The sequence below is a fragment of the Zalophus californianus genome, chromosome 5 (genome assembly GCF_009762305.2).
Source record: "Zalophus californianus isolate mZalCal1 chromosome 5, mZalCal1.pri.v2, whole genome shotgun sequence".
NCBI classification, from domain to species: Eukaryota; Metazoa; Chordata; class Mammalia; order Carnivora; family Otariidae; genus Zalophus; species Zalophus californianus.
In genome coordinates this window covers 28,226,333-28,343,060 of record NC_045599.1, presented here as the reverse complement: position 1 = coordinate 28,343,060, position 116,728 = coordinate 28,226,333, and the positions used below count along the sequence as shown (strand labels likewise).

Genomic DNA, 116,728 nt, shown 5'->3' with positions numbered 1-116,728 from the left:
GCCAAACAACTATTGGAATTCCACTCATCTGAGGTACCTAGAGTAGGCAAATTTATGCAGACAGGAAATAGGATGGTGGTTGCCAGAGACAGGGGGAGAGGAGAGAGTCATTGTTGAATGGGTACAGGGCTTCATTTTGGGATGATGAAATGTTGCACAGTGGTGATGGTTGCACAACAATGTGAATATAGTAAATGCCACTGAACGATCTACTTTTAAAAGGTTAACATGGTAAATTTCACGTACTGACCAGAACCTTTTTATAAAAAGCTGTATCTGTGTTTATGCCCCAACCTTCTCCAGAGAGGTGTGCAGGGGCTGGTGCCCAGGATGCTCAGGGGCCGAGCCCACGGCCACAGTTAGTCTGCTATTGATCAGAAAACAATTCCCTGCAGCCCTCTTTAACTAGCAGCCCCATGCAAGCCCCCAGGACAGCTGACCACCCCCCGTGGCCCTCACCCCATTCTCCATCCCTTCGTGCACTGCAGCAGTGGGACCCCATGAGGACACTTCCCCTACCGAGTGTCTATTCTGCAGCCAAGAGAGAACTGGTGTGGATGGTTGTTCTCGATCAGTTCAGCCGAATATTAAATAACAGGTCTGCCGCTGCCTCTTTTTTTTTTAACTGAGCTTCTCTGTCAGAAAACTAAGAAACACAGGCTATAAAACAGTATTTAAGCACTGTACCATTTTTGCTCTTATATATGCACAGGGAAGTTTCTGGATGTGCACAAAGTGTTAACACCAGCTACCTCGGGGTGGTGGGAAATGAGGGATTTTTTTTTTCATTTGTCCTTTCCAAGCTTTTTGCACTGAGCATGTATTACTTTTGTAAAGGTGACATGAAACAATAAATATTACTTTAAATATACCAAGACCTGCGATCCACAGGATGAGGAGGGGCGTGCCTGCGGGACCCTGCCCTCACCCCGAAGGTGTCAGTCATCACCTGCCTGCAATGACGTGTCAACCCTCAGGATTCAGCCTCATTTAGGGGCAAGCCCGTGTGACAAGTGTCAAGTAAACCTTTACTGTCAGATTTCTCCCCAAGTGAAATTTTTGTTTTGAAATACATTCTTCTTTAAATGGATGTCAAATTAATAGGTGCCAAGAGGAACGTTCAGAGAGAAGAATCATTTGAGATGCTCTTTTCTTTTTGCTAGGCAAAGAGGGCTCAGAGTTTAAAAAACGGCTGTCATAGGCAGGGAATCTCTTCCTCTCCCGTGTCCCCTGGCTGTACCCCCTGCCCCCTCCCAGTCCTCCAACTGAGCAACCTCTTTACACTCCTCCCTTGCCTCCACCCACCCACACACGCGCGTGCACGCACACACCCAGACATACACACGTGCGCGCGTGCGCACACACATACGCGCGCGCGCACCCGCACACGCGTGCGCACACACACACATGCACGTAGGGTGTGCCTGCCAGCCAGCGTGATCATGGAATCTTTATTAAAGAGGTCCAAATTACCAAGGTTTTACTACACTACTAAAAATAGTCATGCTTACTTAGCCTGCTTAATAAGCACACCATTTCTAATTTTTCTGCCTGAGTAAACCGAAACATCATTCCAGAAATACATTTTTACTGAAACAAGAAGGCTTATTTTTTCTCCTTCGTTCATACATTTTTTCCCTCCTTCCCCTGCTCCCCCCTCTCCACCTCTCTCCATTCCCCCTGTGCCCCCCTCAGCTCCCCACCCCTACTCATTTTTAAATTTCAGAACATAAAGGGGGAAGTAACAGTAATTTGGACTTGGCTTTCACACAAAATGGACCAATTTTTTTTAAGTGTTCGTAATTTGTCCTGAAAATGGATATAGGGAGTTGGGCTGGGGAGGCTTTGAAGAATGGGGTTTTATGAGAAGAAAATGAGGCCTGAGTGTGCGGGAAGGCGTGCCGCACTTTCCCCTCTGTGCCTGGGACAGTGCAGGCACGTGTGATAACCACAGCTAATTGCACCATTATTGCTATTATCACATTATATTATTATTATTCCTCAGAATCAGACAAAGCATATTAACCCATTTAATTAACCAAGGGCTTAACGTCCCCATGACCTCACGGAAAGTGCTTGGCAAACCCAAGACACACTGCAGCCACAAGCAGCGGCCACTTCGCCGCTCGCCAGGCTGTGGCAGGGCCTGACAAGGGTTTCCCCAAACTGTTGCCGCCTGTGGCCTATCTGGGAACTTTCCAGGACACACTGGGATGGATGCTTATCCTCACCCTTACTCCAGTCCTTCCACGCACATACCTCTCTGTCCCTGTGGATAAACCCAATCTAATAAAGGACAGATTTACGTGAAACACCCCCCTCAACACACACACACACACATACACACACACACACACACACGCACGCACGCACACGGTGTGGCCAAGGACCCCTCCTCCCTCCCCCAAGCTCGCACTCCTTCGGAGTCACCAAGGCTGGTTACTGAGTACAGGCACCCACTATTCATGGTGAACGCCTGGCCTCTCCTGAGCTCGGTGCCCACCCTTCCAAAGCTCCTTGACTCTCCCCACAATCCAGAGCCCAGGGTGGGGCCGCTGAGGCCATCCCTGGCAGCCCCTAGGGTCACAGTGACTGTCCCAGCCCAACAAGGGAAGGATACCAGCAGAGCTGCGGCTGGTCAAGGTGCCTGGGGGAGGCCAAGGTCCCCCTGGCTTCTAGCCCCTGGGCTGGGCTCCTCCCTGGGACCTGGCCTTCCCTTCGTGGAGCCTGAGTGCCCCACTCTGTCAAATGGGCACTGGGCCTGCCTGCTTGCCTCATGAGGTTCAGTGTCAGGGTTTGCAGAGACCCTGGATGTGACCAGTATGTAAGGCTTTCAAGTAGGCTGTCTCATCTCACTGACCACCTATGCTTAGAGAATCTCAGGCTCAGCCTCCCTCCCCTCCACACACCCTCCATGGCACCCCTACCAGCCGGCCCTACAGGGAAGCATCTTGCTTTATTTCATGGGGGATGATGACCCCCCCCCCCAGGCCTCAGCAGGGCTGCTGCGATGCCCCCAGGTCCTCCACTGGGTCAGGAGCTACCACCCGAGTGACCTAGCATCTCCTTTCCACCCTGAAGTCCATGTCCCCTGGGCCCGGGGCAGCAAGGCGCAGGAAGGCCCCACCTCAGGCCCAGCTCAGCCGACGTCCAGGGGGTAAGGGCCCAAGACAAGCACAGCACAGAGTTTAAGAGTATGGGCTCTGGAGTGAGACAGGTTCAACTCTCAGTCCTGCCACTTAGTGCCACACAAGCCTCTCCCAGCCCCCTTTCCTCAACTGCAAAATGGGAACAGTTGTGAAAAGGTATGTCCAGCGCTTGGCATGGTGCCTGTGGCATCGGCTCCAGTCACTCCTGGGTCTCTGCTGCCCACTCCTCCTCCATCCCCCAGGACTCTAAAGCTGGCATACCTCAGGCAATCCATCTCTGGCATTCAGGGGGTAGGGCAAGACTCCCAGATCACGGCCCTCCCCAACTAAGGCTGGGAAAGGGAGTATCTGTGGGTGGAGGAATTAAGGCCTGAGTTAAGGTCAGGTATAAAAGGCCAAGGGTGAGAGTACGAGAAAGGAGAAATCAAGGCTATTCCGAGCAATCTGGGAGGGCTTCCCGTGAGAGAAAGCCTGGCCCTGAGCCTTGAAGGACAAACAGGCCTGGAACGGGTGTGCAGGAGGGGAGGTGAGACTGAGTCCTGGCAAAGGGAGCCCTGGGAGGTATGGGGAGAAAAAGGGGGAGACAGAGTAGGGAAGTCTTATGTGCCAAGTGAGGGGGATAAGGCCTCTCTCAGGCGGCAGGAATCCAAACTGGCCAGGTTACCGCCCTGCTTCCACATTGCCAAGCCGAACACTCAAGGTCCTCCAGATCTGGCTCCAGTCTACTTCCCAGTCCCCAACACCCCACCCACCCTGTAAACTGTGGCCAAACCAACCTCCCAGCACTCGCTCAACCCCCTAGAGCTCTACCTTCACTCCTTTGTGCACGTGGTTCCTTCTGCTTGGAACGCCCTTCCGCACGCCACAGGTGTGGGTGCACGCACACACACACCGCCCCACGCTTAACACTACGTTCCAGGTGAATATTGTGTGATTTTCCCTGATTAGAGCATACATATTCATTCTCAACATTTCTGAAGTTCAGAAAAGTGTGAGGACCGAAGTCAAGACCACCGAACCACCATTGATGATATCTTCCCAGACATCCCTCCGCCTACATACATGTGCATTTACACATACACTGTATGTGCGCACATGCTATTACAGAAAGGATATCCTGCCATGCGTTGCTCAAGAAGCCACTTTTTTCACTCAGGATAGTATCAAGAATATCTATGCTTATCCAAAAATCACTATTTTTAAGGGCCACATGTATAGATTCATAATCATTTAACCAGCATCCTCACCAGTGGGCCTTGGGGTAACATCCTATTTTGTTGTGTTTCTCTTATAGCAGGCCACCGCAAACACCCTTATCCATGCTCTCTGTGCACTGGTCATTTGGGACGTCAGTGTAACTGCAAGAACAGATCTGGCGAGCCCCAGGAACGCACACATAAAATCCCATCCATGCTGCCATGGAGAAGACCACAGAGAAGGCCACACCTATGGGTGCTGCCAGACGTGGACAAGGGGGCCCCTTCTTCATACACTGGCCAGTACTAGCTCTTGTCTATCATCTTTGCCACCTGGAAGAGAACAGACATCTTATGGCCACTTTGTATATGTGGTTTTATTTATTTTTCCTCTTCCAAAAAAAAAAATACAGAGGGTGGCATGTACATACAGTTCTACAACTGGCTTTTCCCATCTGCCAATTTCCACTCCTTTTCTGCATGCTCATTCCAGGGTCAGGGGAAAAGCCAGCTACTCAAGCCAAGAGACTCACAAAGTGCCCCCTTTGGGTGCCCACAGCTTCCACCCTTGCTGATGAGTTATCTATGGGTGCAGGGGCAGGCAGAGAGCCAGAAAGGACCGACCTCAAGGTCACCACCCGAGAGACCAATTTTCTGGGTATGGGCACAGCACTGACAAGGCTGGCTCATCCTGCCTGCCAAGCTCACGCCTGCCCAGCACATCCCTTCTGCCAGCCAAGCCTCCATGCGGGCTGGCCTCACTGAAACCCACGGGAGGGTGACTTCTAAGCCAAACCCTCTGCTGCCCAGGCTGTAATTTCCCGATTAGGCGCTGTAGTCACAACCCATCCGTGCGCATCGATTGCTTCTTGCTGTCCTCTCCATCTCTGAGGGTCCCAGGGCCAAGCCAGGGGCCACTGGGCCAGCAGACTGCAGACTCGGGGCCTGCTCGGAAGGCAATCAGGGCTTGAGTTTTAACGTTCAAAAAATAGCTCTGAAAAGAAAGACCAAGGCCACTGTGAGGCTGTAGAGCAGCGGGTACATGTGTGGCCTGCATTCAAATCCTGACTCTGCCCTTTAATGACAATCCTGGCCAAGTGACGGTCCCTGTGGGTGCCTGCTTACCCACCTGTAAAATGGAGCTAACGATGCCTTACAAGATCAGTGCACAGCTTTGTGGGAGAGTGATGCAAAAGCCACACTGCGTGGCTACGAATCCTGGCTCTTCCTCCTTAGTGGTACAGAACTGGGGGCTCCATCACCTTTCCAAACCTCAGCTTTGGCGGTAGCCTATTTGATGGGAATCATGAAAAATACCTAAGTGTTGTGACATGATTCAGATCATGTATGTGAAAGTATCTCGTAGGCAGAAATGCCGACAAAACAGAAGGTGGTGTTTCCACTGTCAACAACGAGAATGGGCTGTACCTTCAGAGCCTGGGCCTGAACTCTGCTTGGACACATCCTCCCCTGGTCCAGTGGCAAGTTGTGAAGAGGTCGTCTCATCTCAGACCACCATTCTAGGTGTCAAGGCACCGCTGGGAAAGGAGGGAGTCCAGGGCCATGTGTGCTGAACTGTGGGGCAGGGGACCCTGCTGTGAGAACATCATTGTCCCATCACCAGTGTACAGAGCATGGGGTCAGTCCCCAGTGTCCCAAAAGTTCTAGGACAGACTCTTCATCCCCCTTCGGCTTCTTCTGCACTTCCTTTTGAGACTTTGGTTTCATTTTGCAAAAGGCCAGCCACACATTGTGCCACCACCCCCAGGGGTGCTTCACCTAGAGGCTTCTGAGCCCATTTGGGGGTTCAGGTGGTGGTTTGTAAAGCCCTCTTAACATTTCCCAATTTTAGCCTGAGAGGTCTCTATTATACAGGGTGATCTTTAGGCCACCTGAATATAATCCAGATTCCACGTGGTCAAATCCATTCAGGGGGTTCCATTTTTTTTAAATGGCACAGTCAGCAACCAAACATCGTCTTCAAATGATTCCAACCATGACTTGCCTCTCTCAAAGAACATCAGTGAGGACCCGGTTCTCACCCCCCAAGGACACGTGTCATCCCCATTTCTCCCCTTTGCAAGCCTCACACTCCAGCTGGGTCAAAACCTCTGTCTAAAAGTCTCTGACTCTTGACCCTCGGCTTTTACTTCCTTCTTCCCTCCCTGTCCCAGCTCCCGATTATGTAGACACATCAAACCTGACTGGTCTCCCCATTTGCTGTTCTGCCCATTACCCTGACTCTCCATCACGGAGGAGATCAAGAGAGCATGAATGGTCCTCTCTCCTCTCTCTCCTGTCACATCCTGGCTCTCCCCCATTCCCCCAGCACTGTGTCACCCAGAGTCTAGAGTAAAATCAAGGAGAGAACTCGGGGATGGTGAGGCGTGGGGCTGACCAGCACAGACAGAGCTCCGGGGGGCGGGGGCGGAATGTGGGGAGAAGCAGGGCACTCACACGGTGGTAAATCTGTCTCCATCACATTTAGCCCCCTTCTCGTCATTTCCCAAGCCCTGGGACTCGTATTGGCAGCCATCGCCTCTCCCTTCTGGGCAGCCTACTTAAGAATTCAGAGCTATCCTCTCTCTTGAGAGCCTGTGAACCAAGAGAGCAGGCCCAGGCAAGCTGGGGCCAGGGACAGAGACCGAAACAGGGAGAGACACCACTGACAGCGCAATCTGACTGGGTAAAGGGCCCTTTGAATTAGGAGGTGTTCTGTCTCACCCACATTTGACGAAAACACAAGGTGTGCAGTTCTCAGCATCTCTGTGTAAGATTTCTAGGGGCTGTTGGAATAAATAGGAGAGTTTATATTCTCCCTCACTGCCTGGATCGCCATAATATAGGGACTGCTTCCGGCTGGTGGAATCAACAAGCGGTTTAAAAGAAAAAAATCCGGCCACCTTCCAAACACCTCTAGCTTTGGATTCCAGATCCTTCCCACAGGAGCTAGGGGAGGTCCTGAGTGTGACCCAAAGACTCAAGCCCAGGTCCCCTGCATCCCAGTGCAGCTACCAAATCACCAGGCCGGCAGGATGGAGAGGAAAGAGCCATCTGGGGACAGCTCTGCTGGACCCAAGGGCTGGGGGCTGGTGAGAAGGGTCCTGCTTTCCTCAGCCAGGCCTGGGCAGGCAGAGCACTTCTGCCCCAAGCAAATCAATTGAAAGTCGTGGCCAAGCCTGTTTGAGTTGGTGAGAGCCCAAGTGGGAATTCCAATCTGCCAATGTTTGCTCTGCAGACGAATAGAGCCAAACAGAAATGCTGCTCTGGGACTTTGTGCCAAATATCCACTGGCTTGTTCTGCCCCCAGCACTGGGCCGGCCCTCTGCACGTCACCCTCTCCCAGCTCCCTGCTCAGTGACAGCCTTCTGCTTGTGCCCTTAAAGGCAGCTGGCCCTCCCCACTGTGGCCCAGAGCCCCGTGCCTGGGACTTCCCTGTGGGGACCCAGGCCTTCCAGGTCGTTCCGTGCCAGCTCCCAGTGGAGACCCCTTCACCGCGCACCCCCAACACCGGTTCCTGACTTCTGCTTCCCACTCTTGGCGCCAGACTGTCCTCCCTGCCACCCTGAGGCCGGCCCAGGCCTTCTGGGCCCCGGACCAGCACAGCCCACTGTGGGGGGCCGCCCAGCAGAGCCAGAGCCGATGGCAAGGAAGCTCTGGCCACTGCTGCCTCCAGCTTTCTTCACGCTCTTGCATGTATTTCGTTTGGTCCTCAGAGTGGGTCAGTTTTATCAGCCCATTTCTCAGAGGAAATAGTTGCGTTTTCAGAAGATTTGGCACCTTGCCCAAGGTCACCCAGTTACAGAATCCAGACCTCCCCACTCCAAAACCGTGGCACTTTCCAACTTACCTCTCTGAGGCCAAGTTTTTTTTTTTTTTTTTTTAATCTTTTGTTCACTTCCAGGGGCCTAAGGCGATTCTCGGGGGATTCCTGGTGAGAGCGGGGGGAATGTGTTTTCATATTCTCCCGAGCAACGTAGGCACACAGCAATGCCAACGGTACCCACAGCCATGCGAGCAGCCGGCCAGGTTTGCTTTGCCCCACACCCGGACCAGAGCCCTGGCCCGAGGCCTGTCCTACAGATGGGGCTGCACCCCCAGAGCGGCCACGGAAGCCCCCAGCCTTCCCGGCCAGGCACCGCAGGCATAAAGCCCTGGGCCTCTCCCCGCTCTGCGGAGGGCACACACGACCTGCATACTTCAGCCCCCCTCCAAGGGCACTGTGCCTCGGGGAAACAGCGAGGCTATCGCCCCTGCCCTCGGAGAGCTCCCCGATAGCATGGTGGCGGGTCTTACTCTCCAGAGCAAGCCTTTTGCATTTTTACACGACGTGAGTGTGAACATTTGCAAATGGCCATGATTTGAGTCTCTTAGAAGACACGTGCTCTCTGCGTGCAAACAACTGTCACTTCCTCAGGGAAATTTCTCTCATCCAGTCTGGCTGGATTACTGGTTCCTCTACATAACCGAGCGCCCCAAGAGGACCAGGACTGGACTATGGGTTTCTCATGACAGCACCCCCAGCACCCAGCCCAGCTCAGTAAATAGTAGTTGGATGTATGAGCAAAACCACGAGGAAAGGTTTCCAAGTGCCCTTGTCCCATGGCCTTGGAGGAGTTGTCACCGTGCCTGGAAACCGTGGGTCCACAAAGGGGACCCTTCATCCAACCGCTCTCAATTTTACCCCCCGTGTTTTCTGCTGACCCGACTCCCCATTGTGGGTCTGGGGCTTTTTTTCCCTCAACAGTAGGTGCTGATGTCCCCGCCAGCTCCACCCAGAACTCCATCCTCTTTCTGTCAGATGGGGCCCTGCTAAAGGAATGGGCCTCAAGAACAGCCCCAGCAATGGGAGCAGAGGGACACCGTAGGGCCTCTGGCCTGGCCAGTCAGGGACAAGGGGTGTCAGCCAACCCTGCCCCCCCCCACCGTGCCTTCAGAAGATGCCATCACGGCCAGATCAAAGGAGTGTCGCAACTCTGCTAGCCATGTGGCCAGGAATGACACCGAAAATGTCACCTTTCAAGTGAAAAGTCCTAACTAACCAACAGCCCAAAGTGCCCAATACTGCTGCTCCTTTGGCCCCTCTAGGAGGTGGCCCCTGCACCCTTTGGGGCATCACGACCACTGTGAGCCTAGAGAAAAGCAGTCAACTTCCAAAGACGGGTCCCCACGGGAGTAGGTGCACAGAGAGAAATGTTGCTCTTCCTAGTGTGGGGCACCCACAAAGAGGAGCCCAGCTTTAAGAGGTTCCCAGATCAGTGAGGCTATACCAGCTCAAAGGAGCCATATACACTTACAGGGCTGCTGGAGGCCCTTCTTGGTCTGGGGTCCTCAGGTGGCTTTCCCAGGAGCCCAGGGAGTCCTCGCTGCTGGGGTTAAGGGAAGAGATAGCCAGTGTGGCCCCTGGACATGGCATCTGGCCAAGGGCAAGTGTTGAGCATCCCTCTCCGTCCTCCCCAGGCCTGGCTGTATCATGTTGAGGGGGGAGCGGTCCGGGCAATCGGACTTCATGGGCGCCTCCCAGGCCCAACCCCCCACGGCTGGGAAATACCACGAGCTTAAGCAACTGCAGAGGGGGCAATTCAGAAAGCCTGTGTTGAACGAGGGCCTGTCACGGCTTGCGAGGCACCTCGGTGCCTGGGTGCCCACGCCCCCCCCCCCTACTTCTCATCAGCCTTTTCAGAGGACTGGGACTGTTTCTTCTGTGGCAAGTCTTCGAGCATCAGGCTCAACACGTGCGCAATCTCGTAGTACAGCTCCTGAAGCCTGGAATTGGAACCAGGGGAGAGGGGGCCTGGGCTCGAGGTGGGCTCCACGCCACCTGAGCCCTGCCCGCTGCATGCCCACACCTTGGATTCACCACGCCTGGTAGGTGTGGGTGCAGGGAAGAGCAAGGACTGCAGAGCCAGATCGGGTCAGCTGGAATCCGGGCCCTCTGCTCTACCCCGTGGCCCCCGGAGTAAGGTATTCCAACACATGTGTTGGGATGGAGACACCAAATCCTGGGCTGTAAATGAGGTGACTACATGGAGGTGACCAGACACTACCTGGCCCGCTCTTTGGTGAAATGTGGAGGTTCCCTGACCCCCTCCTTTGAGTTCCCCCAGTCTGTGAAGCCCTCCAGCAGGCTTCGGTCATGAAACCAGCCTCCTGGTGTCCCTCCTCACTCAAGAGCTCACTGTGACTCCTTAGCGCCCATGCCCCTTCCCTTCCTGCTTAGTAATGGCCAGGTATAACTCCAGGTAAAGCACACAGAGCACAGCCCTGGGCCGGGCTAACTCAAAGCCCGGCCCTCAAAGTGTGTGGACACTGCTTTTGTATATCAGCCCTCATGTGACAGGTGGAAAAGGGGCAGAGACCTCCCCAGAGTCACAAAGGAAGGTCATGGCAGAACCAGGCCAGGAGGCTCAGCTCCTGCCTTGCCAACCGGTGCTCTTCCGTCTGACTTCTGAAAAGGGGGTAGTGAGGAGGGGCCTGAAGAGTCCAACCCAGCACTTCAGGGCCAGTGACAGCAGGCCAGGGACGGCCAGGGGAGCAGAGGTCCCTGAGCCACAGGCGGCAGTGCAGCCCCCGTGCACACATGGAGTCCTGCACGCCCAGGAAGGGCCTCACTCCAGCCCCTCGCAGACAGGCCACCATCCCCTTGCTTTGCCATGGCACCTGCCATGGCCCCACTCTGAAGGAAGCCTAGGGACCAGGAAAGGCCTATTCTCCCAGGGCCAGGGGCAGCGGGGTGGGTACTGACTTGTAGATTGTAGCGTCCTGGTTGTCCAGAGTGGACAAGTAGACATCGATGAAGGGCAGGCTAGTGCCAAAATCATCCAGGACCATGGGGTCAGTGTGCCGCAGGGTCTTCTTGAAGTTCTCTACCAGCTCACTGAAACTTCTGTAGTCAGCATTTTTCTAGAGAGGGAAGCATAAAGAGGGCAGTGAAGAGGAAGGCACAGGAACCCCTCATAATAGGCCCAGGAGAAGGCCTGAGCCCAGTCCCAGGGTAAGTCCTGCACCAAATCACAGGTTCGCCCTGACTCCCTCCAAGCCTTGGCCCCCCCTGACCACAGCAGTCTTATGAGCCACCGTCACTGACATGAGGACAGGTGACCCAGAGAGGAAGCAGTGAGAGCCTGAGCGTGTGTGGCTCGGCATGGTCTCACCCTCCCCTGCACAAACTCGGGCGCAGCCAAGACAAGCAGATTACTCCAGCTCAGAGAAGGGTCTCAGGAGAGATGCACTGGCTGCACGGGGGGGGGAGGGGGGGGTGGGGGGTGGCTCAGGACCCAGCACAGCACCCAGCACCCAGCCTGAGGAGCTCAGAGAGCTTAGGCTGAGAAAAAGAAGGCTCGGCCCCAGGCTTTCCCAGGTGTGTCATGCTTGACAGAAGATCTCCAGCCTGCTATGCTCATCCTCCTTCCACTTTAGAAAAACCGGAGTTGAGTAGCACCTGTCAGGACCTCCATGGCCTCACCCCACCCACTGGATGGGGCCTATGGCTGCCTGGCAACCAGGGAGCGTGAGCAACAAGAGCATTCCAGGCAGAGGGCCTGGCAGTGGAGTTGTGCCCCGGAAGAAGGGAGAAACTATAACTACAGTACTCAACTCTCTCAGAGGTCTAGACAAATACAAAAATGTAGAGAATAAAGCTGTTACCAACTGTGGAAAGTCCAGGGCATCAGAACCTGCCCTACCAAAGACCAGAGATGGCTGACACCACCTGCCATCCACACTGGCCCCAAGGCCCTCTTTGTCCATGGGCCTGCTTCCCCCCCTGCCGGGAGATGGCCCACCTGCAACTGCATCAGCTTGCTGACCTCTTCCTGCCGCCGCGTTAGAATCACCTGCTTCTCCTCCATGAGTGTCATGTGCCTCTCCTCCATCAGCTCCTGCTCAAACTTTTTAATGGAGTCCTAGAGAGGGGGAAGATGGAGGTAAGCTACAGGCTCTCACGGCATACCCACCCCCGTCTGTCTTCTTCCCCAGCCTTGCATTGCTCCTCAGCAGGAGAAGCCCCCCTCCATACAGGGCTGGCCCCCAACTCAAGCTGCCATCTGCAGTTGCAGGGACTCCGCAAGCCCCCCGTCCTGCTGACCGCCATCACAAGGCAGGGAAATGCCCTGGCCCAGGGAGAAGAGCGGGGCTGGGCAAGGGAGGGTCCACGGAGCCACCTCCTTGCCTCCCTGGAGACTGGGACTATGGCTCCGCCTGCCACATCTAAGCCGACCCCCCCATCCTTACAAGTGCAGCCTCACCTCAGTGTGAATGATCATCACACCCACGAACATACTGAGGAAGACGAAGGAGGCAAGCAAGATGAAGATGATGGTGAACGTCCGGCTGAGAGCCAAGTTGCGACTGTCCAGCTGCTGCTGCAGGTCTGTCCAGCCATCGACCTGCGTGGGCAAGGCAGGGTGTGCCGGGTGCCAAGGCCCCGCGGGGCAGCCCCAGCCTCCCCTGAGGACGCAGCTGGCTCTGCCTTCACAGCAGCCCCTCACCACCACCCCCTTCCAGTGACTCCAGTCCATTCATGGGGCTGGGGACGCAAGGCTCCATGGGGTACAGATACTACGGGCCAAAGTGCCCTGGGGGCTCTTCTCCAAAAGCCCACCTTCCCATCCTTCCTCTGCAAGGCCCTCCTTTAGAAAGACCCCGAGTCTCTCTTTCTGGACTTGGACTTTGCAGGCTGCTTCAGCCTAGTCCCAGAAAGCCTATGTGACATGGGTTTCATTTCTAAAGTAAACTTGATCCAAATGAGGTATCTTTTGAGAACTCTTTGAAAGTTCAACCCTGTGGGACAAATGGGAATGCTCTAAGGAGTCACAAGATCAGAGAGAGGAATGGACCCCTGGCCAGGGCCCTGGCTTAGTCCTGGGAGGCCCGCCTTTAGCATCCCCAGCCCAGCTAAGTACCTGAGCATGAGGAGGACCCTATGTGAGGCCCAGCCTGTCTACACACCCACACCAACTGGCACTCCCTTCTTCTTTTTTTTTTTTAAGATTTTATTTATTTATTTGAGAGAGAGAGAGCATGAGAGGGGAGAGGGTCAGAGGGAGAAGGAGACTCCCCGCCGAGCAGGGAATCCAATGTGGGACTCGATCCCAGGACCCTGGGATCATGACCTGAGCCAAAGGCAGACACTTAACCAATTGAGCCCCCCAGGCGACCCTGGCATTCCCTTCTTAAGGCCCCTGCACCCCCACCCCTGTTCCCAAACACAGTACCGTGGCCAAGCTGAAGAGGGTGAAGAAGGCCACAGCCAGGTTCCCCCAGTTATTCTGGTCCCCCCTGTCTGGAAGTCCAAACAGGCAGAAGCCCAAGATAGCGAAGATGAACATGAGGACGAAGAGCAGGAAGAGCACAGAGGCCACGATGTAGGCTGTCTGCCCCACGGCAGTGATGAGTGTCTGCAAGGCAGAAGCACTGGGGCTAGGCCAGGCTGCCAGGCTGAGTGGGGCTCAGCAGACAGGTCCAGTCTGCCCACACCCCAGCTGGCCCCAGCATCCAGTGCCAGGCCCCAAAAAGGGTTGGATGGATGGATGGATGGATGGGAACTGTGCCCAGACTGAGGGCTGGACCAACGCAACAGTGGTTGAGCAGTACCTGGCCTCCACCATCGGTCAGCCATGGGCAAATGGTCCTCAGGCCTGGGTGTCTCCCCAGCAGCACCACTAGCCACTCCACTTGAGCCCGGGCCTGCCTCTGGCTCATCCCAAGGTGTCTGCTCTTACCTCTCAGCTGAGGGCCAGCCCTGCATGCTCTGCCGAGCCCAGGAGGAGTAGCAGAGCTACCCTGGGTGTGGGAATGACGAAGGCTGAGGGGATATGGCTTCCCATTCTTTCTGGGTCTTGTTCCACAGGCAGGTCTCCATCCCATGACCTCAGTCATCCCCTAGGAAGTGGACATCTGTCTGGCCTCCCGCTATGTTGACCACTCCTGGGGAGCACAGCGTATGGCTCCTCATCATTCATTCTCCACACCCCAGAGTCTTGCACACACTTGGTGCTCAAGACATGGTCACCTACCTAGATGCTGCCACAGACATCATTTTAAAGCAGGTGGGCATTATCATTTGTCACGTTTCAAGATGAGGAAGCAGAGGCTCAGAAAAGCAAGAAGACTTGGCCAATATAGCGGCAGAGCTAGGACCAATTCCCGAGCCCTTTGCCTTGTGCCACCAACTTCACCCCCAGGGCCTGCTTCTCCAGGTCAAGAAACTGTTTATTGGCTTCACACTAGGAATGGAGGCACTTGAGAGAGCTGGGCCCCGGGACAGTGAAGCGCTGACAGTCTGGGATGACTTGGGAAGCGGAAAGACCAGCAGAGAGCCCCGGTGCTGCCCTCCACGTGGACTGGCTAGACAGCTCCTGGCGGAAGGGAATGCGTCCCTCTCCTTGGGGAAGGAGAATCAGGGTTTGGGGATTCATTAGAGAAGAGGTGAGATGTACAAAACCGCCTCCCTCCCTGCGAGACAGAAACAGAACTTCTTTCCCAAGACGACTGCGAGGGAAGAGGCAAGCACTCATGAAAAACGCTACCCTGGGACGCAGTCCGCAGAAGAGGCCTGCCCAGGCGGGCAGGGAAGGGGCAGCCCCAAGCAGGAGAACCTGGAGCATCGGAGAATGGGGGAGGACAGGCTCAAGCTGGGGGGTTCCCACTTCTAGGCCAGCCCGAGGCCCAGTGCAACCTGAGGCCAAAGCCAAACAGCCTGGAGAACAGCAGAGGAGAAGAGGTCCTGCTCTCCAGAAGCCCTGACACGTGGGACTCCTGACGGCTGGCCTTGACAGTGTTCTTGGAGCACGGTCCAGGCGGGCCCCGTTAGTCTGCAGTCCAGAGGTATGGAAATCCAATCCCAGCAGATGGTTGCCCCGAGTCCCACAGGCTGGTAGCTCCTTCCCGAGGAAATCCGGGGCTTTCAAAGCCACAACCTGGCCCCCCAGAGGTGCCTGATTTTGAATTCCCAGACTCTTTCTTTGGGGAAGCAATTCCTTGCCCCTAGTTCAGCTCTCCTGGCCTCTGGGTCAAGCCGGAGCTGCCCTCCCGGCCCCGGGGCACTCAGGCTATGGAGAAGAGCTAGAGGCAGGGCAGGGAAGGTGATGAGCTCCAAGGGGCAGGAGCCCAGCATCGGAAGGTTGTTCTTCGGGTTGAAATGCAGAGGAACAGGGGCAGTGTGGCCCTTGGCTGCCCAGCCCACAGACCCTGTCTGTGTGCAAAACAACACGGAACTATTCCCTCACCGTACAGGTTTATTGCCCTGAGGGGGGACAGAGAGTGTCATTTTAATTCATCAGGGGACAGGAGCCAGGAATGTGCCCCAGCTCTGTGGGCTCTGAGGCTACGACTCTGTTAAAGCCTCATTTAGATTTCAGTGAATATAAATTAGCAGAGGTATGGGTCCCACCTCTGGCACCTCCAGCCCCACCTGGCCAGTGTACAGAGGCTGTGTAATCTAGAGTCACTTCTCTGCCCCTAGGGATCTGGGGTCCTATGATATCCCAAAGGCCATAGGTGAGCCACAGCCAAGTGGCCTGTCATCCCCAGGGAACAACTTTGGGATGCAAGGCTCTGCTGAATGACAGAAACCCCTGAGGTCAAACATGGGCCATGGATGTCTGTGTGAATATTCTGTCTGCATGTCCATGGGTCTCTGTTCATGTCTACAAGAACCAAAGGCTGAAAAAAGGTCTGCAGTCACCCTGCAGCCCTGGGACAGACCTCGGCCAGCAGGGAGGGCTGTCTTCTCATCACTAGATCCTTGCCTTGGAAAGATGGGGTGTCCCTGCCAGGCCCTAAAACTCAGGCTCTTTCAGACCAGGCTGCCATGACAGAGCCAAGGCAATGTACTCGGCAGACAGCTTGTGCCCTCAGCTTCAGGTCAGAGAGAAGCGTGGGCAAGGGGAAGACCTCTGAAACGTGGAGAAGATCACCCAAAGAGGATATGCGGAGTGCGGGGGGGAGGCGGGTGAAGAGAACTTGGGATATAGTCTTGAGAAAACAGCACGCACCTGAGACGTCGAGCTCGAGAGGCTGGAGGAACCCTAAGCGAAGGCAGTGACGGGGCCAATGGACTTGGCCAATGGACTTGGTGACAAGGAGGTTGTTGACTACCGCAGAGAGGCTAGTTCCTTTGGAGGGAAGAAGCCAGGGCACAATGACAAGTAAGGAAGTGGGGAGTAGGAGTTATGGCCACCTCTTTCCAGGAGCCGCACCACGAAGCAAAGGACAGGAGGCCTGGCCTCCACTGTCTGGGAGGGGCCCCACAGGCATGTGACCACATGAGAGCAGACAATGAACCAACAGGGGTCTGTGGCAGGGGGAGCTCTTCAAAACTGTCCTCATCTCGTTCCCCAGGCCTGGGGCTGCTAAGTGTAGGGCCTAGGTCCCAGACAGACGTCCAGGCTGGGCTAGGGGCAATCTCTCAGCAAAACAGGCTGACACACACCCGAGCTGGTCAAATGGGTCCAAGGCAGCCCCTTCCTGGAGAAGCATGGACACGGGACACAGAGCCCGGGCAAACATGCTGTGCCCAGGACGGATGCTTCAGGGCAGGTTGGGTCAGCTGTGAGGAGTTTTCTGAAACCTCCTGAGCCAAAGAAAGACTGGTCACCCCATGACTTCTCAGCAGGAGCACCATTCCTAGAGCTGCCTGAACAAAGTAATGAGACCAGTCCCATCAAGAGAAGCAGCAGATTTTTAGCTGTATGGGGAAAGCATATAATTGAAATTGGGCAGCCAGCACCACCAAGGAGCTGGACACTCCTGGGACTGTAGTTCAAAGGGCCTGTACCATAAGAAAGTCAGTCCCTTTGGTAGCATGGGAGAGAGGAAAAGTTTGCATGGCCCCTGGAGTCAGCCACACCTTCCACATCTCAGCTGTGGCATCTAACTCCTGAGTGACCACGGGTCTCAATTTCTTCATCTGTAAAATAGAGCCAATGATACCCTTCCTCAATTGTTTTAAGATGAAATGAGGTAACATTGGTAAAGATCGACCTGCCATACAGTGGGATTCAATAACTGGATGGTGGTGGTAGAATGATGATTTCATCAGGGGCTGGCGGGCACACAGGCCCCGTTGCCTGCACTCCCAGAGCACGGCACCCCCAGGTCACTCACCCGGATGCCACGGCTATAGGTGATAAGCTTGAGGATACGCAGGGACTGCATGCCGTCAGCAATGTTGAGGTAGGGGTAGTGCTTGCCCTTGAATCTGCGGAGACCGTAGGGGATAAAGATGGTGATGATAATGATTATATCCAGCAGGTTGTACCCATCCTTCCAGTAGTTGATGGGGTCCACGTAGAGCTTCATGCAGAACTCGGAGCTATAGATGGACGCAAAGACCAGCTCAGAGACCTGCGGGGGAGCCGAGCGTCAGAGGGTCAGAGGGTCAGGCCAAGCCGCAGAACCCCATCATTCTGCCCTCTCCCTGCCTGAGGCGCCCGATCAGCTGTGTGCATCTCGGGGGGGGGGGCACTCCCCAGTCACCCACGTGAGAGAGAAACCCGGGCAGGGTCACAGGCACCCCGCGGACACACAGTGTGCCCAATTCTCTTCCCCTTCTGCATCTTCCCTCCCTGCAGCCCTAAACCTGGGGCTAGGTCACACCCAGGGTGCTTGAGAATGACAGACTGACTGGAAGACAGAATGGCCATCTAGACCCTGGTCTAAGTCAACTGGACACCTCAGGTAACCTAAAAGTAAGCTTTCCCGAAGAGAAGATCCCAGGAGTTTTCTGGCCAACCTGAATATCCAAACTTTTAGGAGCAGAGATGAAATACTCAAATATCTATTAATATTCGTCCATTCATCACACACACTGAAAATCAGTTAACTGTTTCTGAGGAACAGTCTGCTTTTTTCCCACTTCTATACTTTATGAAATAATCTTACTCAAATTCTTCTCATGCATCTACAACTCCAGTGGCTTTAGTTTTACCAAAAGGTACTTCTTGAGTGATAAAACTTTCTCCTCGTTATCAGTGCATTCATTCACTGAAGCAGCTCTGATTAAGCACCCCCGTGAGCCAAGCAAGAACTGTTGTAGGGAAAACGCAACAATGAGTAAGACGGAAAATGTTCAGCCCCAGGAAGCATATGATCTAGTAGTGGGGAGACAGAAGTGAAGGCTCAAACAAATACAGAGATAGTGTAACCTGGGTAGGAAGGAAGGGGAGTAGAGGAGACAGCCAAAGGAGACAGAAGGACTGGGCAGGTCGGGGAGGGAGAGTCGTGGCAGCTATTTTAGAAAAGGCGGTGAGTAGAGGCCTTGGAATGGGGCCATAATAAAAGCTGGGGCAAAGTTCCCCAGTGGCAAGTACTAGGGCGTTCAGGTGAGAAAGGGTTTGTTCAAAGAACAGCAAAGTCAGCAGGGCTAGAACAGAAAGGGGCGAGCAGAGCAGGAGATGCTGCTGGAGGGGCAGGCCACGTAGGAAGGCCTGGTGAGAGCTTTGGATTTTAACCTCCACCTTGGAGGATTCTGAGCAAGGGAGAGATATGAGCCAACTTACATTTTTAAGAGATCTCAGTGGAAAGCTGGCAAGAAGCGCAAGTGGGGGGTGGCTTAGGGAGGAAGAGACAGATAGCAGGAGAATGATTTCTCACAGTCACCCAGCAAGAGGGGAGGTTAGACCGGACTGGACTGGGGGATGGTGTGGCGTCAAAGGGGAGAGGGGAGAGAGAAAGAAAGAGAGTGAGCATGAGCAGCGCGGGGGGGGGGGGGGGGGGGGGGAGCCTGATACGGGGCTCAATCCCAGGACCCCCAGATCATGACCTGAGCGGAGGCAGACACTTAACCGACTGAGCCACCCAGGCGCCCTAAATGGATAAATATCTCTAAAAATAAATAAAACTATGAGATTCATTGGTGTTGATACGTGTAAACCTAGTTCATAGTTTTACTAATATGTAGCGATACCATGAAAATACTGTAATTTATTTATCTAGTCACCCATTGGGTGATATTTGGCTTGTTGGTAATTTTTACTATTACAAACAGCATAACAGTACAAAAAAGGGTGAGTAATTGGTGTACGGTTTATCATATCCATGTGTAAAGCTTCCCTCGGTTACAGACCTAGAAGTGGAATTAGCGAGTTGTAGGATATGAGCACCTTCAACTTCACTGGCTAGTGAGATGTGTTTTCTGAAGCTATTGTACCAATTTAATACCACAATGTTTCTACTGCTTTAAGAGCTTACCAACACTTCCCTCTGTTGAACTTCTCCATTTTTGTCAGTCTGATGAATATGAAATGGTATCTTACTTTTTATTTTATTTGTCATTTCTCTAACTAATGAAGCTGGACATCTTTTTATATGTTTAAATTGTAAACTGCCTGTTTCTTATCTTTGGTCAAATTCTCTGCTGGATTGTTTTGCTTTTTTCTTATTGGCCTGCACAACAATCAGTTTTTCAGATATTTTGAATCCTGATTCTTTACCTGTTATATGTGTTGCAAATATCTTCTCTGATGCTGACTTATGTTTTCACCTTTTCAATGATCTTTTGATGAACAGAAGTTTAAAATCTTAATGGAATCAAATGAACCAAACTGTTTTTTCATGACATACATTTTCTATTTTAAGAAACCTTCCCCTCCTGAGATCATACAAGTATTCTATATTTTCTTCTAAACATTTTGAAGTGTCACTTTTCACGTCGGGTCTTTAACCCAGTTGTGTCTGCTGTGAGGCCAAGATCCAGTGACACGCTTTCTCCATATGCACAACCAAGGGTCCCAGTACTGTTTCCTGCAGAAGGCGCCCCTTGGCCACTCGCCCACAGCGCCCCCTGACAGGTACGCTGTCTCTGTATGGACCAGGGTCTGTTTCCCAGCATTCTTCCCCATTGCACTGGCCTGTCTACTGCCTCCTCACCCTGCCTTCACTGTGAAAGCTCTACACAAAGTCTGGTTATCTGGTAAGTCTAGCCTTCTCTCCCCTTTTAACTTTCAAAGTCATCTTGTTTGCTTTTTCTCTTTCATTTTGTTCTCTTAATTTTAGCATCAGCTTTTGGCAACCCATAAAAAACACTCTGCCTATTTCTTACTGGAATTGCACTGATTCTACGGATTAATTTGGAGAGACTGCACCTCTAAGAAACTGAGCCTTTCTATCCATGGTCTGATAGATCTTTCCATTTCTTTGTCTTCTTTAACGACCTTCATATATTTGAATTGTTTTCTCCTTAAAGATCACACAAATCTGGGGCACCTGGGTGGCTCAGTTGGTTAAGTGTCTGCCTTTAGGGATGCCTGGGTGGCTCAGTCGTTAAGCATCTGCCTTCAGGTCAGGTCATGATCCCAGGGTCCTGGGTTTGAGCCCTGCATCGGGCTCCTGCTCAGCAGGAAGCCTGCTTCTCCCTCTCCCACTCCCCTGCTTGTGTTCCCTCTCTCATTGTCTCTGTCAAATAAATAAATAAAATCTTAAAAAAAAAAAGTGTAACGAACCATGAGAGATGATGGACTCTGAAAACCTGAGGGTTCTAGAGAGAGGGGGGGGGTGGGGGGATGGGTTAGCCTGGTGATGGGTATTAAAGAGGGTACATTCTGCATGGAGCACAGGGTGTTATGCACAATGAATCATGGAACACTACATCAAAAAACTAATGATGTAATGTATGGTGATTAACATAACAATAAAAAATTTTTTTAAAAGTGTCTGCCTTTAGCTCGAGTCAGATCCTGGGGTCCTGGGATCAAGCCCCACGCTGGGCTCCCTGCTCAGCGGGGAGCCTGCTTCTTCTCCCTCTGTCCTTCCCCTCGCTTGTGCTCTTGCTTGCTCTTTTTCTCAAACAAATAAAATCTTTTTTAAAAATCACACAACTTTTATTAGGTTTATTAGATTTTATTAAATCTTTTGTCTAAGTACTTTTCATATTTTGTTATTAGAAGTGCTGTTTTAATCAAAAACTAATGATATAATGTATGGTGATTAACATAACAATAAAATTATTTTTAAAAAAAGAAGTGCTGTTTTATAGATGATATATTAAATGTAATTTTATTTATTAATCATATATCCAGCAAATTTGCTGGACTTTATAATTATTAGCTTTATTAATTAGTATTAACTTCGTTAATTAACAATTTTTTTCCAGATTCTTTTGGGAGTTCTATGCAGAAATGACAGTATTTTTCTAAACCTTGAAAGAGAATACTGCTAAAGTTTCATCACTGTGTGTGAACTTTGATACAAGTTTTACATAGGTACCCTTAATTGGGTTAAAAATAAGTCCTTTCTATTCCTCGTTTGCTAAGCTTTTATCTCTCTCTTTTCTAGATTTTTTAAAAAATTTATTTATTAGAGAGAGAGCACGAGCGGGGAAAGGGGCAGAGGGAGAGGAGAAGCAGACTCCCCGCTGAGCAGGGAGCCTGACATGGGGCTCAATCCCAGGACCCTGAGATCATGACCTGAGCCAAAGTCAGATCCTTAACCAACTGAGCCACCCAGGTGCCCCGCTAAGTTTTTATACTGAAAGATATTCATGATAAAATTTTCTGCTTCTCTTGAAATTATCTTACGGGGTTATTTTCTCCTTTAATATTTTAAGCTGGTTAATAAAATATGTAGGTTTTTCTAATACTTGAATTCCTGGGGGAAAAAAAAAACAACTTGGCAACAATATATACTCTTTTTCATCCATTTTCTAATTCAGTTTCCTAATGTTCTGTTTGGGATTTTTGTGTTAATGTTCATATAATTGGGTGTAACTTTCCTTTCTCATACTATCCTTGTCTAGTTTGGCATGATGGTTTTACTAACCTCACAAGGTGAACTGTCTGTGGGCAGGGCAGATATACTCATTTATCTAATCACTGCAAGCATTTTATATGTTTGGAATTGTATCTCCATGAATGTAAAACCATCTAGTCCAGGTTAGTTTGTAGGTTTCAGGGATAAAGTTTTAACTACTAATTCAATGCTTTGTAGCCATTAAAAGAAATATAAAGACATATAAAGATTATTTTAGGTTTTTGCTTTTTCATGAAAATCACTTTTATAAATTTTTTCTAGAATATCTTATTTCAGCTAGGTTTTCAAATTCATTGGCACAAAATTATTAGATTACTGATATTTACTGTATCTGTAATTTTCCTTTTAAAACCTAATATAAGGGGCACGTGGGTGACTCCATCGATCAGGCGTCTGCCTTCGGCTCAGGTCATGATCCCAGGGTCCTGGGACAGAGCCCCGCATCAGGTTCCCTGCTCAGCAAGGAGCCTGCTTCTCCCTCCCCCACTCCCCCCTGCTTATACTCTTGCCTTCTCTCTCTCTCTCTAATGAATAAATAAAAAACCTTAAACCAAAAAAAAAAACCCTAACATGATTCAGGGCTTCCATTTGTCTTGTCTCATGAACAAAGTTATTTTAAAATTGTTTTCTAAGGTCTAACTTTGGCTTTGTTGATACTTTCCATTGAATCTTTGCTTTCTATTTCATTAATTTTTGCTCTTATCTTTATTATTTCCTTTTTTCTACTTTCCTTTTCTTCTACTTTTCCTTCCTTTTTCCTTCTTTTTGGTCTTATTCTGTTGCTCTTTTCCAAAAGGTCAGCTCATTAATTTTTAAAATTGAGGTATAATTCATGTACCATAAAATTCATCATTTTAAAATGAAAATTCAATGAGAAGGGGGTTAGTTTTGAGTATTCATAACCTTTGTTTTTGATTATGGTAAAATATATATATAACATGAAAATTACCATATTTAACCATTTTTATGTGTACAATCAATTCAGTGGAATTAAGTGCATTCACAATATTATGCAACCATCACTACCATCTGTTTCCAGAACTATTTCATCATCCCAAGGAGAAGCTCTGTACCAATAAACAGTAACTCCACATTCCCCCTCCCCCAGCCCCCCAGGAAACTCCATTTTACTTTCTGTCTGAATTTTCCTGTTCTAGGTACTTCATATAGATGAAACCATACAAAGTTTGCCCTTTTATACATGTTTTATTTCACTTAGCATAATGTGTTCAAGGTTTATCCACACTGTAGCATGTATCACAATTTCATTCTTTTTTAAGGCTGAATAATATTCCATTTTATGTATAGACACATTTTCTTTATCCATTCATCAGCCAATGGACATGTGATTTGCTTCCACCTTTTGGCTACTATGAACAATGGTGCCATGAACACTGGTGTACAAGAATCTGTTTGAGTCCCTGTTTCCAGTTCTTTTGCGTATATACTTGGAAGTGGAATTGCTGGATCATATGGCAATTCTAAGTTTAACTTTTTGAGATGTTTTCTAGAGCAGCTACATGATTTTACATTCACACCAGCAATGCACAAGGGTTCTAATTTCTTCATGTCCACATCACCAACACTTGTTCTTTTCCATTTCACAGTTTCTGTTTTTATAACAGCTGTAATAACTAGGGTGTGGAGTTGTATCTTATTGTGATTTTGATTTACACTTCCCATTCTAATGACTAGTGATTTTGAACATCTTTTAATGTGCTTATTGGTCATTTGCATATCTTCTTTAGAGAAATGTCTACTCAAGTCCTTTGGATATTTTTAACTTGGGTTGTTTATTTTGTTGTTGATGTTATTACTGCTGAGTTGTGGGAGCTCTTTATATAGTCTGCACGTTAACTGTTTATCAGATTCATGATGTACAAATATTTTCTCCCTTTCTGTGGCTTATCTATTCACTCTCTTGAGAGTTCCCTGAGACTCACAAATGTTTTTATTTAATGAGGCCTAACTTATCTATTTTCCCTTTAACAAAAGCATGTGCTTTTGGCATCACACCTAAGACTCTATTGCCAAATTCAAGGTCATGAATATTTACCCCTGTTTCTTCTAAGAATTCTAGCTTTTATATTTAGGATGTTGATCCATTTTGAGTTAAATTTTGAATGCAGTATAAGGTAGGGGACCAAGTTTATTCTTTGCATGTGGATATCACGTTGTCCTAGAACCATATGATGAAGAGACTATTCCTGCCCCAACTAAATGGTCTTGGCATTCCTGTCGAAAATCAATTAACCATACCTAATTTGGTTTTATCCCTAGAATTTCAATTGTATTCCATAGGTCTATGTCTATTCTTATGCCAGTACCACACTGGTTTGATTACAGTATCTCTGTAGTAAGTTTTGAAGTCAGAAAGTGCAAGTCCCCCAAGTCTGTTCTTCATATGCAATATTGTTTTGGCTACTCAAGGAGCTTTGCACATTCATATGAATTTGAGAATCTACTTTTTAGTTTCTTCTTTTTTTTTAAAGGCTCTTGAAATTTTGATAGGGATTGCATTGAATTTGTAGGTCTCTCTGGGTAGTCTTTGTAACATGTTTTTTTTTTTTTAAGTTTTTATCTACCCATTTGAGAGAGAAAGAGTATAAGCAGGGGGAGGGGCAGAGAGACAAGCAGACTCCCCACTGAGTGAGAAGCCTGATGCAGGGTCCAATCTCAGGACCCCAATATCATAACCTGAGCCGAAGTCAGTCGCCTAACCAACTGAGCCATCAAGGTACCCCTGTAACAAGTCTTAACAAGTCTTCTAATCCATGAATACAGGATGTCTTTTCATTATTGTAGGTCTTATTTCTTTCATCAGTGTTCTGTAGTTTTCAGGACACACATCTCTCATCTCCTTGGTGAAATCTTTTGGATGCTTTTGTAAGTTTAATTTTCTTAATTTCTTTTTCAGATTGTTCATTGTTCATATATAGAAATAGTCTGATTATTGTTGCTGAACTTGTGTCCTAACAACTTTGCTCAGTTTGTTTAATAGTCCTAATAGGGGTGTGTGTACTCTTTGGGATTCTCTATACATAATATCAAGGCACATGCAAACAAAGATAATCCAAATTTTTCCTTTCCAATTTGAATACATCTTATTACTTTTTCCTGCTTAATTGCTTTGGCTAGGACTTCCAGCATAATTTTTAAAAATGGTGAAAGCAGGCATCTTTGTCTTTTTTCTGATCTTATTAAATTAGAAAGATTTCCAATCTTTCACCCCTGAGTATGATGTTAACTGGATTTTTTCAAAAATACCCATTATCAGGTTAAGGAATTTCCCTTCTATTTCTAGTTTGTTAAGTTTTGTTTGGTTTGTTGTTTGTTTGTTTTTAAATCATGAAAGGGTATTGGATTTTGTCAAATTCTTTTTCAGTAAGAACTGATGCAAACATGGATTTTCTTTCCTTCATTCTACTGGTGTATTACATTGACTGACTTCCATATGTTGAAGGCATTCCAGGGATAAATCTAGTAATGAATCATGGTGTCATGATCATGGTGTATAATCCTTTAAAGTATGCTGTTGGATTCAGTTTGTTAGTATCTCCGTGAGGATTTTTGCATCTGTATTCATAAGGAATATCTGTCTATAGTTTTCTTTCCTTGTGATGTCTTTGATGGCTTTGGTATCAGGGTAATGCTCGACTGATATAATGAATTCAAAAGTGTTCCATCCTCTTCTATTTTTTGGAAGTTTGAAAAGCATTGGTATTCATTCTTCTTTAAATGCAGGTGAAAGGGGAGCCTGGGTGGCTCAGTTGGTTAAGTGTCTGCCTTTGGCTAAGGTCATGATTCCAGGGGCCTGGGATTGGGCCCCGAGTTGGACTCCCTGCTCAGCAGGGAATCTGCTTCTCCCTCTCCCTCTGCCCTTCCTCCTGCCTGTGGTCTCTCTGTCTCTCATAAAGAAATAAATAAGTAAGTAAGTAAGTAAGTAAGTAAGTAAGTAAGTAAATAAATAAATAAATAAATAAATAAATAAATAAATGCAGGAGAAAATTAACTAGTGAAGCCATCTAGTCCTGGGCATTTCTTTGTTGGGAGATTTTTGATTAGCGATTTAACCTCTTTACTTATTATAGGTCTGTTCCAATGTCAGTTTTCTATTTTTTTCTTAAGTCAGTTTTGCAGTTAGTATGTTTCTAGGATTTGTCCATTTCATGTAGGTTGTCTAATTTGTTGGCATCCAATTGTTTATAGTATTCTCTTATAACCCTTTTTATTTCTATGAGGTCAGTATTAATGTCCCAACTGTCATTTCTATCATTAGTAATTAGAGTCTTCTCTCATTTTCTTTAGTCAATCTAAAGTTGTCAATTTTGTCAATCTTTCCAAAAAATGAAATTCTGAATTTGTTGATTTTGTCTCTTCTCTGTTTTTCTCACTCTCATCTTTTTTATTTTCTTCTTTCTGCTAGCTTTTGGTTTGGTTTTCTCTTCTTTTTCTAGTTCCTTAAGGTCTAAAGTTAGGTTATTAATGTAAGATCTTTTCTCTTTCCTAATGCAGGCATCTACAGGTATGTACTTCCCTCTGAACACTGCTTTTGCTGCATCCTATTTTATTATGTTTAAGTTGAAGTATGTTGACATACAATATTATATTAGTTTCAGGTGTACAACAGTGATTTGGCATTTATATACATTATGAAATGCTCACCATAGTAAGTGTAGATACCATGTGTCACCATACAAAGTTGTTACAGTATTATTGACTATATTCCTTATGTGTTAGGTTGTGTGTTCATTTTCATTTACCTTAAAGTACTTTCTAATCTCCCTTGTGACTTCTTCTTTGACCCATTGGTTATTTAAGAGTGTTTCCATATATCTGAAAAATTTCCAGTTTTCCTGCTGTTACTCATTCCCAGTTTCATTCCATTGTTGTCAGAAAAATACTTTGTATGATTTCAGTGTTTTTAAATTTATTGCATCTTGTTTTATGGTCTAACATATGGTCTATCCTGGAGAATGCTCCATGTGCATTTGAGAAAAATCATTGTATTTTCTTGGTGAATTGACCTTTTTATCAATATATAATGCCCTTGTCTCTGTTTTTGCCTTAATATCTATTTCGTCTGATATTCATATAGCCAACCCAGCTCTCTTTTCATTCCTACTTTCATGGAATATCTTTCTCCATTCTTTTACTTTCAACCTATTTGTATCTTTGGATCTCAAATAAATCTTTTGTAGACAACATATATTTGGATTTTAAAAAATAACCCATTCTGTTCAAAAGAGCTCAATTCCTCTACATTTAAAGTAATTACTAATAAAGAAGAAATGCCTCTGCCATTTTGTGATTTGTTTTATATATGTCAAATCTTTTTTGTTCCTTAATTCCTCCATTACAGCTTTCTTTTGTGCTTGATTCTTTTGTAGTATACCACTTGGATTCCTTTCTCATTCTTCTTCTGTATATTTTTTGTTATTTTCTTGGTGGTTACTCTCATGATTACAATTAAGCTCTTAAACTTGTAACAATCTATTTTTAATTAATACAACCTTAGCTTCAATAGTATATAATAATTCTGTTTCCTGGGCGCCTGGGTGGCTCAGTTGGTTAAGCGACTGCCTTCAGCTCAGGTCATGATCCTGGAGTCCTGGGATCGAGTCCCGCATTGGGCTCCCTGCTCAGCAGGGAGTCTGCTTCTCCCTCTGACTCTCCTCCCTCTCATGCTCTCTGTCTCTCATTCTCTCTCTCTCTCAAATAAGTAAATAAAATCTTAAAAAAAAAAATAATAATAATTCTGTTTCCTTAGAGCTCCATCCCCACCTCTTATATTTTTGTTGTCACAAAATACATTTTTATACATTGTGCACCCATTAACTATACTTATTGTTTTATGCATTTGTATTTTAAACCATATATATATATATATATGCATATATATACGGTTTATATATATAAAAATATATATATGGTGTGTGTGTGTATATGTATTACAGTTACAAACCAAAAATATAATCCTGGCCTTTTACATTTACCTATGTAGTTTCTTCTGTCAGTGGCTTCAAGTTACTGTCTAGTTTCATTTCCACCTAAAAGACTATCTTCAGCATTTCTTGTAGAGCTTCTAGCAGCAAACTCCCTCAGCTTTTGTGTATCTGGAAATGTCTTAATTTCTCCTTTTTTTTTTCCAGTATGCTCCATGCTGGACATGGAGCCCAATGTAGGGCTTGAACTCATGACCCTGAGATCAAGACCTGAGCTGAAATCAAGAGTTGGACGCTTAACTGGCTGAGCCACCCAGGTGCCCCTCTCCTTCATTTTTTGAAAGACAGTTTTGCTGGATATAGAATTTTTGGTCAACAATATTTCTCTCTCAGTACTTAAAATATGTTCTGTCACTTCCTTCTGTCCTCCATAGTTTCTGAGGAGAAACGAGCTGCTAATCTTACTAAGAATTCCTTGTATGTGACAAGTTTCTCCTCTCTTGGTGCTTTCAAGATTCTCTTTGTCTTTGGCTTTTGACAGCTCAGTTACGTGTCTCAGTGTACATCTCTATGTGTTTGTCCTTGGAGTTTACAGATTCTTGGATGTGGATATCCTTTATCAAATCTGGGAAATTTTTAGCTATTATTTTTTCAAATATTCTTTCTGCCTCTTTCCCTCTCTCTCCTCTCCTTCTGGAACTTCCAATAGGTATATGTTGATATGTTTGATTGTGTCCCACAGGTCTCTTATCTCCGTTCATTTATCTTCATTCTTTATTCATTCTGTTCCTCAGATTAAGTTCGATTTGTCTATTTCACTGATTATTTCTTCCACCTGCTCCAATCTGCTCTTGAACCCTCCAGTGAATTTTTCAGTTATTGTACTTTTCAGCTCCAGAATTTGTTTGATTCTGGTTGGTTATAATTTCTATCTCTTTATTGATATTCTCTCATTCTTGACACATTGTTCTCCTGATTACCTTTAGATCTTCGCCATGATTTCTTTTAGCTACCTGAGCATATTTTACACAGTGGACTTATTATAAGTCTTTGTCTAGTAATTCCAATGTCTATGCTTCCTCAGGGACAGTTTCTATTCAATTATTCTGTATAAAAGCCATACCTACTTGGTTTTTTTGCATGCTTAATTTTTTTAGAACTAGACTTTTTTTTTTTTTTAGAGATTTTATTTATTTGACACAGAGAGTGAGAGAGCACAAGCAGGGGGAACAGTAGAGAGAGAGGGAGAAGCAGGCTCCCGCCGAGCAGGGAGCCCAATGCAGGGCTCGATCCCAGGGCTCTGGGATCATGACCTGAGCTGAAGGCAGATGCTTAACCATCTGAGCCACCCAGGCGCCCCTGAAACTAGACATTTTAAATATTATGATGTAATAACTTTTTAAAATATTTTATTTCAGAGCGAGAGAACGAGCAGGGGGAGGGGCAGAGGGAGAGAGAGAAGCAGACTCCCTGCTGAGGGGAGCCCCACATGGGGCTTGATCCCAGAACCCTAAGATCATGACCTGAGCCAAAGGCAGAAGCCCAACCGACTGAGCCATCCAGGCACTACTACAATGTAGTAACTCTAAAAAATCAGATTCTTCCCTTTCCTCAGAGTTTGTTACTTTTTGTGGGTAGTAGTTGTTTGTTTAGTGGCCTGTCTAAAGTTTTGTTAAAACTGTATTCTTGGGATACCTGGGTGGTTCAGTCAGTTAAGCATCTGCCTTCAGCTCAGGTCATGATCCCAGGGTCCTGGGATCAAGCCCCACATCGGGATCCTTGCTCAGCAGGGAACCTGCTTCTCCCTCTGCCTGCCACTACCCCTGCTTGTGCTCTCTCTCTCTCAAATAAATAAAGTCTTTAAAATGAATAAAATTAATTAATTAATTAACTAATTAATTAAAAAAAAACTGTACTCTTTGCAGGGAGCCTGGCTGACTCAGTTGGTAAAGCATGTGACTCTAGATCTCAGGGTTGTGGATTCAAGCCCCACACTGAGTGTAGAGATTACTTAAAAGTAAAATCCTAAAATATTTTTTTTTAAGATTTTATTTATTTGAGAGAGAGAAAGAATGAGAGAGAGAGCGCACATGAGAGGGGGGAGGGTCAGAGGGAGAAGCAGACTCCCCGCTGAGCAGGGAGCCCGATGCGGGACTCGATCCCAGGACTCTGTATTCTTTGTCATGTATGGTTTTCGAAGTGTCTTCCTTTAGCTAGCGCTTAAGGAGAGATCTTCTTAAATGCCTCAAGCAAAAAGAAGAAAAGGAGGAAGGGAGGAAGGAACAAGAGAGAAAGAGAGGGAAGGGGAAGGGAGGGAGGGAGGGAAAGAAAAAAGAAACCCTCGTAGTCTTTGCAGAATGGCTCTGTGTTGGGGGACTCCTCTAATGCTTAGCCAAGTCATTTATAACTCTACCTTAGCCTTCACTCCCTACTTGCACTGAGCCTAAAGATCAGCCAGAGGTGAAAACTTGGGGTCTTCTCAGGTCTCTTCTAAGAGTGTGTCCTGCTCTGGGCATTTATGGCTCTCTAAACTCTCCCATATATATGGGAGCTTGTTAATGCCTTCATTTTCCAAAAACTCTCTCTCCTGGATTTTCTTCTCAGGCTTTCAGCATGTCCTTTGTTTATATCAACTGGTTTGTTGTTGTTTTGCCCCAGATGGCGGTGGGTTATTCATTTGCCTCTCATTGCTTTTGAGAAATGCTCTCTACAGAGTTACCTTTCCGCACTGAGAAAGTTCCAAGTTAGGCAAAACAAAGGTAATAGCCTTGCATCAGTCCTTCAGGTAGCCCTCAGACAGGTCAAAATAGACAACACAACTCTTTAAGAACAAGGTCTGCAGAAAAAAAAACAAACAAACAAACAAAAAAAAAACAGGGTCTGCTCTGCTGCTTCTGGACCCAAAGAGACCAGAGTCCCACAGTGACAACTTAGGCTGCCATCTTGAGGGCAATCACCATGCTGAGGAGGGGAGTGGGTCAGGGACAAATTAAAATGTTGCAAAGTTTTCTTATCTTTTAAAAGTTCACTCTTTCTTGGGACGCCTGGGTGGTGCAGTTGGTTTCAGCTCAGGTCATGATCTCAGTCATGAGATGGAGCCCTGTGACAAGCTCCAGGTTGGGCTCCAAGCTCAGCAGGGAGTCTGCTTGGGATTCTCTCTCCTTCTCCCTCTGCCACTCCCCCCCTCCACTCGCTCACACTCTCTCTCTAAAATAAATAATCTATGGGATGCCTGGGTGGCTTAGTCAGTTAAATGTATGCCTTCAGCTCAGGTCACGATCCTGGGGTCCTGGGATCGAGTCCCACATCAGGCTCCCTGCTCAGTGGGGAGCCTGCTTCCCCCTCTGCCCCTCCCCCTGCTTATACATGTGTGTGCTCTCTCTGACAAATAAATAAAATCTTTTAAAAAATAATCTTTTTGAAAAATAGAAAAATGTTGGCTTTCTTGATTCACTGTTCAGTCATTTACTATAAACCTTTGACTGTTTTCCAGAGTTCTGACAGTTTTTGCCCTTTTTCAGGTATTTCTGTGGACAGATGGACCCTTAGAGCTACCTACTCTACCATTTTCACTGACATCACTCATCTTCATTTTTGAAGGATGGGTTTTCTGGATGTAGAATTCTTGGTTGACAGTCTTTTCCTTTCAGCACTTTGAATACAATATCCCACTGCCTTCTGGCCACTGTAGTTTCCAGTGATAAATCAGCATTAATTTTATGGAGGATCCTTTGTATGTGATGAATCACTTCTCCACTGGTACTCTCAAATTCTCTTTCAACAGTTTGTTTATGATGTGTCTAGATGAATTTCTGAGTCTATTCTTAGAGTTCGCTGATATTTTTGGATGTGTGGATTAATGTTTTTCATCAAATTTGGGGAATTTTGGGCCATTATTCTTTTATATTTTTTTTCTGCCCTTTCTCTCGTCTCCTGGGACACCTTGTTTATTTAATGTGTTCCACATGTCTCTGCTCATTTTTATTCCTTCATTTTTCTTTCTGTTCCTCACACTGGAGAATCTCAATTGACCTATCTGTTTTTCAATTCCTTCCTCCAGTAGCTCAGATCTGCTACTGAATTCCTCTAGTGAATTTTTCATTTCAATTATTGTACTTCTCAACTAAAGAATTTCTATTTTGCTCTTTTTAATAATTTCTCTCTTTATTCATATACTCTATTTGGTGAGACATTCCTCTCATACTTTCCTTTACTTCTTTAGATAGAATTATTTTTCGAGTACTTTGAACACATTTACAAGCTCTAATTTAAAAATCTTTGCTTAGAAAGCCTAAGAAAGGGGCTTCCTCAGGGACAGTTTCTACTGACTGTACTTTTATTTGCTTTTGTAGGGGCCATACATTCGTGTTTCTTTGCATGTTTTAAGATTTTGTCATTATTGTTAGAAAGTGGATATTTTAAATTATATAAAATTGGAACCCTGGACATCAGATGATCCCCTCTCCCTAGAATTTTGTTATTGTTGCCATTTTTTTAAGGGACTTTCCAGAAGTACTTCTGTAAAGTCTGTATTCTTTGTTATGTGTGGCCAAAGACCCACTCAGCTAACTTAATGGTCTGCTAATGAATGGACAGATATTTCCATAAATGCCTGGACCCACTAAGTCTCCCAGCCTTTGCCACGAGGTTCTGAGTGTTGGGGCATACATTTAATAGTCCAGCAGTTTATATCTCTGCCTTAGCCTTCAATTCCTGCTGGCAGAGTCTCAAGATTTTCCAGAGGTGAAAGAACAGGGTCTTCTCAGGACCTTCCTGATACTTTCACTGAGATCCTCCAAAATGGTAATAATTTTTCAGAGTTTCATAGTTAATCAAGGGTTTTCATACATGTTATCCAATGATCTCAGCCATCCTGTGTGCACTAATAACATCACTTTACAAATGTTGAGCTGAACAATTTTGAGATTAAGTAACTTGCCAAAAGCCCCAATTTCTGTAACACTGAAATCTGCATCCCTTCCACAGCACAGAACGTCCCCCAGGCTTGCAAACCAGGGTCCTACAGGAGGTATGTTTTGTGACCCACATGGCCTCTGGAGGGCAATCAAAGATTCAGATTCCTCAACTCGGCTCTTCCCCTGACTCCTATCAAGTGCCATACCTACCATGATGTTCTACGGTCCATTACCAAACACTGTAGAATGCTGGGGTAGATGCACTGCCATACCAACAGGTTCACAGAAGTGGTGCCAAATGGACACTGACCCTCACATCACCACCTCCATGACCTCTGACCCCACATTGTGTTGATGCTGACCATTTTTACTACCAAGAAAGAAATTTGTTATTTACTATAAATGAAGATAGAGTCCATTTTTAACCATTTTATTATACAGCAAAACATACATAGAGAACCACACAAATATATAGCCTAATGGACATACATAGAGAACGACACAAACAAATAATAGCCTAAATACAAGGCCAACACCCCTGTAACTACAACCTGGGTCAAGAAATACAACTTTGTTCACCAGCTATCCCAAAAGTCCTCCACGTGCACCATCCCAATTACAACTTCCTCCCTTTCCCCCACATTAACCAGTATCCTGATTTTCACAGTAATCACTCTCTTGCATTTCTCTATAGATAGGAACCCATGTACACATCCCTGGAACTAATACTTTAGTCTTGCCCTTTGGTTTTTTTTTTTTTTTTTTTAATTTGATGTCTTTTAAGTCTTCCATTCCTTTTTCCTTTCAATTTACCTGTTGATGAACCCAGGCAGTTTGACTGGTAGAATTTCCCAGTCTGGATTTTGCTGACTACACACTCATGATGCAGCTCAGCATGCTCCCCTGCCCTCTATTTTCCAGGAACAGGTAGTTGGATCCAAAAACTAGATCAGATTCAGGTTTCATCTCTTTGGCAAGATTATAGGTTCTGTTCTTTCATAGCAGGCATATATCTGCTTACCTCCCCTTTTATGATGGTAGCAGCCATTCATGCTCATTTCCTAGATCCATTTCTTCACTGGGGGTTGAAAATAGTGATACTCCTATCATTTCCCTTTTCATTTTTTTTTTTAAGATTTTATTTATTTGACAGAGAGAGACATGCAAATCTCTTTAGCGAGAGAGGGAACACAAGCAGGGGGAGTGGGAGAGGGAGAAGCAGGCTTCCTGCTGAGCAGGGAGCCCAATGTGGGGCTCAATCCCAGGACCCTGGGATCATGACCTGAGCCAAAGGCAGATGCTTAACGACTGAGCCACCCAGGCGCCCCTCCCTTTTCATTTATTAACTGGGATATTTCTATAGAGTTTTCCCTTACTGACTGTATGGTTACTCAGTAATATGGTTCATATAAGGTCAGTAATGCTTGATTCTTTCTCTTAATAGTTTTAGAGATAAAAATTAGTTCCTTATTACCCTTCAAAAGTGACCAGTTAGTTTTTGGTATCATTATAAACTTATGGACTATTTGAGGCATTCCAATCCATTTTAATTATTATCCTTATTGAAGCCCAAAGTGTCCCATTTTTGGCGTGTAGGAGCCTCTTCAAGTTGTCTCCTGAGTCCTTTTGACATGACCCCAGTAATCTTTGACAGCTTCCTTGCTATGTGTATGACAGGATATTCCTGACTCATCTGGTATGTTTTTTGCCTTGACTTGTGGTCTATCATTTCTCTAAAAATCCCTAGTTTGTTTTTAGTGAGAAATGGCATTTCAACATCACATGAATTGTGAGCATTATGGCTGCATAATTGCTGAGTGGTCAATGTTCTAGGTCTTTCATGGTTAAGGATTAAAATACTTTAGTAATTTATCCTGATGCTTCCAACTTAAATGTCAAACCAGAGGGTTTTTACTTAGCTTTGTCTGTATTACCTCTGTTTCTCCTTTCTTCCATGAGTATATTGGTTCTCAGGAACAAAGAGGATAACAGAACTAAACTGTCCCATATTTGCCCATCTGCTTTATCCCATATTACACACACAACAGTCTCAAAATGGCACTACTAAGAGTATCTCCACTAAGTTGACTCCTAAAAATGGTTTAAAAATTTTTTGGCATTAACTCCCCCCACTCTCCTCCATTTTTGAGTTGTACTGTATCTTCACTGTCAGAGGATAGATTCATTATATGTTGTATTCTCTCCTTGTTAGCCTACAATTATGATTAATTCTACCAATAATTGCATTTAATGCTCATCACTCATCCTAATGTTGATGCACCTCTAGTCATTTTGGTTGGCTGCAACTTATTCTTTACCAAAGGAAGGGCTCAAGGGAACACTATCACCCAAGTGTTTTCATGATTGATGACAGTTTCTCTGTGTGTGTTATATTTGAAAGTCAATTAAAATGGATCTAGAATTCTTGGTTCACATTTTCTTCCCTGAAGTATCTTAAATGTTTTCCTTTAGCATAAAGCATTACCATAGCAAAGTCTGCCAATACTTTCCCTTTCCTTAGCAGCCTCTTTGCCCAGATGCTCAGTTTCCTCCACCCCCCTTTCATTTAGAGTCCAATAATTTTACTAGAATGTTTCAGTGATTGTTGTTCTAAATCCATATTCTCAAGTGTGTAACATGTGCTCTTTCAATACTGAATTTCAATTCTTTTATTTCAGGTAACATTTCTGAAATTATAGATTTGTGTTTGTTCCATCCCTTTACTTTGTTGGTGTTTCAAATCAGGGACTCCTATTATCCTTATGTTGGATCTTTTCTTCCCCCCCCCCCACTGTCTTTCTTTTTAACTTTTTTTTCTTTTTACTTTTTTTTTAAATTTTATTTTTAAGTAATCTACACCCAACGTGGGGCTCAAACTCACAACCCCGAGATCAAGAGCCGCATGTTCCACCAACTGAAACAGCCAGGCACCCCTTCCCCCATTCTCAATATTCATTATTTTTTCTTGAATCCTTTTTATTTCTTCACTTATGATTGATTTTTATTTTTTTTAATATTTTTTAAAGATTTTATTTATTTGTCAGAGACAGAGAGAGAGAAAGAGAGAGCTCAAGCAGGGGGAGGGGCAGAGGGAGAAGCAGACTCCCTGCTGAGCAGGAGCCCGATGCAGGACTCGATCCCGGGACTCCAGGATCATGACCTGAGCTGAAGGCAGTTGCTTAACCAACTGAGCCACCCAGGCACCCTATGATTGATTGATATGATTGATTTTTAAAAATCTCTTCCTTGGGCACCTGGGTGACTCAGTCGGTTGAGCGTCTGCCTTCAGCTCTGGTCACGATCCCAGGGTCCTGGAATCAAGTCCTACATCAGGCTCCCTGCTCAGCGGGGAATCTGCTTCTCCCTCTGCCCCTCCCCTGGCTTGTGCACTCTCTCACTCTCTTTCTCTCAAATAAATAAATAAATAAATAAATTTTTAAAAAAATTAAAATCTCTCCCATTAATACAATATTTCTCTTAAGCTATTACCTGTTGTGTTTAATTGCTCTTAGCTGCATCTTTATTTTTGAAATGACTTTTATTTCTAACTCTTTCCTGAGTTTTGTCACTTTGCCTCTGTTCTTTCCTATTTCATACCATTTTATTAAACATTTACCTTGTTTTGAAATAAGATGCTACAGGGGCGCCTGGGTGGCTCAGTCATTAAGCATCTGCCTTCGGCTCAGGTCATGGTCCCAGGGTCCTGGGATCCAGCCCCGCATCAGGCTCCCTGCTCAGCAAGAAGTCTGCTTCTCCCTCTCCCACTCCCCCTGCTTGTGTTCCCTCTCTCGCTGTGTCTCTCTCTGTCAAATAAATAAATAAAATCTTTAAAAAAAGAAAGAAAGAAAGAAGATGCTACAGTTTGTATCTGTTTTGTGGACATGTCTTTGTGGTGGGCTTCTACTATCTACAGGGATATTATTCTCCAATTTATTCTCTTTTCTCATCTCATAATAAGTCTGTGGGGGATTTTACCTCAATCTCTTTATAATATACTTTTTCCTATGACATTACTTTTCCTGAACTTTTGGAATGTGTGGTTCTAACTTCATGCAGCTCCCTCTTCTGTTTTAAAGATGTGCTAGCTTGATTTTTAAGGTTTCTTCGTTCCATTCCCCTCCTCCAATTTTATCTGGACCTTCTCTTTCTTCATCTCTGGGTCTCTACCCTGCTCAATTTTTATTCCACTCTCATTATTTCTTCTAAGTGGACAGGGAGCGGGGACGGGGAGGGGGATGTCCCTGAAGGGAGCCCTGGCTGGTACTCTTCAGAGTTCATAAGGTCCAGACTATTCTGAACCCTTCAGAAATTACCAGGAACCTCTTGCACTAACCCAGTACTGGACTGAACAACACCCTTCCCAATATCAAATACTGTTCACCAACAGATGAATGGATAAAGAAGATGTGGTGTATATATATATATACAATGAAATGTTACTCAGCCATCAAAAAGAATGAAATCTTGCCATTTGTAACAATGTAGATGGAACTAGAAGGTATTATGCTAAGTGAAATAAGTCAGTCAATGAAAGGCAAATACCATATCATTTCACTCACATGTGGAATTTAAGAAAGAAAACAGATGAACATAAGGGAAAGGAAGGAAAAATAAAATAAGGCAAAAAGAGGGAGGGAGACAAACCATAAGAGACTCTGAACTATAGGAAACAAACTGAGGGTCGCTGAAGGGGAGGTGGTTGGGGGATGGGGTAATAGGGTGATGGGCATTAAGGAGGGCACTTGAGGTAATGAGCACTGGGTGTTATAGGCAACTGATGAATCACTAAATGCTACCTTAAATTAAGTAATTTAAGATTGCTTAAATTCTACCTTATATACTAATAATACAGTATATGTTAATAAAAAAATGCTGTTCTCACATCAGCCCATATTTTCCAATTAATATTTATTGAATGTCCTCTGCTTCCTCTCCCTCAGAGGCTAATACTGTGCAGTTGTGGCTCATAGTAAGGATACCTTTTTAACTAGTTTTGATTTCAGTGTTGCCCATGGGTTTTGGTTTTGCTCCCAAGTTGCTCCATTTTGTTTTTTTCAAGATTGATTTATTTATTTTTAGAGCGAGAGAGAGAGCACACGCACGCAGGGGGAGGGACAGAGGGAGAGAATCCCAAGCAGACTCCCTGCTGAGCGCAGAGCCTGACACGGGGCTCGACCTCACAACCCTGAGGTCATGACCTGAGCCGAAACTGAGAGTTGGACACTTAATTGGACTGAGCCACCCAGGCGTGCTCCAAGTTGTTTTTCTTTTTTTTTTTTTTCAGGAGGAAATTCGGAGAGATTAAAAACCCATGTCACCACTGCTACTATTGCTCCCATCTTTCCAGATTTTAGGGTCTATTAAGTCCTTAGAGCTTTTCTATGGGAAATTTTCTTGAACAAAATGCCTTAAAAATCTTATAACATTTTCACAAATAAAAAGGATGAAACAGAAGAAACTTTACCCATTTTATCTGCTTACCTCAAAAAGTCTGAACAAGTTGTATTTTGTATTATAATCAGTCCACAAGACCACAAAAAAGGCATTCAGTGAGATGATGCTAATCATAATCATCTTAAAAAGACGACTCATTATGACTCTCTTCACAAATGCCTGACACTGAGAATCTCTCCTCCTGTCAGAAAGTTGAATAAGAGGTATGATTATCTTACAACAGAACTAGATCCCAAACATTATACACTTTTTTGTAGAGATGAGGTTCTGCTTTCTCCCCTCTGTGAATATAAATTTAAATATACTTTTAAATTGCAACACAGGGGCGCCTGGGTGGCTCAGATGGCTAAGCATCTGCCTTCAGCTCAGGTCATGATCCCAAGGTCCTGGGATCGAGTCCCACATTGGGCTCCCTGCTCAGTGCACAGCCTGCTTCTCCCTCTCCCTCTGCCATTCTCTCTGCTTATGCTCTCTGGCTCTGTCTATCTCTCTGTCAAATAAATAAATAAAAACTTTAAAAATGAATAAATGAATTGCAACACAATGCAGGACACCTGGCTAGCTCAGTCAGTAGAACAAGTGATTCTTGATCTCAGGGTCCTGAATTTGAGCCCCACATTGGGCATACAGATTACTTAAATAAATGTGTGGCTTTTTTAATCACAACACAATGCTGACTGAATGATGACTAAAATATGTATGATGAGGGGTGCCTGGGTGGCTCAGTCATTAAGCGTATGCCTTCAGCTCAGGTCATGATCCCAGGGTCCCAGGATTGAACCCCGCATCAGGCTCCCTGCTCCGAGGGAAGCCTGCTTCTCCCTCTCCCACTCCCCCTGCTTGCGTTCCCTCTCTCGCTGTGTCTCTCTCTGTCAAATAAATAAATAAAATATTTAAAATAAATAAATAAATCATAATTACAAAAATAAATAAAATATGTATGATGACCCCTAAGTTGATCTGTCCCCACTCAGTTACTTAGTTCCTTCTCTTAGACCTCTGGGGAGAAAAAAATTACTACTCCTTCTCAAGCAAAACAAAGCATTATCTTCATTTACTCCTTCAATACATTTTTACTGAGTGATTACTAATGCCAGGCGAGAGAGCAGACAGCAGACACTGTGGACCACTAAATACTGTCAGTCTAGTAGGAAAAACTGGTAGTAATCAAATCACCACCCATACAAGTGTTCACAAACCAATGATAAAAAAACAAAAAAACTGGACACCCTAAGAAAAAATGGGCACACACAGCCAATCCATGGAATAAGTTCAAATGGTAATGAACTTCCCCCAAAATGTTCGGTAGCACAACTAACGGGACAGGGGGGATGCAAATTAGGTACAGTCATTATTTTTGCTTATAAAATTAGCAAAGATTTAAATGTAATAGTATCTAATGCTGGCAACAGTGTGGTATGATGAGGCAGTCTCATAAACTGCCAAGGGGCGTGTACATTGGCCAACTCCTCTGAAAAGCCTTAGAACTACTTTTAACCTCTGATCCAAGGAACCTACCCCAAGAGAATGCAATCTGGAATGAAGTGGCTCTGGCCAAACTTGTTCATCCCAGCATTACTTACAGTAGTAAGAACTCGGATACAGTTTTAAAGTCTAACAAGAAAGACTGGTTAAGTACATGATGGCATATCCATCTCATGGAATAGTATACAGATACTAAAATATGCCTATGCATTTTTCATGGCTTAAAAAAATGTTTATGATCCACTGGATAGCAAAACACAGAAACAAGACAAGATATAAAATTCTCTACTCGGTATTATTTTAACCGTGCAAAAACGGGTAGCAAAAACTGAGCAAGACACCTGCCAAAATGTTGACAGTGTCTGCCTATGGATGGTAAGCTTACAGTAATTCTTTTTCTTGGTTATATATTTATCTATGCTTTCCAATTTTTCTCAAAAAGTATGTATTATTTTTTCCCATTATATGTAACAAATGAACACACTCTCCTAATAGTAAATACAGAATGTATATAGTTTTATAATCTATAAAAACAAGATGTGTAATTTTCATTGTCTGTTTTGAGATCAGGTCTACTACCTCCAAAGAACCTTCAAATTTTCTAACACAGCAGTTAATAAAAGCAAAGTAAAAAGGACTAAACAGAGTCAAATTCAGTGTATGGGTCAAGTAAGAGCGTGACTGAATGTTGACTTAACTAGCCAGTCATGATATTAAAGCCAAAGAAGCAAAACGTTTGGCTGAGCCTTCACCAACCTCAAGTGAGAAGGCAGACCATCAAGGGCATGCACCTCGCTTTGGGCAGCCAAATGCCCCCAAGCTGCCATTTGCACATTTCTTAACAAGCAATAGAAATAAAGAACACTTGGGGTACCTGGGTGGCTCAGTTAAGCATCTACCTTCGGATCAGGTCATGATCCCAGGGTCTTGGGATCAAGTCCCGCACCGGGCTCCCTGTCCTGCAGGGAACCTGTTTCTCCCTCTGCCTCTCTCTCTGTATGTCTCATGAATAAATTTTAAAAAAAAAGAACGAAAGAAAGAAAGAATATTTACTGAAATTTCCCGAATCTCGCACAGAACGCCACTGATGGATTATCCAACAGCGAGTTAGAAGTGACTCTTGTATTGTTCTGGTAATGAAACTGTTGAGACATTTTCCAAATTCTCAATTTTTATTCCTTGCTTTGATCATCCAACGGAAAATCTCTGCTTAGGGATTTCCTTGGCATCTAGATTCCAAGAGGCCACAGAGCAGGGCCCACAAAAGGAACTCTTGCTTTATGATGTAGTTCTTGGGCATTCTAGTATATTACTAGCCTGCAGGCCCCCAGAGTCAAATACTCCCTAGCTGATCTATGCTGAGATCCTGTCTTCCCAGGGAGACTAAGCACCTCAGTTCAGCGAAAGGGATACAAGTACACAGGAAATGTGAAACTCCAGGCTAAATCTGGGAGATATCAGAGCTAGAGGGGACAAAAGCCCTTCCTTTCTCTGGGGGCGCCTGGGTGGCTCAGTTGGTTAGGCATCTGCCTTTGGCTCAGGTCATGATCTCCGGGTCCTGGGATCAAGCCCCACATTGGGCTTCCTGCTTAGTAAGGAGTCTGCTTCTCTCTCTCTCTCCCTCTCTGCCCCTCCCCATTGCTCATTCTCTCTCTCTCTCAGATAATAAATAAAATCTTTAAAAAAAAGAAGTATCCACATCTGATAGACAAAATCCCTTAATAATGTGTTAAGACTAAGTTAAGGGTCATATAAGAGGGAAAAGCAAAGTTCTCTGGGGTTCTAAGAGCCAAGAGCATACATCCAGGGCACAGGACTGGAAACATCAGGACAGACAGAAAAGATTTTGATGGGTTGGGGCTAGAACACAGAAAAAGGAGGAACACAGAAGGTCAGCCATACCCAGCACTAGCTTACGGGGAGCCTGTAATATGTATATTCGACCCTCCTAAAGCATAGGGGATGAGGCTGTGGGGCTGAGATATTTTAAGTACAAGAGCCATAGGGTTTTTGCTCTATTCAGTTCTTGGGATTGATATATTCTCCTTGCTTTCCTTCTCCTAATCCCTTTGGCTTCCAAGGCAAATCTAGACAGAGGGATCTGGGTAGCCCTCTGTTGTACTAAACCTTTAGTGGCTAAACTGGTCACATTCCTGGAAACATAAATTCTTGAGCCATAAGAAAAGCAAGTAATCACCGCAATAGTTCTGTAGTCTCAGGCATTCTAAAACAAATGTATATGACCGTTCCTGGTAGTAAAACACTCTTGTAGGCAACCAATACACTGAACTGGGAAATAACATCCTATTTACTCAATTTCTGCATTTAAAATCATCAACAGTGAAGCACTAAGAATCACTTCAACTCATGTCCCCAAGATTCAAACTTTAGCCTCATCTTCCCACCCTACATTCCCTTCCTCAGGGATCAGCTCCTCCTATACCTCCTACTGCCTCCTTTGGTCATATGGCCCTTAATGCCTTCTGGGCTCATGCCCAACATCCCCACAGCAGCCACCTGGAGCAGCTGCTGGAACAAAGCCTGAATTAGTTCTCCACCTGAATCTGTTTCCACCTGCCCCAGTACATCAATGTGTCTACTCAAGTTGGGGGACATAGAAGGCCCCTGGTAGGTGTATGCTGTAGGAATATCCAAACGAACGGCATCGGGGGTCCTTATGCTTGCTCAAGCAGCTGAGCATGGTGGGAGTCCATCTCCAGGAACCCTAATGGTATATTTCCATGCCTTCCCTCTTGAAGCATCAAAGCACACTTTGGGGGAGAAATGGAAAGGAGATTAAGGATGTAAAGAATTCTTTCACGATGCTTGGAGGGGTGAGGAAAGATGGCCAGCTGGAAGCAGCAGAGAGAAGTCCAGTTGTTGTTAGAATACCCCATGAGCACAGCTAAGCACAGCTGAATGTGGTTTTTGAAGTCACTGATGAGCCGAATCCCCAGTAGCTCGCCATGATAGTATAGTGGTTAGTACTCTGCGTTGTGAAGTCACTGATGAACACATCTAGTCTGGGAATGGAACTCCAGCTGGTGAGCACAATCAGACGTGACAAGCTTCTCCAGGGCCTACTGAAATCATCCATATTTTCTCACAGACAGGTGGGCATGACAGGCACCCTGGGATAAGAAGCCAAAGGGGCACCTCCTCCCTTTCAGCAGCAACTCACACTGTGCCCAACGTGGGTGCCACCCTCCCAATCACACACAGCTGGGGACGTAAGCAGTCAGCAGGCGTAACAGCTTGGTGACTCAAGTCTTCTGGCCAAGAGTCACTCCTTTACCTGTCCCAAGAACTTGCACTGAAACAAAAAGCTCACATATTATAGCCAAACCCTATTACAGCTCTTGGTGTTTTGCAGGAAATTCCACAAAATTGAAAGTTACAGAGTTCAACCAGTCTATTTTTGAACACTGGATGAGAGAGCATATAGACGGCTCCATACTTACACTAGTGCTGCAGGACTTTAATGGGAGTCAGGTTTGGGTCCAAACACAATATACACGCTGCTTTCTGTCTAGAGCAAAAACATAAAGAACCATGCTCATTCTGTTTATCCAAAGATTTCCTAACTCCTACCAATGCCAGAAAGTAACCATTATTTTCAAACGTTAACTTCAATTTAGAAAAGGGAACTGTCAAACATGCCAGCACCTGGTTTGTTACCTATGGAGGTCCATCCAAAGGGTCATAGTTCATGTCTATGGAACTCCTCTCTACACCAGAGATCATTTGGAAAGAAAATGGAAGGGAAACCAAAGCTTACTACATCAGAAAAGCCACTGCCATTGCACAAAGATTTGGAACAGAAGGGAACCTGGGAGGCTCCAACGTTGACAGTGCCTTTTGAGGCTGAAATGTCAGTTACTTGAACAGAGTCTGGAGATTCATTCTGTTGGAATTTACCCCGGTGAGTACTTCCACAGCCCTCTACTGTGGGATCTCTGATTCTCTGCAGTCAAGCCTGTGAGTTCCAGCAGATGCAACAACCCTTAACAAGGACCTGATGTCAAACCCTCATGTAGCTGCTAATTAGCAGATGCATTCTCGGGTCCTCACCACTGCAATAACAAGCCAAATTCTGCTCTCCCCACTGTGCTAATATGTGGTATATATGTTACCAGCCAACAAGCTGAGCCTCTCATGCTTATATTCAAAATAAGGGGAAAGGTTTCAGGGTACAGTGAAACAAGTTCAATGACACCAAAGGGAACAAACAAATCCAGAAGGTGGGATACGCCACAGGACACCTGATCCCATTTTTACAGTAAGTCAATGACATGGGGAAAGCAAGGGGGGGGCCATTAAAAGAATAAAGAGACCAGATGTGATGGGTGGACTTCATGTGGATCCTGATTAAAACAAAATTACTGTCCAAGGGCATTCCTGACCTTCAGGGAAATCTGATTTTGCCTGGGTATTAGGTAATACCAAGGAATCATGGTTTATTTTATTAGGTGAAATAATAGCATTATGGTTTATACAAGAAAACGACCATATTTTCTAGAGATATTTACTGAAGGATGTAGGGGTAAAAGGACATGCTGTCTGGGATTTTAAATTTTAAAGCTTTTAAATGAAAAAGAGAAATGGAGAATTATATGAAGAAAACTGATGTAAAATCTTGATAATTGTTAAATCTGAGTGCATAAGGGTTCAATGTACTATTCACTTTATTTTTAAATATGCTTAAACTTGTTCATGTTCAAAAATTCATGTGAGGGGCGCCTGGGTGGCTTAGCCGGTTAAGCGGCTGCCTTCAGCTCAGGTCATGATCTCAGGGTCCTGGGATCGAGTCCCACATCGGGCTCCCTGCTCAGCGGGGAGCCTGCTTCTCCCTCTTCCTCTGCCCCCCCCCCACAGCTCATGCTCGCGCTCGCTCTCTAATAAAAATCTTTAAAAAATTAAATTAAAAAATCAAAAAATAAAAATTCATGTGAAAAAACTGAAGCACTGACCTAAAAATCTCTGGTAATAAAATGTTTAAAAGTTCCCAAATGTATAATATAGGAAAGAGTTTATAAAAACACAATGCAGGGCACCTGGCTGGTTCAGTTGGAAGAATATGCAACTCTTGATCTCAGGGTTTTGAGTTTGAGCCCCAGGTTCGGTGTGGAGATTACTTAAAAAATAAAATCTTTAAAAAAAAAAAAAAAGGGTTTGCCTTTTCCTCCAAAAAAATTTCTAAGAAGTACCAATTCTGCATCTCCCAGCAGCCACAGAATCTGGGCAGCTCTTGTCTCTCTTCATATGGAGGGTGTACTCCATATCCACAGGGCAAACTGACAGTACCTGTCTCTCCCCGGCCAACAGACCCAGCCAAGAACTGGCTTCAGAGAGCTCAGCCTCCTTGCCCTGTTTCCATATGGCTTCTCTGATTGGGGCCAGGGTTGGGTGGGGAGGGGAAGGTTTGCTTGTTGTAACAAACAGATTTTTCTGGTCTCTGAAATGAGGTGGGTTACAAAGATGATCCCTGTTAAATCCTGCTACCATATGCTTCAAGGGATTAACACACCTTCCTCGGACAGATATATATTTATATATATTCTTTAAATCTATATTCTAATCTTATTAATGAGTACATTCCATGGGGTGCCTGGGTGGCTCAGTTGGCTAATCATCTGCCTTTGGCTCGGGTCATGATCTCAGGGTCCTGGGATCCAGCCCCACATCAGGCTCCCTGCTGGGCAGGGACTCTGCCTCTCCCTCTCCCTCTGCCCCTCCCCCTGTTCATGCCCTCCCTCTCTCTCTCTCTCTCAAATAAATAAGTAAAATCTTTTAAAAATTAAATTAAGCTCTCAAATAAATAAAATCTTTTTAAAATTAAATTAAGTAAAAAAAAATACATTCCTGGGGCACCTGGGTGACTCAGTCATTGGGCGTCTGCCTTTGGCTCAGATCATGATCCCAGGGTCCTGGGATCGAGCCTCGCATCGGGCTCCCTGCTTGGTGGGAAACCTGCTTCTCCCTCTCCCACTCCCCCTGCTTGTGTTCCCTCTCTCGCTGTGTCTCTCTCTGTCAAATAAATAAATAAAATCTTAAATAAAAAAAAAAATACACTCCTGAGGCGCCTGGGTGACTCAGTTGGCTGAGTGTCTGACTCTTGGTTCCGGCTCAGATCATGATCTCATGGTCGTGCGACTGAGCCGCACATCAGGCTCCGCACTCAGTGGAGAGTCTGCTTCAGATTCTGTCTCCCTCTCCCTCTCTAAAATAAATAAATAAAATCTTAAATAATAAATACATTCCTGAGTTCCTTCAAAGAACACTGGTATTATAATTTTTAAGTAATAGATTACTTTATATTCCATTTTACCCCTATCGGTGACACACAGAATACATAGAGTTCATTATGGGATAAAAACTCAGTAGCTTCTAACTTAGTGGCTATAGACCCTCAGTTCAGGAGTCACAAACTACAAACGATTTTAAAGAATGACCCTTAATTCCTCCTAACGCAGAAAGTCAAATAACGATCTGGCAAGTTGGTCACTATAACAGTGAATCCTTGTATTGCCCCAAGGTGCCAGAGGCCATTGTTAAGACACCTGTCCACTCCTTCAATCCCTATCTGAAAAGGATAAAACAAGACAGCTTACCCATTTTCTGTGACTTTTGTAATCTAACTACTTAGCTAAAATAGCAGCTACAGTCCAAATCAACTTCAGCATCGTTAAGAATTGTTATAGATGGTTAAAACCATTTACCTACAGAGTTCACCATTCTTCTTCTACCTTCTAATTATTCTCCAACACAGTGCATTGATTGGTAAAGTCACCATCATCACTTGAATTTCTGGGTTATAAAACATGTGCAAACTCCCCCATCCCAATTTCTGGGCTTTAAGAATGCTATTTCTCTCTTTGAATATTATTAATATAATTCCCTGAGTTGGTTTACTTTATGTAAAAAAAAAAAAATACAGAAGGAATTTCTTTTCATTAGAAATAATGAAAAATCCTCAGGCTCAAGTTTAAATCATTTTGTAATTAAGTACTAATTGTATAAAAGACTGTTCAAAAGGGGAGCTTAAATTGACAACTGAATTTGTTCATGTGAACTGCCTTCCACATACATGATGGCAAGATGTGCATCAGGTTTGACATGCATTTTGGAAGCAATCACACAGAAGCAGCTGCTTTTTCAATAAACTTGGCCAGTTTCACATCTCTCTTGGTCAGTCCACCACAGTCGTGTGACGTTAGGGTTATCTGCACCTAAGAAACACAGAAGCAGTTTTTCAAACCTGGAGCTGCAATTCATGGTTCTCATCCTGGGTGGTTCGGAAATCAATCTATTTTTCAACGTTCACATTTCACAATTGGGGAGATTAAATGATTTACAAAATACTACATTATTAATAAGCACAGCATTTCCAAAACTGAATAAACTCTGGGGGCACAGTCTGCTTCGAGCTGGGCCCAGCAGCCGCCCAGGGATAAAAAGGTCCTCTCATGTGAAGGGCAATTCAGCTGCCAGAATCTGAAATCTTGTCTCTCAAAAAAAAAGAGAGAGAGAGAGGGAGAGAGAGAGCCCAAGAGAGACTAAGGGTCCATTTTAACTCCCATTACTTTAATTACACGACTATTTTCAGGCCACTGAGAAAGACCAAGCTATCAAATATAATATCTTAGCAACTACGTTCAGAAAAGCCCATTTCCAAATTAGGGAAGTGGGACGGGTGGGGTGGGGTGGAAGAACAGACTGTGGCTTCTTGAAAAATCAATTAAAAAGTACAAGCAAAATTATGGACAAAGAGAGGCAAGTAGGAAGGAAAAGTTTATCATGGTACCTGCATATTCTGAATTATTCCAATAAATCACAAGTACATCAGGAAATGTTCTCTTTTTTCAAAGAGAATTTTTAAAAACAGAATCACATAGAAATCTAGATGATATTTCAAATGGCATGACCATAAAGGCAAGGACATTTGGGGTGGGGGCGGAGACCATGATTCTTCTTACTGAGCCCCCTTAAAAACTACTTAAAATCTTTTTAGCCTGCTCTTTGTCTTAAGAAGGCCAGTTCCCACTTAGAATGTAGAATTTAAAAAACAGTTATTTTTAAAGCACAGTTCTTGAGCATAATTATTTCAGTAAGTTAAATAAGGCCATCTCTCTCTTATTTGCTACCATTACTTTCAAAAATTTATCTTAGGAGGGTTTAAAATTTATCTGCATGGCTCATTTTCAGGTTTAATTCAGGAGCTTAATTTGGCCCAACTAGCTCATATAAACAGACAAGCATGAAAATAAAGAGTTTGGTCACTGCTGTCTTGAGCGAATTGGAAAATTTGTTACTAATTTGCAGTAATACCCAGGGATCCTCAGTGAAAGAATAAGAGAATGCTTTCCTAAGCACAATGACACTTGACACATCCCTGCACAGGATAACAAGGAAGAACGGGGTTTCTTAAACTCCATAGCTAAGGTGATCCCCAAATAAGGCAATTTAGTTACCTTGTTGTACACATTGAACCATTCCGGGTGATGATTCATCTTCTCTGCTTGCAGGGCGACTCGGGACATAAAGCCAAATGCCTGCATAAGATGAAGCTGAAACTGATTAGTGGCATTGCCCTCTACTCTGGACCTGGGGGGCAGTGGGGGGAGAGAGAGAGACCAGAATAATCCAGCCAGATAAAGACAAGGCTAGGATCCTTAGGGAAACCTGGAGAAATCAAATATGAAAAGGATTGCTCTCCACAGAGCTGGGGTAATAACAGTGTAGCAGGACCATGACCTGCTGCTCAATGGTGAAAAACAATCAGGCTCAAATAAACAAACCAGGAAATTGGTCTCACCCAGTGACCTGTCTGGACTGTTTAACTGTCCTCAGGACAAGACTCGCCAAAATAACACAAGAGTAATTTCCCTCCAACCAAGTGCCCTGGATCTCACTACCTGGCCCCAAATCTTAGGGGCTACTTTTCTTGCATCACCACCCCTTTTGTGTTTGGTCGCTGGGGTGCTAACTAAGTCATCAATCCCAAGACTATGGGAAAATATCTTACTGAATGACTTCCCCATCCTAGCTCCCAGACAAGACAGGAGGGGATAAAAGACTTTTTTTTGACATATAGAGTGAAACAGGGAAGTCTGGGTTGCCTGCTCTGGGTCTCCTTGCTATTGCCCAGCAATGCCATGTGGAACAGAAAGCACTCCTCCCCAGGGCAGGGGGTGGCAGACTCAGACACATGCATAAGTGCAGACCTGTAGGGCTCAGTCTTCATTCCATAGGGAAAGTGCAAACCTAATTTTGCTAAGCAGAGGCAAACTTGTCCTGAGAGGATGAAAAGCTTTTTTTCTTTTGTTTGCTTTACAATTTTTATGAAGGTAATTGCAAACAATAGGAGAGTTTGTCTCTAATGTGTCCAGAAGACAGAAATACTTGGTAAGACTCTAAGGTAATGGTACATTAACTACAAATTTACAGTGGAATTCACAGGGCAGTACCCATTGTAGCCATATAAATAAATATTTAATTTCATTACCCCTATCCAGAAAAACCGATGTGATGGTAGTTGAGCTATGTTTTTTGGATCACCAAATTAGAGCACATTTCCAAGTTAAGAGTGAGAAGTAGGGAAGATGCCATTTTAAATCATTCTATGTTATTCATAATGGTTAGTATGTCAGAATGATTTTATTCAGGATAAAAACTCCCATTTTGGTCTTTAATTAAAGGCCTGAAGGTTTTTCCCTGTCAGGAAAAGGAAGAACATTCAAGCAAAATCCATTTAACCATGTATGGAATTATCAGTGGAAAACAATATTCATTCTCCCCTTCCTCTTCTTATCTCATAATCTGATTCTCTAGATTGTGTCAAATGTGAAAGTCTTTTAATTATTCAGAGTTAAACTGCATTAAACAATGTATAATGAGAATATCTTAGTCTATTTTGCCTATAATGCCTTATTCTTGTTTAGCTTTAAGACTACCAAAAAAGTTAATCACAATCCCTGAGAAATAGTAATACAGTCATTACGGGCATAGGCTTTTGAGCCAGGGAGGCCTGAATTCAAATTCCCAACATACAACCTGTCATGTGAGCCTCAGTTATCTGATCAGTAAACTGAGGATAATAATAAAAAGTTCATGGAGCCATCCTAATAAAAAATGAGATAGGGGATTTCACTTAGCACAGCACTTGGCACTGGATAAGAGGTCAGTAATAGCCGACACCACTACCACACATCACTCTGGCGAGACCACGTATGACCCTCACAGAACGTAAAATAGGTGAAAAGCCCTCCCACAGCCTTAAAAATCTAAGATCCCAGTAGCTGTCTCCCAGAAGAATGGTGCTTTCCTATTCCACATGCCGTAAACGGAGACTCAAACCCACACACCAGACAAACAGATCACATACTACAGGGTAACAACCTGATGCACACTGCCTGAGGAAAACACAATCTGACAAGATATTAGGTGGGCAAAGTCAGTCCCTACCCAAGTTCTTAAGCCCTGTGGCCACAATTTCTTTGAATTATGCTATCTTAAAGGTCCAAAGTGATGCTTAGCATCCCTTACTATTTCCCAAGAACCAAGTGGATCAAGGGGATGATTTGAACACAGTCAGAAGTACTCCTCAAATCTTTGATTACCAGCATGCTATCAGCATGGTAGCAAAATCTACTCTATCACAGATACAGCTTAAAAGAAAACACCCCTTGGAGTGCCTGGGTGGCTCAGTCGATTAAGCATCCAACTCTTGATCTCAGCTCAGGTCTCAATCTTTCGGTCCTGAGTTCGAGCCCTGCAATGGGCTCCACACTGGGTGTGGAGCCTACATAGAGAGAGAGAACACCCACATTCTAAGAGTTACATTGATCAAAGGAAAACCTTGGGGCGCCTGGATGCCTCAGTCAGTTAAACGTCTGCCTTCTGCTCAGGTCATGATCCCAGGGTACCGGGATCAAGCCCCACATGGGCTCTCTGCTCTCAAGCCTACCTCTCCTCTCCCTCTGCCTCCCACTCTGCCTACTTGTGTACTCACTCTCTCTCTCAAATAAATAAAATCTTAAAAAAAAAAAACCTTCTATCATATCTGCATACAGTATAAAAAGAAAAACAAAGGACACTTCCAAAGATCCTCCAAACTTATGTATTCCTTAGCTTTACATATTTCCCTTCAACTGTCACCTAATATTTGCATTTAATAAAATATCATAAGCTTGATAAACCATTTACACAGGATCTACTCCTAATTCTTCCCAAGGGAAGGAACACTTGCTCCTGCCCTGGGAGCAAGGAGACAATTTCATAATCCTTCTTCCATATAACAGAACCAAATAATCCCCAAAATATTTATTTTTAAATCCGCAAATTAAAAACATTCACAACAATACACATTCAAATTAAAGTAAAAGGATTTCTGCAAGGAAGTGAAATGAGTGGATAGGAGAGGAAAAAAACCAAACCTCAAAAGGGAACTTTGATTATCTGGCTTTAATAAAAAAGGAATATGACTGAACAGCAAAATGGGCAGATGGTGAAAAGCATCTGTCCCTTCCTTCTAAGATTTCTTTTTTACAGCCCTAGCTAGTTTTTCCCAGGATGCCAGTTGGAGCCTACAGGCCTTGAGCTAGGTAAGAGTCCAGGCTTTCTAAAACTATTCCATCAATGAAAACTGCAGAGTGTGAGGCAGAATGCACACCACTAACAATACAGTGAGGAGCTGAGAGGACAGGACTAAGAAAATGGACAAAATGAAGTAGAAGTCAGCAAGAATTTGTAACAATTAGAAAATAAGTACATATTGCTTCTCGGCCTTTTGGCTAAGATCAAGTGTAGAAAATAAGTACGGAACACAAAGGAGATCTAACAGATAACTTTTGTGAATAAGACAACAACAAACAAACAAACACAGAAAGAAATGAGAGATGTAATTCAAAAAATTTTTCCAGAAATAAAATATTTAAATTTATAGATTGGAAGAATTCAACCATTTCTAGACATCCTAATGAAGTTAATGAATTTGAAGATTAAAAAATCCTTTGGCATCTAGCCAAAAAGATCAATTCGCCTGTAAGGATGAAAATAATCTGGCTGACTTCAAACTTCCACCTACCAGCATTGAACAAAAGAAGTCAGAGGAGCAATGCCTATAAAGGCTTTAGGAAATCAAAATGCAAAGAATTTTATACCCAGCTAAACTGTTGTTCAAAATTAATACAAGAGACCTAATTTTTAAAAGACGTTAACTCAGGGAATAACTCCCCTTCACCCTTTCTGAGGAAACTTTTATTAAAGGATGAAATACAAGTAACTAGAGAAGGATGGAGAAACAATATAAAAGTTATCAGCAGTGAGCAACTAATTCGCTCACGTCTAGGAATAAATTTAAAACAATTTTGGGGATTGTAGTCACAGAATGGAATGTAAATATTATAAACTATTAAAAGATGTGGAAGAAAAGGAGGAGAAATGGGGAAGGTAGATGAAAGTTTAAAAATTCTAAAGGCTGCAAGATCAGAAGCATAAAACTAAGCACTAGAAACAAAAAATAAAATGTAACAAAACTGCATGGTGTAGGGAAAGTAAGAGAAAGTAGAAGTTTAATTTTGATATTGCTTAGTGGAGAGACTACTATCTAAAGAAATGCTATCTAAAGAAACAGAGGATTAAGTTTGCTATGTAAAATTATAGGTATAACAGTATCCACAAGAAGAACAAAAATAATAATAGAAACATTCACAATTAGGTTCAAGGAAAGCACAAGTAAAGTGAGGCAAACAAAACACAATCCAGGGCACCTGGGTGATTCAGTCAGCTCAGGTCATGATCCCAGGGTCCTGGGATCGAGCCCCGTATCGGGGCCCCCTGCTCAGTGGGTACTCTGCCTCTCCCTCTGCCCCTCCACCTCCCCCTGCTCGTGTCCTCTCTAAGTGAATAAATTTTAAAAATCTTAAAAAAAAATAAAACACAATCCATGTCATAATTCAAATTAAGAGAGGAAAAAAAGTATATTGGTTCTGTCATGTTTTACAAGACCAAACATCTTTCCAATCAATAAATGTAAAGAGCCATAATCCAACCAATTAAAAGAAGAGAAAACTTGGGGCGCCTGGCTGGCCCAGTTGGTAGAGCATGCAACTCTTGATCTCAGGGTTGAGAGTTCGAGCCCCATCTTGGGTGTGGAGATTACTTAAATAAATAAAACTTTAAAGAAAAAAAAAGAAGAGGAAGCTTTACATGGATCACAAAGCAAAACTCAACTGTTGGAAATAAAAGGACACAGGCAAATGTAAAAAAAAAAAATTTAACTTATAAACGTATGTCCATAATGAAGATTGAATAATTTTGAGTACCTATACTACAAGTAACACAGCCTCAAAATCAATGAGGCAGAAATGACAGGAAATACAAGACAAACAGAAACGTCCATAGTGGAAACTTTAATTTCCATTTCTTAACCCATGGCACAGTAACCACACAAAATCAAGGATATGGACTACTTAAACACATCATTTAAAAGGTAGATCTAATTAATATACTTTAAACTCTAAACAATGAGAATATATCTTTTAAAGTGTCTGTCTACTCACCATTCACAGAAACTGAACACATATTGTCCCACAAAGATCTCAATCAATTCCAAAAAGTAGAAATAATGCTGACAACATTCTCGGTTAAAGTTAAAAACAAAACGAGAAGGCAAAAGTAGCAAAAATAAAGTACTACCTGGAAATGTTTTTAAATCCTTCTTTTAAAGTCTTGATTCACAGAAGAAATCAAAACCGAAACTGAATAGAAATTAATCATGTATGTACTACATACAGGACACATGTAAAGCAATAATCAGAATAAACACCCTTAAATACTTAAATTAAGAGCATGAAAGAAGGGGCACCTGGGTGGCTCAGTCGTTAAGCATCTGCCTTCGGCTCAGGTCATGATCCCAGGGTCCTGGGATCGAGCCCTGCATCGGGCTCCCTGCTCCGCGGGAAGCCTGCTTCTCCCTCTCCCACTCCCCCTGCTTGTGTTCCCTCTCTTGCTGTGTCTCTCTCTGTCAAATAAATAAATAAAATCTTAAAAAAAAAAAAGAATGTGAAAGAAAATAAGTAAATAAAAATAAACTTAGGGAGGAGAACAAGAATGAATATAAAGAGAACAGCAGATGTAAATGAACAGGAAAGAAAAAAATGGCAGAACTGATAAATCCAAAAGCTGAAACAATTATGTAATAGAAAATTGGTTACTTCATTTAAAGACAAAAGACAGGGAGAAAAAGTACAGATAAACAAAACAGGAAATGAGAATAGTGAAGTAACTACAGATAAAGGAAATTGCAAAACATAAAAAACAAATTTTTAAATAAATGCAAGTATTTATATAAATAAATTTCAAAACATAGGTAAAATAGTTCTCTAATAAAAATTATCCAAAAAATTTATCAAAACTGACCCCAGAAGAGAAAAACATATAAACACGACTGACACCAAAAAGTAACAGTTCCTAGTCATTTCACAGAGAAATTCTACAAAACCTTGAAGGCAGAGTTAACTCTAATACTAATTAAACTGCTCCAGAGCACAGAAAAAGAGGGACATTTCCAAATTATTTAAACTACCATAACACTCTCCAAGTTCCCACAAAGATAGCATGTAACAATGAAAGTATAGGCTGATTTCATATTAAGTGAAATCTTAATAAACAAAACCTACCAGTACACTAAAAGAGCAAAGCACCATGAGCAAATGGGATTCATTTTAAGAATGCAAGGAATGTTTAATATAAGGCATATATTGATATAACTCACCACATCAGTAAATCAAGAGAAAAATCATGTAATGACTTCCATAAATTCTGAAAAGATATTTGATAAATTCAGTATTTCTTAGGTATTAAAACTCTTAATAAAATAAGAATATATGGGCCTCTCTTTTTTGTGGTTATCAACTGTTTTCTTTATAACAAGTAATGAGTACAAAAATTGCTTTATATTTGGAGGGTAAAATAGGAGCATGTAACCACAGCATCAAAATATACATACCAAAATTGGCTACATGGATAATCATCACTGTTTGTTCATAAAAGCAGCAGTTAGGAAGAACCCAAGTTGGACCCCTCTTTAAATAGAATATATTCTCAGTCCAAAAGGTAGTATTATTCTTAAAAGAATACTACTAGACGATTTCCATTAAAGTCAAGAATAACCCTCCCCCCAAAAAAAGCCTTTTATACAAACAATAACTAATTAGAAAATATATTGGAAGAAAAGATTCCATCTAAAGTGGCACCAAAAATTAACTAGTAAACTTGGCAAGAAATATGTGAATTCTATACGCAGAAGACTTGAAACCACTATGAAATAATGGGTAGATCTTACTATATTAAAATTTTTCTCTCTATGGCAATAAAAACCAACAAATAAAACTAAAAGACAAACAACAAGCTGGATTTGCAGTACGTATTTCCTTGGCATATAAAGAACCTTTGGCATATAAAGAACTTGGCATATAAAGAATATTAAAAAATTAATAAGAAAAAGATCAACCACCCAATTTTTTTAAATGGGCAAAGGACATAATAGGTAACAAATGGAAGCAAATGGTTCTTAAACACTAAAACTGCTAAGACTCATACATGATAAGAGAAGAACAAATTAATACTAACTTTTACATCAATTATATCTCAGTAAAGCTACAGGGGGTGGGAAACTAAGTTAAACCTATCAGTTTGATAAAGATCAAAAAGTCTGATAATACTCTGTTGATGAGGATGCAGGAGAAAAGGCACTCACACACTGCTGGTGAACATTACCTGATACGTCAACACTCTGGAAGAGAATTTGACAATATCCATCAAAATTAAAAATGCCTGTGCCAGGGGCGCCTTAGTGGCTCAGCTGGATAAGCGTCTGCCTTCGGCTCAGCTCATGATCTCAGGGTCCTGGGATTGAGCCCTGTGTTGGCTCCCTCCTCGGTGGGGAGTCTGCTTCTCCCTCTGCCCCTCCCTGGCTCGTGCTCTCTCTCTCTCTCTCTCTCTGAAATAAAGAAATAAACTCTTACAAAAAAAAAAATGCCTGTGCCTTTCAGCTAAATAATCTCACTTCTAGAAATTAGTCCTGCAAGCACATTGATGCATAAATTACAAGACTGGTCACTGCAGGGGCGCCATGGTGGCACAGTCAGTTGAGCCTCCAACTCTTAGTTTTGGCTCCAGTAGTGATCTTGAGGTCATGAGGTCGAGCCCCATGTGGGGCTCCACACAGCACAGAGTCTACCTGGGATTCTCTGCCTCTCCCTCTCCCTCTGCTCCTCCCCCTGGCTCTCCCTCATGGTCTCCCTCTAAAATTAAAAAATCGTTAGAAAAATGGTCACTGCAGCACAGCTTGTAAGAGCCACAGATCTGAAAAAGCCAAAGGTCCATCAGTAGGGAACTGATCAAATACAGGATGGTCCATTTACACAAAGGAATACTATGTAGCCATTAAGAAGAATGAAGAAACTATCTGCTTACATGGAAAAACCTCCAAGATATATTACTAAATGAAAAATAAATGCATAACAATAGTCTGTGAATTGTACAAAAGGAGAGGAAATTACATGCGTTAATATCTCCACAACCACGCAGAAGAGATTGGTAACCGTGAAAGACAGTGGGTGGAGAGGGGAAACTGGGAGGCTGGGGATTAGGGACCACAAAAGACTTACTATACTCTTTGGTGCCTTGAATCTGTGCCACATAAATACCTGTTCTACTTTTAAAAAATAGTTTGGGGAAAAAAATTAAGATGCCATGCAAATGAAGATTTCACTCTAAAGGGAGCTGAGATACTGCAATGTATATAACCTGGTTCATATTAAAATATTTTGGCTCATGTTAACTTCTTAACATATGCCTACCTGTTTAGGTGGGTTTTTAGTGCCAATTTACAGCATAGTTTGTCTATGAGCCATGTTCTGTTGAGCCACGGCCATTTCAAACAAACATATGGCCAACAAATAACATATAATGGCTGATAATAGTTTCAGCCTTTCCTCTATTGCAAATTACAAACATTTTATGAACAAGTCAATGAATGCATGATGAAGTATGACTTTTTAAGTCACTCTGCCATGTTAAGGAATGTAAGCATTACAATCATGGTAAATGGGGTCAATGAAGTTTGTCATTTGGAAATCTCCAAACCATCAGCAATTAAAAGATTTTTCCATGAACCCCAAATCAAGTATTCCTAGGGAACTTTAATTTTTCTTAAAGTTCCTTTTGTTTCATTTTATTCCATGAAAATATGAAAGACTATCAGATGCACGAAACCAAAACAAAACCCCGTATCAATCTGTGAAATGTTTAACAGCACCCTGAATTTAAAATGCAGCTTCAGTCCAAATACCATGTACGATTTATTAAAGTTCTAAAGACTTCTAGCACATATTTACAATATGAATCTTTCATTACTCAGAGCAATTCTCTTTGATATAAGTTCTTTAAATCTGCTGCCTTTTATATTTTGATTATAGACTATTTTAATTATGCACTAAAAAAGAACATATCTCCCACTAAGAAAATGAGCACCAGCGACTCCAAAGTAATTTCCCCAGTACAATCTCCATTAAGCCTCTAAATACTTCCGTTACTAATTCAATGAATTAGAACTCTATTGTTTATGAATCACCTTTATGTTTGTAGGCCTATAACTCTTCTTTTATAAAACACAATTGCTATGGAAGGAAATGATATTTACGTTTGATTAGAAATGAAAACACTATTACATAAATCAGTTTGGGCATTTCTTCACGTCTTGAAACATGATCAGCAATTTAGTCTAATTGGTGATCAAGGAAACTATCTTGTGATCAATTAAAGTAATTACCAGATTCCGGCAATACAACCTACCTTAATTTCAGCTAGAGTCTGCACTTCTTCAACTTTAATTAAAAATAATGAAAATTATTAAGCAAAATGCACGGCAAGATCATTGCCAAGCACGCACATGTCATAGGACAGGACCTTCCCATGGTGTTGGTGACTGATCGATCACACAAATACCGCTTGGTGCACCAAGGAAAGGCGTTCTTTGCCCCAGAATATTACATGACTCACCATGACTCTCCCGTGGAAAACATGGTTAACTGTTCTAGCCACCGCACAGGGAACACTGGATACTAATTTGCCAGCAACAGAGGAATACTCTCGACTAGCAACATGAAAACTGTGAGGAACAGACCCAACCAAAGATGTATTTGATCCGTGGTTTTTTTTCTCCAAATTGTAACTTGTGTTTTGAGCACACTGGTCAACTGCAGAAACGTTAGGGTGAGAGACAGAGATTGAAATATCCTAGCGCTGCTATTCACTAGCTATCTGATCTCAGAGAGATCACAACATTTGAAATGATTCTGAGTTTCCTATTATGTAAAAATGTAAAAATGGGGTACGTGCCAGGCATTCCGTCAGGAGCTCAGTTAATGCTAGTGATTATTATCATCACCAACACTTTAATTCTACAGTGCCTAAGGCCTGGAGAGGAAGAATTCCTTTCCAAAACCAGCAGAAGAACCATTCAAGACCAAAGAAATTCACCCTAGCAAGGACAAGAAAATCAGAAACATACTTAAAACTGTTTCTCTACGGGGGTATCCTCACAGAAAGATTTCCAGTGAAATGGCAATTGGACGGTGAGCATCTAAGCCCAGCAGGTGACTCATGCGTCCCTGAAGAGCCAGACTAAAGACCTTACCTGAGGATCACCCCCTAGGCAGTCCAGTATGTGTGTCTGGGGACAGGCCACTCATCTACCTGCCTTCTACTTGATCCACTGCAGAGTGCAACATCCCCGATAACTCAGGCCAAGAATATCCAGCCCTGATCTTAAAACTGGCTTCCCCAAGGCACTTTAGACAATGCCCACAAGGTACTAAGCAAGTAGCTGGTTCTACTGTGCCCTAGGCTAAATTAGCGCCCCTTCAGCTGGTGGTAGTACACTACCTGTGAGGTAGCACGCTCACTTCAACACATTGCCTTCAAAAGCTGTGCTCACAGGACCATAACATTCCCGAGCCTTACAAAAAAGAAGCTCTTAAGTCACCATTTTTAGCAATTACCGTAATATCCCAAACAGCCATATGGAAAAATAAGATAGCTTTTAGCTAATTACACGGTACTACCTTCAACATATACTGTTAAATGAAGCAAGGGGCAAAACGGATTCCTTTTGCAGAACGAGGATTTATAATTACATTAGTAAATTCCTCCTGAATTCCCAGGAAGACTACTCTTTGACAGAGGTCTACTAGTATCCGCTCTCCTCCAGGCAGCAGAGTTGAACCAACATCAACACCTCTGCCCACAATCTTACCTAAGAGCCCATTATTTCTGTTCCATGGTTAGGAAAAGTCCTATAACTAGACAGATATCACATATCTGATGTGTGCCCAAGAAGCACTGTCGACAAGATGGTCACAAGCTGAGAAAAACTTCTCCCTGAAAAGACGTGACTCATTTCCGAATTCCTCTGCACGTGAGTTTAAATTACATTTCCCCATATCATCAGCAGCTACTATGGGGCATACCAACAGCTCCATCTGATGAGCTCCTTCTAACATTTCTCACGATCCTTCAGTTTTGCTCTCTTGGATTCAGCACGTTTCACCAGTTTCCTCTCCATCGTTTCCCTCTAAAGCTGAGTGAAACACGGGTTTCAGAATCATTCCAACAGAAATCCACCAGGGAAGCCATTTACTCGGAGTCCCCTAACGTCAAGTGGCTTCTGATGCCTCCCTCTTCCCTGAGGCTGTTCCTGACCGCCAGCCAGCTGCTTGGGAAATCCCGTCTTGGGAGGGTGTCTTTCCCAATCAGCTGATAATCCCTGCTTGTTAGCTTTCAGGAGTCTCTGGAGGTGAGAGGTATGGCAAAGACTCCCAAAGTTTTTTGTTTTGCTTTAGCAAGTTAGAACTTATGAATTAAATTCTTAAAGAATGAGAATTTATGCTCCTTGGCATTGTCATCATTATAAAATTTATAAAAATTCACACTTATATAGAAAAATACCCTTAGGCTTCAACTTTATGCATCCAAACCACCAAGATATATGGAATATCTGGCCAAATACATTTTTAGAAATCAAATAATAGGCAAAATGGCAGTCTAACTCCCAACCTTTTCTTTTTTTAAAAAAAAGATTTTTATTTAGAGAGAGAGAATGAGATAGAGCATGAGAGGGGGGAGGGTCAGAGGGAGAGGCAGACCCCCCGCTGAGCAGGGAGCCCGACGCAGGACTCGATCCCGGGACTCCAGGATCATGACCTGAGCTGAAGGCAGTCGCTTAACCAACTGAGTCACCCAGGCGCCCCCCAACCTTTTCTTCTTTATAATCAGCTGGCTCCTTTTAAGAGATGCAACTACTAGTATTTACACTGTGACTCCAGTATATATCTGACATGAAATTGTTCCGCCCTATTATCGTACCTAAGTTTAAAAAGACAGAGAGAAGGAAAAAAGCTTCTGCTCCAATTGGAGTATTTTAAATTAAACTGCAAGACAAGATGCTCCAACAATAACCAAAAGGATTGAAGGAAGAGAACAAGGGCTCAGAGCAGAAAGAACACCCACTCCTCCAGCATGGGGTGGGGAGAGAGGGCACTCAACAAAATATTCTAAAGAAACAAAACAATACCTAATTTGGCCTAACTACAAAAAATACATTTTCCACAAGCAGTACACATTTTGTAAAACAGAGTCTTGTCTCACTTCGCATCACAAAATATGTGAATGTAAAAAAGGTCTGTCACAACAGCAACAAATTCATAGTCTTTACTTATTTCTAAATGGGGTCGATCCTCCTTTTAAGAGATTTTCAGTAGAGTTTTGGCAACATTTGCCAATATTTTCTATAAGAAAAATATATCACCCAAAAATATTCCAGCCCGATCAGACATCCTGATAATTCAGCAGAGGACCTCCAGTGATAGACGGCTGCAATGCATCACTGCAAGCCAACAGCCTGCCAGACCCCCTTCTCAGAAAACAGTGCCAATGCAGAAGCAGCCCAGTGAGGAAAGAGACCATCTCTTAAGTCATCTGTATTTATTTGTTTCAAAGTGCACCCATAGGTTGTGAACTTGGAAAGGTCCCTGAACCTGTCAGAGTCTTCAGACACTGAGCTAAAGCAAACCACAAATATATTCAGAATTTATCCTCAACCTGTTATGAAGAGGCTTAAGGAGAGACCTTTCTACGTTTAACAGACTGAAACTAGGGACTTTTTCCTTTCTGTGTTTTAAACCCTATTACTAAAGAATTAAAGAAAAATCTCCGGGCTGGAGACACACAGAGAGTAAAACAGACTTAGCACTTACCCTGCTTTTGGTATCAAAAGACTCAGAAGGTCTGGTGGATCCTTTTTCAGACAACAGACATTTCAGGTGTCATCTCATCCTGAAAGGTTCTAATCCCAGCTCTGTCTCATTCTATGGCCTTGAGCAAATCCTAAACCTCGCTCACCTCTCCTAGTCCCCGGAAATCAGAGGCTCTACTACTTAACTTCACTGTGCGAGGAGATCTCATGAAAACACGCAGAGCACTTTGCACAGAAAACACGCTACTGTAGAACACTGAAAAGGTCCCAATCTGCTAGAATCCTACACAAAGTAATTTTATGTCATTTTTTTAATCTAGAAAATTTACTCCGTGTGGCCAAAGGAACTTAGTTGCATCCTGGACGCAAATGAAAAAATTTAAGTGTCTGTGATAAAAACTCACGAGTAAGGCGAATAATTCAGGAAACAGTAATGAACAGAAGAAATATTTCAAAGAACAAATGCTCACTCAGGTCAATTCTTTCTGCCATACTCCTATATAAATTACCTTAGCTTCAGCTGTTGATCAAGTTGGGTTTTTTGGGTTTGGGGTTTTTTTTTTGTTTTTGTTTTCTTTAATCATTCATAATATCCTGAGAGGAGAAAAAAACAAAACAAAACAAAACAAAAACAACAGTTTGTTTTCCTGGATGCATCTAAATGGGCAAGTTTGTTTTCCCTCCAGAGAGCAGGCTCCCACTCAGTTCCAGCACAGAGCTGCGACCTTCTCTGTGCACGTGAGGGCTGAGGGCTTGCAGGCAGCACACAGTGAAGCTCCATCTCTGTACCAAGCCCTGCACAGATCGCTTGCAATCCCCACCAGAGGAAGAGAATGCAACTGGCTCTAAAACCCTGGGACAAAGAAAACAGAGAGATACTGATGGAGTGGGAGTGCTCTACCATCAGATGCAATTCCTAAAGAGAAATTCTTCCCTTTTGTTTTTAAAAGTTTATTATTTCATACCTTATGCAAATCATACTTTATATATTAGGCAATAATATTTTAGAAATACTCAAGTCAAATTAAAGGCTTCAATAGCCTTGCCAAAAGCACTGTGATTTTCCTATAAAAAAATTATTCCAATTTGTTGATCTTACATAGGATGAAACATACTGTAACAATCTTCATAATTTATGTCCTGTTGGGACACAATGATTTAAAGTAACATAATACAGAGCCGCATCATGGCTAATCTAAACCACCTGACCAGATAAACACCAGCTTCCCTTCTCTCTTCAGCAAGGGCATTTCTGTTTATTGTCATATCATTTCCTCATTCTAGGAACATGCAGAATAAATGCAGCCAACCTGCATTTCAGTGGGAGGCTGAGCTGGCCTTTCCCATGTCGGGAGGTTTGTGCGCACACAGGTACCAGTACAATGTCAAGGGCTTACAAGACAGAAAACAACCCAGGAATTCCACCCTCAAAATCATTTACAGCGAAGCAAATATGGACTCATCCAGTACAATCTGGACCAGGTGTGGTGTTATAAACCACAATCTTTGGGGTTTTTGTGTGTGTGTGTGTGTGTGTGTGTGTGTGTGTGTGTGTGTGTGTGTGTGTGTGTGTGTGTGTGTGTGTGTGTGTGTGTTTTTAATGTCACTGAAGAGGTAATTCTTTCAAACAAATTATGGGGCTTACTATGAGCCAAATTTTTAAAAAACGCTTCAATCATGCCTCTCGCTATGTTCACAAGCACTCATGATCTGATTAACTAAACTGAAACTGCCCAAATTAACCAATGTCTTTTTGGGGTGAGGAATCTCAGTGGAAGAGAAAGACAAAGAACCCCCACGGCACTGACCACAGCCATTTCTGGTGCAAATTTCAGATTGTGAGGTTTCTCCAGGGTCCAAATCTCTTCAACCCTTCTCACATACGCAAACCTCACTGGGCAGAGCGAGGTTTTCAGGGGGACTTAAGGGAAGGGTTTAGAGTTTCAATCCTGAAAGAAAAAGTGCAGGAACACATGTGCATTCGGCAGATAACAATTCACTGAAAATATTTTAAAACAAAACAAAACGCCTGTCTGACCAAATTTTTATAAACTTGGTTGGGGAAGAGGAAAACAAACAATTGTTTAAGGATGGTTTCAAATACTGCTCTCTGCTGTTACTGAGAATTTTCAAAGCTTCTCATGCTCCATTGGAAACAGCTCTGCTTCACAAGCTGTTCTTGTCAGCCCTGCCAAAGAAATGGTCTGATACACTTTATTGCAAGTTTATCAATTTGCTTACCCAGGCAAATATATATAATTATCTCTGCCTATCAAGACCAGGGTACAATAGGATTCCTCCACTGAAAGCAGGGAGATGATTAAAATACAACAGGATGAGATGGGTTAGCAGACATGAGGCACGTGCATTCGTCACCCCAGCTCCACTGCAGCGGACGCTGCAACATCCTAACCCAGTTCCACCAGTCCCAGAATGCTCAGAACCTGAGCCAACCTTACCAGCAACGTTTTTCATGGAGATGAATCCCCACATGGGGATCGGGAATGGGGGACTGGACACGGCAAGGAGATACATTTGTGTCACAACCTGGAGCCCTCTGATTTGTGAAATTAAATGGAAAATATACTTTGTGAAATCAAACAGAAAGTATCCTTTTTCAGACAACAGACATTCAGTAACTTGGGTTTGAATTTAACACTGCATATTTGTAAAAATTTAAGATGACAGATGATAAACCTGCAATATGACTGGTGACATCATAAGTTAGCGCTATCAACAGTGAGTTCTGGTAAAAAGTGGGTCTTTTGCCCGAGAGCACTCACACCTTGGACTAAAAGCCCACTTGCTTATTCTTGTTTTCATTATATTTGCACTGTATGTACATCTCCCCACACTTCCCAAACCACTTCAAAATCAGCTCATGTTGCTCTGAAGTCATGAGGATTTAGGTCACTATGGGTTTCCCCAGCCTCATGCACAGATAGGGTTCTCTGATGATGCAGAGCCCTGTCAATGAGCTACAATGTGACTGTCCCCAAGCCCTGACTTCTCACAATCCTGTACCTTCATTTTTTTATTAATTTGTATACCACAGAGTTATCCCAGCAATTACATTTTTAGATCTCTACCCTAAGGAAACTCTCACATCTGTACACAAGGAGATACAAGGATGCTTGTTATAGAACTGACAGTAATAATGAGCAGTGCCAAGAATCTAAATGTCCATCAACAGGGGAATGGATAAACTTGGTTAATTTATTCACAATTTTATTTGATTTTTAGAGGAATAGAAGATTTAAAAACAATCTACTAGGGATGCCTCGGTGGCTCCGTCGTTTAAGCATCTGCCCTCGGCTCAGGTCATGATCCCGGGGTCCTGGGATCAAGTCCTGAATCTGGCTCCCTGCTCAGCGGGGAGCCTGCTTCTCCCTCTGCCTGCCACTTCCCGTACTTGCGCATTCTCTCTCTCTGACAAATAAATAAATAAAATCTTTTTTAAAAATTAAAATGAATAAAATAAAATAAAAACAATCTACTATATGAGAAGCAGTACAATGGATGGAAAGAGTATTTGTCTAGGAATCTAAAACCTGGGCTCTGTACCAAACCTTGAGCAAGCTACATGACCTGGCTGGGTTAAGACTCCATTTGGATGCAAGGAGGTGATGTGTACCAATCACATAGCACAGTGCCTTCACACATACAGTAATGCTGAATTAAAAAGAATAGCAGCTAATAATTATAGCAGGTTGATCGTTCCTATTTTATAGAGGAGAGTACTGAGGCTCCAAGAAAATAAGTCACATGCCCAGAGTCACACATCTCACAAAAGGTGAGGCTGGGATTCAAATCCAAGTACATCCAACTCCAAAGCCTTCATGTGTATGTTTAGGACAAATCCCTGATGTCAGGTTATGCTTTTTCCATTTCTATCCTCTACCTCAAAGCTAATTATAGCAAAAATAAGCTTCCTGTACTTTTTATTTTCAAAGTTTAACTACAAGAGAAAAATTAAACAAAAACTTTAGAAAAAGGAAAAACTATTATAAATTTTTTTCCTGTGCCCTTTCCCCCTCAACTGTCAAGATACTCTGTACTCTGAACTTCCTTGTAACATTAAAACAACCTACTCATTTTTCACTTACTTCCATCGTCTTCTTTACTTGTTTTTAGAAGCCATACAATCTCAGAAAGAATGGGTAATCTCTTTGAGAAACTATTTCAGGCACATGGTTCAAGCATATAGGAGAGAGACATAGATTCCAAATAGGTTTTTTTAAGCCAGGCCTTCTGAACATTAAGACTCTTTGAATTCTCTACCAATATATTATGGAGTTCTAGGGGCAAAACTAGAAGAGCAACTGTATAATTTGAGGTCTATGGAATGAATGAGAAGTCTTTCTTTAAATCCTTTTTTTCAACACCCAGTGACAACATTAGATAACATGATAAAGTCCTCTTTAGCTGAGCACCTATTAAAGTAACCAATTAGCTCAGGTACTGTACCAAAACCATGACAACTGAACCTGTAAAAACAAACACTCCACCCACCAAACTTGAAACAACAGGGACGATATCACCAAATCCTCCAATAGGCAGGGAGTGTGCACTGTGGAAAGATCCCCAGAACTTCTCTGGGACCCAAGTTCTTATCCTCAAATATTTCTTCCAGCCACGCACGTGCCTGGGGTGTGCCATCCAACCTCCCGCCTCAGCTCCCCTATTAGTTCAGGAGAGGTCCACTCGCTGATGGGCTGTGGAAAGGCGGAGGCATCAGCATACGTAACTGCTGTCACGTATTTCTGTTTTTAGTGCTTAGAGAAAAGAGTACAGATCTCAAATGATCTGCGTCTTAGGCTTTCAAAATTATGATACTGGTAGACCATCATAATGAGGTCAAAGTCTCCATTACTCTCTGGGTCAGCCTAATCTTGCTCACACACCAAGGGTAAACTTGGGGCCACATGCCTGCCCTGGTGTTCGGAGATGTATTCTTCATTGAAAACTTGAGAATTATAAGCAGTTACAAATCCAAATACAAAAAAAATATGCTGAGCTGTGAATATGGAGAGTGGGCAAGAGGTGAGAAGTAAATTCGGGGTAGTTCTGAAAGACGTGTACCATCCAGAGAGCCATGTTTCATGAGACCAGCAGAGTTACCTGGCCCAAATCCCCAAGGCTCAGAAAAGCATGCCTTGCAATTTTTAGCTGGAATTCATTTTCTTTACAAAAGAGATGTTCTGCTTTAACTTTAAATCCTTCTGAGCCCATGCAGAATGTTATGGAAAAGTGCCTGAATCGTCCTGTGATACAGAAAGTCCAGAAACTGAGAAGGGAACCGTGTGCTTGAGGTACAGGCCTAGCACTCTCACCCTGGATACTCCTCCCTCCCAGCCTTGGCTTCCCCACCGTGGCAGGAAGGGGGCAGACCAAGGATGGCAGGGTTCCTCCCACCGGGTGATGTGACAACCAGAATACAGAGGTAAGTGCTGTGTTCCCTGATGATTAAAAAAAAAAAAAGATTCTTCTCAGAGCAAAGAATTGGGGTCTCCTAAGCCAGCATTTAAGAAGTGAGGGTTTGCTTTTTTCATGTTACTTAGGGAAGAATCTAGAGTTCTTTGTCTGGCATAAATGACCTACTTGGGACCTTAGAAGTGTTTTTACAAGATCTAGTAAAACTTTAAGGTAGTTAAGTATCCAATTTATCTTTCAGTTTCATATATTGGGAGAGTAGACCCCAAGTCACAATTATCTGCCCCAACCTTTCCAGAAAGAACACTTGTGAACCTTCTTATGTGTTTCATCTATTGCCTTCCTTTGATGCAGTGAAGGTTTTGGACCTGGAGATCGGGTCTACACGTGGTGGATGCGGCACAGGATTTTAGCAGTCTCTGCTTTTTGGCACAGACTGAGGTGAGGCACTCCGCATTACTCTTTCTCCTGACTGCCTCAGATTTCAGCTAAAACCCCGTTCAAAGATGATGAAAATTCCTATGACTCAGCAGATGACCCACACACATTACATGGGCATAATGGGTTATGGATATAAAGTTCTAAAAATTCCACAATCTCAGAAAAAAAAATTGAATAGAAGAAAATCAATGACTGTATTAACATAAGCTTATAATAAAGTTAGAAATCCTGTCTGGCCACTGTCTGTTTGTATACCACCTTCTAAGAATGCAGAGCAATAGTGACCAATGACAGAGAAGGTTCTAGGTTGGTGTTTTCTCTTGAAATGCAATACTATTCAGCACTTTCTTTAAATATATGTCCTTTAAACAGTAAATACGGTCAGGTATATTTCAAATATGGTGGTTTTTTAAAGACTAAAAACACTTTAAGAATGGATTTAACTTGAGACACCTGGGAGGCTCAGTCAGTTGCGCGTCCGACTCTTTTTTTTTTAAGATTTTTTTATTTATTCATTAGGCAGAAAGAGAGAAAGAGAGAGAGAGAGCACAAGCAGGGGGAGCAGCAGAGGGAGAAGCATGCTCCCCCCAGAGCAGGGAGCCTGACGTGGGGCTCGATCCTGGGATCACAACCTGAACTGAAGACAGACGGCCCAACCGACCAAGCCACCAGGTGCCCCTGCATGGCCGACTCTTGATTTTAGCTCAGGGCTGTGAGAGCGAGCCCCGCGTTGGGCTCCACACTGGGCATCGAGCCTCCCTCTCTCTCCCTCTTCCCTCCCCACTCCCTCTATTAAAAAAAAAATGGATTTAACTTAAGAAAAATCTGCTCACAACTGACAATGGAGAAGATAAAGGTTACATTAATTAATATAACTAGTATTTACATTCCCTTAAGTAAAGCCTTTTGTCTTTTACAAGTATAGATAGGCCCTACTTCATTGGAAAGCTTAAAAAATTAGAGGTAAACAGATTTTTTTTTTTGATGCAGCACCTTTCTGTTGCCACTTGTAAGTTTATGAGTAATGAGTAAGTTTGGTTCCATCAAAGCAAATGGGAAATGGTTTGGGTCTTAATGCGATAATTTAAACCCTGGTAATAAATTCCTTTAATAGCATTCTAAATATACATATTAAAAGTAATTAAACTTTCTAAACCTAATGCTTGAATTTCAGACAGCATTCAAGCATTCCTAACTTCACAACCTGCTAACTAACTCTATCCCTTCCCCCTGCCCAGCACCACCTCAGCACCAGCCCCCCAGCCTCTACTAGCACAAAATTAAGTCAGAGGTTCATTTCCATTAGCCAAACGCCAATCCAAACTCCAGCCCCGTGCTCCCCAACTGCCCCACCCAACACACAAAACCACCACGTGACCGTCTCTGCTCCAAAGGGTGGGGGCTTTGCAAAAGGGTGATGCCACTCAACGGGGAAAATCACCGGTAAAGCTTAGGGAGCCACTGAGAGCCACATCGTATTACAGAGGCAAAGCGGTTAGTCAGTGAAAAAGCTACCTCAGAGTATCTCTGCTGCCACTTCTCAGTGAGCTACTCAAAGCATCATGAGAGGGGAGGCTCACAGAGCCACAGCTGGGTTCCCGTCTGGTACCCAAGGCCAGTGGCAATAGGGCCAGAGCCCGAGATGTGCATGATGATAAATACTGCAAGGCAGCAACATGGTAGGCGCAGAGGCTACAGAACTGCAGACCAAGGAGCAAGGAGCAAAAGCTCGAACCCCCACACTCAACAAAGCTAAAACGTTTCCTCGTGTGAGAAACAGAACCACGACTAACAATTTTCGGAAATAATGTTCAAGTCTTGGCTCAATTGGATAATTTTGTTCTGCACCAAAGACAATTCCATTCAAATTCCCAAAGTCTACGGTAGATCTGTACTAATTTCAAGACATGGTTTCCTTCCAAGCCCAAAGAAATGAAAGGCAGAAACCAGCAAAAGAAAAAAAAAAAATAACACATATAAGATGGTTTGCCATTTTATGAAAAACAAATGAAGAATTACAGTCACATCACACCGATAAACTGAGAGGCTGCCAGTGGTTTTCAGGGCAGATGTAACATTTTAACAAATGTGATTGTTTGTGAACGAAATAATTCTGATCAAAAACTTAATTGCAGCCAAAGTGAGCCCTGGACTGTGTCACCATAATCCATTCTGACAGGAAGCAGTGAGTGGAGATTCCTACTGTGAACGGAGCATATGTGAAAGGTCAGCTCTGGCCTGGAACTTCAAAACCGTTAACGTGTAAAACAGTGTGCATTAGAGCCCGGAACGGCTAACCACTGGATTAGCGGATGTCCGCTGTGTGGGTCTGATGTGCTTTTGGCAGGTAATGGTTAATTTGTAAATAGGCAATGTATTGTAACTTTCTTCTGTGCCTCTTCCCAACACTGGTCAGCAGAGCCCATTCTTAATTACAGACCCAGGGTATTAAATATTAGATGTATGACATGGGCTTGTTGTAACAAAGTTTTGTATTTTAAAAGTTAAAACTTAGTTTTTTAATAATTTGGTGAAGGAAAAGTTGCATGTAGCTAAAAAAAATAAATGTCTGCTGATATAATGAACAAAAAAAATGTTTCCTGTAAAATCTATTTGATCATCCAATAGTAACTACATTATAACAGCCAAAATTTGCCAAGTGAGGATTTCATTACTAGAAATCTAAACTTTACTTACATACTATCATCTGAAAAAACAATTATACAATGCTGTTTTGCATGGCTTAAAACAAAATTCTAAATAGAAATGCAGTTCGTACCACAGTTTTCATTTCTCAACATGTTACTTATGAAAGAACCAAGCTAAACACGCCTTATAAGCCAATGCATGCCAAAGTAATTTATACATATTTTGAGCTATAAAGTTGGCCCATTTGACTTTAAATTAGCCATTTCTCCCATATCTACACTACTTACAGTAACACAGCATTAATAAGTGATAAAACCTGCACTGTGTGCTTCAATTCAGTGATTATTTTAGGATTTAACTCATTTCTGAGTTGGGGGAAAATACTTATCTTTGAAAATAAGGTCTTCTAAAATAAGCTTTATTTCTGTGCAAAATCAGCCTTCTAAGTTGTGTCTTTGGTGGCTGAACAGATGCAGCGGCTGGGCCCTCTGTAAGCTAACTCCAGGGATCTTGAAAGAGGCTCCATGGCAAGGTGGCCGCATGTCCAGCACTCTCATGATTCCTATCCCCATCAGAACATCCATTGATACGTTTTAAAAAAAACCACATACATGCTTCTAAAGGCAATGGAAGATGGCGGGGGGTTCTAACTGGGCCAGCAGAATCTCTCCTGCTTCCATTTTCCATACAGGATCTGAAGACTTTAACGTATCAGGAAGATTCGGCATCTCCTAAACATTCTGCCCCTCAAAGTCCTGGATATTCGCATACACCAATCTGCTGCTCTGTCCCCAGCACCCCCTGGACTCTAGGCCTGCGACGCTGTCCCTGCCCACCCACCCCCAGGAGCTTACGGTGTGGCAGGAGAGGACAGAAAGGCCAAGCGTGGAGACCTGGTAAGGAAAGGAGGTAGAGCAGTAAGCAACCGAGAAAGGCTGTGTGAGTGACTGGTGCTGGGCACACCCCTGTTCCATCTTCACCCCTCTTTTCCAAGGACATCTGAGTAGACACTGCACTGGCAATCCAGATTCACAAGGGGGGCACCCAAGTCACCCCAGGAGCTGAATTTATCATAGGTATACACATAGGAAAGAGAGGTCATGATTCCCCAAAAAAATATTTTACAAGGCTCCAAACTGGTCATTATGGTATTTTTTTATACTGTTAAGTGACTAATTACACCAGGTAACACACTCAATGTATAATTTTACCCTCACTCAGAATCATTTCTTCTACTCACCACAAACTTTTCAGCCCAATTATTCTTGACTACCCTTCCTCTTCGTCGGTGAGGCTTAGGTTCAAAGAAGCTTACAAAGGTCCCTCCAGAAAGATGATCAACAAGGCAGAACTGGCTCCACACTGAGTTCCAACCTAACATGGGCATGCCCACTCAGGGTTATGAACCCCATGCTGAGGTCCTGCATGCTGCTTAGGATTCTCTCTCTCTCCCAGGACCAAGAAGACTGCTCAGAAACGTTGCTTATTTCTTAATTGGCTTATATTTGTTTACATGTTAAAATACTAAATGTCCAGAAAACTGAACTTATACTTTAATTCAGTTCTGGAGGGATGCCTGGGTGGCTCAGTTGGTTAAGCATCTGCCTTCAGCTCAGGTCATGATCCCAGGGTCCTAGGATCGAGTCCCATATCGGGCTCCCTGCTCAGTGGGCAGCCTGCTTCTCCCTCTCCCTGCCGCTCCCCCTGCTTGTGCTCTCTCTCTCTGACAAATAAATAAACCTTTAATAATAATAATAATAATAATAATAATTCAGCTCCAGACTGTGAGTTAGTTTTCACAAATACAAAGAAATATGTTACCAGTTTCTTTTTAAGGACGCACATTCAAATGCGAGGACACCGAAGAAATTAATCATTCAATTCTTATTTGTAGGAACAGATTCTCTGTAACTTGTAAATTATTTTGATTTACAGTGAATCATTATTGTATCCATAAATGCTGGAAAGTTGGTGAACAACATGATATAATGACACCCCCAAATAATTTTAGAACTGCAGGTGCACAAATCGTAACATGTGGGAGATGACTCAAAGGACAATGAGGCCTAAAACAGTTTAGGAAGGGTCACAGGAAGGAGGGAAAGGGGTGAGGGCACACACCCCAATTTTCCAAGATGTCTGTAAAACCAAACTACTCATTTATAGGCAGACACAGTGGAGCAGTCAGGCATGGGCAGCAGAGTCAACAGCTACGCTCAAAAAAGCGAAGGCAAAATGCTCCATAATTTACAACAACCCAATCACAATGCTCATTCTTTTGAGGTTAAATGCTACTGACATAAGCTACACCTGAATCCAATCAATGCAGAGACGTTGAGAAGATTCACACGAAAGGACTAAATTTGTCACAAATGGGTTGGTTTCCGATCTTAATGTAGCCAAGTTGCTTTACTCTGACCTCCATTGAACAAATCAACTTAATGGGCACTAGGAGTGCCATAAAACTTAACAATGGAGTGATTTTTAACTTTTAAAATATAGTTATGAAGCAAAATGTTGGATAGTTTCTACAATACTGGAAATCAAATTAAATCTAGATGTTTTTTAACAGTCTTGACAGATATAATCCTAGTTACCATGTAAATTTATGGTAAGCTGCTGTGATATTAGCCACAGGTGCTACTTTTAATATATGAGCCGCATCTGGCTGGGAATAGAATTTCTCAGAGGACTGAAAATGACCTCACTATCAGACAATGGAAGGGAAAAAAACAAGACCACTGTGGCATATTAAAAGCTGAAGATGTGGTCCACAACTAAATATTTCACATAAAATTCATTTTAACTCTGCAGTTATAGGTTAAAGGATATTATGCTTTCAATATTTAAGAGGCGTAGATATATTTCAGCCAAATAGCCAAAAGATTAAGAATGTAAGACAGTTACGAATGCCCTGGCTACATACATAATGCTCGTTTTCCAACCTTTGATCAGTGTCAGAAAAATGATGCACGAAGACTTGAAAAGAAAATTCTTTCATGGTTCCCAAGAACACAACATGATTAGACACCACCAAGCACACTAAACCAAGATGTAACAATTACTGATCTCTATGCAGCAGTAACTCTCCAGCGCCTGGCCAACCAAGATCACTGGGTGTGTTTTTAAACTTCTTTGGAGTCATTCATCATGCCCAAGAAAACACTCTCATCAGGTGAAATTTTTGAAAAATCCATTCTGAGTTTAAAACCTGCCAATATCACCTATAGAAAAATACAGGGAGAAAACACAAGTTTCTCGTATCTATCCAACTTGAAAATTAAAAGACAAATATGTATAAAACATGGAATTGTTTCCTTTTAAGAAACCCTTTCTGAACCATTTGAAAGCCATCATTTGCCAGAGAACTGGCAAGTGTGGAAATGTGATAAAGGATTTACAAAGATTTAATTTCCTATGAAATAACTCTTCCTGAATTAAACAAGCCTTCTTTATCTGAAAACAATCTCTAAAAGAGAAACACTTCTATGAAAATATTCCCTACATCATTGCACTAAGCTGTGAGAATGGTAGCTACAAAGCCCTATAACATAACATTTTCCTTCTGACCTTCTCAAGTAACTTGAAAGGGCTTGAGTTTTTAGCTTCAGGAGATCAATTCAATCTAGGTGATGATTTCTATTTTCCTTTTTTTTTTTTTAACAAGTAACTGGATCTAAGCCTGATCTGCAAGGGCATCGAGACCCCGAGTATCTTTAACAAGAAGAACCCGGAATGACTCCCTGATGTTTTTGTGACCGACTGGCAGCAGGAATATGGATCATTTAGGAAAGGCAGGCTCACAAAGCCTCATCTATGAGATGGTTAGTTACTGCAGAAAGGTACTGGTTGAACTAAATATGGCCTTTCTGTGCAATGGAATACTATATAAATATCCCACCATTAAAACTCATGAAATAAAATTTCATGGGCATAATTCTCTGTCAATTCTACTGACAGAGAAAAATGTTCACTATACATGAAGGGAAAAAAGCAAGTGAGCAAAATACATCTACGGGGGCGCCTGGGTGGCTCAGTCGTTAAGCGTCTGCCTTCGTTTCAGGTCATGATCCCAGAGTCCCAGAATCAAGCCCCGCATCGGGCTCCTGCTTGGCGGAAAGACTGCTTCTCCCTCTCCCACTCCCTCTACTTGTGTTCCCTCTCTCGCTGTGTCTCTGTCAAATAAATAAATAAAATCTTAAAAAACAACAAAAAAATACATCTATGACATGACCCCAAATGTATATGCATACACACATACCTACATACTCACAAAATACAGACTAACTCATACTGCTTTTTAAGCAGGCAGAAGGATTACAGGTACATTTTGCTTCTTTGTACTTTTTTTGCTTTCCAAATTATAAAACACACCATGCCATCAGAAAAAAAAATGTTGTATTTTATTAACAAGCTAAACATACCGCATGAATGTAACAGAGAGCCATCATTCCCAGAAGAGTGAGAGAGGCCTGGCTGATGTCTGTGGGGTACATAAGTCATACATACATGTTAAACCCTTCATGTGAAACCTTGCAGTTTTAAATAAATAGGAAGATGGAAGCAACTTGTTCTCAACCTTACATAGCAGAAACCCACTTTAAGACATTCAGAATTACAATGGCCCTCTCTTCTACACATCTGTATCCACAGCTGTATGGTCAGTGGCTCAGAAAGCTGGCGTCTCTCAGTGCAGGACAAGTTTATGCTCTCTACACAGAGTTCTAATTTGCCAGGCAAAGTTTGCTAATTAGCTGCTCTCTGCAGACCTTCTATCTGGAAGTGACTTCCCTCTCCAGGTACAAGCTGACTTCCAATCTGTAGTCGACTTAGGGCCAATAAGTGAATGATCAAGTATTATAAATGAATGCTATTAGGGAAAGGCATGGGGAACCACAGAGCAATTTACAGGCCAAAATCCAAACAGTACCTGGCTTCTCTTTTCTTCAAAATATACAAAGAACGTGTAGCCTCCTTTAAGCCCTCCAAAATAGACATTTTATCCTAAACAAAGAAACAGATTCAACTTTGAACTCAACAGCAGAGTTGGTCATTCAAAGGTCTAAGACATTCTGAAACAGAAAAGGCAATCCACATCCTGAATTATCCCACAAGCCTTCGAAATACAGATTCCTTAGACAAGAACTTTGGCCTTAGGGCAGGAAGCCTGGCCTGGGAGGGAGACAGCTGCCTCCTTCCTCTGAGCAGGGTCCTTAACTACCCTGTTTCCACCATGACCAAACTGGGTTACAACACCTAACCCTGTAAGAAGCTTCAATGAAACAAGCTACATTAAAAGAAAGAAAGAAAGAAAGAAGCTACATTATCTTCCAGGTCCCTAACAGAGAGCCTCTGTCACCTATTAGATGCTCAAACACTCCTTAGTTTATAAAAATTTTTGTGACACTCCAAACATTAAGAGTTACCTATATAGAGGGGTGCCTGGGTGGCTCCATCATGATCTCAGGGTCCTTGAGCCCCGCCTCTACACTCAGTGGGGAGTCTGCTTTTTCCTCTCCTTCTGCCCCTCCCCCTGCTCATGCTCTCTCTCTAAGTAAATAAATAAAATCTTTTTTTAAAAAAGTTATCTATATACAGAATGACCTTAAAGCAGCATTCTTCATTTAATCAAAATTTATAAAAATAATTCCTGAAAAATGTACCCAACAAATTTATAAATTTTTCTACCTAGAGCACCAGGAAGTTATTATTTTTTTAAAAAGTCAGCCAAGAGTGCTAGACCAGTGGACACAGAAAAAGAAAAAAGAAAAAAAAGAGGATCTGGGATTAAAAGGATTGTCTTGAAACAGAAATGAGTGCCTAATCAATATTAGTAAGCAGGGCTATGGCAGTCTCCCAGCATGACACTTTGTGGAAGCTTAGAAGAATCTGCCATGTGCTCTCAGGACATCGAAATTCACAAAAGACAAAAGCTGTGGGTGGCTGAAGCTGTGGAGCCAAAATTCCAAGCGCTAACCTCAGTCTCTCGTTATTGGAGGCAATTCACTACAGATGCCCATTTGTGGGCATGCCCATCTATAAGTGGCCCATTTCCTTCTCTGATACTTCAAAACTGCAAGCTGAACAAAGACACAATCAATGCTGTTCTTCTGGGAGGTGCACCATGGCATTCCAGATCATCCCACCGTATACAACTACTTGGCCGCCAAAAACACCAATCACCATTAGGAATCATCTGTGTCCAAGAGTAAGGAAATGAGGGAGGGAAAAAGTCCCTAGTGAGAAAGGATTTTCGGTAATAACCTGTAGGAGACAAAAAGATGAAAAATACAACTCCCTGGGGCTAGGGGCACTGGCTAGGATCACCTATGGTGAACCCAATCAAGGGACGTTGTGTATTCAAAATACATGTAGGTCTATCTAAATTAAACAAATACACAAACAAAACACCTCAATAACAGTGCGCTGGGTACTGTGAGAGCACAGTGGAATCTCTGCCCTCAAAGTGCTCGTATGTTGGGTGGGGAGAGACAAAGGGGGGTAGCTACATCTCCCTGGTGCATGATCTAATCTGAATTTAGTCACATCCTAATTCTGCCACCGGTTCATTGTGAATATGGGCAAACCACTTCACCCCTAGGCCTTGGTGGCCTCATCCCTTCTAGCTCTGATGGGCATCAATTCAACATCAAAAAAAGGGTGAAAGAACACCACAAACAAGATAACCCAGGGGCTAAATTAAAAATGGAAGAACAGACTAGTGTCTGTGGCTACAAAGGTCTGTGTAAGGCACGTGAGCTCCACGCCCTGTCCAGGCTGGCCCGCACCACCATATCATCCAAGCCCCCCTCGCCATGGTCATTGATGATATCCACAGTGCTAAAGCAGTGGTCATCCTTTGGTATTACTTGGACTCTCAGCAGAACTGATTCCTCTCTCCCTTTTAAAACACTATCTTCAGGATTCTGTGATACAACACGGGCCTGTCTTCCTATTTCACTGTTAAGTCTTTTCCAGTCTTCTGCTAGCTCCTGCTCTTCCTTCCAGCCCCTAACTGGACTGAATCCCAAGCTCTCTTCTCTCCTCACATCACGCTTTCTGCCTGAGTGGTCTCTTCTATTACCTTGGCTTTTCTCCACACATACCTAAGACTCCCCAGTTACCCACAACCCAGACTTCTACTCTAAGTCCCTAACTCAGACATAAAACTATCTTCTTGAAGTTGACACTTGGATGTCTCCCAGCAACTCACACTTAACGATGTTCAAACCAGAAATCTTGATCCCAGTACCCGCATCATGTTCCCCTCCCCTACTTCCCCAGCTTAATAAATGCCACTCTGACCATCCAGTTCCTCTGGGAGTCATTTTTAACACCCCCTTCTTTTCTTCCTCATCATCCATCGCCACTCCCCACTAGTCAGAGAATCTTAGGTGTTCCCTTTATAAAAGTAATGTGTGGCACCACTGGTCCCTGCTCCAAAATACAGCTCCACCCCCTCCAGCTCGGTGCTTGCCCGCTGTCACTGCCGCGGTCCACAATCCCCTGCTGGGTCCACCCGGATGAACGCACAGGCTCCTTCCTGCTCTCCCTCTATGGCCTTTGCCCCTCTCCCCCTTCCACTCCATCCTCCAAGTCCTCCAACTAGGCTTGTTAAGAAAGGGCACCAGTCCTTCCCACTCCCCCCCCACTTCCGCTATATAATCCTTCTCCCTCCTCCCCTTCGAAAGTCTCGCGACAGCCCTCCCGTTTCCCATAATACCTCACACTCGCCCTTCTAATCGTCTTTCCGCCATCTTTGCTTGCCACTGTCGTGGTATCCGTGCATGTCCTCACAGATGCTTTTCAGAGTGTTGGCAATGCCAAAAAGAGAGGCAAACGCCACTTTCTTACGAGACTGTGCTCCAGAGTCATTGTCAGATTTCTGACTGTGAAGTTGAAGCATAGTTATGTTGGTGAATTTGAGGTCACGGATAACCACGTCAATCAAAAAATTGTGAACTTCAGGGGCAGGTCAAATCAGTGAGGAGTGATCAGCCCTAGATCTGATGTGCAACTCAAAAGATCTAGAAAAATGGCTGCATAGGGGCTCCTGAGTGGCTCAGTCAATTAAGCCGCTAACTCTTGATCTCAGCTCAGGTCTGGATCTCAGGGCCCTGAGTTCAAGCCCAGTGCGAGGATCCACGCTGGGTGTGGAGCCTACTTAAAAGAAAAAAAGAGAAGAGAAAAGAAAAAGGCTGAAACCTGCCTTCATCCTTTTGATTTCACTGTACTGACAACTTCAGCTGGCATCATGGACCACTGATAATCAAGAAGTAAACACAGGAGGGAAAATCCTGGGATTCTTTTCCCAGGAATGTAATACATATGTGCAAAATAAAATGCCTCAAGGGACAAAGGGGGAGGGGAGAAAAATGCATCAGCTTCTCAGTTCCTTAGAGAGAACTTCCATGATGGCTCTCCTCAAACTGAATTAGGTCTTAACCATTATTCTTTCTTATAACACTCTTTTCTATTGGAGAGGCAGCATCCATTCTGGCAAATGGTTGGGGACTGCCTGAGGTCAAATTCCAACTCCACAGCTTACTAGCTGTGGGGCTTTGGGCAAGTCACTTAAGCTAAACCTCAGTTTCCAATCTGTAAAATGAGGAAAATAGTCTCTACTTCACAGGGTTTTGTGAAGATTAAGTGAATAAATACATATAACATCCTTACAAAATAGTGCCTGGCCCAAGGTTTAAGTGTTCATTAGGCACTAGCTACTAGGATTTTCTTTCATGGCACTTACCATAATTTGCAGTTATAGAGTCATTGCTTTATTTGTTTATTCTCTCGCTCCATTCCTATATCTAGTGAGCTCCATGAAAATGGGGACAATATCTGCTTTGCTCATCACTGCACCCCCAGGGTCTAGCATAATGCCTAGCCTAAGTGCACAGTAATGGCTTATTAGTGCTGAGTGCATGTCAGGAAAAACTTTCTGGAAGTGGGTGAGATGTGGACATATTGACAAAAGATAGGTGGAATGGAACAAAGAAGGTGAAGAACTTAAATAAAGGTAGAAAAGAAATGAACCAAGATGCTGGGAGTCTTGGCTTCAGCTCCAGCATGGCCACTGTTTCGTGCTCCCTCTATCTGAACCTCAGTTTCCCTCTTCAGTGAGGGGGGTGACTAAGTGACCTCTTAGTTCTACTCTCTAACAGACTAAAGAAGCCTCTGGCAGAGAAATGAGAGGTAGGGCTAAGGGCCAGCCTGTGGGCAGCTCTGAAAACCTCTGAGAAGGGGCACCTGGGTGGCACAGTCAGTTAAGTATCTGACTCTTGGTTTCAGCTCAGGTCAGGTCATGATCTCAGGGTCGTGAGATCGAGCCCCGAGTCAGGCTCTGCACTCAGCAGGGAGTCTGCTTTGGATTCTCTCTCCCTCTCCCTCTGCCCATAGCCGCGCCCCCTCCCCCCCCCCCCCGCCACCCATGCACACCCTAGCAAGCTCTCTGTCTCTGAAATAAATAAATCTTAAAAAAAGAAAAGAAAACCTCTGGGATGACGATGTCTTGTAAGATAAAATAGGAAGGAAATAGGATTTTCTGAGCAGAGACCAACTTGGTCACAACAAAGCAGCATGGAGCCCAATGCATGCAGGGAGGTAAAAGGCTGTAAGAAAGTTTGTACAGGACCCCAAGGGGGAGACAAGGTGAACCCAGACTAGAGCACAGTCTTGGGGAAAGACAATGAGGTTTTAGTAACTGATAACCAAGATAATTCTTCAGTTTTAGGTCTAGGTGCTCAAGAGAATGGTGGTACTGCTGAGAGAAACAAGCAAGTTGAAGGAAAGAAAGATGTTTGTTTTCAGCTACTCTAAACCTGAGGTGCTAAACCCAGGACAGCGAGCCCCACAAGGACCCACCTTTCCAATCTTTAATCCATCTCACTGAACCACACTTAGGGCTCTCATTTCCCCAACGCATTACAAATAAGTAAGATGTGCCCCACGCCCCCATCCTTGACCTATGTCCTTCCTTAGCTCCTTCACTCAAAAAACCTATCAGACTTTTGTTTGTTACCTATTGACCACCTTTCTCCAATTCCCTCTTCCCCCACCATCTCTGGTAACCACAAGTCTGATCTCTTTTTCTGTAAGTCCTTTTGTTTTTCAGATTCCACATGTAAGTGAGATCATACAGTATTTGTCTTTCTTTGACTTATTTCACTTAGCATAACGTCCTCAAGTGGTAGGACTTCCCCATTTTTTATGACTGAATAACATTCCACTGTAATATATACCACATACATACCACATCTTCCTTTTTTTACGTTTTTTAATTCCAGTATAGTAAATATATAGTGCTATGTCAGCTTCAGATTTACAATACAGTGATTCAACAATTCTAGGGGCGCCTGGGTGGCTCAGTCGGTTAAGCGACCGACTCTTGGTTTCAGCTCAGGTTATGATCTCAGGGTCATGAAACGGAGCCCTGCGTCAGGCTCCACACTCGGCAAGGAGTCGGCTCAAGAGTCTCTCCCTCTGCCCCTCCCCCTGCTCGCGGGCATGCTCTCTCTCTCCCTCTCTAAAGAAATAAAATATTTTTAAAAAATTTTCTATACATCACTCAGTGTTCATCACAATAAGTGTACTTTTAATCCCCTTCATCTATTTCACCCATCCCCCACCCCTCTGGTAACCATCTGTTTGTTCTCTAGAGTTAAGAGTCTGTTTTTCGGTTTGTCTTTCTCTTTTTTTCCTTTGTTCATTTGTTTTGTTTCTTAAATTCCACATATGAGTGAAATCATAATATTTGTCTTTCTCCAACTGACTTATTTCGCTTAGTGTTATACTCCCTAGTGCCATCCCCATTTTGTTGCAAATGGCAAGATTATGGCTGAATAAGATCCCATTGTGTGTGTGTGTATATGTATATTTTAATTTTATTTTATTATGTTATGTTAGTCACCATACATCATTAGTTTTTGATGTAGTCAACACCCAGGGCTCCATGCAGTATGTGCCTTCCTTAATAAAACAATATTTTTTAAATATATATTTGTACTACATCTTCTTTATCCATTCATCTATCAGTGGAACTCAGGCTGCTTCCATAACTTGGCTATTTTAAATAATACTGCAATAAACGTAAGGGTGCAGATATCCTTTTTTTTTTTTTTTTAAGATTTTATTTATTTATTTGACAGAGAGAGAGAGAGAGACAGCGAGAGAGGGAATACAAGCAGAGGGCGTGGAAGAGGGAGAAGCAGGCTTCCTGCCAAGCAGGGAGCCGAACGTGAGACTCGATCCCAGGACCCTGGGATCATGACCTGAGCCGAAGGCAGACACTTAACAGCTGAGCCACCCAGGAGCCCTGTTGTTGTTTTTTAAGTAAGCTCTACACCCAATGTAGGGCTTCCACTCACAACCCTGAGATCTAGAGACACATGCTCTACCAACTGAGCCAGTCAGGTGCCCCTAGTGTTGTTGGTCTTTTGATAGGGATTGCATTAAATCTATAGATTGCTTCGGGTAGTATGGACATTTTAACAATACTTGTTCTCCTGACCCATGGGCATGGAATATCTTTCCATTTGTTGGTGTCATCTTCAATTTCTTTCATCAGTGTTTTATAGTTTATAGAATATAGGTCTTTTACCTCCTTAACTAAGTTTATTCCTAGATATTTTATTATTTTGAGTGTAAATGCACATGGGATTGTTTTCTTGATCTTTCTGTTGCTTCATTATAGTGTACAGAAATGCAACAGATTTCTGTATGTACACTGATTTTGTACCCTGTGACCTTACTAAGTTCATTTATCAGTTCTAGTAGTTTTTTGGTAGAATCTTCAGGGTTCCCTATATATAATATAAGCCACAACTTCTATACCTATTCATTCATCAATCGACACTAGGTTGTTTCCATGTCTTAGTTATTGTAAAAAATGGTGTTTGAATATAGGAGTGCAGATACCTTTTTGAGTTACTGTTTTCATTTCCTTTGGATATATTCCCACAATATGTATGTCATTGGAACATATGGTAGTTTTATTTTTAATTTTTTGAGGATCCTCCATACTGTTTTCTAAGGTGGCTACACCAACCTGTCAGACGTTTAAGGACCAACTCAAAACTCCCCTTCTCCAGGCAGCCATGCTAGAGTACATCTTCAGTTTATTAGTACTTCACATTTTAATGCCTCATCACCATGAAAATTTTAAAAATCAACTATCTTGTACAATTCAGATGTACCACCTCCCCAACAAAACTGGCTGGCTCAGTCAGTAAAGCATGTGACTCTTGATCTCGGGGTTGTGAGTTCGATCCCCACGTTGAGTGTAGAGATTACTTAAAAATAACATCTGGAGCACCTGGGTGGCACAGCTGGTTGAACGTCTGACTCTTGGTTTCAGCTCAGGTTGTGATCTCAGTGTCATGAGACTGAGCCTGCATCAGGGTCTGCGCTGAATGCAGAGTCTACTTAAGACTCTCTCTCCCTTTCCCTCTGCCCCTCCCCTCTGTGCTCTCTCTCTCTCTCTCTAAAATAAATAAGTAAATCTTTCAAAAATTAATAAAATAAAATCTTTAAAAAAACAAAAAACAAAAAACTGGAAGGTCTTCTGGGTAGAAATGGAATCATGTACTTTTTTTACATTGTCCTCCTTCCACGCTCAGAGTGGAGCTAGTCCCTCAGTGGTGGCCAGCTCAAAGACCTCGCTCCGTTCACTGATCCCACCAGCAGTAGGCTCTGTGGCTCTCAGTGTGAGGACCATGTAGCTCCCTGCCCAGCCCTGACTGGATCTGCTCCAGGTGCCTGGTACGTGTCCACAGCCAGGGCTGCAATGGTGAGGACAGGGCATTTGAAATCAGTTTGATGAATGATATGGCAGAAGGCCACAATTCTGCCTTGCTGGTTGAGAGCACAGGAGCAAACAGATTCATTAGTGGTGCTGGCTGTTTTGATAGGACTGATTTTAACGATACAATTAAATGACCTCTGATTGCTCAACAGTGACACCCGGGTTACTCTTGAGCAAGTACAGCTTTGTTTGTTTTAGCTCGTGAATAGTGCCTTTCTCAGGGAAGTGTTGTCAAACCCATTTAAGGTGGAAAGTAATCCAACAGGTAGTCCTTGGAAAAAAGATATCTCCTAGAAAAAAATAAACGCAAAAACAAAAACAACTTTCTGTGTCACAGTAGGATCTAAACATGTTGCTGTAGGAATCGATGTGAGTGTGACACCTGCTGTGACATGACCCATTGTGACCACAAGCAATCCCACGGTCTCGGTCTGGTTCAGGGTCCTTCTGTGAAATGCAGTGAATTAGTTAAAATGGCCCATTCCAGGGCGCCTGGGTGGCTCAGTTGGTTAAGCGACTGCCTTCGGCTCAGGTCATGATCCTGGAGTCCCGGGATCGAGTCCCACATTGGGCTCCCTGCTCGGCAGGGAGTCTGCTTCTCCCTCTGACCCTCTTCCCTCTTGTGCTCTCTATCTCTCATTCTCTCTCAAATAAATAAATAAAATCTTTAAAAAAAAAAAAGGCCCATTCCAGCCTGGATCAGAAGGGCAATATGATGGTAAATTATCTGCAAAATGGGGGAGACAACGTACCGTTCTGTTTTGTTTACAAGGATATAAGGCAAAGAGCAGAACACAAAGAGCTCCAAGCCACGGAAGAAGCCCCTCCCCCACCTGTCCACACTGGGGGGCTGAATCCCTCCTGGCGGCAGAGGGCACGTGGTCACCCCCCACCCCCCACCCCCACCACAGAACAGTAGTGCACCACTCTATTTGCTGCTAGGGAGAGATGACTAGCTGCTGAGGCCGCTCCTTCACGTACCCAAGATCCATATTCTGAAAGAGCTGAATGCAAGTTTCTATGTCACAGCCCTAATGCTCCAAAACTCTGACAAAACTCTTGCTTCACAAACCTGCACAGTGTTTTCTATGGCTGTACTGAAGCAAAGGGCTGGAACGCTCAAGAAAAACAGAACAGAAAAGAGCAAGCCCAAAATACACTGAAGTTATTATTTGAGGTCTCCTTTAAATTATTTTCTGTAATTACTGAGCCGGCAGTCCATTGTTATTAATTCATATTCAGCCTATTTAAGCGGTCCCAGCGATGCAGGCAGAAAACAAATGCCTCGGTAATTTCCTAACTTTTGAGTGTTATTTTCTTGTCAGTTAAATTTAAAGCAACCCATTTCTGACCACATTATACCAAGTTAATCTCATTTAAAGTGCTTCACAAACCCTAACGGCTACACTAAGGTTTTGTACTAATGAAAGCAATTTACATAAATGAAATTTATGTCAATGCATTTCATGAAAAATTTTTTATTTTATAATAACTATAGTACTTATATGATAACATCTGTTGATATTCACAGTCTAAAGCTGGCAAAGATTTAAACCCACAACATTTTCCATGCATCATGTACATTATCTGTGAAAAGCAATAAAAAAAGCAATGAATGCATTAATCATACCAATATCATCTGCAAAGCATAAATCTGAAATACCTTTCACGTCAGCTCAAACTGCTTTTTATTTTTTACACACCTGATTTTACGCCATCTGTAAAAGGGCAAGACAAAGACTGCTGAGGAAATTTTATTTCTTGGCTGTTTAACTTTCACAAAATACTCAGGCTACGTTCTGTAAACAGAAGATTTACTATACGACTAAGAAAAAGCGATGCAGTTAAAAGTCCAATTTTATGAAAGGCCGGGTAACAGCCACAGCGTTTTCCCACTACACCATGGCATTGTAGTTGCATTTTTGACACCTGTTTTACATTTCCTCTTGTCTGTCCATTCCATGTATTTTCACAAATACACATCAGGTCTAAACCCATTTTATGAGATAAACAGCAGAAGCAAGAGGCCAAATGATACCATTTTAGTCTCTAGCTTCCCTACCCTGAAGGACACCAACACTGCTGTCCCTGCCACCGCCTGACAGCACAAGCATCATCTGCCCACGACTCTCTGGAGCCCCAGGAAAAACTGCAAAGCGAACACCAGCATGAATACACCACACAAATACTTTTTTTAAAAGATTTTATTATTTATTTGAGAGAGAGAGAGAGAGAGAGAGAGCTAGAGAGCACAAGCAGGGGGAGTGGCAGGCAGAGAAGCAGGCTCCCCGCTGGGCAGGGAGCCCGATGCGGGACTCGATCCCAGGACCCTGGGATCATGACCTGGGCCAAAGGCAGCCACTTAACCGACTGAGCCTCCGAGGCGCTCCACCACACAGATATTTTAATTAGCCCCTCATATGTTTGCTCAGATGTGTTGCTCTCCATTCCAGTGACAACAAAGGACGCTTCTGAGGTTTCAAGTCAGCGGTGGCTACAGAGCCCATCAGTGGGCACAAGTGAGGCTGAAGCCACTGTGTGTGATGAGCATACAGGTTTTCACTTGACCTGGTTCCCAGACACACAGACAGGAGCTTATATGGTAACAGCAAAGGACACTTTCTAAGCTACATGATGAATCAGCCTTGGGAACATCCTCCTGGGAGTGTTCCCCTACCTTCAACAAGCAGAGTACGTTTCCACTTTCAAGAGCGCTCAGATGTGACATTTCTATTATTGCATTACTGACTCATAACTCTGACGTGCACCGCGTTTTGGCTTAAAACAATGAACAACGAAACCCAAATTAATTCTTTCACAACGAGAACTGTTGAGAGCCGTGTCCCACTGAGGACGGTTAAGATTTTCATTAACAGTTGTCTTTCTTCTGGTATCATCAAGCTTTTGACTTCACTGAGTGTTTTAAAATGTTAACCATAAGCCTATTATCAAATTCCTCAATAAAACATTTTTATAAAGTAAGTCAGCAACAGTAACTTTCAACGGCTCTACAGCAGGAGCTCCGGGACACAGGAAGGGAAATACTTTACAAACCCCTAAGTCACATATGGTGCTACCGCTGCTGGACGCACGAGACGGGGCTCCTCGGCACCAGCACCCTCACAGCCCAGGCCGCTCACAGGGCAGCAGTTACACCAGCCCTGACATGATGAACAAGATGCCAGACAAACGAAGCTTGGGTCTGGCCTGCAAGCTCTACCCGAGACCCGCTATTCAGCTGCAAAGGGCCATTTTTGTAGGTCAAAACGGGCTGTCGGCCAGGTCGTATGATTCACCCTTAGAAAATCGAATGCCTTGAGGGCCGGTCCGCCGGAGACAGCCCAGACACAGTAGAGGAGCTCCTCCGGGAAAGCAGGGAATCCCAGGTCCTTCTCACAAAGCTGCGTCCCTTTCTCCTGAGTCAGAAGTGTTCTCCATTACCAACTGGAAACTCCTGGTACCCTCCTCCTGGAATTCTTCATTCACCCAAAAGATAACAAACCAGGTGCAGTGTCCCGCCTCGGCTGCCAACCTATTCCCGATGCTCACTTCTCTCCACGCTGAACAATGGAGGCTCCAGCATCCTGGGGGGAGAGGATGGGGGAGCCCTCCCCGGGGGCTGTGGTTCCTGCCCTGGAGGGCTCCACCTGCTGGCATCTGGAATAGCTGTTTCCTGGGCTCCAAAGCTTCACCTTCTGCACCTCCTTCCAAACCGTCAAACTGCATCAGATTTTGTAAGCTTCCCACCTGACCCCACAAATGACAATACCTAACAAAATTTACCTTTATGGGACACTCCCACCCGACGTCTTGTTCTTTCGACGCAGGCGCCCTGCAGTTGACAAACACCTAAGCATCAGTTTGTCACTGAGAGACTGCTCCCTCCCTAAGTCTACATGAAAAGAAGAAAAGCAAAACTCCCTTACCAACGCCAAGCCCACCCTGTGTGAGTCTAAGCGCTCTGAGCATAGATACTTGCAACTTCAAGTCCTGGCAGCACGATGCTGATGACTCAAGGAGACTCGCCATGCCTGTCACACTGCCCTGCAACCCTCAACACGCTGTGGCTCAGCGCAGTCCTCCCCCAGGGAGATTCAGCGGCTCCCAGCCACAGAAACCTCTGGCACTGGCAGCCGCCAACACCGTTAGAACTCCCTGGGAATTCTGCTCTTATAGTCTCTAAGTATTTGCACCCATCTGAGCTATCAAATGAATGTGGACTATTTGGAACTGACCATATCCTGGAATAAAACCACTGAGAAAAAAAAGCTGCAATGTATTTTGCTGGCTACTTATTATTATAGTAAAACCTAGAATAACCCAAAGCTTGGAGAAACAGGTTTTTCACCCAGGGTCACTAAAAATGTTTTTCTTTTTTTTTTTCCTTTTTAAGATTTTATTTGAGAAAGAGAAAAAAAAGAGAGAGCGAGAGGAGGAGGAGGGGGAGTGGGAGAGAGATAAGCAGGCTCCCCACTGAGCAGGGAGCCCGCCTCAGGGCTCGATCCCAGGACCCTGAGATCATGACCTGAGCCAAAGGCAGACGCTTAATCCACTGAGCCACCCAAGCACCCACTAAAAATGTTTCTAAAAGGTACAGTTCAGGGGCGCCCAGGTGGCTCAGTCGTTAGGCGTCTGCCTTTGGCTCAGGTCATGGTCCCGAGCCCCGCATCAGGCTCCCTGCTCCACGGGAAGCCTGCTTCTCCCTCTCCCACTCCCCATGCTTGTGTTCCCTCTCTCGCTGTGTCTCTGTCAAATAAATAAATAAAGTCTTTAAAAAAAAAAAAAGATACGGCTCATTTTCTATAGTAGTAAGAGAAATGAATTCTAAAGCAAACTTGTGACATCATTCCACACACTCTACATTAGCAAACCATTTAAAAACTGTCAACAAGTGTGACCTTCCTTCTGAAGATTTATTCTAAGTAAAAAGACTACGTAGAGAACTGAAAAATGTTCATAACCTATTAGAGCATAAAAAAGAATATAATTTTTACCTCTATGTTCAGCAGAGACTTTTTAAAATATATGCTACCATCCAGTGTGGGCTGAACTCTGCTAAGGGAGACAACGGCTCCCTCCAGATTCTAGAGCGGAGGCCAGGAGAGGTGCTGCCACTGCCAGGAGCACATGGAGCACAGGGGGCCTCCCGAACTCTTGCTAAGGGCAGGGCTGCAGCAAGGGAGACCTCGTCTCATGGAGCTGTGTCTTGGCACATGGAAATGCCTCCTCACGACAGAAAATTCTAGGCCAACATCCCCACATATCCATTTTGCACACACGCAGGACGGTATCTAGAAGGTCAATTTCTAGATCAGGCCACCGGGTATGTGCATTTTAAAAGCGGATACACACTCCCCAACTGTCCCCTCAATGGACACTCCCACCTCTTCGCTCACTGTCTCGCACATCACAGCCGCACCTCCCTCCTTCCCAGCTAGATTCCAAGCTCCAATGTTTTAATTTCTGCCTTGCACGCGCCCTTACTTCCCTTGCCCCTCAATTCCTCCACTGGACACATTTAGCGAAAGTACAGCCTTTACTAAGCCCAACTCCGCACCTACTTGAAGCCTGTGCCGAAACAGCTGAAGGTGGCTGGACAAAACACACAAAATCTTCACTTGCGACGTGTGACCAGAAATCTCCCGCGAGGGGCACCTGGGTGGCTCAGTTGTTAAGCATCTGCCTTCGGCTCGGGTCATGATTCCAGAGTCCTAGGATCGAGCCCCACATCCTTCTCCCGCTCCCACTCCCCCTGCTTGTGTTCCCTTCTCTAGCTGTGTCTCTGTCAAATAAATAAAAAATAAGATCTTAAAAAAAAAAAAAATCCCCAGTGACACTGAAAACTGCCCAGAAATTGACCACAATCCCCTAATTAGTGGACTGTCTTGGCCTCCAAGAGGACTATTCCACTCCTTTTCTAATCTTCCCAGATCTCCAACATTCCTCCCTCCCACTCCTGCTCATTCTCAATTGATAATCTCACTAAAAAAATAGAAACCATCAAAGAGAATTACCTGTACTTCCCAAGAGCAGGGTAGCAACCAACCTTCATCTACATTTATACATTCTGCCTTCTTTCCTCAGACAGTGGACACTCCAGGTGCCCTGCGCCCCGACCCGCCCATTCCATCTGTGCCCTCTTGCCAACCAGGCCTGTACTCTCACAATCATCCCCCTGACAATCCTCAACCCAGTATCTCCAGCCTGAGCTCCAACCTCACATACCCAAGTGCTGACCTGATAACACCACCTGGGTGACTAATAAGTGTCTCATACCTGCCACGTCCGAAACAGGATTCTCAACTCCCTACCCTGCCCCATTTTCCTTAACTCAGGAAATGACACCAACAGTACCGCCCTTTACCCTCTAGCTCAAACCAAAACCTTGGGATCATCCTTGACTCTCCACTTCCCCCATATCCAATCTAACAGCAAGCCTTGTTTGCTCTCTCTTCGAAATGTATGAGGAATACTACATTTCTCTCCACTCCACTGCTAGCTCCATAATCCCCCATCACCTCTTACCTAGCCTGCCACAACGACATCCTAGCTAGTGGGCCTGGTTCCGCTCTGGCCCTCCTACTGTCTAGTCACAGCACATCAGCCAGGACAGTCTTTCTAGAACATAACCAAATCATGGCACGTCTGTTCTTGAAAGCCCCACAGCTCTGTACCCAGAACAAAATCTAAACTCCTCACCAGATGGACAAGGCTCCAGGGCTCTGGGCTCTCCCTCTCCTCGGCCCCATCTCCTATCAGTCTCTCCTTCCTGCTCACTCCGGACACTGGCCTTCTGGCTCCTCCTCAGTCATACCAAGATCATTCCTGCTCCAGGAATTCTGTACCTGCTTTTCTCTCCTTCAGGAAGGCTCTTCCCTTGGGTCTTCACATGCTGAGCTCCTTCACATGATTCAGGCCTCGGACGTCCCCTCCCTAGAGAGGGCCTGCGAGACCACCCCACCCTAAACAGCCTCCATTCCAATATCCTACTTTTCTCCGTCGCACTGATCTCTACCTGAAGTTACACTACTTACTCATTTGCTTCTTGTCTGTCTTCTCCACTAGAACGGAGCTACCTGAGCTTAGAATTGTGCCCAGCACAGTGAAGATGCTTAATAAATACTTGTTGAGTTAATAAATACTACTTTTGGGCGCCTGGGTGGCTCAGTCGGTTAAGCGACTGCCTTCGGCTCAGGTCATGATCCTGGAGTCCCGGGATCGAGTCCCGCATCGGGCTCCCTGCTCGGCAGGGAGTCTGCTTCTCCCTCGGACCCTCTTCCCTCTCGTGCTCTCTCTCATTCTCTCTCTCTCAAATAAATAAATAAAATCTTTAAATAAATAAATAAATAAATAATACTACTTTTACAATAAAAGTCAAGCTGATTTTTAAAAGTGTAACTGCATGAACAACTGCTACATTATGAATAAACTCTGTGGAGAAAGACTAGAAAAGAATAAACGCTCAATGAAAGAAGTTGCAATGAGAATTTTTCTTAATTTACAACATCCCATTCTAGCATTTCCTGTTAGTGTTTTATAATAAAAACCAGGATCTCTTCTGTCCTAAATAAAAGGTTAGTGAGGATCTATCAGTGCGAGAGGGTCATGACTCTAAACACCAGTTGTGAAACAGAGAAAGGTAACCCTGACAGCCAGGAGCTGGCCTGGCATGCACACCGAGGCCCTAGGGTTACACACGAACATCAACATCAGACAAGTCCACTCCGTGAGTAGGATGGATTCAAACAAAAACAAGACCAAGCTGCAAGGTTATGTGAACACAGCCAAAACATGAACACTGTCCACACCACAAAGTACCAAACAATGCCCTCTCCCAGCTAATGAGCGAGTGTTGCTTCTTTGCCAATTTCAGCTTTGGCCCCACTTTAGTCTACCCTCCCTACTGGTAAGATTGATGAAAATACTGAATCACAGACCTGCCCATTTTCTGACAATATCCAATCTAGACCAAACCATCTTTCCAACACCTTCTCCCTGAGACGCCCCACAGTTCCCTATGATGTGCAGCCTCCCTCGCTGCAACAAGCGATTCAGCCCCAACCTGCTCCACTAAACCCAGGTGTGTTCCTGGTGATGTTGGGTGGGTGGACACTGACAGGTGTCACATCAGATCCAATTACTGGCCACTGTACATGTAGAAGTCCTAAGAGACCCAGCTGGAAAACTGACCCCTGGATATAATCTCAGGGCTGCTTCTCTGAATACATTCCCTGACATTGGCTGATTTTCTTGTCATCTGCCTCTTTCTCCTAAAAGCTGAGTAAAGGAAAAAAAAAAAAAGCCAAATTAATAAAATGTCCCAATGAATAACATTACAATTAATCACGGATGCCCTGCACAGCTTCCCTTCCCTCCCATTTCTGAAAGTCGCCCCAAGCACAGGGTTAGCGTGGGCTGGATGACTGACTCTTGGGCAGAGCCTGAGGCAACACTACTCAAGTACTTTAAGCCACATGTTCAAGCCCAATAAATTAGCCCAGGCTTAAAGAAGTCAGGCTGTACACATGTAAGAATTTTAATAAGCCTGGAAAATGCTACCTAGAGCTTATGTACAAGCTTACTGTACCAATGGGATTCCGGGCCACCAGCCACGGAGTGCTAAGCCCCTGACAAGAGCTGTCGAACACATGGGGCAGCAGGGACAGGGAGTCGGCTCGGTCTAGGTCTCCTCAGGAGCTGGAGACTCAAAGCAGAAGGCTGGCAGCCAGATGGATGGAGAGCAGAATAGGGCATGCAGCTCAGTGGAGCCAACGGCATTTACTAGGAAAACATGTCGAAGGTTTGTTTGGTGGAAATCTGGTCCTCACACACCCTTCCAGAAACTAGCAAACACTGTAATCAATGTCTGCATTTATCAAATGCCTGTTTGTACCCAGAACTGTGTTAGGTACAATAGAGAGTTATTTAAGCAAACATGGTCTCTGCCTTCTAGATGCTGACACCTAATATAAATAAAAACAATAAATCTGTCCAGAGGATTACCAAACTCACTGAACAAACATGAAATAGTCAAAAGCACCGACCTTATATAAATGCAGTGGGGTAAGAGCTGAAGGGTAAGTCATGGGAGATGACTCTCTAAACAGGGTGGGGCCCTAATGGAACAGTTACCTTGTTAAGGCTGAGTCTCCAAGGGGGGAGGGAGGCGGGGACTTTTAAGAAAAGCTACAAGGGCAGGCTCTTGGGCTGGGGGAAAACAAGCTAATCAGAGAAGAGGCTGAAGCTTGGGGCTTGATTTAAAGACTGAAATACATGTACGGGGAGAAAGAAAACTTGACAAGCGTCCAAGAAAAGTAGGGGAAATCAGTTGAGCAGGTGTATGTTTCTCAACTGCTTTTACTCAGGCCCTCTTCTGATACACATAAAAAACTCATACGCCCTTTTAATGTTATTTAAAATTTTAAAGGAGGGGCGCCTGGGTGGCTTGGTCAGTTAAGCGGCTGCCTTTGGCTCAGGTCATAATCCCAGAGTCCTGGGATCGAGCCCCGCATCGGGCTCCCTGCTCGGCGGGGAGCCTGCTTCTCCTTCTCCCTCTGGCTGCCTCTCTGCCTATGTGTTCTATCTCTCTGCCAAACAAATAAATAAAATCTTAAAAAAATAAAATTAAAATTAAAAATTAAAAAATAAAATAAAATTTGAAAGGAAACTAAATATCCTAACGCACACCAAACCAGGGGGTTCAGAATCTGATTTTCCAAATGACAAAAACCACTCCCTTCCCCTACAGCTGAGACTCACCCAGCTGGATGGGAGCACCTGTCAACAAGGACAGAGCAGCGGTCACTGACTTCTTAAGGGCCACATGGGACCAGACAACCAGCAGGATTAAAGAGCTGCAGCTTAAGGTGACACAGACAGACCATGGCACTAGCAAGAATATGTCATAATTACCTCATTAAAATTTTTGAAGGAAAATTCTTTGTAGATGGCGTCTCTCTCATGTAATTCCGACCATCCTGCTGCTTTCAGGTCAAGGATAACTTGGTTCCTCTCCTCTGCTGTCAAATGGCGAGCATCTGCTGCCTATGGAAAGAACACACATAATATCTGAAAGGTACACGTTCAGTTAAACTCAAATGCATAGCCCTTTACCTTATGGACAGATGCAGAAAAATACCTTCAGGGCAACAATTTGTGACCATTTTGGGTTCCCCTGTTCTCAAAAAATAGACAAAAATAAGGCTAGCTCCATACAAAAGAAGCTGCCTCCATGCTAAGGTGTCTCACATGCCTTACTGTTGCCTCACACTTCACAATCCTGTGTCTCCGGTTGATCACAGATACAACCGTCAGCCATTACCGCTGGTCATCTTACCAACGACCATATTGCCAATGGCCAGCATTCCCCGATGTGGGAAATTTGGTAAGCACACCCACGCACACCCTACAAGTCCGCTGTCAGGTCCCAGATTAGAACTCAGGGCTCTATACTCCTGGTCCACTGCTCTTTGGAGGGTCCCACACACCTTGGTATTCTTCACTGCCTACTCACAAGGCTCTTAACTCTCCGGGTGCACTATCCCCTTTGAGATCTGATGAAAACTAACCTCCAGAGGGGAAAAACACAAATGCACCCTTAACACAGGATTTGGAATAGTAACTTCTGGGGGATCCACAGATCCCCTTGCCTTAGTAGAGTGAGTTTTTCCAGGCCACCAGTAAGACAAATCCCCCCAGTCTGGCCAGAGCACTGTCCACCTTGTTCCCACACTCACCCTGGTGATGAAACTCACAAACCCGGAGTTCTGTTGGCTAGCAGGCCCACACTTCTATTCTAGTTGTTTTTTAATTGAAAAAACTCTAAACATCATGGCCAGAGAAAGGAGAGGAAACTCTGGTGGAAGTCAGAAGAGCTTAGCTCTCATTCCAGCATAAATGCCAACCAATACCTCCGACCTTACCTATTTGCAGGGCTACTGAAGGCTCAGGTGAGAGAGGAACTGTCACCCAGAAAGTCAAAACATATTATAAGGGCTCCTCATCAAACGGCAACTGGGAGCTGAGCTGGATCTTCCACCATGAAACCACAACTCATTCCCACTTCAGAAATCCTGAAACCCTTTATCACTGACATTGATGTAAGTAAGAGAACAGAGTAAGTAAAATTATTTTAAGACAATTTATTCTGGGGTGCCTGGCTGGCTCAGTGGGTTAAGCATCTGCCTTCGGTTCAGGTCTTGATCTCAGGGTCCCGGGATCGAGCCCCACGTCAGGCTCCCTGCTCAGTGGGAAGTCTGCTTCTCCCTCTCCATCTGCCTCTCCCCCCGCACCCCGCACCCCCGCTGGTGCGTGCACACTCTCTAATAGATAAAATCTTTTATTTTTTATTATTTTTTAAAGATTTTATTTATTTATTTGACAGAGAGAGAGAGAGCACAAGTAGGCAGGCAGGCAGGCAGGCAGAGGCAGAGGGAGAAGCAGGCTCCCCGCTGAGCAGGGAGCCCGATGTGGGGCTCGATCTCAGGACCCTGGGATCATGACCTGAGCCGAAGGCAGACGCTTAACCGACTGAGCCACCCAGGTGCCCCATTTTTTTTTATTTTTTTTTAAAGATTTTATTTATTTATTTGAGAGAGAGAGAATGAGAGATAGAAAGTACGAGAGGGAAGAGGGTCAGAGGGAGAAGCAGACTCCCTGCCAAGCAGGGAGCCCGATGTGGGACTCAATCCCGGGACTCCAGGATCATGACCTGAGCCGAAGGCAGTTGCTTAACCGACTGAGCCACCCAGGTGCCCTAAAAACTTTTTTAAGATTTTATTTCTTAGAGAGAGCGCGCGCACAAGCAGGGGGAGCGGCAGGCAGAGGGAGAAGCAGGTTTCCCGCTGAACAGGGAGCCCGATGTGGGACTGGATCCCAGGACCCTGGGATCATGACCTGAGCTGAGGGCAGCTGCTTAACCGACTGAGCCACCCAGGTGTCCCTAAATAAATAAAATCTTAAAAAAAAAAAAAAAAAAGGCAACAGGGCGCCTGGGTGGCTCAGTTGGTTAAGCGACTGCCTTCGGCTCAGGTCATGATCCTGGAGTCCCAGGATAGAGTCCTGCATCAGGCTCCCTGCTCAGCAGGGAGTCTGCTTCTCCCTCTGACCCTACCCCCTCTCATGTGCTCTCTCTCTCTCTCATTCTCTCAAATAAATAAAATCTTTAAAAAAAAAAAAAGCAACAAAAAAACAACTTATTCTAAGAGGAAAAAAGGTTGCTTATGAACCAGTTTTCTTGTTTCTCTTCCTTGCTAGGTCAGCCACCCTTCCCCACAACTAACACAAGAAAAAAAATGAAAAAAAAAACAGAAACCTCTTAATTAAATAAAAAGATTTGAAGACCTGTTATCAAAACCGCTTAAACTATTAAGACTCAAAACATCTATTCATTACTTTTACAGTGACCCACTATAAGAAATTATCTAAAATTCTTATTAGCCACTTAAATATGCTAAGTCAACTCAGAAAAGTATGGAAAAGAAATTAAATTATCTGTGTCCACTCTGAGTAGCTGCCAAGAAAACTCTTAGCCATGCTGTGGGCAATGCAGCAGTCACCTGGAGTGAGTGGAACACACCCGCTGAGCTGTTTTCCTCCATATTCTCCGCCATGCACATCCCCAGTGAGGGCAACGGTGTGCTCACCACAGGTGTCTGCCCAAGAACAGGGACCGTGTCCAGGACTGTGAAATGGAATCACTTCACTTACCTAACACAAATGGTCCCCTTGGAGACACACCTTCTGCAGAACCCTTTATAATGGGCTTAATTTTTTTTCTGCGGGAGATGGGGACAGGGAAAAGCATAGGATTTGGAGAGAACAAACTTGATCTAAGGCCTCACTTGGTTACTTTCAGCTGTGGAGATGCTGAACAAATCACTTAGCTTCTTTCAATACCAGTATCCTCATGTCTATGGCGGGGGTATCACCACATCTACCTGTCGAGACTTTTTTTTTTTAAAGATTTTATTTATTTGAGAGAGAGAAAGAGAGCAGAAGCAGGGGGAGTGGGAGAGCTCGGAGAGAAAGAAGCAGACTCCCTGTTGAGCAGGGAGCCCAAAGTCAGACCCAATCCAAGGACCCTGGGATCATCACCTGAGCGGAAGGCAGACACTTAACTGACTGAGCCACCCAGGCGCCCTGAGATTTTTTTGAAAGAGTTAAGTTAAAGAGATCTTGAATGTGAAGGCACCGGCATAGAGCCTGGCACCTGGCAACCACTCAAATCATGTCTGTTTATTCATTCCTCTGAACCCCGTAATTTTACTTAATCATCAGCACCTTGGGTACAGGTACGTGGGTACAGGTACGCTAGGTACGCCTAGCGACACGCTTAGGTGACAGTACGCACTCAACTCGTGTTCTCACCTTAATGGCCACGTGCTCACCTTCCTCCATCACCAATCTATTTTTTTTTAAAGATTTTATTTATTTATTTGAGAGAGAGAGAATGAGAGATAGAGAGCACGAGAGGGAAGAGGGCCAGAGGGAGAAGGAGACTCCCTGCTGAGCAGGGAGCCCGATGTGGGACTCGATCCCGGGACTCCAGGATCATGACCTGAGCCGAAGGCAGTCGCTTAACCAACTGAGCCACCCAGGCGCCCATCACCAATCTATTTTAAATGTATCCTATTAGACTTTCAAACTTCCAAACAAGCAACTTAAGATGAAACAGGAAGTTTAATGCAACATTCCCCCACTAGGTGGTGCTGCGTGTTAAAACTTTCCCTCAAGTTAATTTAACCCACTATATTAATTTCTAACGCCAGGAAACTGACGGAACACCCCGCGGAAGAGGGAAGAAGTATAGATTTGTCACCCCCCAAAAGGAATTTATTAATAATTCCCCCAAAAACATCACAGCAGAACAAGTGCGTTAACTCAGCGCTGAGCCAGCGGGTTTCCGGCGAGCGCGCCCTGCGGGAGCCGGTCCCTGCCCTCGGCGAGCGCACAGTCTAGCGGCAGAGCGCCTTTAATCACTTCAAGCGACCCTTAGCATCAGAGAGCTTTACAGCTACTTTTCGTGCTTTCTTTAAACAAAACTCGTCCTCGGTCTTTTTTTTCCGGTGGGCAGTCTCGTAGACAACGGCGGGATGTGTAAGCCAGGAAGAAACGATGGTGCTGCGAACCCCTTGTCTCCCGCCAGGAGTCGGGCAGGTGCCCGGCGCCCGAACGCGGCTCCCCAAGGTCCGAGGCCGGAGGCCGGGCCCGCTTCGGGGCCGGACCGGGTCCTTCGCCCTAACCCCCCCAGCCGGCGCCGCGGGGCCTCGCCCTCCTCCCGCACCGCGGGTCCCGGCACTCACCGTGGCCGAGAGGCTCGGGCCCCGGCCCCGCAACGTCGCCAACAGGAGCCGCAGCGCCCCCCGCGCCCCTAGCGCCGCCGCCATGGCCGCCGGCCCAGGGCTGCCCGGCGCGCTGCCTGCCCGCCGCCCGCAGGCGTCCACCGGGCCGGCCGGGAGCCGGGAGCGGCGCGGGCGGCCTCCAGTCGCGGGCCAAGCGGTCCTGCAGGCGCCCGCGCGGCCCGCCCCGGAAGGTCCCGAGAGTTTCAGGGCCGCCGGCCGCGCTGGCAGCAGGCGGGCGGGCGCCGCAGGCCCCCGCAGGCCCCCGCGCTCCCAGCTCCGGCTCCGCGCCCGCTGCGTCGTGCCAACCTCCAGTGCCTGGAGGTGGGCCCGGCCGGGTAGCGCGTTCAGGGGTGACCCCCGGTTCGGCTCTTCGGTGTCCGGGCCCCCGCTAGCCGCACACTCGCGGATAGTCGGTGCCGGGCTCCCTCCTAGGCGAAGGGGCCCAGAGCCCGAGCCGGCGGGAGGACTTCGCGGGCGGGGACGGGAGGAGATGGGCTCCAGGTGGGTGCTTGGGGGCCACTCCCGTCCCCAAGAGAACCATAGGGGTTCGGACCGGGCCTTGTAAGGCAGGAAGCTGTGCTGGGCCCGCCTAGCTGCTGAGGCCTTGGGCACGCTGGTTCATCTGTGCTGGCCCAAATAAGACAGTGTGGAAACCCAGCTCTTCATGCTCTGTGAAGAGTAGCGCACGAGATGAATGTAGGCAGATACACAGGAAATTTTTTTCTGGAGAAGAGGGGTAGTCTTTTATGTATGCATTTACTAATATTTTATTCTTCCTCTTTTTTCTTGCCTTTTTTTGAGATGTAATGTCACATACCGAAAAATTCACCCTTTAAAGTACAATTTACTGGTTTTTAGTATATTCACTTGTACCTTTTTTTACTAGTTTAAGCAAATTAATATAACCAATTTTTCATAAGATTTATCCATATACCCGAAAAAAAATTTTTAATATGAGAGTCCATTTAAGTTCAAATTAGCTGTTGCTAGCAGTTAATTTCATTTCCCATATGGAGTTGGGGAAAAAAAGCTTTTTTTGCCTTAAGATATGCTAAAATTAAGACATGGCTCAATATGCATTCTTTGCGTTTGCCCACTTGACAAAAACTCAAGGGAGGAATCTCGCTGCAGACCCTGATCAAATGTCACTGATCTCAAGGTATCCAAGACATTCTTGTTTCCTTTGCATGATGCCTCAAGTGGGCAGAGACTGGAGATAGAATTAAAAGTTTCATTTCCAGGGGCGCCTGGGTGGCTCAGTCGTTAAGCGTCTGCCTTCGGCTCAGGTCATGATCCCAGGGTCCTGGGATCGAGTCCCGCATCGGGCTCCCCGCTCGGCTGGAAGCCTGCTTCTCCCTCTCCCACTCCCCCTGCTTGTGTTCCCTCTCTCACTGTGTCTCTCTCTGTCAAATAATTAAATTATAATAAAAAAAATAAAAGTTTCATTTCCAGTACTTAATCAGGTGTATACAATCATGAATACTCTGCAAACGTGCTTACTAAAGTGAGAACTGCAAAATGGTCAGTGTAACAAGAGACTCGTCTTCCTTCCCGAAATCCACTGCAGGAAACGCATCCCAGCTGTAGTTAGGAAAAGCAGTGGCAGTAGCATGTTAGTAGAGCCCAGGGGAAGCGATGTTCACCAGTAGGGGCTGCGGATACTCTGCCTTCATATGTAGGTCTCCAGTTAATGGGATTTAAGTTCCTTAGCAAAGATTTATTGAGCAAGTCGTCTACGGTGGACACTCTTGGGAAAGGCAGGCTCCTGTTCACAGTCTTTTAAGCCCTGCTCACCCATGTAAGAATGGGCCTTAGGCCTAAAACACCTCTTACCGTCGTCATAAAGAGCCCATACAGCCTGTTCCAGGCTTATACCTTGTGTGGGAATATCCTTCCCTGATCCAGACTATGTACTCCTGTATTCTCAAGCATGTAAGTCACATAGCCCTGGGGCATGCTCCCCCGCTTTCAGTATTACGGACTCCACGGCAGGGAACAGGACTTGTGCTAAGACACTAGAGGGCCCTCCGGCCATTGGCTGCTGGGGAGGATCCACTAGCCATGGGGGACCAATGCACACTCGTTTTCCTCGGCAACTGATACTAAGCAGGAGTGGGCAGAAGTGTTTGGACTTCTGTCCCTGATGACTGGCACTCTGATGATCTTTGCTGTGTTCCATGCAGCTAAATCCCCGCCCTCCCCATCCCTGGCATTGGTACCAATGCATAGACACTGGTTCTGCAGCACAGACACCATGCTTGGCTTGGGGTGGTTTAGCTGCTCTTGGACCTTCCTTCCTGCCTCCTATTTCCCGTTCCCTCAGCACCAGTGCTTTCCAACTGATCCTCTCTACACTTGAACCTCCCCTCTAGGGAACCGCCCTGCTCCACTTTCCCTCCAAGGGAACCCCAGGTAGCTTGTCTCAGCTAAGTATTAAAAGCAAAGCCATGGATCTGTTGGCCGTCCTAGGAGCCTTTCCTCATCCTCCACACTAGAGTAGGGCCCCATGACATATCAAAGGCATGAAAATGCCTGTATCTTTGATAAGATAACTTCTCATCTGGGAGTGTGTCCCCCAGGAAATGAAACTATATACAACCATAAATTAAAAAAAAAAAAAAGTTAAGTAATGCTGAACCTACTCGAAGACCTATTACGTAGTCATGGTTAGGAAATCTGTCGGCAACAGTGAAATATTTATCATTTGTTAAGCAAAACAAAACAAAAACTAAGGTGCTAAATGATACCTATGTTATGACTCTAACTATGGGAAAGAAAGGGGAAAGACAAGAGGGAAATGCATTATGAGTCTCTCACCTCATGGCACAGAGGCTCCTCCAATCAGCATACTTAGGATGGAACCTGGGTCCCACGACTGGAAACTGCATGACCCTGAGCAAGTTATTTGGGGCCTCATTTATTACCCTTCTGTAAAACAAGGATATTTAATACTAGTGTCAATCTCAGAGCTACTGTACCAATAAATAAAATGGTAGGTAAAGAACTTAAAATAGTACCTGGAACACACACAATTATACTCAAGTGTTAGTTATTGTTATAAAAGATGGAATCACTGTAAGTTTTTCTTCTAATTTTAAGTACACAAACACATATATGTAAAGGTTCAAATCCCGGCTTCACCAACGTACTCTTGTGTGTAACCTGGGCAAGTTACTTAAGCTCTCTCCATGCCTCAGTTTGCTCATTTGTAAAGTGAAAATAGTAATAGTCCCATTCTGAACCACCATCCCTTCCTGTCAGTGACCACCCCAGCCAGACTTATCCACAACATAAAGTGGTAAACTCCTGCCCAACATAACATTCTGAGAGGGTGACTCAACTAAGGTTCTATTTCCGTAGAATTTAAGGTGCATTATGAAATGAACGACTCTATCTGAAATACTGGAAACAATCACTTTATATAAAGGTTACTTCTCATTATGTGGTCAGATGTCTTATATCTGAGTTTAAGGGATCTTTTAGAAACAGCTTTTTAAAAAGTTGGTATAAAGGGGCGCCTGGGTGGCTCAGGCGTTAAGCGTCTGCCTTCGGCTCAGGTCATGGTCCCAGGGTCCTGGGATCGAGCCCCGCATCGGGCTCCCTGCTCAGTGGGGAGCCTGCTTCTCCCTCTCCCACTCCCCTTGCTGTGTTCCCTCTCTCGCCATGTCTCTGTCAAATAAATAAATAAAATCTTAAAAAAAAAAAAGTTGGTATAAATTACATGTTGTGTCTTCTCTACCTGCGTCCTAAACTAGACTAGAATCAACTTGTGGGCAAGAACAGTGTTACATATTTCTTTTGGCTCTCACTGAAACTAGCACAGTGCTTAGAACATTTTAAGGTTGAATCAGTGCATGCTGGTAAGGTAACGGTGACTAAAATTTGAGTTATGCTTTAGCCTAGAACTGATAATGAATAAGCTCTAGTTTGATGATAATATTTAATTTCTCCTAACATCTGCCCTACCCAGAAATGACTTAAACCACTTCAAATTCCTCCGGTGAAATTAAAGATCACAAACACCAAAGTACTTGACTCTTTTATTCTCCCATCAGTTACTCAGAAGGCCACACTTGTCAATTCTAGTCCTCCTTCCACAACAGAACACTTTCCTACTTACAGGCTCTGAGAGAAAAACTGCAAATGAACAGAAACCAACCTTCTTAAACATATATAAGGAATCAAAACTTTTCTAAACCATAATGTGAAAAGTCCTACTTCTTCCTTCTGTGAAGCCAACTGTCACTCTATCCACTATTCCACCAGAACCACGCTCCCATTTGAAACTGGATCACTCCCTTAAAATACTAGATTAGTAAAAACAAGAATGGTGAGTTCTATTGAATATTTTTGCATTTGCTTTTTGTGGTACTAATTAAAACACCAATTTATAATTTTTTAACACATTCAACAATTCAACAAATGCATGATTCTTTTAATCTGACTGAAGCTGTAAGTCTACACTTCACTGGAGAAAATGTAAGGAAGTGCAGCATTAATTTCTGAAATTCCTCGTTCCGACTTCTCCTTTCAGTCCATCACTATTCCGCATGTTCCTGCTCTTGTCCTGGAATTAGCCACCGAATGCTCTCAGTTCGAATGGTAGCATACATAATAAAACTAATCAAAAAGAATAAGGAAAATACAAGCAGCCAGTCCACACTTTTTATCAGAGTGCTGGGAAGAGGGCCTATTTGGTCAGCTTGAGTTACCACCACATTTTTCTTGGCTTCTATACCTGAAAGAGAAATCAGCTGTTTCAAATCAGATAGAAAACACACCCGCTAAAGATCTTTCTGAAGTATTCTGCATGGTATGCAAAAAGATATGCAGTCTTAAAATAAACACCACACTAGTATATCTGGGATGGGTTTCACTTGCCTGTTAGTGTAATTTGTAACTTGCCTTTCTCCCACCACATCAAAGGAACAGGGACCCATTCAGCTGTTCAGAGCCTAAACACTAGAATTTCTGTGAATTCCTCAGAAGGGTCTTCAGGCATGGTTAAGAGTTGTCTTTTGTTCTCTTTGAGACCAAAATTCAACAAGTAACTGGTAAAGCTACTCTCAGGAGTCTACAGAATGTTTTCACAGGTGAAGGAACGCTAAATTCAAAATCTTTTAAATAATTTACTGAAAAAATTGTTATAACTAACCACCACTGAGATCAGAGATTACCAAAGATGCTGTGACTCCTCAATTTCTTTTGGGTTCTAGGTTTTCTTAGAGTGTTGAGCAAAACAGCTCCCTCTCTCCATATCAACCTGATTGACAATCAGGGGTCTGGTACTGTAAGACTTGAATAGCTAACTATCTGGTAGCAACCCTTTCACTCCTATGAGGTAACTCAGCTCTTTGTTCTTTACTGTGAGACAGAAGTAATTAGATGCAACTTAATATATATGGAAGGTATGTTATCGCTTATTTTTTATTTCCAGTGAATATACTTCAGGAAGAAGTGGGGTGCTCATAATTAAGGCATTAAAGCTTTTGTGGAGCAAACTTTTCCAAAGAGGAAAATTTTTTCACTATTCAGTGTTCAAACCTTTACAGAATAAAAAATAAGGCCCCATGTTTTGGCAAATATTAAGGAATTAAAACAGCATCTGCATACGAATGAATAAATGAAACACCACACAGCAACAAAAAGGAAGAAAATACAACCATATGCACCAACACAGGTGAATCCCACAAACATAATGGTGACTGAAATAAGCCAGATACAGGGGAATCCATTATGTATGTCTCCATTAATATAAAGTTCAAAAACAGGTAACACTAGTCCATGGTGTTAGGAGTCAAGGTGGTGGTTACCCGTTGTGGGCAGGAGCAGCAGTGCTGAGGGGATGAGCCGGTAACATTGTCTCTGGGTCGGAGTCCTGGTTACCCAAGGCATTCATTTTGTGAAAATTAATCACCCAGAACACCAATATAATGCACACATTTGTGTAACTATTACACTTTAGTGAAAAATGTATGTAAAAAGTTATGTACAGGTGTATGTGAATTATAGAATAATAAAGCTGGTTTTTTTAAAGGTATCGATAATCATTAAAATTACCTATTCATGTTAAACTTGCCACTGATTGAGAGACTTTTAACAGAACCACAGTAGTTCACTAGAAAAGAGGGTTTACATCTGAAAGCCAGTCTTGACTCCTTCACTTAAGGAGAGCAGACAGAAACCCACAGAAGGCATATACCTCCAGCAATAAAATCCTTTCTACAGCATATGATTTCTACATACCTGTCTGGTTAAAAATGAAGACTTTCAGTGTTTCCAGTGTTCGGTCTGTATGATTAAATCTAGCCATTGGTTTAGCTCCTTGAAATAGTAAGATGTTAGGAACAGCTACGGTGCCGAACCTGGTAGAAAGGCTATGACAGAAAGCAGTCAGTCAGACAACCTGAACTAACAGTGCGTTTCCTCACACAGTTACCATGTCAGAATGGATGGCAATAAATGAGAAAGCATCATTTTCCTGTGACTACAGAGGTTTCTAATATTCAAACTATATGCTTATAGCTACTTCTGACCTTTTTCCTTATGGGTTGAGATTGGGGGCATTCCTGTTCTGCTGAGTTGCTTTCTATTACAACAAGGAACTACCCTGACACAGTTATTCCACTTTTTTTTTTTTTTTAAGTAAACTCTACCCCCAGTGTGGGGCCGGAACTCACCACCGCAAGATCAAGGGTCGCATGCTCTACCGACTGAGCCAGCCAGGTGCCCCCTAGTTATTCCACTATTTAAGTTGCAAACTGCCAGAAGAGATCAGACCAGAAAATTCTAATTCATGGACAAAACACACTGTGTCAATTTACTTGACAGAAGAAATTTCAAACTCTCCAGAATGCCCATCTCCATCCCTCATACAAGGTTCAACTTCGGTTAAGCAATTAGTCTGGTAAGTCGGCAAGTCAGGATGTACGGTCTAGCAGACACACCAGGAAGTTCACAACTGGGGCAGGATGTAACACGATCTGAGAGGGACTGGTTCACCTTTACATAATACAGAGTTGTGCTATAAGCTCTGGAGTCAAAACATGCAGGTTCAAGCCTCAGGTCTGTCACTGAACCAGCTGTGTGAGCTTCGGGTGGACTATTTAACTTCTTTAAGCCTCAGTTTCCCCTGTGAGTAAAATGATAATATTGGATAATCAGGATTTTTGTCTTTTGTGAATATGCTGTCACTTAAATATGAACATATGAGGCAAACACATGTCGCAGGCCACATAACAAGAACAAGTACCCTCCACTCTCCACAATTAAGGCACCATAGCAGACGCTGAGAAGGATGCATGGAGAAGACTGACCAAAGCAGATGATAAAAGCCTGCAGGGAATGGAAGCCCAAACCCAGAGTACTAAGCTGGTGCTGGGAGCCAGCCCTGCCGGCTTGCGGGCAGGGGAAGGCCCAATCAAAGTCTGACACTAACCTAGACTGTCCTTCCCATCAGTCTGCTCCCTTGGGCCAGGCCATGTAGATACTTCCCTGAAGCCCTTGTGAGAATTACTAATTTGCTGCGATTTCTTTCTCCCTAAACAAGTTTAGGTAAACACTGGCAGTTACATTACCCACACTGAAATCAGTGGCGTGCAAAGTTTTACTCAAAATTTTTACTCGAGGGGCACCTGGGTGGCTCAGTGGGTTAAGCGTTCAACTCTTGGTTTCGGCTCAGGTTGTAATCTCAGGTTGGGGGGATCAAGCCCCACGTTGGGCTTGGTGCTCAGCAGGGAGTCTGCTTCTCTCCCTCTCTCTCTCTCCCCCTCTCCCTGCTCATTTGGTCCCTCCCTCCCTCCCTCTCTCTCTCAAATAAATAAATACATCTTTAAAAAAATTTTTTACTCAAAGAAGTTTTACTCGACTTCACTTTTATCAATCTGACCATCTTCAGACTCACGAAACTGATTCACACACAACCTCCTGTGCCCTGCTAAAGGGCATGTGATGTAGGGGAGGAGGGTCACGCTTTATAACCCAGGCACAGTCACAGCACTGGGGGAAATACAGAACATGTGAACAAAGCTCTTTATAACGTAGCTCACTCAACATCTAAAAAAGACAAGAGCCCACTGAATAATATAAAACAAAAGTAAATGTCATTTTAAGGGCCTAAATTAGTCCATTAATTGACTCTGTCCACTAAGGAACACACATGCAAGAATAAATGTAAACAAGAGGAAGGAAGAAAGGGGGAGGGAAAGAAAGAAATCCTGAGCAGACACACAACAGGGTGCTGAGTCAGGCTGCCAGGGGTGGAAACCTAAACCATGGGTGAGTCTCAGGAGGGTCCCACTTGTGACACTAATTTTGCTAATTCAGGCTGGCCAAGACCCTGAAGAGTCCTCTCTGCCCACCCCCCGCCATCAGGTGGGGCCACCTTTAAATTCCACCCTGCAAACTGATGCAGACCGTATGGAAAACAGTGTGGAGGTTCCTCAGAAAGCTAGAAATAGAACTACCCTAGGATCCAGCAATTGCACTACGAGGTATTTATCCAAAGGATACAAACATAGTGATTCGAAGAGGCACCTGCACCCCAGTGTTTAGAGCAGCAATGTCGACAATTGCCAAAATATGGAAAGAACCCAGATGTGCATCAACAGATCAATGGATAAAAAAGATGTGATGTATATATACACACACACAATAGAATATTACCCAGCCATCAATAAGAATGAAATCTTGCCACGTGCAAGATGGATGCTAAGTCAGCCAGAGAAAGACAGATACCACATGATTTCACTCATATGTGGAATTTAAGAAATAAAACAAATGAACATAGGGGAAGGGAAGGAAAAACAAAATAAGATAAAAACAGAGAAGGAGGCAAACCATAAGAGACTCTTAACTCTAGGGAACAAACTGAGGGTTGCTGGAGGGGCAGAGGGTAGGGGGATGGCGTAACTGGGTGATGGACATTAAGGAGGGGCACGAGACGGAATGAGCAATGGGTGATATGCAACTGATGAATCATGAAATTCTACCCCTGAAACTAATAATACACTATATGTTAACTAAATTGAATTTTAATTTAAAAAAAATTCTTAACTCAGTCATAGCAACTCATTTGTTTATATAATGCAACCTAGGGCTAGATACTTATTCCTGCGCAAAATGGGGGAAAACTTATAGTACATACCCGCTACACCTGTTCTGAGGACAAATGACATACAAAATGAAAAGTGCTTTCCCCAATATCTAGCAGGTGGTAAGCCCTCAATAAACAATAGATGTAATTAACATAAAGATAGATAGACAGATAGATAGATACATAGATACATACATACATACATACATACATACATAGATAAATTCCACTCTGCAGAGAACAGTCCCTCCTCTCCAGGGGCCTCCAGAAAGTGAGGCCTCAGCTCTCTGAGGAGTGTGACCACCCTCACCACTTACCCTTGTCTATCCCTCCCGCTAGTCCAGCTTCAATGGTCATACCTACCTCCCTCAGCTTCGAACTTAACTGACAACCTCCAAATAACTGCAAGCATCATCCAGAAGGATGACACGTAAGCTCTACTCAGGGAACATACCTGCTGTGCTGAGATGCATCCAGCGCCAAAAAATGGAGAGCTGGAAATGCCCGGGGCAGAGAATTAAAATGAGGAGCCAAATTGGCAGAAAATCGGCACCACGGGGTGTAAAACAGGACTAGCGTGCAGTCACTACCATTTGGGTTTAGAAAATCCATAAGGTCCTGTGGTAAAAGAAACAAGTGTTAAAGTCAGCAGTAAATGTTCATGTACATTCTCGAAGGATGCCCAAGAAACTGGAAACACAGCTGCCTCCAAGAAGAGGAGGCAGGAACACAGACAGGAGACAGACTATAGAGTATCCCCTTAAGAAACCTTTTGGGTTTTGAACCATAGGAATGCATGAATCAGCAGAAAAGTATTATCAAATAACAAATCATAAACTTTCCTATAAACTTTCTTGATAGTACTACAGAGCAATTTTAGTATTTTTCATAATGCATTAATTCAAATACTAAGTACCCACAAGGCACAGGCCATCGTCCCAACCTCTGACCTGTGCCTGCACACACTCTAATGGCACTATTAAAGCACTGAGATCTCAGGCCCCAATCATCAACTCAGCAGATCCAAATCTGTAAGCGATTGAATCAATGTATTCGGCCAAAGGCTAGTTCAGGTCAAGGGTGCACCATCCCTGCCACCACCCTAACTCAGACTGCTGAAACTGCTCTCTCCTGGCCAAGTGTGTGACCTACAGAGCTGAGGCACAGTGTTCACCAGGCACTGAGAGGAGGGTGTGAGGCCTGCGCTGACCCCTGAACATGGAGGGGCTACAGATGCTCAATGTACCACATACCCTCATTTAAAATAAGCAGTCGCGGTGTGCAGAGCAAGGATTTCTTCTCATATTACACAGGCAGCCTGAATTCATCCTGCTACCTGGCTTAACAATCTCATAGAAACAGTCAGTCATTATCTCAGTGTTCTCTTCAGAATTATCATTTATCCAATGGACTGGAAAAGCATGGCTGGGTTGGGGACAACTGTCTCAGCTCTCACTCCAGAGAAAACACTGGAGTCAAGCTCTTTGAAGGAAAGAAATTTTTCATTAATATAAAATGCTTCCCAGGGGTATCACCACTCTAAACAATGCTAAATCACAATCTTAGTAATTCAGATATTTTTAACTTGCCTCTGTAGTAAATACCTCATTTGGAAGAAGAAAAATGCTAAGATTCTGATGCCAGGTGCCTATTTGTCCACTGGGATTTTTTTTTTAAGATTTATTTATTTACTTGAGACAGAGGGCATGAGAGTGGGGGGAGGGGCAGAGGGAGAGAATCTCCAGCAGACACCATGTTGAGCGCAGAGCCCGAGGTGGGGCTCCATCTCACGACCGTGAGATCATGACCTGAGCCGAAACCAAGAGTCCCACGAAACCTACGGAGCCCCCCAGGCGGCCCTGTCCCCCGGGATTTTCATCCTGAGGCTTGGTGCAGAGAGGACCCCGAGGGTGACCAGGCTCAAGCCACCCAAAAAGCATAATCGACACTGGTTCTATCGCCTCCTCTCCCTCCAAACATCATAGAGAGCCAAGTCAGTTTTCAGTGATGCAGCCATTAGATGCTGTCGCACTTAGAAAATGACAAAGATTCTGACCCTCCATTTGAAAGTTGGCAGAGTATTAAATTGTGAAATCAATGTGCGGAAACAGAGAAAAGCACTAAACCATTCTTTCTTACCTGTGACACATTTAAAATTTTCAGAGTGAAGTTTTCTAGTCCCGTCACATTTCTCTCCTCGCAGTTCACCTTGGGGGATTTCAGACTCTCCGTGTTATTGGCGTCCTCGGGCGGCGCCGGGTCGGATTCGGCCACTTCCGGCTCTGAGTAATACTCGTCCTCTCTGTCCTGGAAGCTGGCCCCCCCGCCATCCAGAGAGAAGAGGTGCTCTCGGAGACTGCACCGCGAGTCCTCCTTCCCTCGGGTTCCGCAGGTGCCGCCGCTAGGCTCGGGGCTCAGCTTGTCCTCGGTCTCGCCGGGGATCACGGACAGCAGCACCACGTGGTCGCCATCGGCGTCCAGCCCCAGCACAGCGCCGGCCTCTCCCGTGGGCTTGTGGTGGCCCGCGGGGCCGCGCGAGGGCTCCTCCTCGCTCGCGGACACAGCTCCCACCTGCAGAGCGTGAGCACGCTGCTCCTCCGACTGCAAGTGACCGCTCCCCTCTGCAACTAAAACATGCCAGCATGTTCACGCTCCTACGTCCCTTCCAAGTACATGAACCCAAAAAGGAATTACAGTTCCCCTACAGAGGAAAAAGGTACCCTTCCCATGAAGCTATCAGAGGGTCACCCACCATTCTCCAGATCATGAAGGAGGTCACCAGGAGGTACCAGATTAAGAATGTCAAATACAAAGTGGACCAATCCGTATCTTCATGTGATACCTGCTGCTTGCCGTGTGGATTATAAGCAAAAACATTCCAGTGGAGACATCCAATGAGGAAAACAGAACACAAACACCTTAACAATTTCATTTGTTTGATGAGAATATCCAGCAAAATAATGCTGCTTTTGTAGAAGATTCTACTATAGCAAAGCATCCTTGCACACATTATAACAGCCCTGTGAGCCCAGCAGGACAAGGGTTACCATCCCCACCTAACGGAGGACCAAGCTGAGGCACAGAGAGGCAGTGTAATGGCCAACAGCACACAAGCTAGTAAGCAGCAGAGCCAGGTCTCTGAGTGAAGTCTTCTGGCTGCTACTCAAATCGGGCCTTACCCTCCCCATAATACCTCGGGGGTCGCTGTGCCTCCTGGCCTGAGAACACTGCCCCAGCCATAGAGCAGCTCCGGCCTGAGGTGACCTCTCCTGCCTGCAGCCCTTGAGAGTGCCAGGAGGTGCACCCCACAGGGCCGGGGCAGCAGCGGGGCAAAGGAGGACCTTCCTCCCACTCTGGAGCCACTAGATAGTGCTTGGACAAAATGCTCAGGGAAGGGAAGACTCTGGGGAAGTCTCATACAACCAGGGAGCAATCTCCACTCACCTCTGTAACACTGACTCCTGCCCTCCAACTCCCATTAACTCAACAAGAGCAGCCAGACTCAGTGCCAGGCACTGACCAGGGGGAACCAATGAGCCCAGCTGTACTCAGACAAGCTCGCCACGTGGCTGGAAAACCACCAGCCATGCCAACAGCATGTCACCGAAGTGTGAAAAACCAACTGACTTTTGAATTGGGGAGGGGTCTGGGTTTGTATAAGGTCTCAAAGAATATCTCCATAGAGATGTGCAGATTCATTCAGCAATTCAAAAACCTTCTCTGAGAATTCTGCTTCTGGTTAAGCTGGAGTAAGAGGGACCAGATTTACCCTCCCTAGTGAAACAACCCAAAAAAGGTCAAAAATGTGAACCAGTTTCCGGAGACTAGTTAGCAGGCAACAAAGCAAAGGGATCCCTGAGAAACAGGAAGAGAAATAAACAGGAGAGCCCCTACAAGTGCTCCAGCTTCCCACCTGAGGGAATGCCCGCCCTGGGGCTCAGGGAGGGGGAAGGAAGCAGGCAGAGTCCAGCACTCCTCAAGTTGAGGAGACGGCACTGAGGGTACAGAGAGACCAAGAAAGCTAGAGTTTGTGGGACAGAATAGTACAGATGGGCAAAGCTGCAGCGACAGGACTCCAGAGACCTGCAGAGTAACCCCCATCGAGTACACTGCTCAGCATTTATATGTGAGTAAGCTCCCAAAGCTAGGCAAGGAACCGCCCAAAAGGATCAGAGGCAACACTACCCAACCCTCACACAGAGCTGGGAAGAGTACCTATTCCCACCAGCTAGACTGGAAAACCTCACAATTCACAGAGCGCCGGGGAGAGTACACAAAAGTAGTGGGGCAAAATTAATCCTACAGTAAATACAGCTCTGCTCCCGTCTAGCAAACCTTAAAAGCCACGATCAAACCTTGCTCAGCTAACCTAACTGTACCCTAGAACAAACTCATGAATATTTAGAGGAATACTAAAATATCCAGCACTCAACAAGGTCAAATTTATGTCTGGCATCCAATCAAAAGTTACCAGGCATGCAAAAAGGCAGGAAAATATGATCAATAATGAGAACAGTAATTAACCAATTAAAACTGACCCACAACTTGCAGATGTCAGAACTAGGAGATAAGGATATTAAAACAGTAATTATAATTCCATTACATATGTTCAGAAAGTTAAGCAGATAAAGGGACATAAGATATAAAAGACCTGCACCAAAATGCAAATCAAAACCACACAGGGGGCGCCTGGGTGGCTCAGTCGTTACGCGTCTGCCTTCAACTCAGGTCATGATCCCAGGGTCCTGGGGTCAGGCTCCCGACTCCACGGGAAGCCTGCTTCTCCCTCTCCCACTCCCCCTGCTTGTGTTCCCTCTCTCGCTGTGTCTCTCTGTCAAATAAATAAAATCTTTAAAAAAAAAAAAACCACACAGATCTCACCTCACACCTGTCAGATTAGCTATTATCAAAAAGACAAGAAATAACGAGTGCTGGTGGGGACGTGGAGAGAAAAGGAAACCCTTGTGCACTCTTGGAAGGAATGTAAATTACGGCAGCTATTGTGGAAAACAGTATGGAGGTTCCTCAAAAAATTAAAACTGTAATTACCATATGATCCAGCAATTCCATTTCTGGGTGGAACAAAAACACTAATTTGAAAAAATATATGCACCCCATGTTCACTGCAGCCTTATTTACAAAAGCCATGGAAGCAACCTAAGTGTCTACCAAAGGACGAATGGAAAAGAACATAGGATCACACAATATTATTATTATTCAGTCACAAAAAGAGGAAAGCTTGCTATTTGCAACAACGTGGATGGACCATTACGCTATGTGCAATAAATCTCAGAAAGACAAATACCATATGCTCTCACTTACATGTGGAATCTTTAAAAATAAATAAATAAATAAATAAATAAATAAATAGCTCATAGATGCAGAGAACAGACTGATGGTTGCCAGAGGTGATGGTGAGGGGAGGGGATGAAATGGGTGAAATGGTCAGAAAGTACAAATTTCCAGTTACAAAATAATTCATGGGAATGTAAGGTACAGCATGGTGACTCTAGTTAATAACACTGCCTTGCATATTTGAAAGTTGCTGAGAGTAAACTTTAAAAGTTCTCATCATGAGAAAAAAGTTTAACTAGGCATGGTGTCAGATGTTAACTAGACTTACTCTGGTGATCATTTTGCAATTATACACAAAGATTAAATCATGTTGTACACCTGAAACGAACATAATGTTATATGTCAATTATAATTTTTTATAATTTTTTTAAAAGATCCAAATTGTACTCTGGCAATGAAAACTACAACATCTGAAATGAAAACTGCACTGGGTGGGATTAACAGCAAATTAGGCATTGCAGAAGAAAAGACTAGTGAATTTGAAAGCATAGCAACAGAACCTATCCAAAATCAAACATACAATGAAAACAAGAATCCAAAGAAATGAAGAGAATCAGTGAGCTATGGGACAGTTTCAAGCGGCCTAACATACAGATCATGAGAATACCCAGAAAAGGCGGGGGGGGGGGTTGGACAGAAAAAGTATTTGAATTAATAATAACCAAAAACTGCACAAACTTGATGAAAATCATAAATGCATAGATCTAAGAAGTTCAGCAAATCCCAAGCTCAATGAACTACACCAAGATATTATCATAATCAAATTGCTAAAAACCAGTGACAAAGACAAAAATCTTAAAAGCAGCCAGAGAAAAAAGACATACTATGTACAAAGGAAGAAAGATAAAGATGACAGCAGATTCCTGTTGGGAACAATGCAAGCAAGATGAGTAGCAACATTAAAGTACTGAAAGGAAAAAACTATAAACCTAAAATTCTATACCCAGGAAAATATCTTTCAAAAATGAAGGAAAGGGGTGCCTGCGTGGCTCAGACGGTTAAGCGTCTGCCTTCAGCTCAGGTTATGACCTCAGTGTCCTGGGACTGTCATGTCTCACATCAGACTCCCTGCTCAGCAGGGAGTTGGCTTCTCCCTCTACCTCTACCCCTACCCCATGGCTCATGCTCTCTGTCTCCCTCTAAACTAAATAAAATCTTTTTTAAAAAAGAAAAAAAGAAGGGAAAATAAATACCTTTTCAGAAATATTAAAAGCTAAAAGAATTCATCACCAACAAACACCCGGAACAAGAATTTTAAAGGAACTCCTTCAGGCCAAAGAAAAATGATACCAGATGGAAATATGGATCAACACAGAACGGAGAGCACAAGAAACAGTAAGTACACTGATAAATAAACACAATCTTTCTGAAAGTGTAGCTATGAAGGGGACAAGAAAGCCAGGGTAGGTGATAAGGGGCCAAAGGAGGCTTCTGTTTCGGCTTTTAGGACAGAGGAGAAGTTTAAGGATATATCAAGTTGATGGGAACGTGGGTGAGAAGGGCACGAGAACAAGAGAGGTTAGACAGGACAGCCAGAGAGGCTACATGTCTGGAGAACAAAGGATGCCAGGTATGGGGGCCAACCCTCCTCCCAAATGCCCCAGCTCCACAGACATCTGCTCTCTCGGAATCTAACCAACATCTTAGGTCTCACAAGTACATAGAAAATGCCAAGATCCCGAAAGAACCTCAGGAGAAAAAAAATCAGGGCAGAAATGAAAAACCTGGCTCTCTCTGATCACCCTCATAAAAATGGATAGATGTCCCCTACAAAAAATCAAAAGGGAGTCTGAGTGAAGCACAGAGCTGGTATTTTCAGTTGAGGAGGGTTATTTTTCCCTCCTGTGAAAGAGTTAAGTAGACAGTACACATTAGGAACCAAAACATTCTTATGCCCTCAGGTACCAGTGTTTTCACTCAAGTATTGGGAAGAGAGGAAACTGTGAAGTATTCCACACCATGTGAGAGTCGCTGAACCCTTGCAGCATCACGTGCCTTTTAAAAGAGACTGCTTCTTAGCCTCAACACGCTGACTACAGTGTGAGCCATGCAAAAATGACAACACTGCATCACTGGCAGCAAGGAAGATATCTGGAGAACGCTGCCAGGGAACCCTGGCCTAGGTTAGATCCTTCACACCCTTCCAGTTTTGCTCCGAAGGTTCTCTACCAGCCGCAGGTTTTTCCCAATGGCTTCTGTGGCAGCGATACCAGGCCCCACATGGTGCGCCCACTGTCCATACTCTGAACGAGTTCCCCCAGGCATCTCGGTCCCTGAACCCTCGCGATCTCCTCCACCTACCTCAGTGTTGTCCCAAGGGCTGTTTCTCTGCCAGGGAAGCCTTGCTGGCCCCTTGCTGGCTAATCTGACTCAACGTTCAGATCTTACCCTAAACTTCACCTCTGTAAGGTGAACTTCACCCTGCCTGACCCTCAGACCCGAGGGGTCTCCCATAACAGCATCCAGTAAATACCCTGGGACTCTCCTTGAAGCATTTTCCACTGTTGGAATTTACTTATTTGTAGTCATTCAATGCCTGTCCTCCCCAGCAGATAGGAGGGTGGACCTGTTTCTCTATCTGGCTCACCACTGTACCTCAAGTGTCCAGCAGGGCATATGAGATGTGATGGGTGCTAAGCAAAAATCTGCTAGTTGACTGCCTAATGAAGACAGGCATGGGGGTGCTGAAGCCAGGAGGGGGTTCCCGTGCCTTGACACCTGGACAGCACTGCTACCTCCAGTTGCACATCTGCCACTGGGGTCCACTACAGACCAAAAAGCCTTGGATTTTCAGCCACCCTAAAAACTACCCAGGTGGTGAAAGTCCCTCTGTCCTCACCCCATCACGGCCTTGCCATGCTGACCAATGGCCCACCAATGGCTGGTGTTATCCTCAGGTCTGCGTGCAATGGCCCAGACTAGATGCACGCAATGGCACATGACTAGAATGTGATGTCAGTGCCCTGAATCAACAAGATTCTGCCTGGAAACAGCACACTCAATGTGGGCAATGGAAGGAGAGATGCGTAAAGGGGCCCCCGACATGTGTGCTGGATGTCAGAGAAACCAAAAGCAATGGTAAGGAACTTCAGGGCCAGTAACAGCAGAGAGCGAGCCAGTTACCACTCAAAGACCTTAAGAGTTCAGAAGCAGCAACAGTCACAGAACCTTGGAACAGTGTGCTCACCCTTCTAGAAGCTGTGACTGGAAGGACAAAGCCAAGCCATGATAACCCCTTAAGGGAGGAAGCTGAGAGGTCAGGCTCTCAGCTTGACCTCAGGCTCCCTTCATTCCAACCCACAGGAAGCCAGAAGGCAAGACCATCAGTTGTCACGCCATACAGGACAGCCCCTCGGGGCACAGCGCAGGGTAGACAAGGCTAGAGAATGACCTGGGGAACAAACAAAAGCTATCCAGCATATGCTGGCCCCTCTCTGATACTGGTGGTTAAGCATAGTGACAGAGAAATGTAGTAGAGGTAGGCAAGCATGAGCTTGAATCACGGCTCCTCAACTTCCGGCTGTTGGAGACCTTGGCAGAACACTTACTGACACTGAGTCTCGGTTTACTCAGCTGTGAAACGGGAACGGGAGCAACAGCTACTTCATAAACATTTGAAGATTAAACAAGATGATGCTCATAAAGCACGAAGCACAGGACCTGGCACATAACCAGTCCTTTCATCAACAATAATTGTGTTACTATTCTTCCCTCTTCCTCTTGCTCAGCCACCCAGCTGCCCTGCCTCCTTCCAGGACACCTCATGCAAAGACCGGCCTGCCACTGTAGTGAATGACAAGCAAGGCCGAAAGGTCTAGACTTTAACAAACTGTGAGGAGTGGGGTGACGCAGCACTGAGCATAAGGCCCCACTCCTGGCCCGAGCCCTGCCTCCAGGGTGGCTTCCTCCCTGCCTGAGGATGCCCCAAGAGCATGCCACGGCAAGCAGCGCGTTACCCGGGGAGTCTCTAAGTTTTCTGATCTGTCCTTGGTGCAGGCAACCTGAGCAAGAGCAGCCTTCTTTAAAAAGTGACCCATCGAAGTGCCAAATAAAGCGTGGGCTCTGCATGCAGAAATACAGGCTCTGCCATGACCCGAAGGGCAAACTCAGGCTCTTTGAGCTCTGCGCCTCCACCTGTAACATGGAGATAGTCTTGCAGCCTCTCTCCTACGGTGGATGCGAAGGCTAACTGATATAAGGCACAGTTCCTGCCTCCGCGTAAGGGCACCGGAAATGTCGGCTATTCGTGATGATTTTTATCATTCATAATAAAGTGTATGCCTCAGTAGGTGCTAAGACACTGTCACTCCCGCCGGACTGACGCCTGCTGCGGGGGCCTGCTCGGGCTCCCCGCCACCGCGGACCACCACTCGGGGCCACCCAGGCGGAAAGAGGTCGGGATGACGCGCGGCCGGCGCCAGGAAGAGCCGAGGGGCGCGCCGCGGGCCCCCGCGCAGGTGAAAGAGCGCCGCCCGAGCGGACCCCCACCTTGCCCTGTCATTTCACTTGCCGCCGCCTGCCGCTCCCGGCCACGACCCCAGTCCTAGCCCGCACTCACCCTCCAGGCCGCGGGCGGGAGGCCCCAGCACCCACAGCAGGACCTGCCACCAGCCGAGGAGCCGCATGGCGCGGGGCTAGAAGCGGCCGGGACCACCACCCACGCCGCAGGGCAACCGGCGCACGGCGACGCGCGTCGCGCTCCCGGCCTCCCGGAGGCCTAGGGGGGAGGGGAGCCGCGGGCGCGATCCCGTGCCGCCATCTTGGCAGCTGGCAGCGGCCGCGGGCGCCATCTTGGAATCGGGCAGTCTGCCTCTAGCCTTTGACTTCCGGTCCCTGGGATTCGCGGCCGTTTAAGAGCCAAGAGCCAGACACCTCGGGTCGCCTCGAACTTTCCTGAACGCCAAGCCCTTGACGGACTTCCAACAGAGGCCAGCGGCCCTCCGTGCGCCAGCCGGTCTGGCTGCTGGCAGCACACACTGCGCCTGTGTGGCGCTTCATTCCGGCGCCCAAACGGCCCGGAAGCCTCCTGTTTCGAGCGCCCCGAATCTCCTGCCTTACCCCTGTTCCCCTGCATACGGTTGCTAGGTGAAATACAGGGTGCCCAGTTAAATTTGCATTTCACAGAAACCACGAATAGTTTTTTTTTCCACTCCAAGAAACAGACGGATTTTCCAACGTAACTTTGTCCTGTAATTGTATTTGCTTCGTCTGGTCACCCTAACCCTACCTCCTGTGCACTCAGGGCGGGCAGTTTTTGGTTGGTGGTTGGTGGATTTGCAGGGCAATCTCCCGCTCCCTGATCCACCGCCCAAGACCCGGTCCTGGAAGAGGCTGGGGCACCGCCCGCGAACAGCTCGGAAAGGACCTGGAACCCGGAAGTCCTGGATGGGGAGGGGAGGG

The 116,728-nt window shown here is 44.5% G+C and overlaps 3 protein-coding genes across 7 annotated transcripts; all 3 read right to left on the bottom strand.

The window, feature by feature from the left end:
• Positions 1 to 4,741: 4,741 nt before the first annotated feature.
• On the bottom strand, positions 4,742 to 41,488 carry CATSPER3 (cation channel sperm associated 3). Its single transcript, XM_027604974.2, has 8 exons — positions 40,947 to 41,488; positions 38,436 to 38,589; positions 17,453 to 17,692; positions 13,561 to 13,743; positions 12,592 to 12,732; positions 12,130 to 12,249; positions 11,091 to 11,248; positions 4,742 to 10,111 (listed from the first exon to the last, which is right to left on the bottom strand). Exons 1-8 carry the CDS (start codon positions 41,045 to 41,047, stop codon positions 10,006 to 10,008), a joined length of 1,203 nt encoding a protein of 400 aa, XP_027460775.2. The 5' UTR covers positions 41,048 to 41,488; the 3' UTR covers positions 4,742 to 10,005.
• PCBD2 (pterin-4 alpha-carbinolamine dehydratase 2) lies at positions 38,118 to 97,028 on the bottom strand. Of its 4 annotated transcripts, none has more exons than XM_027604978.2 (5): positions 96,841 to 97,028; positions 92,450 to 92,581; positions 48,365 to 48,460; positions 46,981 to 47,122; positions 38,118 to 38,589 (listed from the first exon to the last, which is right to left on the bottom strand). In XM_027604978.2, the coding sequence occupies exons 1-4, from the start codon at positions 96,922 to 96,924 to the stop codon at positions 47,027 to 47,029; spliced, it is 408 nt and encodes a 135-aa protein (XP_027460779.1). In that variant the 5' UTR covers positions 96,925 to 97,028; the 3' UTR covers positions 38,118 to 38,589; positions 46,981 to 47,026. The 4 variants fall into 4 exon arrangements, with proteins under 4 accessions (XP_027460779.1, XP_027460777.1, XP_027460776.1 ...); XM_027604976.2 differs by lacking the exon at positions 38,118 to 38,589 and adding an exon at positions 43,289 to 43,422; XM_027604975.2 differs by lacking the exon at positions 38,118 to 38,589 and having other exon boundaries at positions 46,873 to 47,122; positions 96,841 to 97,021.
• A 3,878-nt stretch (positions 97,029 to 100,906) lies between these two features.
• On the bottom strand, positions 100,907 to 116,497 carry TXNDC15 (thioredoxin domain containing 15). 2 transcript variants are annotated; one of them, XM_027606275.2, is made up of 5 exons: positions 115,887 to 116,497; positions 108,113 to 108,594; positions 106,428 to 106,591; positions 103,126 to 103,256; positions 100,907 to 101,617 (listed from the first exon to the last, which is right to left on the bottom strand). In XM_027606275.2, exons 1-5 carry the CDS (start codon positions 115,951 to 115,953, stop codon positions 101,421 to 101,423), a joined length of 1,041 nt encoding a protein of 346 aa, XP_027462076.1. In that variant the 5' UTR covers positions 115,954 to 116,497; the 3' UTR covers positions 100,907 to 101,420. The 2 variants fall into 2 exon arrangements, with proteins under 2 accessions (XP_027462076.1, XP_027462075.1); XM_027606274.2 differs by having other exon boundaries at positions 108,113 to 108,600; positions 115,887 to 116,494.
• Positions 116,498 to 116,728: the final 231 nt, after the last annotated feature.

Bases quoted from the DNA above. Each gene is read 5' to 3' on its own strand.
- TXNDC15 (XM_027606274.2), bottom strand. From the start codon at position 115,953: ATGCGGCTCCTCGGCTGGTGGCAGGTCCTGCTGTGGGTGCTGGGGCCT. The intron at 103,257-106,427 runs GTATGTTCCCTG...TTTCTGTCATAG, and splicing joins GATGCATCTCAGCACAGCAG to CCTTTCTACCAGGTTCGGCA. The intron at 101,618-103,125 runs GTATGTAGAAAT...TTTCTCTTTCAG, and splicing joins CTTCATTTTTAACCAGACAG to GTATAGAAGCCAAGAAAAAT.
- PCBD2 (XM_027604978.2), bottom strand. From the start codon at position 96,924: ATGGCGGCGGCGCTAGGGGCGCGGGGGGCGCTGCGGCTCCTGTTGGCG. The intron at 92,582-96,840 runs GTGAGTGCCGGG...TTCTTTCCATAG, and splicing joins GCCCGAGCCTCTCGGCCACG to GCAGCAGATGCTCGCCATTT. The intron at 48,461-92,449 runs GTAATTATGACA...AATCAGTTTCAG, and splicing joins CCTTCAAAAATTTTAATGAG to CTTCATCTTATGCAGGCATT.
- CATSPER3 (XM_027604974.2), bottom strand. From the start codon at position 41,047: ATGTCTCAACAGTTTCATTACCAGAACAATACAAGAGTCACTTCTAAC. The intron at 38,590-40,946 runs GTAAATATTCTT...ACTTTCTGACAG, and splicing joins GCGAGATTCGGGAAATTTCA to GAGGAGAGATTCTCAGTGTC. The intron at 12,733-13,560 runs GTACTGTGTTTG...TTGCCCACGCAG, and splicing joins CCCTCTTCAGCTTGGCCACG to GTCGATGGCTGGACAGACCT.